Below are 142,963 nucleotides of genomic sequence, written 5' to 3'. Positions count from 1 at the left end.
CTCAGGCTGGAGTACAGTGGTACAATCTCAGCTCACTGCAGCCTCCACCTCCTGGGTTCAATCAATTATCCTGTCTCAGTCTCCCGAGTAGCTGGGATTACAGGTGTCCGCCATCAAGCCCAGCTAATTTTTCTATTTTTAGTAGAGATGTGTTTTCACCACGTTGACCAGACTGGTCTTGAACTCCTGACCTCAGGTGATCCGCCTGCCTCAGCTTCTCAAAGTGCTGGGATTACAGGTGTGAGCCACCACGCCTGGCCTATAAATGAATAAATAAATGTATGTATCCATACAATGGAGTCTTATTGAGCAATAAAAAGTAGAGGCTGACACTTACTACAATATAGATTAACTGGAAAAACATGTTAAACAAAAAAACTGGCCGGGTGCAGTGGCTCACACCTGTAATCCTAGCACTTTGGGAGGCAGAGGCAGGCGGATTGCCTGAGCTCAAGAGTTTGAGACCAGCCTGGGCAAGAGGGTGAAACCCCATCTCTACTAAAATACAAAAAATTAGCTGGGCGTGGCAGCATGCGCCTGTAGTACCAGCTAGTTGGGAGGCTGACGCAGGAGAATTGCTTGAACCTGGGAGGCAGAGGTTGCGGTGAGCCGAGATCATGCCACTGCCCTCCAGCCTGGGTGACGGAGCGAGACTCCATCTCCATAAAACAAACAAACAAAACACAAAAAACAAATGAACAGCATAAAGGAGCATATGTTACATGATTTCATTTGTGTGAAATGTCCAGTATAGGTAAATCTGTAGAGGCAGAAAGTAGATTAGTGGTTGCCAGGGCAGGGGGGATTTGGGAGAAAATGAGGACTGACTGCTAATGGGGTTTCTTTTGGGAGTGGTGAAAATGCTCTAAAATTGATAGGGGACTTGGTTACCCAACTCCAAATGTATGAAAACCCATGGAATCATACACTTTAAACAGGTAAATTATGTGGTATCTCAGTAAAGCTGTTACAGGAAAAAGTTTTAAAAAGTGATAATAATAGGGCCGGGCGCAGTGGCTCATACCTGTAATCCCAGCACTTTTGGAGGCCAAGGCGGGCAGATCACCTGAGGTCAGGAGTTTGAGATCAGCCTGACCAACATGGCAAAACCCCATCTCTACTAAAAATGCAAAATTAGCTGGGCGTGGTGGCACACACCTGTAATCTCTGCTACTTGGGAGGCTGAGGCAGGAGAATTGCTTGAACCCAGGAGGCAGAGGTTGCAGTGAGCCAAGATTGCGCCAGTGCACTCCAGCCCGGGCAACAGGAGGAAAACTTTGTCTCAAAATAATAGTAATGATAATAGGCCCAGCACAATGGCTCATGCCTGTAATCCCAGCACTTTGGAAGGCCAAGGCAAGTGGATGACTTGAGGTCAGGAGTTTGAGACCAGCCTGGCCAGCATGGTGAAACCCAGTCTCCACTAAAAGTGCAAAAATTAGCCTGGTGTGGTGGTGCATGCCTGTAGTCCCAGCTACTTGGGAGGCTGAGGCAGAAGAATTGCTTGAACCCAGGAGGTGGAGGCCACAGTGAGCCAAGATCACACCACTGCACTCCGCCCTGGGCGACCGTGCAAGACTCCATAATAACAACAAAAATGACAATAATAATAATAATAATAATAATGGGGTAGGTGGAGATCATGACCTAAACCATGTCTGTGTTTGAACATCTGCACTTATTATGTGCTCAACTAGCCTGAGCCAAAAAGAGCAAGGAGGGGAGCAGAATATATTAGCTCATACAATTCAAAAGTCCAGGAGTATTTCAGGCATGGCTGGATCCAGGAACTTAAGTAATGTCAGTGGGACTTTGTCTTGCTCTATTTCTCCAGTTCAGATTTGCCCTGTTCTGCCTTCCTTTTCAAGTAGGTGACAAAGATGGCCTTGCAGCTCTAGACTGCTGAGCTCTTATGATCCTGAGGGAGGATCTTTTTCCTTATAGTGTTTAGTAAAGATCTGATGGAAGGTTCACATTGACCTGACTGGGGTCACCTTTGAATTAATCACCATAGCCAGAATAATTTTCTGCTCTGGTGGGCTAAGACTGGGTGACACAACCCATTCTAGAGCCAGGTTTGTGGTCAGCTTCACCCAAACCATATAGATTATAGGGGTGGGGTGGTTCCCCAAGGAAAAATTAGGATTCTGGGCAGGCTCAAGTCACAAATACCCATAGTATTCGGACACTGTGGACCCTGCTGCCCAGGTTTGACCCTTGCTTTTTCCACATGCCGGCTATGTGACCCTGGCAAAGTTCTTCTTCTTCTTTTTTTTTTTTTTTTTCCTGAGATGGAGTCTCATTCTGTCACCCAGGCTGGAGTGCAGTTGTGTGATCTTGGCTCACTGCGACGTCCGCCTCCTGGGTTCAAACGATTCTCCCACCTCAACCTCCCAAGTAGCTGGGATTACAGGTGCCTACCACCACACCTGGCTAATTTTGGTATTTTTAGTAGAGATGGGGTTTCACCATGTTGGCCAGGCTGGTCTCAAACTCCTGACCTCATATGATCTGCCTGCCTCGGCCTCCCAAAGTGCCGAGATTACAGGTGTGAGCTACAGCACCTGGCCAAAGTTCTTAACCTCGCTGTGTTTCAATGTCTTTGTCTGTAAAATGAGATAACTGTACCTCCCTTGTAGTAGGGTTGTTCTGAGGCTAAAATGAGACTCTGAGTAAAGGGCTTAGAATGATGCCTAATGCTCATTACATTGGCTGATATTATCATGCATGTACTATAGAGCCAATGTCAGCTACATCATTTTTTGGACAGCAAAGAAGCAGGTAATAAAAATATTATTTGCTGGTCAAATAGGAGTTTGAAGGCAGCTGTGAGGAAAGGGGAAAAGACAGTACTGAAACTCCCTGAATGACAAGACTGGGGCCACCAGTGTTACCTCTACTTCCCCCATCAGCCTGCACGTCACTGTGGCAATCACTCAACCCCATCAGACTTCCGGCTCATTTTTGACTCTTGGCACCTGATAGAAGGCCTGGCCCAGCTGGATTGCATCCAGGGTTATAGGTCCTGAAGTTCATGAAATTTTAGAAAAAGAATACAAAACTATAAATATGAACTAGATAAGAAAGTATTTATAGACAAAGAAAATAATCATTTACTTCAATTTATTGGACACTTGAAGAGTCAGAATCCTTTCATCTGAGATCTCTTTAGGCAATTTGCCAGAGATATAAACACAAAGGCTGACCCTCCCTCACCCAAGAACACTCTAGAACTCCCAACACCACCCAGTACTGGTAAATTACAGTAAATTTGCCTTTGGAGCCAATATAGATTCTAAATAAATGTCTGTTGGATGACTAACTAAGTCCCTAGCTACACCCTAGATTATCCTTTTTTTTTTTTTTTGAAGACAAGGTCTCACTCTGTCACCCAGGTTGGAGTGCAGCGGTATCATCTCAGCTCACTGCAACATCCGCCTCCCGGTTCAAGCAATTCGCCCACCTCAGCCTCTGGAGTAGCTGAGATTACAGGCGCGTGCCACCACACCTGGCTAATTTTTGTATTTTTTGGTAGAGACGGTGTTTCACCATGTTACCAGGCTGGTCTCAAATTCCTGACCTCAGGTAATCTGCCCGCCTCAGCCTCCCAAAGTGCTGGTACTACAGGTGTGAGCCACCGTGCCCGGCCCCCTCAGATTATTCTTTTTTTTTTTTTTTGAGACGTAATCTCACTGTGTCACCCAGGCTGGAATGCAGTGGCACAATCTCGGTTTATTACAACCTCCGCCTCCCAGGTTCAAGCAATTCTCCTGCGTCAGGCTCCTGGGTAGCTGGGATTACAGGCACACGCCACCACGCCTGGCTAATTTTTGTATTTTAGTTAAAGACGCGGTTTCACCATGTTGGCCAGGATGATCGCAATCTCCTGACCTCATGATCCACCCGCCTCGGTCTCCCAAAGTGCTGGAATTACAGGCTTGAGCCACCGCGCCTGGTCCCTCAGATTATTCTTTACAATGGACAATCCACACCCACAAAGCTAAGAGCCAGGTGCTTGCTTTTTTGATTTTTGGTTTTTTTCTTTAAACAGTGAAGAGGGTTTCAAGGAATCTCTCCTTAAAGGCAAATATCCTGCCCAACTAAGTGTTGAGGCCTTTGTAGGGGACTGACCCGGGTTAATTTCTGGCTCTGGGTTCTGCCTTGGGCAAATCAGTTTCCTTCTCTAAGCCTCAGTTTCCTCCTGCATGCAATGGGCAGAGTAGAGGGCAATAAATGAGAATCATCTCAAGTATTGACTAGCTCAGCACAGTGCCTAGCATCTGTGTCTAATACATGAACTTTTATTTTCCCTTTTTTTACTTGTTTGTTTGACTACATGAATATATTCAAAAAGTACAGAGTGAAAGTAAAGAGTGAAAAATGGGTCTCCCTTCCTCCATGTTCCTTTACCCACCCACTTCCCTTTCAGAGATACAATCAAGATTACAGGTTTCAAAACAGTTTTGAATTTATAAGACTATAACAAGAATAATTCAGAGAATTCCATACACCCTTTACCCAGAATCACCTATCTTCACTATTTTGCCATGTTTGTTTTATTATCCTTTCTTTCTTCATGTGACTATGTTTATTATTATTTTTCTGAACTATTATAGTTTTCATACATCACACTGCATTTACCTCTTAATATTTCAGTGTATGTTTACTAAGAACAGGATATTATTTGCTGTAACCACGGCACTGTTACCAAATTCAGGAAATTTACCTTGATGCCCCATTTACCTCATAATATTTCAGCATGTATTTCCTAAGAACAAGATATTATTTGCTATAGGCTGGGCACAGTGGCTCACTCCTGTAATCCCAGCACTTTGGGAGGCTGAGGTGGGTGGATCACCTGGAGGTCAGGAGTTCAAGACCAGCCTGACCAACATGGCAAAACCCGTCTCTACTAAAAATACAAAACTAGCCGGGCATGGTGGCACACGCCTGTAACCCCAGCTACTTGGGAGGTTAAGGCAGGAGAATCGCTTGAACCCAGGAGGTGGAGGTTGCAGTGAGCCGAGATTGTACCACTGCACTCCAGCCTGGGCAACAGAGTAAGACTCTGTCTCAAAAAAATAAAATAAAATAAAATAAAATAAAGATATTATTTGCTGTAATCACAGCAGTGTTACCAAAAAATTTAACTTGATTACTCTACCATCCATACTCCAATTTTGTCAGTTGTGGTTAAAAAAAAAAACATCCCTTACAGCATTTTCCTGTCTAGTGCAGGATTCAGTTCAGGACCATGTTTTGTCTTTCTTTTTTTTTTGAGATGGAGTCTTGCTCCGTCACCCATACTGGAGTGCAGTGTCACAATCTTGGCTTACTGCAACCTCCGCCTCCCGGGTTCAAGCAATTCTGTCTCAGCCTCCCAAGTAGCTAGGACTACAGGCGCCTGCCACCATGCCCGGCTAATTTTTGTATTTTTAGTAGAGACGGGATTTCACCTTGTTGATCAGGCTGGTCACAAATTCCTGACCTCAGGTGATCCGCCCACCTCGGCCTCCCAAAGTGCTGGGATTACAGGCATGAGTCACCACGCCCGGCCTAATTGTCTTTCATCTGAAATGATGCCTCTGCTTTTCTTGTCTTTTATGGCCTTGACATTTTTTGAAGAATACAGGCCAGTTATTTCATAGAATGTTCCTCATTTGGGGTTTAACAGATTACCCCAAATTCTTGTAGGATAGGAATTCAGGAAGAGCATAGTGGGGAAAAATTCTATCTGCTCTAACATATCTGAGGCCTCAGCTGGAAAACTCAAAGGCTAGAAGCTAGAGTTACCTGAAGTCTCACTCTGTCTGGCAGCTAACGCAGGCTGCTGGGTGGGGCTTAGCTGAGGCCCCACGCACAGCGTCTCTACATATCCTGAGCTCCTTTCCAACTAGGGCGGCTGGGATGGAAGGGCAAGCATCCAAGTTAGAGAGAGAATGCAGAAAGCCATATTGTCTTTTTTTTTTTTTTTTTTTTTTTTTTTGAGACGAAGCCTCGCTCTGCCGCCCAAGCTTGAGTGCAGCAGTGAGATCTCAGCTCACTGCAACCTCTGCCCGAAGGGTTCAAGTGATTCATGTGTCTCAGCCTCCCAAGTAGCTGGGATTACAGGCGCCTGTCACCATGACCAGCTGATTTTTTTTTTTTTGGAGACGGAGTTTTGTTCTTGTCTCCCAGGCTGGAGTGCAGTGGCGTCATCTCAGCTCACTGCAACCTCAGCCTTCTGGGTTAAAGTGATTCGCCTGCCTTAGCCTCCCGAGTAGCCGGGATTATAAGTATGTGCCACCACGCCCAACTAATTTTTGTATTATTAGTAGAGACAGGGTTTCACCATGTTGGTCAGGCTGGTCTCGAACTCCTGACTTCAGGTGATCCACCCGTCTCGGCCTCCCAAAGTGTTGGGATTACAGGTGTGAGCCACGGCGCCCGGCTGCTAATGTTTGTATTTTTAGTAGAGATGGGGTTTCGCCATGTTGGCCAGGCTGGTTTTGAACTCCTGGCCTCAAGTAATCTGCCCATCTTGGCCTCCAAAGTGTTGGGATTACAGGTGTGAGCCGCCGCACCCGGCCTGTTAATATTGTTTTAATGATGGTTGCTCCTTCTCAGGCTTTCCTCACATACGTATTTTTTTTTAGACAAGTTTTGGTTCTGTCACCTCAGCCTCCTGAGTGGCTGACATTACAGGTGTGTGCCACTAGGTTGGCTAATTTATTTATTGTTTTGTAGAGATGGGAGTCTCACTGTGTTGCCCAGGCTCGTTTCAAATTCCTGACCTCAAGCATTCCTTCCACCTCAGCCTCCCAAACGACTAGGATTACAGGCGTGAGCCACCGCACCCAGCCCTCCCTCGTACATTCAAATGGCCAACTCCCTTGGCTTCTTCAAGTCTTTGCTTAAACGCCACCTTCTCAGGAAGTCATTTTCTGAACACTCTATTAAAAATTGCAACCTGCCCCCAAACACGTCTTCCACTCACCATCCCTGTCTCTGCTTAAATTTTCTCCATAACACTCATACCATCTAACATACTGTGCATTTACTTGTTTATTTTTATCTTTTTGAGACAGGATCTCACTCTGTTGCCCAGGCTGAAGTGCAGTAGCGTGATCATGGTTCACTGCAACCTCTGTCTCCTGGGCTCAAGCAATCCTCCCACCTTAGCCTCCCAAGCAGCTGGTGCCACAAGTGCACATCATCACACCTGGCTAATTTTTTGTGTTTTTTGTACAGAAGGGGTTTCGCCATGTTGGCCAGGCTGGTCTCAAACTCCTGGGTTCCAGCAACTACCTGTCTCAGCCTCCCAAAGTGCTGGGATTATAAGTGAACCATCACGCTGGGCAACTTATTTATTTATTTTCTATTTCCCTCCACTAATAAATCAGCTCCAGGAGTGAATGGACCTTGTCTGTTTTCTACACAGATGCATTCCCAGCAGCTAGCACAGTGCCTAGTGGGTACATGAATGAATGAATGAATGAATGAATGAATCCATGCATGCATGAATGAAGTATCTTTGTACAAACCATGAGCCATGTACATGTTAGGTGCCTACAACTTGTCGTTTGAATTAACGAATAAAAGAACAGGCAAGGCGCAGTGGCTCATTGCTTGCAATCCCAGCACTTTGGGAGGCCGAGGAGGGTGAATCACCTGAGGCTGGGAGTTCAAGACCAGCCTGACTAACATGGAGAAACCCTGTCTCTACTAAAAATACAAAATTAGCCAGGCGTGGTGGCGCATGCCTGTAATCCCAGCTACTTGGGAAGTTGAGACAGGAGAATCGCTTGAACCCGGGAGGCAGAGGTTTCAGGGAGCCAAGATCGTGCCATTGCACTCCAGCCTGGGCAACAAGAGCAAAACTCCATCTAAAAAAGGAAGGAAGGAAGGGAGGGAGGGAGGGAGGGAGGAAGAAAAGACAGCACCAACCCTCCTTGTAAGTTCAATCTTAGGTTGATCTGAGCTGCTGTCCAAGGGTACTGATCGAAATTTCCTTCTCAACAAGTCTGTCCCACAGTTCCAGTGTCTGATAATAATGGACAGTCAAGCTGGCTGACACCAGACTGGACCCGGATGAAGGAATGGAATCAGGCCACACTACAGGGGCAAGAGGAGCCCTGTGGCCAGAGGCTCTAGGGGTCAGCAGCAAGTCACACATCTGAGGAGGAAGTTGATTGCTGTACCTCGAGCTGAAACAGAAACTGCGGTGGCTGGCAAGGAAGGGTCCCTACCTGTGCCCCTCAGCCCCTTGGCCATTGCCAGCTTCCAACAGACCACAGAGACTTTTGGGAGGGAGCTTTTTTATTGAAGTATAGCAGACATACAAAAAAGTGCACAAATAAGGAAAGTGCACAGGGGAGCAATGGCTCGATACATTTCCACAAAGGCAGCACAGCGGGGTAACCAGCCCCCAGCTCAAGGAACAGAACATTCCCCGCCCCGGAGAAGCTCCCTTCAAGTCTTTCCCATCCTCAGCGATAACCGTTATCCTGATTCCAACAGCAGTGACGATTTTTGCCGGTTTTTGAACTTGATGGAATGGCAGCACATAACACGAATTCTTTTGTGTATGACTTACTTGCTACAAACTTCATATGTTCGTAGCAACAGCCTTTTGACCCCGTCTCTTCCTCCATGCCCTCAAAGAGAAAAAGGAACCTAATAATAACACAAAATAAAGCAAAAGAATACTTGCTTGACTGGTTTAAATGTACCATCTGGCCGAGCACGGTGGCTCACGCCCGTAATCCCAACATTTTTAGAGGCCAAGGCAGGTGGATTACTTGAGGTCAGGATTTCAAGACTAGCCTGGCCATCGTGGTGAAACCCCATCTCTACTAAAAATACAAAAATTAGCCGGGCATGGTGGTGGGCACTTATAATCCCAGCTACTGGGGAGGCTGAGGCAGGAGAATCACTTGAACCTGGGAGGCGGAGGTTGCAGTGAGCAGAGATCATGCCACTGCACTCCAGCCTGGACAACAGAGGGAGACTCCATCTCAAAAAAATATAATATAATATAATATAATATAATATAATATAATATAATATAATAAATAAATGTGCTATCTATTCTTTCACGCTTCAACCACCCAGTGGGCTGGAACTGTTACTGTTTCCATTTGAAAGATGGAGAGGCTGAAGCACAGAGAGGTTAAATAATTTGCTCAGCCAGGAAGTGAAGGTCTGTATTTAAAGCCAGGTCTCTCTGATCTCCAAGCTCATGTTCTCACCCAGCATACACTCCTTATCAATAAAATAACCATGTATTGAACACCCTCTTTAGACTGAATACTATACTTCAGCTTTATGTCCATTGTCTTATTTGATTTTCCCAGCCTTGATGAGTAATATACCATTGTCCTTGCTTAGCAAATGACGAAAGCAGGGTTCAGAGAGGTTAAGGAACTTTCCCAATGTGACACAGCCCAGGAAGGCATGAAATAACAATTTAAACTCTATTTTATTGATTCCAAAGTCCAGTGCAGAACAATATCAGTACCCAGCGTATATGTGCATCTTTCAAATATACCTTCTGAGGCCCTGCATGGTGGCTCATGACTGTAATCCCAGCACTTTGGGAGGCCAAGGCAGGAGGATTTATTGAAGCCAGGCATTTGAGACCAGCCTGGGCAATATAGTGAGACCCCTATCTCTACAAAAAGTTAAAAAAAAAAATCAGCTGGGAGTGGTGGTACACGCCTGTAGTTCCAGCTTCTTCACATCACTGCACTCCAGCCTGGGCAACAGAGCATAACCCTGTCTCTCAAAAACAAAAAACAGGAAGATATGTATTAGGGTTACCTTGGGTATGGATTGGGAGAAGAAGCTAGGACAGGAAGGACACTAATGGGTTTGTGATGGGTAAACAAACTCTGTTTATTGGGAGACCACCTGCTCTAGGAGAAAAGACACCACATGAAGACAGGAAGCTGCGTGCTGCTCACTGAATGAGCTGGGACAAGGCCCTTCCCCTACCTGAGGATAGATAATAAAAAATATTTCATTGTGTGTGTGTGTGTGTGTGTATATATATATATATATATATATTTTTTTTTTTTTTTGAGGCGGAGTCTCTCTCTGTTGCCCGGGCTGGAGTTCAGTGGCATAATCTCAGCTCACTGCAAGCTCTGCCTCCTGGGTTCACGCCATTCTCCCGCCTCAGCCTCCCAAGCAGCTGGGATTACAGGCGTCCACCACCACACCCGGCTAGTTCTTTGTATTTTTAGTAGAGATAGTATTTTTAGTGTTAGGCAGGATGGTCTTGATCTCCTGACCTCATGATCCACCCACCTCGGCCTCCCAAAGTGTATTGTATATTTTTAAGGTAGTAGTTCCTTGTCTGCAGAGTGGGGATTTAGATTACATCTATCCTTTTGGTTTTGTCTACTCACTATGAATTCCCCTATCATAATAGCGCCCCAATTTCTCTGGGAGCCCCCTTCTTTACTCCCTGTCCTTGTGAAAGGCATGCAGCACTAACTTTATCCTTGGCTCCAGGAAGGCCAAATGCTCCATGCTGGCCAATCAGCACCCCTCATTTCTCTGCCCATAGGGATTGGCTCAGAAATGGGCATCTGGCGCAAGTGGACCAGTGAGTCCTTCCTCAGGTTTTTGCTGGGATTGTTTTGCTTCTGCTGTGCTAGGCCAGTGTGAAGAGGGTCTGAAGCTCAAAGGTAGCCACCATTGTGAGAGTGAGAGAAAGACTGAGCCCTGATAACTTACGAGCCCCAGCTGTACCTGAAGGCAGCCACATATTCCTGAACATGTTATTCTCCATGAGTCAATATGGTTCCTCTTTGTTTTTTTGTTTTTTGTTTTTTTTTTGAAATGGAGTCTCACTGTCACCCAGGCTAGAGTGCAGTGGCACCATCTCGCCTCACTGCAACCTCTACCTCCCAGGTTCAAGCAATTCTCCTGCTTCAGACTCCTGAGTAGCTGGGACTGCAGGCACATATCACCATGCCCAGCTAATTTTTTAAATTTTTGGTAGCAACAGGATTTTGTCATGTTGGTCAGGCTGGTCTTGAACTCCTGACCTCAAGTGATCCACCTGTCTTGGCCTCCCAAAGTGCTGGGATTACAGGCATGAGCCACCACGCCCATCCTCAATATGGTTCCTCTTTGGACTTAAGTCACTGTAGCAGATGACGTGGCTTCTGTGTCCAAATCCCCTTGGCATTCATTCTTTTGACGCACAGTGACTGGATGGCTTCCAGTTTCCACACCTATGCTTGCAGCCTGAGGACTTTGCTCTCATGCACGCTCTGCACACACAGTCTCAGAATGCTGGGTATTCCCCTCCTCTACAAGCAGCCCTTAACCAATGAGTGGCAGGGGCTGGTGGACAAATGTCCCCACTTCCTTGCCCTTCACCTGGATAATTCTGAGGTGTATTGCACTCCGTGTCCCAGAGTTCCCCAGCAGGGTTGAGCCCCAGCTGCCCAGAGTGATAACCTGTTCTGTAACTTACCTTCGATTGGCTTCTTTCCTTTCCCTGTCCTACTTCCCTCCCCCACCAGAGCTTCCTGGGATCATTTCTCAAGTAAACAATTTAATATCTGCACACAAATCCTTGTCTCAGATCTGCTTCTGCAGGAAACCAACCTAAACATTTCCTAAGATTGCTTTTCTGTCACACACAGCTAAAGCTGCTCTGGCAGACACATAGTTCAAGCATTCTTTTAAAATATTTTCCTCATAACTGTATTTTTCCAGCCTGCTTTTCAGCTCAAAGGAAGTGTGTGCGCCATGAGTTGACTTATCCGTGTGCATAGCAGAAAGAGACTCGGTGAGAGAAAGGCGCCTGAGTGACCCTGGAACAGCTGAGTGATCCACCCTGGCTGCCTCCTCTCTACCTCATTCTCACACACTAACCCTTTCCCAAGCCTCTCCATCCTGAGGCTCCTACCCAGCTCCCCCGCCCACCCTAGGAGATAACCCCAGTTCCTTCCTCAGATTCTTTCATCTGCAAGGCCTCGGTGTTCTGTCCGGCCAGTGATAAGGGTATTCAACGTCATTTTCCTGTCCCTGACCTTTGAAAGAACCCTATCCATCTAGGGCCTGTGATGTAGACTCAGACTGAGATGTTCCATCTTGGGGGTATAATCATTGGGAAAGAGAGAGATTCCTAAGAGGTCATCATTCATTCATTCATTCATTCATTCATTCATTCAACATTGTTGAATGAGTGCTTGGGCAAGGAATTATAAATTGTAGAGTCAACTAGAGCCGGCTTAAGCAGAAAGGGATTTTTTTTTTTTTTTTTTTTTGAGAGGGAGTCTTGCTCTGTCGCCCAGGCTGGGCTGCAGTGGTGCAATCTCGACTCACCGCAACCTCTGCCTCCAGGGCTCAAGTGATTCTCCTGCCTCAGCCTCCCGAATAGCTGGAATTACAGGTATGCACCACCACACCTGGCTAATTTTTTGTATTTTCAGTAGAGATGGAGTTTTACCATGCTAGCCAGCCTGGTCTTGAACTCCTAGCCTCAAGTGATCCGCCTACCTCGGCCTCCCGAAGTGCTGGAATTACAGGCATAAGCCACTGTGCTTGGCCCACAAAGGGATTTATGAAAAGTAGGAAGTACCCTAGATGTTAAATAGCCACAAACGGTGCAGCCAGGAGCATCAAAGCCAAGAGTAACACTCACCTTCACTGTTGAACTGTTCTAACCAAAATATCACTGCTGCCGCTGCCCACCCCGCCCCCCTCCAACTCAGGACCTAGGTAGCTAGAGACAGGCTGCTAGAACTGCCCCAGGCTTCCCCAGAAGGACCAGATACCTCTCCCACCGTGCTTGCCAGAAGACTCCACCACTTGGCGTCCTTCTGCTTGCTTCTGTCTCCAAGGCTTACTAGGGGAACCCAGATCACATAAGGCACTCTTGCTGCAAAGAAATCTTAGAAATGTAGTTTTTCTCTGTCTGGCCTTTACAGTGCAGGAGGTCACACTAAAGGGGACTGGGATGGGTGAGTGAGCCAATCTGTAGTGCCTGCCATAGGCTCACAACAATGATAAAGTCAGGGCTGGGCACAGTGGCTCATGCCTGTAATCTCAGCACTTTGGGAGACCAATGTGGGAGGCTCCCTTGAAGCCAGGAGTTTGAGACCAGCCTAGGTAACAGGGTGAAACCACCCCAGCTCTACCAAAAAGAAAAAAATTAAGCAGTGGTGCACGCCTGTAGTCCCAGGCTGAGGAGGGAGGATTGCTTAAGCCCAGGAGTTCGAGGTTACAGGGAGCTACGATCGCACCACTGTACTCCAGCATGAGTGACCGGGCAAGACCCTGTTCTAAAAAAGAAAAATTAAAATTAAAAAAAAATTTAATGATAAAATCAGAAGAGTCTCTTGCTTTCCAGGAGCTCACCATTGAGAGGGGAATATCAACACCAAGTAATTCTAGGAGGGAGAGCATTCCAAAAGGGAAATTACAGGCAGTTACAAACAGACCAAGAAAACTCAACCTATTCTAAGAGGACCTCCTGAAAGAGGTGCCATTGTACATGATGTGTGAAGGTGTTCAGAGGATAACCAGGCAAAAGAAGGGCAGGAGGGAACGGCATTTCAGGCAAGGGAAAAGTTCATGTGCAAAGGTCCAGTGTCAGGGAAGGTGAGGGGTGCAGGAGGAAGTGAGAGAAGGCCACTTCTCTCTGACTGGAGAACAGAGAACAAGGGGAAGAGAGGGAAGGAAGAGGGGCGGTAAGGGAATAGACCATGACCTTGTAGTCCACGGTGCGGAATTCAAACTGTCTCTTAAGGCCAGTGGTGACCACTGAAGGCTTATGACATAATAGAACTGCTAATATTTGTTTATTTATTATTAATATTAATATTATATCAGGCAGAGACATAATAGAACTGCTAATATTTGTTTATTTATTATTTAGAGACGGAGTTTCACTCTTGCTACCCAGGCTGGAGTGCAATGGTGTGATCTCGGCTCACTACAACCTCTGCCTCCCAGGTTCAAGCAATTCTCCTGCCTCAGCCTCCCGAGTAGCTGGGGTTATAGGATCCCGCCACCACGCCCAGCTAATTTTTTGTATTTTTAGTAGAGATGGGGTTTCACCACGTTGGCCAGTCTGGCCTTGAACTCCTGAACTCAGGTAATTCCCTCACCTTGGCCTCCCAAAGTGCTGGGATTACAGGCATGAGCCACCATGCCCTGCCTGCTGATATCTATTGACCACTTATTCAGGGCCAGACTTTTTTCTAAGCTGTTAACCTGTATCATTTAGTATGTATTTGCAACAACCCTGTAAGTAAGGTTCTCCAGACCATGAGCAAATTACTCAGCCATTCTGTGCCTCAGTTTCCTCATATGCACAATGGGAGTAATCATAGAACCTACCACAGAGAGTTAGTATGAGGGTTACAATGAGGGCTTGGCACATGGGAAATGTTTTGTATGTATTAGCTTTTGGTACTATTATTCCCATTTTATAGATGAAAAAGCTGAAGCCCAGAGAGACGAATCAGTTTGTCTGAGGTCACACCACTAATGCTAATAAGGCATAGAATGAACAGGACAGGTGTGGCGAAGGTGGAAGTGCTGGTGGGCATGGAGAAGCCACACCTTTATCCTAGGAGTGATGGAAGTGTGGACCACCCGTTGGGACCCACATGGCCAGCCTCTATTCTGACTGGTCAGTGCCTAGGTCATACCAGTTCTTAAGTATTTCATTATCACCCATGCTATTACTACATATATGACATTGTTTTGCAGATTTAATACTTACACAAATGGTATCATGCTAAATGCTAACTTCTGCAAGTTCCTTTTCTCGCTCAACATTATCGTATGTTTAAGATCTGTTTTGATCTAGTTCATTCATTTTATTTTATTTTTTAGAGATGGGGTCTCACTGTGTTGGCCAGTCTGGTCTTGAAATCCTGGGCTCAAGTGATCCTCCCACCTTGGCTTCCCAAGGTGTTGGGATAACAGGCGTGAGCCACCATGCCCAGCCATTCATTCTTTTTTTTTTTTTTTGAGACAGAGTCTCACTCTGTCACCCAGGCTGAAGTGCAGTGGTGTGAACTCGGCTCACTGCAACCTGTGCCTCCTGGGTTCAAGCAATTCTGCCTCAGCCTCCTGAGTAGCTGGGACTATAGGCACATGGCACCACACCTGGTAAATTTTGCATTTTTAATGGAGACAGGGTTTCGCCATGTTGGCCAGGCTAGTCTCAAACTCCTGACCTCAGGTGATCTACCTGCCTTGGCCTCCCAAAGTGTTGGGATTACAGGCGTGAGTCACGCCATTCATTGATTTTAATTGCTCACTAGTATTCCTTTACAGGAACATGTCATGGTCTCTTTGCCCACTATCCCATGGATGCCTATTTAGTCCATTGCACTTTGGGCCCATTATAGGCAAAGCTGCCACACCCAGCTTTGCATATGTTGGAGCTTCTCTAGGGTGAATACCAGGAAGTGGGATCACTGGTCTCAGGGTTCATACGTTTCAATTGCCAAGCAGCAGTGCATGAAGAGTTCTTGTTTCTGCACTTCCTTAACGATGAAAATAATACCACTACCCCACATGACACGTACTATGTGCCAGGCATCTTTCTAAACATCTAACATGAAATAACTCATTTAACCTCTCAAAGGACTTTGAGGTGGGCTACTATCATCATCCCCACTAGACAGATGGAGAATGAAGACACAGAGAGGTCAAATAACTAGCCCAACATCACTCAGCTAGGGATAGCAGAGCATGGCATGAACCCAGAGAGGCTGGTTCCAGAGCCTGGGCTGTTCATCACTCTTGTAGGTCTTGGAATTTTCTGGTTTTCAAGTTGCTGCCAGTTCATGGCTGTGAAATGTCTCTAAGTCCTTTAACTTGCATTGCCTGCTTAGAACGGGCCTTGAGGACCTTTCCATCCATTTGTGGGCCTTTCCATCCATTTGTGGGCCAATCAAGCATCCTCTTCAGAAAAATGCCTCTTTCTAGCCTTGGCTGTCCCCGAGTTTCTGATCTTCTCTGCAAGTATGCCTGCAGGCCAGGACTTGGGGCAGGGCCTGGCGCAGTGAGGGCACTTGGTAAAAATGTGCCAAACTCAACCAGGCATGGTGGCTCATGCCTATAATCCCAGCATTTTGGAAGGCCGAAGCAGGCAGACTGCTTGAGCCCAGGAGTTCAAAACCAGAATGATCAGGGTAGTGAGACCCTATCTCTACAAAACAAAAATTAAAAATTAGCTGGGTGTGGTGGTGCATGCTTGTACTCCCAGCTACTCAAGACGCTGCTGAGATAGGAGGATGGCTTGAGCCCAAGAGGTTGAGGCTGCTGTGAGCTATGATGGCACCACAGCACTCCAGCCTGAGTGACAGGGTAAGACCTTGTCTTTGAAAAAAAAAAAAAGTGCTCACTTTGGCAGCGCATATACTAAAATTGGAACAATACAGAGATTAACATGGCCCCTGTGCGAGAATGACGTATAAATTTGTGAGGTGTTCGATATACAGGAAAAAAAAAGGAAAAAAAAAGTACCAGACTCACTGGTGGTGTCTCTCATGTCTCTCAACCTCTCTTCCTCCCAGGAGGCCAATGCTGATTAAAAAAGCTTCTGCTTAAGTCACTGGCCCACATCGGTGCTGTGCTGGGCACGCACAGTGGCCCCCTTGCCTCAAGCTCATTTCCTCCTGTGTGATCTGACTCTAATCTAGTTCATGATCTGACCTCACCTCCTTCGACTCTCCTTGTTCCTTTTTTCTCATGAACCCCACTGGCCGTCCTCCTGTCCCTTCAGTAGCCAAGTTCATTTCTACCTCAGGACTTTTGCATGTGCTGTTCCCTCTGCCTGGAACACTCTTCCTGTGGTGGTTCCAACTCATCCTTCAGGCTCAACTCAAATGCCACCTCCTCAGAGAGACTTTCCTGATCACTCTGTTTAGAAGAAACAGAGGTATGAAGAGATTGAGCATAATTGTCAAAAGTTGTACAGCTGGCTTATTGGTGAGATTTTGAATTATGTTACCTTATTATGTGCTTATACTTCAAATTTTTTCTACAATGGTGATGTATTCCCTGTGTGAATTTCTTAAAACTCAAATTCAGGCTGGGCATTGAGGCTCGTGCCTGTAATCCCAGCACTTTGGGAGGCTGAGGCAATAGGATCTCTTGAGCTCAGGAGTTCAAGACCAGCCTGGGCAACATAGTGAGACTCCATCTCTACAAACAATTTTAAAATTAGCCAGGAGTGGTGGCATGCACCTATAGTACCAGCTACTCAGGAGGCAGAGGTGAGAGGATGTCTTGAGGCTAAGAGTTGGAGGCTGGAGTGAGCTATGATCACACCACTGCACTCCAGCCAGGACAACAGAGCAAGACTGGACTCTTAAAAAAAAACAAAAAACAGACTGGGTGCGGTGGCTTACGCCTGTAATTCCAGCACTTTGGGAGGCCAAGGTGGGTGGATCACGAGGTCAGGAGATCGAGACCATCCTGGCTAACACAATGAAACCCTGTCTCTACTAAAAATATTTTAAAATTAGCTAGGCTTGGTGGTGAGTGCCTGTAGTCCCAGCTACTTGGGAAGCGGAGTTTGCAGTGAGCCGAGATTGCGCCACTGCACTCCAGCCTGGGTGACAGAGCGAGACTCCGTCTCAAAACAAAAACAAAACAAAACAAACAAAAAAATCAAAAAAGAAAGACCTCAATTTTTGTTGTCATTGTTGTTGTTTTGAGATGGAGTCTCACTCTGTTGCCCAGGCTGGAGTGCAATGGCACAATCTCAGCTTACTGCAACCACCGCCTCCCAGGTTCAAGCGATTCTTCTGCCTCAGCCTCCTGAGTAGCTGAGATTACAGGTGCCCACCACCACGCCTGGCTAATTTTTGTGTTTTTAGTAGAAACAAGGTTTCTCCCTGTTGGCCAGGCTGGTCTCAAACTCCTGACCTCAGGTGATCCGCCCACCTTGGCCTCGAAAAGTTCTGGGATTACAGGTGTGAGCCACCACACCCAGCCAAGACCTCAAATTTAAAATGAATTAAGAGCTAATTCTGAGAGAACATGAATGAGTGTCTGGGCTCTGTTTCTCAAGCCTCCTGGGTCAGGATAAGATCCTAGCATTCTGTATCCTCCGGGATTTCCTTACTGCCCACTTTCTCACACCTTTCCATTTGACGATCGTCCCTCTTGGCTCTGAATCAGAAGCCTGAAAACAAAGCATAGGTCCACAATCCACTCTGATAATCAGCCTCCCCTTCCCTACAGATGTTTCTCATCTGCAAAATGGGAATAATACCGGGTGCGGTGTCTCATGCCTGTCATCCCAGCACTTTGGGAGGCCGAGGAGGGAGGATCACTTGAGGTTGGGACTTTGAGACCAGCCTGGCCAACATGGTGGAGACCCATCTCTACTAAAAATACAAAAATTGGTTTGGTGTGGTGGCGTGCACCTGTAATCCCAGCTACTTGGAAGGCTGAGGCAGGAGAATCACTTGAACCTGGGAGGCGGAGGGTGCAGTGAGCCAGGATTGTGCCACTGCACTCCAGCCTGGGTGACAAAATGAGACTCCGTCCCAGAAACAAAAGGGATAATAAAAGACCTACTTCACGGGGATTCAGCATGATGGGACTGAAAAACATTTGGCCAAAGGAAGACTATTGCTGTGTGAGAACCGTACTGCATGGTGGATTTGGAGTCGGATAAACTCTGGATCAAAGGCCAGCTCACTGTGTGATCTCAGGCAACTCAATCTCTGAGCCTCACTCTCCCTGTAAAATAAAGATAATAAAAATACCTACTGAGCTCTTTAGAATGCCCTTCGCTAGAAAGAAGCGGATAATAAAACTCCAGCGTGCTTTACTGGAACAGGCTCCGTTGGCTCCCCACATAGGACATTTCTAGGACTGGGTAGCAGGAGATCCAGCAGCCTAGTGATCTCATCCTGGAGTCAGGCTTTTTCCATGTCTCCGTCCACAGTATTGGTTTAATCCTCAGGCTGGTCCTCCTCGTGACCACAGGATGACTGCCAGGAGCTGTCAGGGCCACGGGCATCCTCTTTCATGTGCAGCAGGAAAATGCATTCACTTCCAGGCCATCTTCCTGGAAGAGTGAGGAAGAACTTTCCCAGAAGTGTCTGGCAAACTTCTCTCCACTTCTCATTAGCCCGGGGTAGCTCAGAGGCCCATTCCGGAACCAAACTCTGGCAAAAAGATGCAAGTCTCATGATTAGCTTAGACTCATTGGTTCCAGTGCCTGTGGCTGGGCTGGGATCATTGTCAAGGAGTCAGTCAACAACATTGTCCTCTCTATCTGCCTCGAATGGTTACTGGGAGAAGAAAATGAGATCATGCTTGCAGAGTTTAGCACACAGTAGGCGCTCAACAAATGGTAGCTTTTATTACTATTACAGGCTGAGTATCCCTCATCCGAAATGCTTGGGACAAGAAATGTGTCAGAATTCAGATTGTTTTGGATTTTGGAATATTTACATTATATTTACCAGTTGAGCATTCCTAATCTGAAAATCTGAAATCCAAAATGCTCCAGTGAGCATTTCTGTTGAGCATCACGTCAGTGCTCAAAAAGTTTGGGATTTTGGCACATTTCAGATTTCAGATTTTCAGATTAGGGATACCCAACCGTATTATTATTATTTTCTTTTTTGAGGCAGAGTCTTGCTCTGTCTCCCAGGCTGAGTACAGCAGTGTGATCTTGGCTCACTGCAGCCTCTATTTCCCAGGCTGAAGTGATCCTCCTGCCTCAGCCTCCCTAGTAGCTAGCTGGGACCACAGGCGCCACCACACTGGGCTAATTTTGTTTAGTTTTTGTAGAGGGGAAGTCTCACTATGTTTTGTAGAGAGGAAGTCTCACTGTCCTGGACTGAAGCGATCCTCCTGCCTGGGCCTCCCAAAGTGCTGGGATTACAGACATGAGCCACCACACCCAGCCTTCAACAGTATTCTGGTTATTATCAACATCACCATCATCCTTTGGGGGCTTTGACCTCAGGCAGCCTCTGATTAAATTCCAGTTTCTCCACTTCTTAGCTGTGCGGCCTTATGCAAGTTGCTGAGCTTCAGTTCCACCCTGTAAAATGGGAATGATAAGTGCTCCTATCTCTTGTCATTACTGTGTGGCAATAGTTAATGCTCCGTATGTGCTAATAATGCATTCTTTGGCCTTCCCATTGGGAATTTGGGTGGCCTTTTCCCACCCTCAGTAGATGTGGTTCAGGTGAGGGAGACTCTCCATTCTGTTCCAGAAGTGGGCACATTCTCCTCACTTGAATTCTTGAATCCCTCAGGTCAATATGACTGGCTCAGGGAGCCAGGGAAAGAGAGCCTCTCTATCCTCTAGAATTGCTGGCTGGAACAGCGGAAGCTAGGAGCTGCTGGAAACCATCTTGGGGAGAGCTGGCTTGAAGTGGAGCCAACAAGAGGGGAAGCAGAGATGAGAGATGGAGAAGCAGAGGGCTGTTGACTCTGTTGAGCTCCTGGATCCAGCCATGCCTGAATCAGATTTACCACTGGACTTTTCATTATGTGAGCCAATATGTTCCTTTTTTTTTTTTTTTTTTTTTGGAATAAGCCAGTTTGAGGCAGGGGTTCTGTCACTTGCAGTGATGTGTGTGGAGTCTAGTCCAGACCAGCCAGGATGGGGAATTAGAAAAGGAGATAGCCCTCTGAGGGCAGAATGATGCCCACCTAAATCAGCTTGGTATTCCAAGAGCTTTGCCCAGGCCAATGCATAGAATGGAACTCTAGATGCATCAGGAGTTAAAAAGCATAAGTAGGCTGGGCCTATTTGTGCCCTATAATCCCAGCACTTTGGGAGGCCTAGGTGGGAGGTTTGCTTGAGCCCAGGAGTTCAAGAGCAACGACAACAGCCTGAACAACATAATGAGACCCCCATCTCTGCAAAAGCAAAAATAAAAAATTAGCTGCGCGTGGTGGTGTGCACCTGTGGTCTCAGCTACTGGGGAGGCTGAGGTAGGAGGATCGCTTGAGCCCAGGAGTTTCACACTGCAGTGAGCCACTGCACTCTAGCCTGGGTGACTGGGCAAAACCTCATCTCTAAAAGTAAAAGAAAATAAAAATAAGAACACCAACAGAGTCTAGTGAGTAGCCCTCCAGACTTCTTCTCTGTGCTTATAATAGTCATATACAGACACAGAATAATATTTTTACAAAAATGGAAGCACACTCTACATTTTCAGTTCAAACGCTACCTCTCCATCTGAAGTGGCTCCACCTCCATCATGCTTTCTTGCATGCTGGCATGTTTCACTCCCTAAATTAACTTATTCAGAGCAGACATTTTTCTCTGTTTGCCATTGCTGTGTCGCCAGTGCCTTTCACAGACTGGCCAAGTATCCAATACACGTTTGTTGAGTAAGTATCACTCTGTAGTTTGTGTGTTTGTTTTAACTTGTAGGGAAGTAGACACGAATCTGTTTTGACCTTTCAGACAAACGCATGGAGATCTATTGATTGGATGGGCCACGCTTGTTTCTCACACTTCGTTGAAAAATTGGGGGTGAAAAAAGCTGGAAGTGAAAAAATGGCCAAACAAACCAAAAGAAGGGTGAGTCATTCCTTCCTCCCCCAAAACACAGAGGAGGGGAGGAAGAAGGAGGACCGCCCCTTCCCGCCCCAATAAAGCCTTTAACAGGCCCATCCTGATTCACAGGGAGTGGACTTGGTTTCTTGTTCAAGAATTTCCAAGGCAAAAACAGCCCTCAAACACATAAAGATGAGGTTGGGCAAATAATTCATTGATGGTCTCAACTCTGGAGGGCAAAGTTGTTTATTAAGCTCCCGACCCTCAAAGGGAATGAACTTAAATTTTTGTCTTGATTATAAAAGTAGTATTCCAGCCTGGGCAACAAGAGCGAGACTCCGTCTCAAAAAAATAATAATAATATTGGCTCATCACTATGAAAAAGTATTTTAAGAGAATACAGAAAAGTGTGAGGAATAGAATAAAAAACAGTAATAATTTTGGAGCATTTTGTAAATTAGCCCATAGATTTTTTTTAATGCATACACGTGCACTTAATTCTAAAGTGAATCTGTGCTATCTTTTTATTTAACAGTAACCGTAAGATTTATTGAGTATGTACAATGCATATGCTAGTTGCTCTCTGTGTATTAATCCATTTTATATTTACAGTAGTCCTGTGTGATAAGCACTATTATCAAATCCATTTTATAGATGGGGAAACCGAGGCACAGAGCGTTTAAGTGATTTACCCAAGATCACACAGCTGTAGGTGGCCAAGCTGGAATTCAGAAATAAGTAATCTGGCTTCAAGGCCCATGACCTTAACCACTGCACTACATTGCCAAGGCAGAGCAGAGGCCCCTCCCAAGTTAATACCCATAGATAGGAGTCATCCTTTTTAGTGCCTGCACTTATTCTTCTACTACTAGATAATTGTTTTTTTTCTAGTTTCCCCCTACTAGGAAATAGAGAGAAACTTCCCTTTTGGGCTTTAAATTAGACAAGAAAACATGTGGTTAGATGTCACCACAACTTGTACTTTTTTTTTTTTTTTTGAGAAGGGGTTTCGCTCTGTGACCCAGGCTGGAGTGCAGTGGTGCGATCACAGCTCACTGCAGCTTTGCCCTCCCAGACTCAATCTATTCTCCCACCTCAATCTGTTCCCCTACTTCAGCCTTCTGAGTAGTTGGAACTACAAGCGCACACCACTGTGCCTGGCGATTTTTCTTTTCTGTAGACACGGGGTCTCACTGTGTTGCCCAGGCTGACAACTGGTATTTCTAACCCAGGAGAAGCAATGAAGGGCTCAGCCCTACTTTGAAACGATCACCGCATTATGCACATATATATTGACTGGGGGAGGTTATTTTACTTAAGAAACATCCATGAAGTACTTATGTACCAGACATGGCTTCAAGAATTTCTGAATAGGCCAGGCACAGTGGCTCACACCTGTAATCCCAACACTTTGGGAGGCCAAGGCGGGCGGATCATGAGGTCAGGAATTTGAGACCAGCCTGGCCAACATGGTGAAACCCCATCTCTACTGAAAATACAAAAAATTAGCTGGATGTGGTGGCGGGCTCCTGTAATTCCAGCTACTTGGGAGGCTGAGGCAGGAGAATTGCTTGAACCCAGGAGGCAGAGGTTGCAGTGCAGTGAACTGAGATCACGCCACTGCACTCCAGACTGGGCAACAAGAGTGAAACACCGTCTCAAAAAAAAAAAAAAAAAAAAGAACTTCTGAATATTAGCTCACTTCACCCAAAAATAATACTCTGAAATACATACCAGGGAAACTGAGGTACAAGGAGGTTAACTTGCCCAACATGACAGAGGCGGTAAGTGGCAGTGCTGAGATCTGAACGCCGGAAACTTGGCTCCAGTGTCTGGATTCTTAACTCCTAATCAACCTCTCTGTCTACCCCTTGGCCCAAGACAGCTGGCCAGCCCTGGGGTACTCAAAGCAAATCCACTTTCAGCTGAGGACTGAAGGCAGCAAAGTGAATGTATCTATTTTTCCTTTTAAGTGAGACTCATATATTAGCTCCCAGTTCTGTAGGTTCTAAGCTCATGCAGGCTCTGCTGTGCTCCATGTTCAGGGCATAACATGGCTGAAGCAGCGATGTCAGCTCACTGGAGTCCTCATCTGGAGGCTCTGGGAGGAACTGGCTTTTCAGATTGTTGACAGAATTCAGTTCCTTGCAGTTGTAGAACTGAAGCCCCCATTTCCTTACTTGCGGAATATTCCCTCTGCAATTAGAAGCTTCCCGCATTCCTTGTCCTGTGGACCCTTCTACATTTTTATTTATGGCAGATATTTTAACTGTCCCACAGATTTGTCTTGAATAAGAAGCAAAGAGATGGGAAAACCCCTTAGCAACAGGTGCGTAATGGGACTTTTCTTTTGTTTCCGTTTTGGTTGAGGGCTCCCTTCTGGGGTACTTGGCTCTCTCTAGGGACAGCTGAACCATCTGCTGAGTTAGAAAAGCGGAGACTTCCCCAAACCAGCCTATGAACCCTTAGCTCATCAACTGTCTTGAGGGTGTACCAGGAAGACTTGAGGATTACTGAGGGGAAAATAGAGGTTATGGAGAAAGTTTCCCCTTCATTGAAAATGCCTGGGCCGGGTGTGGTGGCTCACACCTGTAAACTCAGAACTTTGGGAGGCTGAGGTGGGTGGATCACCTGAGATTAGGATTTTATGACCAGCCTGGCCAACATGGTGAAACCCCATCTCTACTAAAAATACAAAAAATTAGCTGGGCATGGTGGCAGGTGCCTGTAATCCCAGCTACTTGGGAGGCTGAGGCAAGGAGAATCGCTTGAACCCAGGAGGCAGAGATTGCAGTGAGCTGAGATCATGCCATTGCACTCTAGCTTGGGCAACAAGAGCGAAACTCCGTCTCAAAAAAAAAAAAGTCTGCAAAAATAAAAAAATGAAAAATAAATAAAGGGCCAGGGACAGTGGCTCACTCCTGTAATCCCAGCACTTTGGGAGGCTGAGGCTGGCAGATCCCTTGAGCCAAAGAGTTCAAGACCAGCCTGAACAACATGGAGAAACCCCGTCTCTACAAAAAAAAAATTACAAAAATTAGCCAGGCACAGTGGTGTGCGCCTATAGTCCCAGCTACTCAGGAGGTTGGGGTGGAAGGATCACCTGAGCCTGGGAGGTTGAGGCCAAAGTGAGCAGTGACTGCACCACTGTACTCCAGCCTGGATGACAGTGTGAGGCCCTGTCTCAAAAATTAAATTAAATTAAAAATTAGAATAAGAAATAATTTAAAATTCTGAAAAACATAAAATAAAAAAGATAGTTTCCTTGGGGTTTTCTGTGCTACTGCAGACATAGCACATGGTAGGTGCTTAATCCATACTTAATGATTTATGTCAGGTGCTAGTCTAGGTACTAGACCCCCAGTGAGCCTAATGGGGATGACAGGTCACAAGGAGGTAAATTTGAAAAAGAAACAACATTGTGCTAAGTGAAAGAAGCCAGTCATAAAATGCCACATATTTTATTCCACTTACATGAAATGTTCAGAATTGGTAAATCCATAGAGACAGAAAATAAAGCAGTGATTGTCAAAGGATGGGGCAGCGGGGAACGACTGCTGATGGGTGCAGAGGCTTTTGTTGGGGTGCCGGAAATGTTTGGGAATCAGATAGTTGTGATGGTTGCATAACACAGTGAATACACTAAAGCCACTGAATTGCACGTGTTAAAATGAAGTTTTTGTTATATGAATTATATTTCAATATTAATTTAATTAAATTAATTAATTAATTTTTTGAGACAGAGTCTTGCTCTGTCACCCAGACTGGAATGTGGTGGTATGACCTTGGCTCACTGCAATCTCCACCTCCCGAGTTCAAGTGATTCTTGTGCCTTAGACTCCCAAGCAGCTGGGATTATAGGTGTGCACCAATACACCTGGCTAATTTTTGTATTTCTAGCAGAGACGGGGTTTCGCCATGTTGGCCAGGTTGGTCTCGAACTCCCTACCTCAAGTGATCCACTTGCTTTGGCCTCCCAAAGTGTTGGGATCACAGGCATGAGCCACCATTCCCGGGCCATATTTCAATAATAATTTCAAATATGTTTTTTTTAAAAAAGGACAAAACAGGGTAACTTCACATAATAGGTACCATGAGGACAAGGGAGTGAAATGCTGGAAGACGCAGTGGCTGGCTGGGGCAGGTGGGAGACTGGCTGGCTGGGGCAGGCGGGAGACTGCCTCAGTCAGAGTGCTTCCATTGTATGGGATCTGAATTATGACTAGGAGGCAGCTCTATGTATATCTAGAAGGTGATAGACAAAGGAACAGCAAGTGCAAAGTTCCTGAGGTGGGGACTCAGGAACTCATCCAAGCATGGCATGTTCAAGGAGTAGATAAGTGAGTTGGGACGCAGAGGAAAAGGGACAAGAGACCCCTGCAGGGAAAAGGAGCTGACCAAACAGGGCCTTGCAGACTGCCAAGAGGAGTTTGGGTTTTGTCTGCAGTAAAATGGGGAGCCATGGGATGATTTTGAGCAGAAGAGTAACATGATCTGAAACATACTTCAAAAAGACTGCTTGGGCCAAGCACTGTGGCTCATATCTATAATCCCCGCTCTTTAGGAGGCTGAGGCAGGAGGATCACTTGAGACCAGGAGTTCAAGATCAGCCTAGGCAACATAGCAAAAATAAAATAAAACAAAAAGTTATTTTATTTTTCTACAAAAAATAAAATAAAAAATTACCCAGGAATGGTGGCATGCGCCTATAATCCCAGTTACTCAGGAGGCTGAGGTAGGAGGATGGCTTGAGCCTGAGAGGTTGAGGCTGCAGCGAGCTATGATCCCACAACTGCACTGTAGCCTGGGCAACAGAATGAGACCCTGTCTCTCAAAAAAAAAAAAAGACTGAAAAAAGAAAGAAGGAAAGACTGCTTGCACTGTCATTGTAAGGTAAATACAGCTACAGACATACATTTTGGTCAAAGATAGACCACAAATACAATGCTGGTCCCATGAGGTTATAATATGGTATTTTTACTGTGCCTTTTTTGTGTTTAGGTATGTTTAGACACACAAAACTTGTCATCGTGTTACCATTGCCTGCAGTACCCAATACAGTAACATGCCATATGGGTGTGTAGCCTACAAGCAATAGGCCATACCATAAAAGCCTGGGTGTGTCATAGGCGACACCATCTGGGTTTGAAGAAGTCTGCTCTAGGATGTTCAAGTCGAGATCACCTAATGACATATTTCTCACAACGGATTCCTGTCGTTAGGCGATGCGTGACTGTGGCAGGCAGGTAGGAGTAGAAGCAGAAAATGTAAGTAAATCCCTTTGACACTGTGCTTGTGACCTGCAACACTCAGTAATTGCCAGTCATCTTTCATAAGCTAGAAACAGGCCAGCTTGTCATATTTATTTAAACACAGAAAGTCAAGGCCCTGGGTATTTTGATCTTTCTGTCTTGATGCTGCCTCACCTCCCTGTTCTGAGTCACCAGCCCTGTGGATTCTTCCTCTTCCACCCTCACCCCTTTGTGTCCTCCACACTGTCCCCACCCTAAGACCTGATGACCGATAGAAACACTTGCTTCCTTGGCTTACCTTTTATCTTTCCCCCTTTAAAAAATATCATAGTTTTGGCCGGGTGCAGTGGCTCATGCCTGTCATTCCAGCACTTTGGGAGGCCGAGGCAGGAGGATCACTTGCACTCAGGAGTCTGAGGCCAGCCTGGGCAACATAGTGAGACCCTGTCTCTATTTTTAATTTTTATGTATTTACTTATTTTTGAGACGGAGTCTTGCTCTATTGCCAGGCTGGAGTGCAGTGGTGCAATCTTGGCTCACTGCAACCTCCGCCTCCCGGATTCGAGCAATTCTCCTTCCTCAGCCTCCCGAGTAGCTGGGACTACAGGTGCGCACCACCATGCCCAGCTAATTTTTGTATTTTTAGTAGAGATGGGGTTTCGCCATATTGGCCAGGATGGTCTCAATCTCTTGACCTCATGATACACCTGCTTCAGCCTCCCAAAGTACTGGGATTACAGGCGTGAGCCACTACACCTGGCCTATTTTTATGTTTTTTTAATCATATGTTTGCTTATTTCAAATAATATGTCATTTGCAGAAAAAAAATATAAGCAAAAGGAAAAACAATACCCATGACCCACAATTGAGAAATAACCATTATCAAAACAACATTTCAATATGTTATTCCTGTCCTTTTTTATTTTTTGGTTTAAATTTTATTTGTATTGAGGTCACACATGCACATAAGTTGAAGAGTCAAATTTTCTAAAAATAGGAATCCCCACTTCACTCTCTCCTCTCATTTCTGCCTCCCCAGAGACAACCACTTTGAGCTGATTTTTTGGGTATTTAACTCCATGTCTTGGAATAACATGCTTCTATTGCCACTTCTTAATTTTTCTGTTTTCAGTAAAATCTGCTTTCCCACTCTGGGCAATAAGGGTTCTGCCCTCTTTCCCTCCCCTCACCTGCCCAGCACATGCAGAGACCCTTGCCATCCTTTATTCTCTCAATATACTTACATGGTTATTCTTGTGAGATTGATATTTACTGTCTACAATTATTGTGACTATGTAAATGCCATTCACAGCTGAGCTCTATGGTAAACTATGATGACCTTTACTTTTCTCCTTTTCTGCAACTTTTCATTTTTCTTTTCTTCTTCTTCTTCTTTTTTTTTTTTTTTTTTTTTTTTTTTTGAGACGGAGTCTCCCTCTGTCGTCCAGGCTGGAGTGCAGTTGTGTGATCTAGGCTTAATGCAACCTCCACCTCCCAGGTTCAAGTGATTCTTCTGCCTCAGCCTCCCAAGTGGTTGAGATTACAGGTGTATGCCACCACGTCCAGTCAAAACTATGATTTTTTTTTTTTTAAAGGGAGAAAGAAAAAAAGTAAGCCAAGGAAGCAAGTGTTTCTATCACTCACCAGGTCTTAGGGTGGGGACAGTGGGGAGGACACAAAGCAGGTGAGGGTGAAGGAGGTTTTGAACTCCTGACCTCAGGTGATCCACCCACCTTGGCCTCCCAAAGTGCTGGGTTTACAGCTGTGAGTCACTATGCACGACCTGGAATCTGCATTTTTTCACAAACTTTCTCAGAGAATTACACCTGACTCCACTGAATTCTACAAGCCCAGATTTTCTATTTTTGCTTAGTAATTCTAGTGCCTGTTATATGCTAAGTGGTCAGGGCCAGATTAAAATGTTAACATCCAAAAGTATTAAAGAAATTATGCCCCACTCTTTCCCATATATAAATCAACATGAAATGATAATAGATAACAAAAATACATGAAGAGGGCTGGGCGTGGTGGCTCACGCCTGTAGTCCCAGCACTATGGGAGGCCAAGGCGAGCAGATCACCTGAGGTCGGGAGTTCGAGACCAGCCTGACCAACACAGAGAAACTCCATCTCTACTAAAAATACAAAATTAGCCGGATGTGGTGGCACATGCCTGTAATCTCAGCTACTCGGGAGGCTGAGGCAGGAGAATCTCTTGAACCCAGGAGGTGGAGGTTGCAGTGAGCCGAGATTGTGCCATTGCACTCCAGCCTGGGCAACAAGAGTGAAACTCTGTCTCAAAAAAAAAAAAAAAAAAAAAAAAACCAAAACCTGAAGAGAGGTCCAACAGATCTTATTTTTCCTATGGTGTGGTGGGTAGGATAATGGCCCTCCAAAGATGGCCATGTGCTAATTGCTGGCCCCTGTGAATATGTTACAGGGCAAGGACGAATTAAGGTTGCAGATGGAATTAGGGTACTAATCAGCTGACTTTGAGATGGGAAGATTATTCTGATTATGTAGGTGGGTCCAATGTAGTCAGAAGGGTCCTAATAAGGGAAAGAGGGCCTGGGCACAGTGGCTCATGCCTGTCATCCAAGCACTTTGGGAGGCCAAGGTAGGTGGATCACCTGAGATCAGGAGTTCAAGACCAGCCTGGCCAACATGGTGAAATCCCATCTCTACTAAAACTACAAAAATTAGCTGGTGTGGTGGCGGGCACCTGTAACCCCAGCTACTTGGGAGGCTGAGGCAGGAATCGCTTGAATCCCAGAGGCGGAGGTTGTAGTGAGCCAAGATCATGCCACTGCACTCCAGCCTGGGCGACAGAGCGAGACTCAGTCTCAAAAAAAAAAAAAAAAAAAAAAGGCCGGGGGGCCGTGGCGGGGAAGAGGAAGAGGAAGACAAGACAGTCAGAATCAGAAGTAGAGCATGGGGTGATGCAGTCCTTGGCTTTAAAGATAGGGAGTGGGCTATAAGCCATGGGATGCAAGCAGCCTCTAGGAGCTAGAAAAGGCAAGAAAGTTTATTCTCCCCTAGGGCCTCCAGAATGAATGTGACCCTGCCAACACCTTGATTTTAGGTCAGTGAAAATCTTTATCTTCTAACTTACAGAACTATAAGATAATACATTTGTGTTGTCTTAAGCCAATTCTTTGCCATAAAGCTCTTAAAATATATCCCCTTTTGGTTCTGCTTCTCTGATTGAACCCTGACTGATATACCTGGTAACCAATTTGATTCCCTGTTTAATAAAAGCATTAAGGATCAAATTATTGTCCAGTCGCAGTGGCTTATGCCTGTTATCCCAGCACTTTGGGAGGCTGAGGCAGGTGAATCACTTGAGGTCAGGAGTTTGAGACCAGCCTGGCCAATGTGGCAAAACCCTGTCTCTACTAAAAATACAAAAATTAGCTGGGCATGGTGGCACATGCCTGTAATTCCAGCTACTTGGGAGGCTGAGGCAGGAATGTAATTCCAGCTACCAGGAGGCAGAGGTTGCAGAGAGCAGAGATTGTGCCACTGCACTCCAGCCTTAGTGAAAGAGTGAGACTCCATCTCAAAAAACAACAACAGACTGGGCCTGGTGGCTCATGCCTGTAATCCCAGCACTTTGGGAGGCTGAGGCAGGAGGATCACGAGGTCAAGAGATCAAGACCATCTTGGCCAACATAGTGAAACCCTGTCTCCACTAAAAATACAAAAATTAGCTGGGCATGGTGGCACATGCCTGTAGTCTCAGCTACTTGGGAGGCTGAGGCAGGAGAATTGCTTGAACTGGGAGGTGGAGGTTGTAATGAGCTGAGATCGCGCCATTGCACTCCAGCCTGGGCAACAGAGACTCTGTCTCAAAAAAAAAAAAAAAAAAAAAAAAAAAAACAAAGAAGAACGGTATTTCATGGCGTGTGAAAGTAATGCAAAATTCAAATTTCAGTATCCATAAAGTTTTGTTGGAACACAGCTACGCCTATTTATATTTGTATTATTTATGCTGCATGCAAACTACAGAGTTGATTTGTTGCTACAGCGATTGTAAGGCCCACAAAGCCTTCAATATTTACTGTCCAACTCTTTACAGAAACGGATCAGGGAGGGATTCCCTGAGGAGGGGGACATTTAAGCTGAGACCTGAATGACAAGAAGACTGGAGGTAGCGGGCAGAGCTGTCTAGGCAGAGAGAACAGACAGCAAAGGCAGTTTTCTCTCTAATCTTGTAACAGCCTTCTAAAGAAAAGTGTTATTAAGGAAAAAAAAAAGAGGGGGCCCTGAGGCTCTGAGGGTGCTGTAGTCTCTCAGGGTCACGGAGACTGTAGGTCCTGAGGAGGGGTCGGGAACTAGCTCTGTCTGGCACCAGAATTTGTGGTGCCATATGCTGGCCCCTTCTTGGCCTGACATAGCATAGGAGCCCAGAAACTGCACGTTGAATGGCTTTATTTATCTTCCTCGGGGAAGGACCAGGGATTTTAGATTCATTCTCAGGAATAGGTGAGAAGAGCCAAGGACTCACCCATGGGCATGAAAGCATGTTCTCTGCAGCCTCATGGTTAGTGGTAGGCCCAGAAGAGGCCAAGGTCAGGAACTCCATGACCATCACAAAGCCCTCATCTGGCCTTGACAGCAGAATCAAGGCAAGGGCAGTAGGCGAGACATAGGCTAGAGAAGAGTAGTGAATTCCAGCTATGTGGGGTTTCCAACTTGGTGAATTCCAGTCATGTGGGGTTTATTGGTGCTGGTAGAAAACAGTAGCCTCAAGCCCTCAGTTGACAAGTGTGGCCAGAGAGAACCCCACTCTCAATCCTTTGTAGACCAGGTCATTCCTGCCAGGCTCTGTGCTAACAGAGGAGAGTAGGTTATTAGCCCCATTTAAGAGCCAGAGAAAATAAGGCAGTGGAGAGCAGCAGGGCTACTGGTTAAAAACACAGGCTCTGTGCCTGAATCCTAGCCTTGTCATTTGCTAGCTGTGGGAATGCAGGCAAGGGCCTTGATTTCTCTGTGTCTGTGGATAATGATGGTATCTACCTCAAAGCTATGTAAAGAATTAAGGAAACAATAGCCCACCACCACACCCACAGGAAGGAAGCAAGTTTATTATTACTCAAACATTGGTGGATCCTGATGACATTCTCTCAGTTAGCTTTAGCAATCTCAAGAGACCTCAGAGGATGGAGAACTCAAGGTTAGAGCCAGATTTCTTCTCTACCCAGTTCCTCGGGGCCAAAACCCTTACACCATGCTTAAATCCTCTTTCAGACGCCATAGTCCATCAGCAAACCCTATCTTCAGTATGCATCCAGGAGTCTAACCATTCCTGCCACCTCCTTGGTATTACTTTCATCCAAACTGCCATCAGCTGTCACCTAGATTATTGCAAAAGCCTCCTCACTGGCTTTGGGGCTTCCATCCTCTCTCTCTCGCCAACACCCAGTCAGCTCCCAGGCAGTAAAGCTCATGTTACTTCTCAGTTCAAAACCCTTCTGTGACTTCCTAACACACCTAGAATTAACTGATTTATTTACTCAATGATTATTTATTATTGAGTGTCTATTATGTGCCAGATACTGTTAAGGCATTAAAGATAAAATGGAGAACAAAATAGACAAAAATTTCTGCATTAATGAAGCTTCCGTTCTCATGGAGGGAGATGGTTAATAAACAAGTGTATAAGTAAAACATACGGTGGGTTAGGTGTCATGTGGAAAAACAGTTTAGGGAAGGCGGGGGGCCTTGGATTTTAAGTAGGGTGGTCAAGGAGGTCTAACACACAAGATAAGGGTTAAATAAAAGGCCAAACGTAGGAGAGGTGGGAGCCAAAGAGCCACCCAGAAGAAGAGCATTCTAGATAAAGGCTCGGCAAGTGCAAGGATGGAAGTATTCCTGGTGAATCTGTGACAATAGTGGAAAGTGAAAGTGTGTGGGAGGGGAGATATAGAGCCCCATGTCCCCCTCCCACACACTTCAGAAGGGAAAAGGGGGCAGGGTTGAGTCCTGTACATTCCCCAAGGTTTTTTTCTCTGATGGAGATTGGAAGCCATTGGAGGGTTTAAGCAGAGGAGTGATGAATTAAGGGATCACTCCAGCTGCTGTGTGGAAATCCATAAGGAACAGGGGTGAGTCAGAGACCCTGAATGGAGCCTTGCAATTATCCAGATGAGATAGAGTGGCTTGGATCAGGAAGGGAGGTAGCAACAGAATCGGTCAATAAAGTCCAAAGTCCTTACGATAGGGTTCCAGTCCTCCCGATAGGGGTCTCACCTACCCCTCCCACCTCACCTTGTTCCCTCCCCGCATCCCCACCCTACCGGCCACTGCTAGGTACATAGAAGGCATCTACTAAGCATGTGTTGAATCAATGAACTGCTTAATGAATGGTCCACCCCTAGATCATCAGCATCCATTTTAACGCTAGGCGTATAGTCTGAATTCAATCCATGTTTACAGATGGAATGTTGCACTGTCCTGTCAAGTCCAGGCGGTTATTTCTTTCCACAGCCGAAGGAAACTGAGGCTCGGGTTGGGGAAGTGTCCCCCTGGGGTCTCTCAGCTTAGGCTACAGGCTGGGCATCCCTTTTCAAACTCTTTTAGCACAGCGAAGTCGAGAGCACTGGGCGGAGGGTGCTTGCTTGCCCTCAGGGTGAGTCACAGTGACCTCACAGGAGTTTCCTCAAAACGTCCCCGGCCTGTGATGGGGAAAATCCGGAATCTCTCGGGCCCAGGTTGTCATGTTGCCCAGGCCGGACTAGCTTCCCGAAAGCCCGGGGAGGGACTAAGAAACAATCCTCCCATGCGCTTTCCTCCCACCCTCGGGCCACTGAGACGGAGGCACAGAGAGCCGCCCCCGCGCGGCCGAGGCCCCGCCTCCCGCTCGCCGCCCGCGCCTCCAGCGGAAGCCGGAAGCAAAAGCGGGTCCTGCTAGCCCCGCAGCTCCGAACTCGGTGGCCCTGGAAGCTCCGCTGGATGGGGGAGAAGATGGCGGAAGAGGAGTGAGTGGGCTTTTTCCCGGGCGGCAGAGGCGGCGGGGCTGGGCCCCGGCGGGTGACAGCGAGCGCCTCAGTCCGCCCTCAGGCTCCGGAAGGCGGAGCTTCTTTTGCTGGTTGGCCAGGACTGACCAAGCTGGTGCCTACGAGGGGGGTGGCATGGGCGGGCCTGGGCCCAGGTGGGCCTTGCGTTCTCTTGGAGGTCGGTCCCTCGAGCTGGGAATCCGCCGCCCAGCGCAGGCCCCGAGAGCGGCCTTGCGGAAAATGCAAACCCATATTTACTTTCCCAGTTTTCGGTTATCTCATGGTTACTGAGCCCTCTTCCGCCTCCTCCAGGAAGTCGTCCGGGTTCTCCACACCCACGTCCTACGTAGCCAGTCGTCTCCTCCTCTGTAACGATCAGTTTTCATGTCTTTCTCCTTCACTAAGTTTTGTTCAGTCATTAACTGTTAGCCATCTACTCAATTTCAGGCCCTGGGCACATGGTAGGAAAGGAGGCCGACCAGGAGCCGCTCTCTGGGAGCTTCCATTCTAGTGGGAAAAGAAGACCATAATTAGTCAAGATGGTTTCAGATCGTGATTAATTAACCCTATTTATGCCTAGTGTTCTGTTATTGGAACGCTAAGCATGTGGGAGTTATTTATATCCTACTGCTCAAGGTCATCGCCAAGGTCTGATTTTTCTCACATGTCTGCAATTCTAAAAATTGCAGTCTCTGCCATGAATGGGTTAAGTGTTCCTAAGGAAGCAGAATAGAGTTAGGGTTGGGGAGTCCACTCAGGAAAAAGTGACATTCAGCACAAACTTGAATGACCAGAAGGAGGGGTAGGAGAAGTAACATTAGGTTCAGAAGGCCTGGTTGAAGAAAGGGTTTAGTGCTTTTGAGTGACAGGCAGCATAGCTGGTGTGTAGAGAGGAGGGGGGGTTAGCTGAACAAGGGGAGATAGGGAAGGACTATCTGTGTCCTCCAGGTACTTTTGGGCAAGTCCAAAAGTCATCTCCATACCTACAGGGCAGAGTCTGTTGCAGATTGTAGATGCCCTATCACTGTTTGTGGAATAAGTGAAGATGAATAAGGAACCCCTTCGTTGATACTGGACTCCTTCACCTGATAACTTTTCAAATATATTTCTTGGCCATATGGGGGTCATTTAATGTAATCAGATACTTACTGAGCAACTGCTCCATCCCAGACACTAAACAGGGCCTCAGCAGCACAAAATGAAAGAGGCAATATAGCCCAGTGATTTCAAGTTTGGGTTTTCAGTTTGATTCTGCCACTAACTGAGATGTTGGTGAAGCTTTGCAACCTCCCTGAGCTTTAGTTATGCATGGGTGAAAAAGGGAAAGTAATCATACCCAATCAGACATGTTATATCTATTAAATGAGAGGTAGTGTGTTACCTAGTTCCTGAAATGAAGCAGTGCTCAGAATATTAACTTTTATAGTCACAATTACAGTTATTATAACAGTATTGCACTAGTTCACAATCCCAGCACGGTGTGAAAGAGCTGTGGGAACATAAGCAGTGGAGTGGGTAAATTTGGGTGAGGTAAGATAGGGTGATAGGAGGTGACATTTGAGCCTTTTGAAATCTGAGAAAGATTTTGTAAAGTAGGGTAGGGCATGCCCAGATCAACCACTGGGCAAATTCAGGTGGCTTCTTCAACTTGCAGAAATAATGCAAGGAAAAGAATGTAAATTGGAGAAGCAAAGGTGCTAAGTAAACAATGTTGGACCTTGGAAAGTGATGAGACTCCAGTTCGCCTCCCTTTTAATCCCCCAGTATTTGCCACAGAGCAGGCAGCATTTCATGTCTCTACTAGCTGTAATTCCCTACCATTCTGTCGTCTGTGGCTGCATTCAGAAGCACCAGAGGCCACTAGTAGTGCTGTGCAGCCACGGATTTTCTTAATAAGTTTCTCTCCAAGACCTGCCTGTTAGTTACAAGACTTGTGAATCCCGTAAAATTCTTGGACAGCTGCTCTTTCTGGTGTGAGGTGTGTGAATTGATGTTCTGGGACCCTTTTCCATTATGTAATTATGCTTTTTATGTCCTCCAGGAGGTTCCCCAATACAACTCATGAGGGTTTCAATGTCACCCTCCACACCACCCTGGTTGTCACGACGAAGCTGGTGCTCCCGACCCCTGGCAAGCCCATCCTCCCCGTGCAGACAGGGGAGCAGGCCCAGCAAGAGGAACAGTCCAGCGGGATGACCATTTTCTTCAGTCTCCTTGTCCTAGGTGAATATGGACACTGTCATCCCCATCATCTGCCATCCCCAGTGTCTGTCTGCTTGGTCTGTGTGTTTAACCCTGTCACTCCTCTTGACTGTGTCAAGTCTTCCTCCCATTTGGTTTTCATATCAAACACTGAGGGAACATGTTCAGTTTATAACATCGTAACAGGGAACTCTCTTCTTTATAAAATCATGGCGCTTAGCAAGTTCCGAAGAGCTCTTTTTTTTTTTTTTTTTGAGACGGAGTCTCGCTCTATCACCCAGGCTGGAGTGCAGTGGCCGGATCTCAGCTCACTACAAGCTCCGCCTCCCGGGTTTACGCCATTCTCCTGGCTCAGCCTCCCGAGTAGCTGGGACTACAGGCGCCCGCCACCTCGCCCGGCTAGTTTTTTGTATTTTTTTTAGTAGAGACAGGGTTTCACCGTGTTTGCCAGGATGGTCTCGATCTCCTGACCTTGTGATCTGCCCGTCTCAGCCTCCCAAAGTGCTGGGATTACAGGCTTGAGCCACCACGCCCGGCCTCCCGAAGAGCTCTTAATGTAGTATCTTAGCCTTTGAAAGAAGGATTTAAAAAATTTTGGCCTAGAAAGAATCTTGAGGCCCGGCAAGGTGGCTCACACCTGACATCTCAGCACTTTGGGAGACTCAGGTGGATCACTTGAGGTTAGGAAATCAAGACCAGCCTGGCCAATGTGGTGAAACCCTGTATCTACTAAAAATGCAAAATTAGTTGGGCGTAGTGGCACATGCATGTAATCGCAGCTACTCAGGGGGCTGAGGCACAAGAATCACTTGAACCTGGGAGGCAGAGGTTGCAGTTAGCCGAGATCACGCCACTGCACTCCAGCCTGAATGACAGAGCGAGACTCTGTCTCAAAAAAAATAAAAAGAATCTTGAACATCTAGTTTAATGAATTTCAGGTTCTGCTCAAAGGAGTATGCGCGTGTGCAGGGGAGGAAGGAGCAGGGGGTAGGGTGGCAGAAAGTGGGAGGAGTCAGATGGGAGAATATCTGACCCTCTGCTCCTAGCTTCAATCAGAGCAGTATTTTGTGTTCATATTTATTAGACTTCCATGTGAATTTTATTTAACGGTTTTGCTGCTGATTGAAAGAGCAGAAATCCTTGCCCTAGCACCCTGTTTTCCTTAGCCTCTGTCATTCTCATTAACCATGGTCATGACTTTTGCGGTATCTGTGCACCGCCTGTATTGTTAATTTAGTTATGTGCTATTTTTGTTTAAATGCATTCACTCTCTGAAAACCTCATTTTGGGCCTGGTGCGGTGTATCATGGTGGTAATACCAACACTTTGGGAGGCCGAGGCAGATGGATCACTTGAGGTCAGGAGTTCGAGACCAGCCTGGCCAACATGGTGAAACTCTGTCTCTACTGAAATTACAAAAATTAGCCGAGCATGGTGGTATGTGCCTGTAATCCCAGCTACTCAGGAGGCTGAGGCAGGAGAATTGCTTGAACCTGGGAGGCAGAGGCTGCAGTGAGCCAAGATTGTGCCACTATACTCCAGCCTGGGAGACAGAGTAAGGCACTGTCTTAAAACAGAAAAAAAAAACAAAAACTAATTTTGTTCAACTTTCTCTTTTAGTGTGTGAGGAAATTTCAGCATGGAGAAGTCAAGTGATTGTCATACTGGGCTAGTGTAAGACTAGAGACTGATAACCAGGTTACCAGATAGCTGTCGAGAGGTTTCGATAAAAGACAAAAACTTAAATGCCTCCCAGAGTGCCTATAACTCCATCTCAAAAAACAAACAAAAAAGAAATCCAGTTGAAACTATACAACCACTCTTGATTAGCTAAGGAATAAACAGTTTTGAGTTTGACCCAAGTTCAAATTGTTTTTTTTGTTTTTTTTTTGAGATGGAGTCTTGCTGTTGCCCAGGCTGGAGTGCCATGGCGCGATCTCGGCTCACTGCAAGCTCTGCCTCCCAGATTCATGCCATTCTCCTGCCTCAGCCTCCCAAGTAGCTGGGACTACAGGTGCCCACCACCATGCCCAGCTAATTTTTTGTATTTTTAGTAGAGATGGGGTTTCACAGTGTTGGCCAGGATGGTCTTGATCTGCTGACCTCATGATCTGCCTGCCTCAGCCTCCCAAAGTGCTGGGATTACAGGCGTGAGCCACCGCACCTGGCCTGTAATCCCAGCACTTTGGGAGGCCGAGGCACGTGGATCATCTAAGATCAGGAGTTCGAGACCAGCCTGGCCAACATGGTGAAACCCCATCTCTACTAAAAATACAAAAAATTTTAGCAGGACATGGTGGTGTGCCCCTGTAATCTCACCTTCTTGGGAGGCTGAGGCAGGAGAATCACTTGAACCCCGGGAGGCGGAGGTTGCGGTGAGCCGAGATTGCACCACTGCACTCCAGCCTGAGTGACAAGGGGGAAACCATCCCCCACCCCCAAAAAAACAAAAACAAATTCTTGTTTGAAAGTGAAACAAACATTTCATTTGCTGCTTTTCTTTAATGATACCAAAGTCATATTCCTAATGAGATTAGATCTTTTCAGAAAGTTGAAAGGTGGAACTGTGTTTTTTTTTTTATTTCTCTGATGTGTATTAGGACTGTTTTTGAAGGAAAAGTATAACTTCTCTTACATTTATCTCTGGTAAGTGGTCAAAAATTTTAATAATACACTTGAGGCCAGCAGTTTGAGACCAGCCTGGGCAACGTAGTGAGACTCTGTCTCTATAAAAAATAAAAGATTTTAGTAATATAGTCTTTTTATTTGAAATCCTAGGACTCATCCTTGTCTGTCATAGTTTCAGAAACTTTTAAACCCATACTGAAAAAGTACACAGACCAGAAGTATACAATGTCTCATATAGATTTAATACACCCTGGTAATTTTTTACCCTGTAAATGTAGTTGAATTCTATTTCTAGGGGATTACTTCAACAATGAAGGACTCTTTTTTGTTTTCTTTTTTCTTTTGCGATAGTAGTCGAAGACAAAGAATAAAAGCATTTCTTTTCTTGATTAAGAAATCTTTAGTAGCTGAAGTCTTCCTTCAAGATTGAGGAGTATTATTAGTCTATTTACATTGCTGTCAATTTGATATGTTAGACAATATAAAAGGCGGGCCTGGAAAAAAAAAAACAACTTTTGCAGTCACTTTTTTTTTAAGGGAAATTGAAAAGTATAATAGGACTTTTAAGTAACTTCCAGGGTGTGGAGCATTTAAGATTAGCTGTACAAAAGACCGCAAAACAGGTTTCTATAATGTACCTTTTATACCAGGCAAAATCCTGCCCAGTGTTAATAGTATTATCTTTGGGGCCAGAAAGGCTGAACTGTATTTAATAGTCCTGTATATTTCTCTTGGATTGTCCTCTCCAAACCTAGACTCTAGAGTCACACCAATGTTAGGTGGGTTTCATTTTCACCTAATCAGATACTTGATAGTTTATGAGTTACTGTCTCTGCTTATGTGGAGGTCAGCATGTATTAGCAGAATAGAATGATGCTTTCTTTTTAAGTAAATTCGAAGGCATTGTTTCCCTGTTGCATATTATTATTTATTTCTGGTTAGATATCCAAACACTGAAAATCTTTTTTTTTTTTTTTTTTCCGAGATGGAATCTCGTTCTATTGCCCAGGCTGGAGTACAGTGGTGAGATCTCACCTCACTGCAACTTCTGCCTCCTGGGTTCAAGTGATTTTCCTTCCTCAGGCTCCCAAGTAGCTGTGGTTACAAGTGCCCACAACCACACCCAGCTGATTTTTGTATTTTTAGTAGAGATGGTGTTTCGCCGTGTTGACCAGGCTGGTCTTGAACTCCTGACCTCAGATGGTCCACCTGCCTCAGCTTCCCAAAGTGCTAGGATTATAGGTGTGAGCCACCACACCCAGTTCAAACAATGTAAATCTGATAATGTTTTTAAAAATTACTGTTATTAGGTAACTTGCTAATTCATGAATAAATGAACTCAAATTAATTAAGGTAAATTAGCCTATAGTTTATTCTAGACCTCAGAACTCCTGACCTGGAATTTATTTGCCACATTTGGTTACTCTTTTAGTTAATTCAAATGAAATGGTAACTTTTGTGTCCTCTAAGCACATCACAGGATTACAGTGTGTTCTTCTTTGTTGAGAAGGGATGACAAAACTCTGTAGTTACTTTTGACTTTTAGAAGCTTGAAATCAGTCGACTTGCATTTAACTCTTGTTGTTCTTTGACTCCACAAGAAAAAATGGGGAATCATTGTTATTTACTTACACTAGATTAATAATTAACATTATTTGACACATACATTTTATGGGCCTCGAAACTTAATGGAGTTATTACAATTGATATGTGTTTTATGTATTTTCCATAGTCATTACTCCAGGCATGAAAAATTGGAAGCACACCCTCCATACCACACAGTTTTTGCCCTTTCTTGCTCGGTTTTTTTCCAAGTGTACTTGAAAACATGTGCTTGTTTTTGTGTATACAGATGTATGTTCATAAGCACATACACAAACACAAATAATACATGTTTGGAGTTGCGAATTTGTTTCGACATGAATGCGGTCCTATAACTTGCCTTTTCATCTCACAGAATGTCTTGGAGATCGTTGTGTTGGTGTTTTTTCTGTCTACCTCATTCTTTTTTTTTTTTTTTTTGTAGTAAAATGCACATAACATACATTTACAATTTTGAACACTTTAAAATGTACAGTTCAGCAGCATCTAGTACATTCACAATGTTGTGCAGCCATCACTACTATCTACTTTCAGAACATTTTCTTCACCCCAAAAGAAAACCATTAAAAGCAGTCGTTTCCCATCCCTCCCTCTTCTAGTCCTTGGCAACCACTATTCTGCTTTCTGTCTCTAGGAATTTGCCTATTTAGAATACTTCGTATAAATGAAACCATATAATATGTGGTCTTTTGTGTCTGGTTTCTGTTACTTAGCATAATGTTCTCAAGATTCATGTTATAGCGTATGTTAGAATTGCATTCTTTTTTATGGCTGAGTAATATTCCACTGTATGGATATACCACATGATATTTGTTCATTCATCAGTGAACATTTGGATTGTTTCTACCTTTGGGCTATTGTGAATACTTCTGCAGTGAACATTTCTGTACAGGCTTTTGTGTGGATAAATGTTTTTGTTTATTTTGGATATATACCTACAAGTGGAATTGCAGAGTCAAATGGTTACTCTGTGTTTAACTTTCTCAGAAACTAGCAAATGTTTTCCACAGGGGCTGCACCATTTTACAAGGGTTCCAATTTCTCCATGTTCTTGCCAACACTTATTTTCTGGTTTTTAAAAAAATGATAGACTGGGTGTGGTGGCTCATACCTGCAATCTCAGCACTTTGGGAGGCTGAGGTGGACAGATCACTTGAGGCCAGGAGTTCGAGACCAGCCTGGCAATATGGCGAAACCCTGTCTCTACTAAAAATACAAAAAAATTAGGTGGGCGTGTACGTGGTGGCATACACCTGTAATCCTAGCTATTTGGGAGGCTGAGGCACTAGAATCATTTGAATCTGGGAGGTGGAGGTTGCAGTGAGCTGAGATCGCACCACTGCACTCCAGCCTGGGTGACAGAGCGAGACTGTCTCAGGGGAAGAAAAAACGTATAGCTATCCTAGTGGATATGAAATTTTTTTTGTTTTGTTTTGTTTTGGTTTTTTTTTGAGATGAAGTCTTGCTCTGTCTCCAGGCTATAGTGCAGTGGCATGATCTTGGCTCCCTGCAGCCTCTGTCTCCTGGGTTCAAGTGATTCTATCTCAGCCTCCCATGTAGCTGGGATTATAGGTGTGCACTACCACACCCTGCTAATTTTTGTGTTTTTAGTAGAGGTGGTATTTCACCATGTTGGCCAGGCTGGTCTTGAACTCCTGACCTCAGGTGATCTGCTTGCCTCGGCCTCCCAAAGTGCTGGGATTGCAGGTGTGAGCCACTGCGCTCACTGTATTTTTTAAAAAAATCTTACATGTCCTTCCAGTGAATCATTGTATTTTGATTTTAGTTTCCCTAGTGACTATTGATGTTGAGCATCTTTTGTCTATTCATGTCCTATGCCCATTTAAAAGCTGTGGCGTTTGGCTGGGCGTGGTGGCTCACACTTGTAATCCCAGCACTTTGGGAGGCTGAGGTGGGCGGATCACGAGGTCAGAAGATTGAGACCATCCTGGCTAATATGGTGAAACCCCATCTCTACTAAAAAATACAAAAAATTAACCAGGCATGGTGGCAGGTGCCTGTAGTCCCAGCTACTCTGGAGGCTGAGGCGGGAGAATGGCGTGTACCCGGGAGCCAGAACTTGCAGTGAGCCGAGATTGTGCCGCTGCACTCAAGCCTGGGCGACAGAGCAAGACTCCGTCTCAAAAAAAAAAAAAAAAAAAAGGCTGTGGTGTTTGTCTCTTGGCTGTTGAGTTTAAGAGTTCTTTATATATTGTGGATACTACACCCTTATCAGATATATGATTTGCAAATATTTTCTCCCCTTCTATGGATTGTCTTTTCTGACTTTATTCTTTTTAATGGCTGAAAGCTATTACTTGGCATTGATGAACCTTTTATTTACCTCTTTCTGTAGTAGACAGTTTCTCCCTTTGCTCTTAAAGCTGCAGAGTTGTTTGATCTGTGTATGAGAATAACTTACATTTTAAAAAATCTAGCTTGGTACAAAGGAAGAGCAGAAACTGGCTCAACTCTCTTGGTCTATTTTCTGTCCACTTATGTGCTTATTTGCCTTTTTTTGTTTTGTCTAGACATTGAGCATGTTCATTAGTCACATGTTATGTTTATGCACTGGAACTTTTTTCTTGCCCTTAGTATTTAATGTAGGATTTCTAACTAGGTTAAATATTTATATAAAAATAACACCACAGATTGACAGTTTAAAGCGCAAAATGAAAAGAGGACAAAATGTCTACATTTACAACACTCTGGCCACCTGGTGCTTTTTGGTGGGATTAAAGAAACCTCATTTGTCAATGCAGCCTCTGAGTGTGACCAGTTAACAGCCATGTGGATTGTTTAAACAGTTCCTTGAAAAAAATAACAAAATTAATTTTAGTCCTGTTAATAAATACTGGGGTTGATGAGCTGGTATACTATCTAGGTGCCCAATAAAAGAAAGAGACATGCATACTAACATTTGGATTAGGAAATTACATTCAGGAATAATTTTTGTGAAATACCTTATTTTTTTGGGTGGGGGGGCAGAAATATCCCTTTCAAATCATTTTATTTTACATCTTCTTCTTTTCTTTCATGACAACACCTCTGTGAAGAAAGTTAGACATTATTGTATTTTGGAGGTTGAGGAGTGAAGGCATCCAGCCAGGAGGGAGGTGGTGGGATACACTGTGGTTAAGAGCACAGATTTGGAATCTGACTCAATACTGCAGCACCTACCAGTGGTGTGACAGGTACTGTGATGTCTTGAAGCCTCAGCTTTCTGATCTGTAATCAGAGAAGATAGTGGTAATGACAGCTAGTTCAGAGGGGAGTTGGAGGATTAAATGAGAGAGTAGTTGGGGTGTTCAGCCTAGTTCATGGCTCATGGGAAGCCCTCAGCCAATGAGAATGGCAGGACACAGCTGTACCCAGCTGCGGAGCAGGAGTGTTCCATATTCAGATCTCTGATGCTCTTGTCACCAAACCAAAGTGTTTACTTTTTCCTGTTTGTAAAACCCTCACTTCCCTCCATGTTAAGAGCCAGTCACATGGTGGCAAAATAATTTGTGTCAATGCAATCTGTTGTAGTTACATTTATGTAAAAGTGATTGATTTCATTGACTTCCTCTTCACCAAATAGAGTGTTCTAGTTGATAATCACTTCCAAAAAGTTGAAGACCATTTCTCAGAATCAGAAAAATTTGAATAATTTTAAATGATTATATAAGGTTTAATAGCTTATGTAAAAAAATAGATTTCTGGCTGGGCACTGTGGCTCACACCTGTAATCCCAGCACTTTGGGAGGCCAAGGTGGGTGGATTGCTTGAGCCCAAGAGTTGGAGACCAGCCTGTGCAACATGGCGAAACCCCGTCTCTACTAAAAATACAAAAAAAATGAGCTGGTTGTGGTGGCATGCGCCTGTAGTCCCAGCTACTTGGAAGGCTGAGATGGGAGAATCACCTGAGCCCGGGAAGTTGAGACTGCAGTGAGCCTAGATCATACCAATACACTCCAGCTTAGGTGACACAGTGAGACTCTGTCTCAAAAAAAGTAGGTTTCTGTTCCTTTTCCAATAACTACTGGAAAACAAACTAGTTCAGGCAGACAAAGAAGTATAGAGAAAATATAATAAACATTGTAAATGTACCTCCAGTTTAAGAAATGAGACATGAAAAGCACAGCTGAAGTTCACTGTGTTATTCCACTTGTCCATTTCTGTGAGGACCCCCCAGAGATACCACTGACTGGAATTTGGTGTTTATCATTCAAAATTGGGTGTTTTTTTAAAACAATATCTTATTTTTTTTGTCTACAGCTATCTGCATCATATTGGTGCATTTACTGATCCGATACAGATTACATTTCTTGCCAGAGAGTGTTGCTGTTGTTTCTTTAGGTAAGTATGTATTGGTGATTCCATAATGAAAGCAGTAACAGTAACTACCATTTTTTGAGTGCCTCTTTAGTGCCAGGAACCACAAGAGATGCATCGCATCCCTGATCTCATTTAATCCTCGCTGCAACCTGCCCTAAGGGTGTTATGATCCCATTTTACAGATGAGGACACTGGGGTTCAAGAAGGGTAGTGACCTCCTAAAGGTCATGTAGAAGCCTAAAGGCCATACAGCTCTGTACAGCTCAAAGGCCCTTTCTTAGCCTTTTACTTCTGGTAGAACTGCCCTTGGGGAACATTGACCTCTACTGCTAGGCTGGGCTGACATCCAACTCAGTAATGACACTTAATAGAATCACTCAATTTTATAGACAGAAAGGACTCTGACTTTACGGTTTAGGAGGAACGTTCAGTGGCTCACTTAATGCCAGAGTCAGATCTAAAGTCTTCAGAGAGCATTCCACTCTATCCCACTTACATTTCTGTTTTGTTTCCTGTGCCAATTAACTGTTGAGATCTAGTTGCAGTGAATGAACCCGTGTAATAACAGGTGTGAATGCACACACAAGTTCATTGAAGTGGTTAGTGAAGGAAGAAGGCAGGGAATTTCAGTAAGTGTAAGATCAAGGCTGAAATGGGGTGGAGACATGTAAGGCACTGTAAATAAAGTCTTAGGTCAGCCAAAGCTTTTTATCAGTTTATTATATTGTAGTCACTTTTACTAGTTTCCACTTGCCTACTGATGGTATTTAATTTTTCCTGATCACTGCTGATGTTTAGAAGTTAACTTTGATTGCCTGGTAGATCTTTAGTGGAGTAGTAATTCTTTCACAGGATAGTTATTGTTAAGGTTAGCTTTGGAAATGATTGTTCAGACTCTGTTCGCTAGCCTCCCCATCCTCCCATCACCCCAGCAGTCCTACTACCCTGGTTCAGAGTCTCCTGTATTTTCGCTGGACTTCAGTACAAAGTGCCAGATCCTGGCTTGTGAGGCTTCACATTGTCATCTCATTTATGCCTTATGAGCTCCAGGTGATACCATATTTTAAGGAATGAGCACCACTGGGTAGTATTGACCTTCAGTACAGGTTTGGAAACCAGTTTTACTCAAAAAGTTCGTGTTCTCTTTTTAGCATGCTTTTTAGCAATATATCTTGGTAGATTCTAACAGCCTTAGCTAATAAGATAGTCCTAGAGCTCCAAGAATAGGAGACTTGCTCGTTAACATTCCTTTCTGGCCGGGTGCGGTGGCTCACGCCTGTGATCCCAGCACTTTGGGAGGCCGAGGCGGGCGGATCACGAGGTCAGGAGATCGAGACCACCCTGGCTAACACTGTGAAACCCCGTCTTTACTAAAAATTAAAAAAAATTAGCTGGGCGTAGTGGCGGGTGCCTGTAGTCCCAGCTACTCCGGAGGCTGAGGCAGGAGAATGGCGGGAACCCGGGAGGCGGAGCTTGCAGTGAGCCGAGATCGCACCACTGCACTCCAGCCCGGGCGGCAGAGCGAGACTCCGTCTCAAAAAAAAAAAAAAAAAAAAAAAAAAAAAAGAACATTCATTTCTGCTATTAGGCATATTGAAGAGAACCTCTGTGACTAATACCCATCATTCTGGGACATTCGGTAAAGGCTTTGAGAACTACTCCAAGGAATTTACAGTTGTGTGGTCAGTTTTACAGCTTCTTAAGGAAATTTGCTTTGAAAATTATAGTTGGTGTGTATTTAGATATTATACACATGAAAATTAAAATGATAATTCTTATAATTTGGTTTAGAATTTCAAGCTCCTCATGTTTCTTGAATGTTTGGGTAACTGCAGCTTGCTGAACACCAGTGCTTCTATTAGGACTTAGAGCAGACATTGTTGGTTGCTTACCAAAGAGTCATTTCCCCCTTCTTCCTTGAAAATAGAACCCCAATTTTGATCAGGTATCTTGCCACAGTGTGCTTGAGGAAGATGGGCCCCTCCAAGTCAGGATTGGTCTTTGCCATCATGTTAATTTCACTCCTCTTTGCCAATGATTGGTTGAGAGGGGTGGAGGTGGCAAGGCAGTGTAAAACCCATTTCTGGCAAGTGACACCAAGGTGAAGTGTGATGAGGTAGTGGGTACTGGATGGAAAATGTTTTCCTCTCCGATAGTAATGAGAAATTTCCCCTTCATTTCTTTGATGCTGCTGAATGAGGGTGTGATGCCTAGTGGACTGGTAGCCATCTTGCAACTACTGTGGCTCAAACACAAAAGCCAGAGTGCTAAGGATTGCCAAGGGGACAGATGGGAATCCCAGATTATTGATAGCATTGTTGCTTTGTTGAGTTGATAGCCCTGAAACTTCCTATCTTAGTGCTACCTTTTATATGAGATAATAAACATCTATTCGCTGTTGTTGACTTAGAATAAAAAAAAAATCAAAACCAACATCTATTGTTTAAGCCATTTTTAGTCTAAATTCTTTTACTTGCAACTAAAAGCATCTTAACTAACATAGAACTCTTTGCATTCAAGGGACAAAACCCAATTCAAAAGAAATTGGCCAGGCACAGTGGCTCACACCTATAATCCCAGCATTTTGGGAGGCCGAGGTGGACGGATCGCCTGAGGCCAGGAGTTTGAGACCAGCCTGGCCAACATGGTGAACCCCCCATCTTCACTAAAAATAGAAAAATTAGCTGGGCATGGTGGCAGGTGCTTGTAATCCCAGCTACTCTGGAGGCTGAAGCAGTAGAACCACTTGAGTCTGGGAGGTGGAAGTTGCACTGAGCCCCGGTCACGCCAGGACACTCCAGCCTGGGTGACAGAGCAAGACTCCGTCTCAAAACAAACAAACAAACAAAAAAATTGGTAAGGGTAGGGGCGCACACCTCTTGACTCAGATAACTGGCAAAACTACAGGTAGTATTAGCTTGAGACAGCTGAATCAGGTCTCCTGGACTCAGTTCTTCTCCATGCCTCAGCAGTGAATCCCTTTTCCCCGGCTTCACTGTCAGGCAGGCTCTCTCTCGCTGTGGTACTCTGATCCGCTCTCAGACAGGCTCTTGGTGTGGTAAGCCCTTAAAGCAGTAACTGCAGTGTGAGAGAGGACCTCCTCTTCTTTCTGGCACCAAAAGTTGCAGGATAAACTCTGACCACCTGGTGACCTCAGAATTGGGAGTGGGGTGGAATGGTGTTGGGAGTCAGCCAGAGCTCTCCATCTACAAGGTTCATTTCTTCACTGATGTTGCAGAAATAATTGTAGCCTGCATAACCAGGTCTTGGGAGAAGTGATGGAAGGGCAGTCTTGCCTTCAATACTTCCTTGCTAACTGAGGTCACTGGAAACCCAAGAGCACTTCCAGGGAGAGTGCTGAGGTCCAGAAAGTACTTTTAAAAAATTATATTAGAGGACATTTGGTTAGAATTTGCAAATGCTGACTTAGCTATCAAAGTAATTCTGTATTTCATAAAGCTAAAGAAATTGAAGGAAAACTTTTTTCCTCAGCTGGAGCAAAGTCTAACAAAATATTGACATATCTACCATTTCAAGAATTTCCAACTTTTGTGCCAAAAAAGGATCTAGATGAAGTTGCCAGAGAAAGTAGGGTTTTCATTCTTTGGGGGATAAATGTTCCCCTCCTGCCAGAAGTTGCTTTGTAGCTTGCAGTCATTTCGAGACATTATTGGTCTTTTACTTTATAGTTAGGTGTTCAGCGTTCCTAAGAAATTGTCAGGATAGAAAAGGACCATCTGCACTCCAAAAGCACATGTCCCCCACTTCTACTTTACTGTATTTTTAAAGGAGCGTCTGTCTGGCCACTTTTCATTCTCTATAAAAATATAGTGTCGACCTGAAGTTCTAAAGAGTTCCTTGGCCCTTGTTCAGAGCTTTCAGGATACTTTCTATACTTTATGGAATTCTGTAGTTTGGGCCTTTTAAAAACTAATTTCTTTTGCACAGTTAAACAACTACTATACATAGAAAAAAGAAAAATCCTGTTTATTGACAATTATTTTTATCTTGTTTCATTCTCTTCCAGTCCATGAGTAGACATGTCCATCTGTATTAGATGACTTTATATAGTTTAATTTGAGTTTATATCATTTTTTTGTGTTCTTCCCATGTATTAGTTGAGTTCACCTATTTATTTATTTATCTTTTTTTTCAGACAGAGTCTTGTTCTGTCACCCAGGCTGGAGTGCAATGGTGCGATCTCGGCACACTGCAATCTCCGCCCCCGGATTCAAGCGATTCTCCTGCCTCAGCCTCCCAAGTATCTGGGATTACAGGCACACGCCACCATGCGCGGCTAATTTTTGTATTTTTAGTAGAGACAGGGTTTCACCATGTTGGCCAGGCTAGTCTCGAACTCCTAACCTCAAGTGATCTGCCTGCCTCGGCTTCCCAAAGTGCCGGGATTACAGGCATGAGCCACTGTGCCCGGCCCATATTTATTTTTTTACTGGCTGTATAATGCTGATTCATGTATATATTTTAGGCTAAAATTTGTAAGGAATGAAAATGAGGCTGGGTTCAGTGGCTCACGACTGTAATCCCAGCACTTTGGGAGGCCGAGGTGGGCAGGTCACCTGAGGTCAAGAGTTCGAGAACAGCCTGGCCTACATGGCGAAACCCCGTCTCTACTAAAAATAACAAAAATTAGCCAGGCATGGTGGTGCGTGCCTGTAATCCCAGCTACTCGGGAGGCTGAGGCAGGAGAATCACTTGAACCTGGGAGGCAGAGGTTGCAGTGAGCTGAGATCATGCCATTGCACTCCAGCCTGGGCAACAAAAGTGAAACTCCGTCTCAAAAAAAAACCACAAAAAAAAAAGCAATTTTTTTTTTTGGTGGGGGTACGGGGACTTTCCAACAAAAACCGGAAAGCCTGCTAGACAAATTCTGAAAGAGCTGTAACTGGCCAAAAGTACTATCCTTAAAAAACAAAATAATTAAAATCTTTTAGTAAACAAGAAGGAATAGAATAGAATTAAATAGCACAAACATGGTTTAAAAAGTTGTGACAGAGGAGCACTTTTGTATATTCTATTTACCCAGATTCAATCAAATCTAGTTTGTAAGTTAGATCACAGTTTTTCTAATGATCAGCAGTATTAAGGCTAAACTTTGGCAACTGAAAGTCAAACTTCCAGCCCTCCACTTTTAACCCTAATCTGGCCTTTTCTCGCTCTAAAATAAAGTGAAGGCTGAGGTAGGAGAATCACTTGAATCCAGCAGACAGAGGTTGCAGTGAGCCAAGATTGTGCCATTGCACTCCAGCATGGGTGACAGGGTGAGACTGTCTGAAATAAATAATAATAATAATATATTAATGTATTAATATATTTTACACATTAGCACAGTGCGTGGCACACATTATGGACGTATGTGTGTGCACGTGTACGCATTTCTTTCTTTCTTTTTTTTTTTTTTTTTTGAGATGGAGTCTCGCTGTGTCGCCCAGGCTATAGTGCAGTAGTGGGATCTCTGCTCACTGTAAGCTCCGCCTCCTGGGTTCACGCCATTCTCCTGCCTCAGCCTCCAGAGTAGCTGGGACTACGGGCGCCCGCCATGGCGCCCAGCTAATGTTTGTATTTTTAGGAGAGACGGGGTTTCACTGTGGTCTCAAATCTCCTGACCTTGTGATCCACCTGCCTTGGCCTCGCAAAGTGCTGGGATTACAGGCGTGAGCCACCACAACCGGCCGCATTTATTTCTTTTTAACACAGTGCAAATACATAGGTGTGTATGCGTATATATATATATATTTTTTTTTTTTTTTTGAGAGAGAGAGAACTTGTGTTGGGATTCTACGTTTTGTAACCTATTAATACATTTGAGGATGTTTTTGGTGGCCCATGCGTCGGGGATGGTTGGGTAGTAAGATGGGGGCTGTGAGTTCGCTATTCAGCAACTTGATATGGGGGAAACCCAGCTGGTATCCTCCTTCACCAGGAAAGATCGTTAATTCGCCGATGGACTTGAAGAAACCTCATGGGACCAGGTGCGGTGGCTCACGCCTGTAATCCCAGCACTTTGGGAGGCTGAGGTCTGCGGATCATGAGATCAGTAAATTGAGACCATCCTGGCTAACATGGTGAAACCCCATCTCTACTAAAAATACAAAAAATGAGCCGGGTGTGGTGGCGGGCACCTGTAGTCCCAGCTACTCGGGAGGCTGAGGCAGGAGAATGGCATGAACCCAGAAGGTGGAGCTTGCAGTGAGCCAAGATCGTGCCACTGCACTCCAGCCTGGGAGACAGAGTGAGACTCCATCTCAAAAAAAAAAAAAAAAAAAAGGGAACCTCATGGAAAGAAATGCTTCTTTGTGAAATTTTTTTGGAACATAAGATCATGCCTGGATTAAAGTGAAACAGCTGAAGCCATATCATGCTCATAAAGAGGAAATGATAAAGATTAACAAGGGTAAACGATTCCAGCAAGCGGTGGATGCCGCCAAAGAGTTTCTCAGGAGAGCCCAAAGGGAAAGATCAGACGTCATCCCACAGTTCTGCTGATGACAAGAATCGGCTTAATTCCAGTGAGGAGAGAAGTAGGCCCAACTCAGGTGATAAGAAGTGCAAACTTAACCTGTCTGAAGGGAAAGTGAAAAAGATCATGGGAGAAGGGAAAAAGAGGGTGTCTTCGGGCTCTTCAGAGAGAGGCTCCAAATCCCCTCTGAAAAGAACCCAAGAGCAAAGTACCCAGAAGTGGGGTTAGCCCCCAAAGGATTAGAAGAATGTCACCATCCCGAAGTCCAGTACCTTGAGGTGGATGATGGCCAGACCAATGGCCGCATTTAAATGGAGCCGACCAGAAGTGAGCCTGTTAAAGATACAGATCCTCATTTCCATCATTTCCTGCTAAGCCAAACAAAAGCCATCTCTGTCTGTTACCAGGCAATCACAAAGAAGTTGAAAATATGTAAAGAGGAAACTGGTTCCACCTCCATCCGGGCAGCTGACAGCAGGGCTGTCAATGGCAGCATCACAACAAAAAGATAGGATTTGGGGGCCTTGGTATCATGGGAAGTGGCATCGTCTCTAGCTTGCTAAAAATGGGTCACACGGTGACTGTCTGGAACTGCACTGCCAAGAAACGTGATTTGTTCATCTAGGAGGGGGCCTACTTGGCAAGAACCCCTGCTGAAGTCCTCTCAACCTGTGACACCACTTTCGCCCATGTGTTGGATCCCAAGGCAGCCAAGGACCTGGTGCTGGGCCCCAGTGGTATGCTGCAAGGGATCCACCCTGGAAAGTGCTACGTGGACATGTCAACAGTGGACGCTGACATAGTCACTGAGCTGGCCCAGGTGATTGTGTCCAGGTCAGGGAGCGGGGGCACTTTCCAGAAGCCTCATCTCAGGGAATCAGCAGCTTTCTAACCAGGGGATGTTGGTGATCTTAGCACCTGGAGACAGGGGCCTATATGAGGACTGCAGCAGCTGCATCCAGACAATGGGGAAGACCTCCCTTTTCCTAGGCGAAGTTGGCAACGCAGCCAAGATGATGCTGATCATGAACATGGTCCAAGGGAGCTTCATGGCCATGATCACTGAGGTGCTGACCCTGGCCCAGGTGACAGATCAGTCCCAGCAGACACTCTTGGACATCCTCAATCAGGGACAGTTGGCCAGCATCTTGCTAGACCAGAAGTGCCAAAATATCCTGCAAGGAAACTTTAAGCCTGATTTCTACCTGAAATACATGCAGAAGGATCTCTGCTTAGCCATTGTACTGGGCAACACGGTCAACCATCCGACTCCCATGGCAGCTGCAGCCAACAAGGTGTACAAAAGAGCCAAGGCACTGAACCAGTCCGACAATATGTCCGCCGTGTCCCAAGCCTACATACACTAAACCGTCGGACCCCCCGCCCCAGCCCTCTAGTCTCTTTCTGTCTGTCTGTCCCTTCTTTGGCTCAGACCCAGCCTGACCAACAACACGCATTTCTTAGGCTCAGCTCTTGATACGGAAATGAGTGTCTTCACTCCGGCAGCATCATGGTCTTCGGTGCTTTCTGGACCCAGGGTATGTGTATAATATCTGGTGATGAGTTGTGTGATATACATTCATTTTCACTGTTGAGTAGATTGATTTGACCTAACTTTGAACCTCAATCTTAAGAGGTAAAGTAGTAGTTTGCCAATTTAATGCTGCACAAAGGATTATTTAAGTAATAGCAACAATAATAATATCACATCATATTTGACAAAACTTCCTAGCACATCATAAATAATAATAAGACACAGGCTTGGGCAATAGAATAATTACTGATTTTCAAATGTAACTGCTTCATGTGTGGTTATAAACGAGGTAATCATGGCATTAAGGTTTGGTATACGTTTAGAAGGGAAAAAGAAAGCTGAGGTTTTAGTAAAGCAGAAAAACACTAAGCTTTAAAAATGAAGCCTGAAACCATGGAAAGAGGTTTAACTTCCCTAGTAATCAGGATAATTGCTGAATGCAAATTGAATGCAAATACAAATTGAAACATTAAAGTACAATGTATTGCCCACCATGTTGGCAGAAATGTTAACATCTGATGATTATCCAGCGCGACTGGAGATGTGGGACGCTTTCTTGTGAAAGTGTAAGTCAGTACAACTACTTTGGAGGATAATTTGGCAACATTTTCAGAGTTAAAAATGCTCATGCTTTGTAAACCTACCATTTGTAATCTCTGGATCTGCCCTAGGGAGATAGTCTTGGTTTTTTTTTGTGTGTGTGAATGTCTTCCACAGGGAGATACTCTTAACACAAAGTGGTATGTACAAGCATGTTCAATGCAGCACCCCTATTAATAGCAAACAGTTGGAGGCACCCATCAGTGGGGGAATGGTTAAAAAGGTTATTTTTTTTTTAAGTGCAATGTAATTAACATATGATAAATTTCACCATCTTAAAGTGCACAATTCAGAGTTTTTTAGTATATTCACAGAGTTGTACTACTGTCACCTCTAAATAATTCCAGAACATTTTCATTACCCCAAAAAGAAACTCATACCCGTTAGCAGTCACTCCCCATTTCTCCCTTCTCCCTTCTCCTCCCTTCTCCCATCCCCTGGAAACCACCAATCTACTTTCTGTCTCTGAATTTGCCTGTCCTGGACATTTCATATAAAGAAATGGAATCATACAATCTGTGGTACTTTTTATTTGTCAACAGCTTTATTGAGATGTGCTTCACATACCGCACAATTCACCTTTTTTTTTTTTTTTTTTTTTTTTGAGATGGAGTCTTGCACTGTGGCCCAGGCTGGAGTGCAGTGCTACAATCTCAGCTCACTGCAACCTCCGCCTCCTGGGTTCAAGCAATTCTCCTGCCTCAGCCTCCTGAGTAGCTAGGATTACAGGTACCTGCCACCACGCCCGGCATGTATCATGGGTGGGCATCCTTCACGTTGGCAAAATAAACTTCCAAACTTGACTGCGACTTGTCTCAGATACTCTGGTTTACATAACCATCCTAGTGGGTATGGAGTGGTATCTCATTGTAGTTTTTATTTGCATTTCCCTAATGATTTATGATGTTCAACATCTTTTCATGTGTTTCTCAGCCATTTGTACATTTTCTTTTCCAAAATATCTATTCAATTTATTTATGTGTATTTTTATTTTTATTTTATTTTGTTTGATATTTTGAGATGGAGTCTCACTCTGTCCACCAGGCTGGAGTGCAGTGGCATGATCCCAGCTCACTGCAACCTCTGCCTGTCGGGTTCAAGCGATTCTCCTGCCTCAGCCTCCTGAGTAGCTGGGATTAGAGGTGCCCGCCACCATGCCCAGCTAATTTTTGTATTTTTTTAGTAAAGATGGTGTTTCACCGTGTTGGCCAGGCTGGTCTTGAACTCCTGAACTCAGGTGATCCGCCCGCCTCGGTCTCCCAAAGTGTTGGGATTACAGGCGTGAGCCACCGCATGTGGCCTCAATTTATTTATTTATTTATTTATTTTTATTTTTATTTTTTTTTTGAGACGGAGTCTCGCTCTGTCGCCCAGGCTGGAGTGCAGTGGCCGGATCTCAGCTCACTGCAAGCTCCGCCTCCCGGGTTTACGCCATTCTCCTGCCTCAGCCTCCCAAGTAGCTGGGACTACAGGCGCTCGCCACCTCACCCAGCTAGTTTTTTGTATTTTTTAGTAGAGACGGGGTTTCACCGTGTTTGCCAGGATGGTCTTGATCTCCTGACCTCCTGATCCGCCCGTCTCGGCCTCCCAAAGTGCTGGGATTACAGGCCTCAATTTATTTTTAATTAAAATTTTTTTTAAAAAAAATTTTTAGAGCCAGAATCTTGCTCTGTCACCCAGGCTGGAGTACGTTGCATTATAGCTCACTGCAGCCTCCACCCCCTGGGCTTAAGCAGTCTTCCTGTCTCAGCTACCTGAGTAGGACTACAGTTGCCTACCACCACATCTGGCTGTTTTTTCTTTTTTCTTTTTTCTTTTTTTAAGGCGAGGTCTCACTCTGTTACCCAGGCTGGAATGTAGTGGCACAATCACGGCTCACTGTAGGTTCCATCTCCGAGGCTTAAGCAGTGCACCCACTTCAGCCTCCCACGTAGCTGGGACTAACAAGCATGAACAACCATACCTAGCTAATTTTTAATTTTTTAATTTTTTAATTTTTTTTCCTTTTTAAGACGGAGTCTCACTCTGTCGCCCAGGCTGGAATGCAACGGTGCAATCTCAGCTCACTGCAACCTCTGCCTCCCAGGTCAAGCAACTCTCCTGCCTCAGCCTTCAGAGTAGCTGGGATTACAGGCACTTGCCACCACGCCCAGCTAATTTTTGTATTTTTAGTAGAGACCAGGTTGATGCCTTTACATCTGAGTTTTTGCAAAAGTAGAGACCAGTGTTTCACCACGTTGGCTGAGCTGGTCTTGAACTCCTGACCTCAGGTAATCCACCTGTCTTGGCCTCCTAAAGTGCTGGGATTACACGTGTGAGCCACCACACCTGGCTCCTAGCTAATTTTTAAATTTTTTTGTAGAGGCAGGGTTTTCCTGTGATGCTTAGGCTGGTCTCGAACTCCTGGGTCCAAGTAATCCTCTCTCCTCAGCCTCCCAAAGTGCTGGAATTACACGTGTGAGCTACTGTGCCTGGTCAGAAATACCTATTCAATTTGTGGCTTCTTTTCTTTCCTCCTCCTCCTCCTTCTTTTTTTTTTTTTTTTTAACAGGGATGGGGTCTTGCATAGCCTGGAGTGCAGTGGCTGTTTACAGGTGCAACCATGGTGCACTACAATCTTGAACTCCTAGGCTCAAGCAATCCCCCTGCCTCAGCCTCCTGAGTAGCTAAGACATAAGCAGGTGCCACTGCGCTTGGTTCTGTGGCATTTTTTTGTTGTTTTTGTTTGTTTGTTTGAGATGGAGTTTCGCTCTTGTTGCCCAGGCTGGGGTGCAGTGGCACCATCTCAGCTCACTGCAACCTCCACCTCCCGGGTTCAAACGATTCTCCTGCCTCAGCCTCTTTAGTAGCTGGGATTACAGGTGCCCACCAACACACCCAGCTAATTTTTTGTATTTTTAGTAGAGATGGGGATTTCACTATGTTGACCAGGCTGCTCTCGAACTCCTAACCTCAGGCGATCCACCCGCTTCGGCCTCCTGTGCTGGGATTACAGGGGTGAGCCACCGCACCTGGTTGGTGCTGTGACATTTTTATACTATGCTGCCCAACTGTTAAAAGGAATGAAGCAAATCTGTACATAATAATCCCTGACTAGATCTCTAAGACTTAATGCTAAGCAAAATAGCAAGTAGTAGGATGATATATTATACTACCATAAATTTTATATAAATAAACACACTCAGGTGTGCCATGCATACACTTACACACACACACACACACACACACACTCTCACACCCTGTTACTGTTCAGTTAAATATATATATATGTAAGAGGATAGAGAAGGGCCTGATATAATATTTCCCAACCTTTCCAAGATAGTTTGTTACCTTAGGCCAGGAAGAGAGAGAACGAAGATGGGGGTGGAAGTGGGGTATGATCTAAAGGGGCTTTTGTCTTATTTATGACATTTTACATAGTATCCATGTACTGTTTGGCTAACAAAAGTGTAAAAGCTCCTTAAAATGTAATTACAACCTGAAAAAATAAGAACATGGGAGCTCTTGGGGAACCGTAGCAGGAGATGGGTTAGAATCCATGCTCCATGCGCCCTGGCAAAGGAATGTGTATTCATTGACTCCTTTTATAGCTCAGCTTTATTTTGTCTGGGGTCCTTCCTCTTTTTCAAAATAATTTTATTATTTTTTAATACTTTGTATCAATTCAAATAGCATGGAGGTTTATAAAGTGAAAATGAACTTACCTCCCCTCTTCACCTGAAACTACCTACCCTAAGGTAGTGTTAGTGCACATCATTTTCCTGCTGAAATTCTGTGTTTGGGTATTATCTCCCACCCACCCAGTAAGCTGTGCTTCCATCTTCTTGTGGTGAAAGCTCCTTCCTTTCTGGGAGAGGGAAGTCTTCATTTTGAAGCATCCGTGGAATGGTCTGCAGGATTACTTTGTGTCACCTCCTACCCAAGATTGTGATGTAGTAGGTCTGAAGTTCTACTTGGGCGTCTTCATTTTATAAAAAGTTCCCGTGGTGATTCTGGTGAACCAACAGAGGATTAAGAGTCATTTATCTAGGGAGTAGCAGGGCAATCATAAATTGTGCCCATGCTGCTGCTTTGGGAATTATTTTTGGTAGCTGCTTTATGAGAATGATGAGCCTGTCAGCTTTATGGAAACATGCCTGAACTTAGATGGTCTGTTTTCTTCCAGGAATTTCACAGGACTTTTACTTTAGGTTATTTTCAGCATTGTGTTTTTGTAACTAAATATTCAACATGGAACTGCTATTTGAGTCTGAGAAAGTGATCATGGATTCTTTTTTGAAAATGATGGAAATAAACGGTACATGGCAAACTTAGCTTGTAAACTCTGCCATTCACATTGAAAATGGGTGGCTATAGTAAAAATGACAGGTGATAAATCTTCACCAGTCAGAGTATCCTTGGGTCTTGATTTAAAATGCTTTTCCTCCCCCACAGCCTGATTTTTGTGCTTCATTTTAGTGTGTTTGCCTGAGATGTGAGCGAGAAATTCATGTGATAGATGTCTCACATCTCCCTAAAATGTGTAAAACGAAGCTGTGCCCCGACCACCTAGGGCACATGTCGTCAGGACCTCCTGAGGCTGTGTCATATCTTAAATTTGAGTAATCTTTCTCATATCTTAAATTTATGTTAAATTTTCTCTTGTAGGTATTCTCATGGGAGCAGTTATAAAAATTATAGAGTTTAAAAAACTGGCGAATTGGAAGGTAGGTTTGCCCTTTGGTTCTTAATTTTAGTAACATTGGTGGTTATGCTGGCTTTTTTTTGATAATTACTTGGCTATCAGTGGAGTTATTTATATTATTATATTATATACCCCATTAATTTTAAATTTTTTAAAATTAGATACAGGTTGATGCCTTTACATCCGAGTTTTTGCAAAAGCATAAGTCTCATACTGTTTCAAGTGCACGTGGGAGCACCAATGTCATTTTTTTGTTGTTATTATACTTGCATTTTTGTAATCCTAGGCTAACCTTATTAGGCAGGAAAATTCTCTAATTAGCATTAAACATTAAATACTGTTTATTGCTCCCAATTCCATCCTGACAACTGAGGATAATAAAACATACTTGTCTGGTACTGTGAGACACAGTACTTCATATATTGTGGCTCATATTATCCTCATGACGGTCATGTGAGGTGGATTGTCTGGGTATTGTAATATCATCACCCCATTTTTACACATGAAAAAGGTGACACTCAGGGAGATTGGGATGTATTCAGTGTCACAGAGCTAGAAAGAAAGTGGCTGAGTGGAGTCTTGTGTCCAAATCCTCTGGCCTGAATATGCAGTGTTTTCTCCACCATACCACCCCGTCCTCAGTTTGCTAATATACATACCCTTGTGTTAAAGAGGTTATTAGAGTATGAACATCATCCTGGGATGCAAGTACTCATTGAAACTGGAATTTCAATATCAACTTGAACATCCATGTTGAGTAGGGTGAGATTAACAAGTATGCTACAAAATTGATTTTGTGGAGGGAAATAAGATTCATTTCAAAATAGTAAAGAATTATGTGGCTAAAATTGATCACATTTGAGCCCTTCCTACTTTGATGAAGCTCCTAGGTCCTAGGATGATTTGACCTGTGAAACTGTAGAGTATAAAATTAGCAAGACAAACCTTATAGCCTAACATAAAACACAATTTGAAGCTGTTATAAATAGTAGTAATGAAATATTTTATATATTAAATAAATTTTCAAAATGTGTATTGCACTTTGAAGAGTGATAGGACACACCTCTGCTGGGGAGGCCCCAATGGAGCACATTACATGTGGGATCTCTGCCTTCCTGCGACTTGGTTACATTTAACCACTCTAAGAGTGGGTCATGACTGAAGAGCCTTTTTCTACTCCTAGGCTGGATATAGCCTGATGTGTAGATTTTGCCCACTAACCCATTTTGTTTGATCTGATTTAAAAATCATTTGATCAAGGCTGGGCATGGTCGCTCATGCCTATAATCCCAGCACTTTGGGAGGCCAAGGTGGGTGGATCGCCTGAGCCCAGGAGCTTGAGGCCAGCCTGGGCAACATGGTGAAACTGTGTCTCTACAAAAATACAAAAAAAATAAAAAATAAAAAATAAATGATCAAAATTTGAATTGACTGTAAAACAATTAAAAATTGTTAGATTTTGGCCAGGTGTGGTGGCTCATGCCTGTAATCCCAGAACTTTGAGAGGCCAAATCGTGTGGATCATCTGAGGTCAGGAGTTTGAGACCAGCCTGGCCAACACGGTGAAACCTTGTCTCTACTAAAAATACAAAAAATTAGCTGGTTGTGGTGGCACATACCTGTAGTCCCAGCTACTTGGGAGGCTGAGGCACAAGAATCACTTGAACCCGGGAGGTGGAGGTTGCAGTGAGCCAAGATTGAGCCACCGCACTCCAGCCTGGGTGACAGAGTGAGGCTCCATCTCAAAAAAAAAAAAAAAAAAAAAGTTAGATTTTAAAATATTACCAGTCTATATAAAATTCTGGAAATTTTACATAAAATTCAGAACTTCTAGCTTCTCTTGGAAAAGCAGAAGCTCTCTTAACACTAGGTCCAGCAGTGTTCAGAGACACTGAGCAGAGGGGCTTATCTTCCAGGTCATGAAATGTGGCCCCAAGAAACCTTTGCTTGTGACCCCTGCTGTAAGCAGTGGGAGTAGGGGAATGGGAGGTGATCTTTCACTTCTAGTTTTATATGCATCGTTGTTACTGAATTTTTGTTTTCCAACAGATGTTACTTTTCAAGATAAAATAATAGAATGTATTTAACAGTACAGACCATGAAACAAGTTAGGTGATGGATGTGATAAAGTGCCTGAAGTGTCATCCAGATAACCAGTGCTTGACCTCAGAAAAGAAGGCTAGATTGGGGATGCCAGCATGTACCAGTGGTCCCACCTACTTGGGAGGCTGAGGCAGGAGGATCGCTTGAGCCCAGAAGTTTGAGGCTGCAGTGAGTTATAATTGCACCACTGCAGTCCAGCCTGGGTAACAGAGCAAGACCCTGTCTCTAAAAAAAAAAAATTGAGGCAGGCTTCCTGGAGGAGCCTGCATTTGTGGAGAGTCAGAGTGAGAAGCAGGATATCTGCCTGGAAACCAGATGTGCAGGGAGCAGTCGGAAGTCAGAAAAACAAGAGGAGCTGGTAGTTTCTTTCCCTGAAGTTCTGATTCAAAACTGACCTGCTGGGTCTGCATTCTACCTGTATTATCATGTGCTTAATATTTTTCTATTAACTTGCTTTTTAAATATATATATATATATTATTTATTTATTTATTACTTTCTTTTTTTGACACAGAGTCTCGCTCAATTGTCCAGGCTAGAGTGCAGTGGTGCAATCTCGGCTCACGGCAACCTCTGCCTCCCGGGTTCAAATGATTCTTCTGTCTCAGCCTTCTGAGTAGCTAGGCAGGAGAACGGGCATGTGCCACCGTGCCCGGCTAATTTTTGTAGTTTTAGTAGAGACAGGGTCTCACCTTGTTAGCCAGGCTGGTCTCAAACTCCTGACCTTAAGTGATCTACCCACCTTTTCCTCCCAAAGTGCTGGGATTACAGGTGTGAGCCACTGTGCCTGGGTGTGGCTAATTTTTTTAAAAAAATTTTGTAGAGACACGATGTCACTATGCTGCTCAGACTGATCTCGAACTCCTGAGCTCATGTGATCCTCCCACCTTGGCTTCCCAAAGTTTTAGGATTACAGGATTGAGCCACCATGCCTGGCCTATATATTTATTTTCTTATTTTGTTTTCTTTTTTTTTTTTTTTGCGGGGGCTTGGCGGGGAGTGGACAGAGTCTCACTGTGTTACCCAGGCTGGAGTGCAATGGTGTGGTCTCAGCTCACTGCAACCTCCGCCTCCCAGGTTCAAGCAGTTCTCCTGCCTCAGCTTCCTGAGAGGCTAGGATTACAGGTACCTGTCACCACGCCCAGCTAATTTTTGTATTTTTAGTAGAGACAAGGTTTCACCAAGTTGGCCAGGCTGGTCTCGAACTCCTGACCTCGTGATCCATCCACCTTGGCCTCCCAAAGTGCTGGGATTACAGGCATGGGCCCCCACGCCTGGCCATGTTTATTTTCAAGGCAATGTTACAGTACTATTTCCATTCAGAAACTAATATTGTTTTGTAAACATGATAAAAATGAAGTAGTACAGATGCCTGCTGACATCAGAGGTCAAGTCTGCTCTCTGTGGAGGGAGATCAGCACGTTAGAGCCCTTAGAGGCGGTATTGCCATCCGAAGGTGTCTTGGATTTATTTGGACCTGAAGAAATAATCAAGAGGGCTGTCTCAATCCGTGAGGTCAGTGGTATTTGACACACACTGCTCAAGTGCCACCTAAAATCACCTCAGACCATTTTGCGGGAGCCATTGCCAAAAGGAACTATAACACTATTTCCCTGAAAGGCGGTGTGTTCATAAGGGCTGCAGTAACAAATTACCACAAACTAAGTGGCTTAAAATAACAGAGATTCATTGTCTCACAGTTCTGGAGGCCAGAAGTGAGAAGTCAAGGTATCAGCAGGACCGGGTTCCCTCCCAAAGACTCTAGAAAATAATTTTTCATTGCATCTCCCAGCTTCTGGTGGCCCAGGTTTTCCTTGGCTTGTGGCCGCATCACTACTGTCTTTGTCTCTGTGCTCACATGGGCTTCTTCTACATGTCTCTGTGTGCCTCGTTCTGTCTCTTACAAGTTGATGTTTGCTGCCTTTGGCCTTCCTTTATCCAGCGTAAGGTCATCTAGATCCTTACCTTCATTAGATCTGCAGAGACCCTATTTCCAAGTAAGGTCACATTCTGAGAGTCCTAGTGGACAGGAATTGGGGTTGGGGTTGGGGGATACTATGTAACCCCACTATAGGTAGATTCTCCTTTTTCCCAGGGTGGGAGGGGTAGTTTTTGTACCTCCAAAAGGCTGTATATAGTGGTCCTGCTGCACAGATCCTGAGAATAGGTTGCCCCACAAAACACAGAGCTCGGCTCATTTCTTTTCACATAGTCCTAGTCTGAATCATGAGCTTCTTGTACATGCTGCTATTTTAAGACTTAATAAGGCATTTCAGAAGTCATCATTTGCTTCTATTTTGAGCCTTTTTTGAATTTTTTTTAGTCTTTATGGTAACAGCTGTACATTTGTAAGAATACATTTAGGCATTCTTTGGAATAGGGATTTTGACAAGAAATCAGACTGTCAAAATTGTGACATGGGAAAATATTCATATGAAAAAGGGCCTGATTTTGCATTTTAAAAAGACTATGTATTACACATAACCATTTTGGGCTTGAGGACCAATATATATTTCCCCCAAATTCTGCCAACAAAACTAGAGAGATATTCTAATAATATAGAAAGTGAAATTGTTATTGTTTCATCCCTCCAAAGTTGGCTGTATTCTGGAAACACCATTCATAATGGCACTTAATAATCAAATCTGGAAGCAAGGTGCAATGGTTTGGGCGTTTGTCTCCCTAAACCTCATGTTGAAATTTGATTCCAGTGTTGGAAGTGTTTGGGTCATGGGGGTGGACCCTCATGGATAGACTGATGCCCTTGCTGGGGGAGGGAGGTGCATGAGTTCTTGCTCTGTTCGTTCCCTATACAGCTGATTGTTAAAAAGAGCCTGGTCCCACCCCTCGCCCCCCCTTTCTTCCTCTCTCGCCATGAATCTCTGCACACTCTGGCTCCCCTTCTCTTCCCCCATGAGTGGAAGCAGCCTAAGGTTCTTATCAGATACCCAGTCTTGAACTTTTCCAGACGGCAGAATCATGAGCCAAATAAATGTTTTTCCTTTGTAAATTACCCAGCCTCAGGTGTTCTTTTATAGCAAGACATATGGTAAGGGGCTGTCTTTGTAGCCAAGTCTCAAGTCGAAAGAGCATCCAGTGGGGACTGTTTCATCACATCAGACTTTGGAAAACAGCAGAGTTGTCTGTGATAAGCAGAAAGAAGGCAGAGCTATTTTAACCATGTGTAGGGTTTCCTGTTCCTCTGAGTGGATTGTTTTAGGATTTGCCATTACCTTTTTCCCGGAGGAATTCCAGTTTGTAGACTTGTTTTTGAAAGTATGCAACCAGAATTGAAATTTTCTAGATTCAGATGAATTTTCTTTCTGTACTAAGGAATAAAAAACATACTACTCTGTGTTTGGAAGCAGTTTGTTGTGCTATTTCTTTTCGCCGATTACCTTTAAAATCCTTGTCTTGACCAGGTGTGGTGGCTCATGCCTGTAATCCCAGCATTTTGGGAAGCTGAGGTGGGAGGATTGCTTGAGGTTAGGACTTTGAGACCAGCCTGGGCAACACAGCGGACCCTGTATCTAAAAAAAAGAAAAAAAAAATAGCCTGGCATGGTAGCATGTACATGTAGTCCCAGCTACTCAGGAGGCTGAAGTGAGAGGATCACTTGAGTCCATGAGGTTGAGGCTGCAGGGAGCTGTGATTGCACCACTGCACTTCAGCCTGGGCAACAGAGCAAGACTCTGTCTCAAAATAATAATAATAATGATGAAAATAATAAAATACAGTTTCATTTTTTTTTTTTTTTTTTGGTGGGGGAATCTCTCATTCTGCTTGATTTTATTATCAGGTAGTTATTTAAACATTATACGTTTCCATTAGACCAGGCCCTGAAAGAAGAATTATTTTGGCTCTTTATTGATGAATTTATTTCTTAATTACACAAATTCCATGCCTCTTAAGATTCCCATTTTCTATTTACAGGAAGAAGAAATGTTTCGTCCAAACATGTTTTTCCTCCTCCTGCTTCCCCCTATTATCTTTGAGTCTGGATATTCATTACACAAGGTGAGACTCAGGCCCACATTGGTGCTTTGGTCTGGACAGTTTCTCATGTTTGTAAAGCAAGTTCCTTAAAAGCTTGGGTGTTAGCTCTGCTTCTTCCTGGTTGTGCTCAGTGGAAGCTGGACTGCAGTGCCTGAATTCTGGAGAGGAGCAGACATGATCAATTGGCTGCTTTATTGGTTTCAGGCAGTGTGGCTCACTGAGCCAGTGTTTGCCATAAATGGGTGCTTTGCCTAGAAAGATGGCTGAAGTGATGTTAAGTGGCTCACAGATGATGCATTGACTCGTCTTCCTGGACACAGACTGATAGATGTAAAGAGAGTAGACTGTGTCCTGGGATGACAGGGACATGTGCCCCAGGGCTTTTGTTTCTTTCAGCTCCCCCACTGGGGCCTTTCTTACCTCCTCAGGCCCATCCGTCCTTTCTTGTCTCCTTCTCAGTGTCCTCCCCTGGCCTCAGACCCCAGCTTGATATTCTCCTTCATCCCTCAACCTCTATCTCTTCTCGCCCACTCCCTGGTCCAGCCTTCCTAGTCCCACAGTTGCCTGCCCATCCTTGCCTCCCTGCCTTGGTGAGCAGTGGCACTGGCCCCTACCCACTTCTCTGCTTTGGCTTGGCCTTGATGGCCATTGCCTTGCAACTCCCAGTGTGAGGTGCTGTTTTTGTTTTTGTTTTTGTTTTTTGAGATGGAGTCTCGCTCTGTCACCCAGGCTGGAGTGCAGTGGCATGCTCTCGGCTCACTGCAACCTCCGCCTTGCGGGTTCAATCAATTCTTCTGCCTCAGACTCCTGAGTAGCTGGGATTACAGGCACACGCCACCATGTCCAGCTAATTTTTGTGTTTTTAGTAGACACGAGGTTTTACCATGTTGGCCAGGCTGGTCTCAAAACTCCTGTCCTCAAGTGATCTGCCCACCTCAGCCTCCCAAAGTGCTGGGATTACAGGCGTGAGCCACCACGCCCGGCCCCTAGTGTGAGTCTTTCTGCCTGGGCAGGAGCTTCTCACTTTTAAGCCTGTTTGTGTCTGTGCGTGGTATTTTCCTTGTCTGTGAGTTTTCTTTAAACATAAATGTATTTAAGTTTTAAAATAAAGTGATTCAACTTAAAATACTAGTATTAATAATACAACAGCTATTTTGTGAATGTGATTTTTAAAAAACCTGAAGATTGGAAAGTTTACGCCAGCCCTTGGAGAGAGGAAAGCCAGAGACACAATACAGGTCTAATCATGCGCTGCCCCCTACAGGTTTCTTTTTGGTAAAGTAAAAACCAAAAACCCCAAAACCCTACCTCCCGGGGTGCTTTGAGATTCACACTAGATGAAAGAATGTAGGCAAAGCACCACCCACCACACTAAATAAATGGAGTGCTGCTTCTTGTTATTAATGATAAAAATGTTATCTATTATTAATAACAATACCACCTCCAGTAGTAGTAATAATAATTTATTAAACTTAATAGGTCAGGCCCAGTGGCTCATGCCTGTAATCCCAGCAATTTGAGAGGCCGAGGTGGGTGGATCACTTGAGGCCAGGAATTCAAGACCAGTCTGGCCAACATGGCGAAACCCCATCTCTACTAAAAATACAAAAACTAGTTGGTCGTGGTGGTGCATGCCTGTAATCCCAGCTACTCCGGAGGCTGAAGCATGAGAATCATGAGAATCATTTGAACTCAGGAGGTGGAGCTTGCAGTGAGCTGAGATCACGCCACTGCACTCCAGCCTGGGTGATAGAGGGAGACTTTGTCTCAAAAATAAGTAAATAAAAATAAACTTAATTTGTTGTTGACATGGTATAAAATAAATAAATAATCAATTTTTAAAAAACAGGTTAGATTTGTCTAGAAATTTTTGGTAAAAACATAGAAATTAGTCTTTAATTTTCCTGTATTGAAACAAAAATATATTTAGATGTTCAGCCCAGATTTTTTTAAAGTTATTATTTTATTGTACATCTATGCAAAGAAAAAATGAAAAGAAAGTTTAATGTAAAAAATATTCCCAAGTTTTAGAAACTGTTACTGACATCAGATAATTTTTAACAAGGAAACATAAGTTGAAGGTCACCATGTCTTTCTGTCTGTCACTTTGTAAACAAATCTTAACTGTAAGCAGATTATGAAAATATTTCAAAACGTGCTGAGGAAATTGACTTGATTTTGACTTAAAAACATGACATTTTGAATATTAGAGAATGTAAAGTTTTTATTTTCTATTTTTTTTTTTAGAGGGAAGGGAGAGAAACTTGTTCAAAATTTGAGGAAAGTAATAGTTTTTTAGAAAAACATTTTGTTGAAGATGACTTTCCAGCAGATAATGTGACAATTTATATGAAAGGGACTTATAGGATTATGAAATGCTAATTCTGAAACTTCTGTCTACTTTCTACCCTGCCCCAAAGATGACAGGAAGTAAAGTTGGAATATTTTATTTTAATATTGTGATATTTGCTAATGTAAATTTGGACTTAGAATACAGATTTCAGTAAGGTTATGATCAGTTGATATGCATTAGCTAGGCAGCAACTGGTTCTTTGAATTGTAAATATTACACAAATCATAGGATGTTAATTATGTCAAAGAGAAACAGTAAATTTGCTTTATCTAGCAGAGGGAAGTTCTTGTAGTGTGGTAACTTTAATTTGGGTAAATTTCAAGATCCAGATTAATATTAACCAAGTATATAAATTATATCAACATTAGATCTCTGCAAACAGGTCAAAACTGGTTAATCTTTTTGTTTGTTTGTTTGAGATGGAGTTTTGCTCGTTAGCCAGGCTGGAGTGCAATGGCATGATCTCGGCTCACTGCAACCTTGCCCTCTCGGGTTCAAGCGATTCTCCTGCCTCAGCCTCCTGAGTAGCTGGGATTACAGGTGCCCACCAGCACACCGGCTAATTTTGTATTTTTAGTAGAAATGGGGTTTCTCCATGTTGGTCAGGTTGGTCTCGAACTCCTGACCTTAGGTGATCCACCCGCCTTGGCCTCTCAAAGTGCTGGGATTACAGGCTTGGCCACTGAGCCCAGCCTAATCTGTTTTTAAATAACAAAAGAAAACAGCGATTTGCAAAGAGAAACTCATAGATTGAAAGCCCTTTGTTTTGAAAAACCAAATCATTGTGCTTGCCTTGAGTTATTTTAAATTCTTTGTGCAGTAAAGATTGATATGCCAAATAAAGGAATTGAATGTCAAATTATAGGCAGCCAAGTCAAAATTGCAGCTTCTAGGAGGTAGGCTTAGTGGGGCAGTCAGTGTTCAGCTGAGGACACTCTTTCACGAGTGGGCTTTAAAATAGCAGGTCCTAATATCCCTGGTTTGGCGATTTCTGAGCTGAAAACAAGAATCTTGTTCACACCCACAATCGGGAGTGATTAAAGCCTCTTGGTAACTCCTAAGTGGAGTCCACAGGGTTATGATAACTAGCTTAATTTTCTTAATTTTATGGAAATTTGAAAGATGTTACCATGCTGCTTGGACTTGAATATTTTCTCTTAAATGGTGTGAAATATAGATAGAAACATTTTATCTGTCATAGTTAATGATGATACTAACAGAGTGAAGTAAAATTGTTTAAAAGACCTGGCCAGGAAAAAGGAATATCTGATAGTGTATCTTGGTATCCTAATTGTGTGGACTTTGGACATGAAACACAGTTAATTCCATCAGTGCCTGTCTGTTGGGCATCCTCCATCTGAGGGACATTATGTCAGGGACTGTGTTGTGCGAAAGCAGATGTGGTCATTGCCCAGAATGAGCCTGCAGCCTCATGGGAAAATCAGACATCAGTTACATAAATAAGTGCAAAATTGCAGTGTTGTCAACCGCTACAAGGGAGGGTGACTGTGCACTGAGAGCATAGACTAGGATCTGAGCTGGGAGCTGGCTGAGGGATCAGCAAGAGTTGAAATGTCCCGAGATCTTGGGATGATGAAAGCTTAACAAGCAAAGAGGGAGCACAACCCGCTCGAAGCCACCAGTGGGACTGGAACCCAGAGAACAAAGGCGAGCATGGTGCCAGATGAGCCCAGAGGCCTCCCCAGGGGTCGAGTCATCCAGGGTGGGGGCTAGCTGCATTTTAAGTGGAAGTAGGGGTCCAGATGAAAGCAGCACAATCAGATGTGTCTTTTGGGAAGACCATTCTGGAAGGACTGGAGAGTGGAGGGAAAGGGCCTGGAGGGGTTGAGGAGACTTGTGTGAAGCTCTGCAGTGTTCCAGATGAAAGATGATGTGAGTGACGGGACACTGCAGTAGGTGCAGGGGTGCAGGAAGACTCCCAGGCTCCCAGCTTGCCACACAGGATGGGCAGTGGTGCCTTTCACAGAGAATCAAGTCAGCCGAGAGGGCCAGGTGTGCGGGCCATGACTTCACTGACAGGAATGGCTTTTCTAATCGTTTCCCTGATTTCTGCTCTTTCAAACAGGGTAACTTCTTTCAAAATATTGGTTCCATCACCCTGTTTGCTGTTTTCGGGACGGCAATATCTGCTTTTGTAGTAGGTGGAGGAATTTATTTTCTGGGTCAGGTAAGAAAATCATCTTTGAAACACTTTGAAAGTCTTATATTCTTAGAGCTAGTGCAGGGAGGTGAGAAGGTGAAATGGGGCCACTTGGTGGGGCCTGGGTTTCACCCTTAGGGTAAATTCCTTCTGGAAGGAAATCCTAGTTTCATATGAGGCACAGTAGAGGCATGCTAAATTGTTTCAGAGTGTCCTGCAAGACCTTTGGTATCTGGAATTGAGTAAATCTTTTCCATAATCCCCCCCCAAAGTATTTTATTTTATTTGCAAACCAATACTGTCTTAAATTAGAATATCTAAAAATAAAGCCAAATATATGCCATCAAGAACTTCGAACAGTTGTCAGGTAGACTGAATTGGGATTGAATGCTGTTTTTTGATAAAAATTTGCATTTTAAAAATCAGAGATGTGCTTTTCTGCTGGCATTGGAGAAATAATAAAATCAAAGGTGATTCTGAATCTGTTCACTCAATTCTAAGCTGTCTACCTGTAGAATTATATACTCTGGATTTTCCACAATTGCTAAACCACTTCCCAGTGACATCAGTTGGATGGTCTCTACTTTAGACTTCAAATTAATTCAAATTAATTTAGACCAAACATCCCTAGGAAGGTAGTATCTGTAGTTTTGTACTATGCATGTCCATGCATGTCACGTTCTTTTCCTTTATTGTCAGTTGCAGAAAGTTTGCCTGTCCCAGTTCTGAAAATTAAGTTGAGGGTCAGGTGTCTGGGTGACAGGCAGATTTCTTTAACACATGTCAGCTGCTTTCTTCTCTCGATAGCCAAAGCCCATTCCATCGAATTTTCACCTATATTGCAGCTTTGATGGCACCAGAGTAAATCTGTCTGTCATGCAGCTTTCTTCATTGCTCAGTTTCTAGTATTAAATAAGAATAAACTTAAGGAAACTACAGTTAATTGGACTTGAAGAATGTAGCATTCTTTTCCATACTTTCATTGCATGCTGATGGAATGCATGTTTCAACTAAAGCTTAGGAGCCTTCTTTATTTTTCAAGTGGTTTGGGAACTGAAGATTAATGTCTTTATTAGTTTTAACAAAGCACTAATGGACATTTAAATCTTCTTGGCTGTTCTCCAGGGGTTTTTTTTGTGTCTGTGTGTTTGTGTGTTTTATTTTACAGGCTGATGTAATCTCTAAACTCAACATGACAGACAGGTAAATCCTTCATACTGTAACACCCATGCGACTGCTTTTCAGACAGGGGAAATTTTTCTCCACATTGCTTCCTGGGTGTGGTACTGTTCTATTCTCTCTCTGTATATTTATTTTTGGAAAGGATTTCTGCCATAGAATCTTACTCTGAGTTGATTTGTATCTCTGAAATGAATCAAAACTATACTAAAGACTTTTGAAGTCGGGCATTGCTGATTGGAATGATATAGTTTAAGCTTGGGAGGGAGTAACTCTGCTCAGCTAACTGCCCTGCCCATGTGCACACATACACTGTACCTTTGTCTTCTTATTATTTCCAAGACTTCAGTCGCCATAACAAAAAGTTGTCTTCTTGATAGTTTAGAGATGGAGCAGGGAGTGACGGAGAAACTTTCCTCTAGGATTCCCACCAAACCTGCGGTGGGGGAAGCAGGGCCAAGACCTCTGTTGTGGATATTGTGGAAAGCCCTTCCATCTGAAGCCACTCCCGTGAGCACGTCCCATGAGCCCTGTCCAGAAATTCCCAGAATTGCATAGTGAGAAGCAGCCTCACTAGGTTGAGGCAGGTGTCTCTCAGAAGGTACCAGATCTAGTGCTGAAAAAGCACCCATGCAGAGCATCGTCTGGGTTCCCCCTTCTGAGAGTAGACAGCCTTGCTCAGTGTGTCTGCAGCATGGCTGAGGAGCTGGGCACCAGGGCCACATGTTCGTCCCCAGATCCTTGCCATCTAGCCAGTCAGAGCTTTCAGGATTTAGCAGCAGTTTAGCAACTTAGGACTAGAATCTGGGAACCCTTTTCGTGGAAACTGTGTCTCTGATAACAAGTCCAATCCTATTTCCACCTCCACTCACCACCCACCCCAGCCCAGGACAACAATTTTGGAGCTTTTGTTGTAAGACAGTTTTGATACATAAACAAGTAGTCCTATTCCATGGGAGCTGGAAATAAAACAGAACTGATGTCCTGTGTTTGGTAGGTGCTTTGCAAATAAAAAGAAATGCCCAGTAAAGGAAGGTATCACAGTATTCAAATCTTGTACAAGTGAACAAAACAAGTATTCACTTGTTTTGGGGACAGCTGGTTAGAGATACAGACAATGCTGGATAACTTCCTGTGAAGTTGAATTGAATCAGTGGTTGGAATGTTCAGGTGAAGGACAGGAAAATAATTGCCCTGTAGACACACTGACTTAGAGCCAGGTAGTGTTTTCCTCTCCATGTGCAGAAGCTTCCTTTGCTGTTAGAAAGTGACAGTCCCATGGATGGGGACTGCTCTGGGGTCGCAAACCCACATAGCTGCAGGGCCTGGCAGAGCACTTAAGAGAGGGAAGCCGGCCAGCTGTGAGTCTAGCGGTGGGGCAGCAGCCAGTGGGGGAACACACCCTGTATGAAGGGACAGCCACTTCTCAGTGCCAACTCATGATTACCATGTGGAAATCTGGGCCCAGAATTGGTGGCTATTTTAAATAATTTTTCTCTCAAAACCAGGCTAGGTTTCTAGATTTTTGTAGGGAATTTTCCAGTTTTCAAATATTGACAACTTGCTCAGTTTTTCACAAACACCATGCAGATCAAACATGAGAGCCACAGACTATCTTTTGCAACCTCTGCACTGTAGAAAACACAAAAGTAACTTTGTTGCACATGTTTCGTTTTGTTCTGGTGATATCTTGCTGGAGAGAGATTTCACTCTTAGAGATCCTGAATTATTTCACTGCCTTTGTCCATTTCTTTTTCATTTTGTTGATATTGCTATCTTTTGGGGTTATGGAATAAAGAAAGTACATTTTTAAGTTGAACTTCTGGCATTTAAAAGGTGAGGTCCTAAAGAAGTGAAGTGGAACAGCTGACAGCCAGGTGAAGTGACCCTCTTTCCATACAGACCTCTCAATGATTCAACAGTTTGTATTTCAGACTTTTCATCTTCACTGTCAGAAATACTCTGCCTCAATTTAGATTCCCAAGCAAACTAAATGTGTAATGTGATTTATACAAAGCATTTCCCCCAACCTTTTGTTTGTTTTGTTTTTTCAGTTAATTTAGAAAGTTTATTTTGCCAAGGTTGAGGACACGCACCCGTGACACAGCCTCAGGAGGTTCTGATGACATGTACCCAAGATGGTCAGAGCAGTTTGGTTTTATACATTTTAGGGACACATGAGACATCATTCGACTTATGTAAGATGAACGTTGCCCCAACCTTTCACTATGAAACATTTTAAACATACAGAAAAGGTGAAGCATTGTACAATGAATACCCATAAACAAATTTAAAAAAAAATAAAATAAAAAGTATATCCTGCAGGGGTAGGAGAGTCATAGGACAGGGAACCTGGGAGCCTGGGCTGGGCCTGCACGTCACTGAGGCTGGAGTATAGTGGCATGATCACAGCTCGCTGTAGTCTCAAACTCCTGAGCTCAAGCTATCCTCCTGCCTCAGCCTCCCGAGTAGCTCGGACTACAGGTGTGTGGTACCACTTCCAGCTAATTTGTGTGTGTGGAGGTGGGGTTCTCTCTATATTGCTCAGGCTGGTCCTGAACTCCTGAGCTCAAGCCATCCTCCCACCTCAGCCTCCCAAAGTGTTGGGATTACAGATGTGAGCCACTGTGCCCGGCCCAGGATATACTTTTTAGACATTGTCCTCCTTCCTTCACGGCCTCTGGTGATGTGGCTGTGGTTGATGAGAGTGGGAATAAAAGAGCAACCAGAAGCTCTGTCTGGGTTGTGGTGCACGGGCCTGGGGACCAGCTACCAACAAAATAGGATCTCCCAGATGGGCAGTTGTTTAGTGGAGTTACCTTCCCTTTCCTGCTTCCCTTCCTTCTTCCCGCCTGCCTGCCTGCTTGCATTCTGCAAGTGTCTCTGGGCCATGCCCAGTACAGACCCTGGGAATTCACCCATGATGAAAACCCAGCGTCCACTTCCTTGGAGCTCATAGGCCTGTGATGACCTCTGTGAGGACAGGCAAAGTCTGGGAACTGAATCCTCAGCCTGGGATCCGGAGGCACTCTGGTTTAATGCACATGAATCACATTCACAGGCAGCTACCATGGAAACCAGAAGCCAAATGATTGACTTCTGAAGAGACCTATACCTGGCAAGGCAGCCAGGCATTTCCTCAGTCAGCTCTCCTCTCCCTGACCCTGCAGCCAAAAAATCACCCATCGAAGGCTGCTCAGGCCGAGCATCCTCTTCCCCCTAGACCCAGGCTTGGTGAGGGTGGGTCATCTCTGGCTAACGACTGACACAGGCTGGGAACCTGGGAGCCTGGGCTGGGCCTGCACTTCACTGAGGCTGGAGTATAGTGCTCAGGCAGTCGTCTCTGGCTAATGACTGACACAGACTGGCCCTTGGGGGCTCCATGTTTTGGCTGGTGTTGTGGAAGGGGGCAGACCCACCATTCTGCTGCCCTGGAAAGAAAGTTGCACCAGGCATGGCACAGAGGCTTGTGGGAAAATCACCAAAGGGCAGGGAGAGTGAATTGTCCAGGCTCATGTGGCCCATGAGGCCCCTTGAGGGAGCTGGTCCTGCCTCCCTTGCCAGCTTCCTATGGCTCCTGCCACTCGCCCCACCCCCGCCACCACATGCACCTTCCTTCTGTTCCTCAGGCAGCAGGCTTTCTCTCACCTCAGGAGTCGCTTGCTGTCACCTCTGCCTGCAGCTCTTAGCCTGGCCAACTGCTGCTTAACATGTAGGTTCTTGCTTACATGTATCATCCTTTCAGAGAGGCCTCTCCAGAACCCCCCCATCTAAGTGGCTCCCACACGCACACCCACACCCACACCCACACCCCACCTTCTCACGTCACCTCAATTGATTTCTCGGGTCACACTTGCTGTTGTCTGAATTTGCCTTCATCTCTGGGTATTGCTGTATCTACTGTTGGGGGGAGGAGTACCAACTCTGGGCAGATAGCCTGGCTCTGCCACTTGTTAGCTGAGTGACCTTGAACAAGTTACTTCATCATCCTGTTGTCCCTCGTTTTTCTCCTCTGTCATCGGGGCAGTAGTAGCAGTCTCTCATACAGTCACTGACTGGATTGTTGAGTCACCGTATGTGACGTGCTTAGAACGGTGCCGGCTGTGGTAGCCTCCATGCCTGAAACATGTTAGACAATCAGCACATACCTGCTGGGGGTGATAAGCTCTTCACGGGGACTGTCAGTGAGGTCACTGGCCCAGTTAGGAGATGGCCTCAGTGTTTCTATCGGCTGTCCACGCCACTCACCCCCAAAGCACACTGGGGTTGCTCCTGGTTTTTGACACTTTCTTAGATGTTGCAAATCTGAGTGCAGGCTGGGATTGGTCACAGACAGCACTCCAAGGGGCTGGTGGCAAGGGGCAGAGCAGAGGTCAGATGCAGGAGTTCATGGGCCATTTGACTCCAGCTGCTCTGACCTGTGGAACTGGGCGGTATATAATAAATATATCTAAGCAAAAGTCTCTCTTCCGTCATTGGTCAAAGTCAAGTCTCTGTGTTGACAGTAGAAAACCAGGCCATTCCTAACAACTCAACTTAGAGTGGGCCTTTCACACTCCACCCACAATGTCAACAGCAGATAAGTGGGAAAAAATATGCTACCTTCTATAGTTATTTCAGCTCTAGTGTGTAGTTTTGCTTTCTGTTAAATATGGCCTTTGACTTTAATGCTTTAATATATAGACCAGGTGACACACATTACAGAATCTCCCCTTCCCTCTGTCTCTTACAGTTTTGCGTTTGGCTCCCTAATATCTGCTGTTGATCCAGTGGCCACTATTGCTATTTTCAATGCACTTCATGTGGACCCCGTGCTCAACATGCTGGTCTTTGGAGAAAGTATCCTCAACGATGCAGTCTCCATTGTTCTGACCAAGTAAGTATGGGGCAGAGAACAGACTTTGTTCATGTGACAGAACTAAAGATCCTTGTAATGAAGGGACAGATATTTCCACGCAGCATGTGTACAGTTGCTTGTCCTCTGGGTGATCAGTTCACCCACTATCTTTCTCCATCTTTCTGTCCTGACAAGCCTTGATGTGCTGCAAGAATATGGTCAGGTTCCAGGGGTGGTTAAAAGAGCAGAGTCCCCCTTTTTTTTTGAGACAGAGTCTCACTCTGTCACCCAAGCTGGAGTGCAGTGGCTTCATCACAGCTCACCGCAGCCTCAACCTCCTGGGTTCAAGTGATCCTCCCACCTCAGCTTCCCGAGTAGCTGGGACTTACAGGCACCTGCCACCATGCCCAGCTAATTTTTAAAAAAGTTTTTGTAGAGACAGGGTTTCACCATGTTGCCCAGGCTGGTCTTGAACCCCTGGGCTCAAGCAGTTTGCCCACCTCAGCCTCCCAAGGTGCTGGGATTATAGGTGTGAACCATTGCTTCTGGCTGTGCCCACCTTTTTTGGCCTACCTTTTAGTAGCAGTTTCTGAGCCCAGCTTCTCAACATCACTGAGGGTGCTTATTAAGTGTAACATTCCTCGGCCCCACCCTCAGAGCCTTCTGATTCATTTGGTCTGGGGTGAGTCCCAAGACCATGGGTTTTTAATAAGTTCCCCAGATATGATGAAGTGGCCTGTTGAGGGGTCAATGTTCAGGCAACATCATTGGAGACAAAAGCAGTAGACAGAGGCCCCACTAGCTGTTGCATGTCACCTTCGTTTTCACAACTTTAAAATAAGGTAGGAATGCTGATAGGTGCCCTGCCTTAAGATGCTATTGTGTAAACCCTGCTTTGGAAACTGCAATTTGTTTTCAAATAGTTGTTGGTATTACTGCCCTAATTGATGGGATCTGAGAAGTTAATGATGAATAATAAAATGTCAAGAAGTCATTGGGGGCCAGGCGCAGTGGCTCAGTCCTGTAATCCCAGCACTTTGGAAGGCCGAGGCGGGTGGATCCTCTGAGGTCAGGAGTTCAAGACCAGCCTGGCCAACACGGTGAAACCCTGTTTCTACTAAAAATACAAAAATTAGCTGGGCATGGTGGCAGGTGCCTGTAATCGCAGCTACTCCAGAGGCTGAGGCAGGAGAATCACTTGAAACTGGGAGGCGGAGGTTGCAGTGAGCTGAGATCACACCACTGGATTCCAGCCTGGTGACAGAGCGAGACTCCGTCTCAAAAAAAAAGAAAAAAAAATTTTAGCTGGGTGTCATATCACGTGCCTGAGCTATGATGGAGCCATTGCAGTCCAACCTGGGCAACAGAGTGAGACCCTGTCTTAAAAACAAAACAAAACAAAATCACTGGGAAAAGGAAATGCATTTAAGATAATCTCAAATATATTTTTCTGATGCAGGGATATTTCCTTGAACTCTGCATTTTTTGGTGGTTGTTAACATGCAGTCAAGAAACCCAAAGAATTTTGCCAAAACACAGAAAAGGCACAGACAAAGCAGTTGAAGGAAGCCAGGCATGGTGGCTCATGCCTGTAATTCCAGCTACTCCGAAGGCTGAGGTTAGAGGATCATTTGAACCCAGATGTTTGAGCTCAGTCTGGACAACATAGCAAGACTCCATTCTCCCACCTCCCTGCAAAAAACCCCAAAGCAAGTGGAGAAAAGAGCCCTGGATAGTGTATCAAAAATGAGCTAAAAGAACGTTAGAGGCCAGTCTGTGTTCTGTTAGGCAATAGAATTTCCATTTAGCTGAATACTGACTTACTGCCTTTGCTAAAGCGTAACCACTCTGTGTAGTTGGCATTTTCTTAAAAGTTTTTTTATAGACTATATTCAGAATTTTTATGTTGGAATAAAATGCCTCAGCCTAGGACTAAAATTGAGGACTGAATAGTTAAATAAGATATTACAGGGCCGGGCACAGTGGCTCACGCCTGTAATCCCATCACTTTGGGAAGCTGAGGCAGATAGATCACTTGAGGCCAAGAGTTCAAGACCAGCCTGGCCAACATGGTGAAACCCCATATCTACTAAAAATACAAAAATTAGCCAGGCGTGGTGGCGCACGCCTGTAATCCCAGCTACTCGAGAGGCTGAGGCAGGAGAATCGCTTGAACCTGGGAGGCAGAGGTTGAAGTGAGCCAAACTCACGCCACTGCACTCCAGCCTGGGCGTCAAAGTGAGACTCTGTGTCAAAAAAAAAAAACAAAAGAAAAGATACTACGAGAAAATCATCCAGCATCAGGTAATGTGACATCTTTTCCTTTTCTTTCCCTGCCCCAGTTATTGTTTTCACCATGTTTGCTCAGTTTTTGCCCTATTTTTGCCCTTCCCTTGCAGGAGGAGCTTACCAGATACTGTCTGATGGCAAGAGATGCTCAACAGTCCTTAAAAAAAAACCAAACTTAGAAGTATTTTTGTTATTCTAAGCGTAGTACATATATTCTTATAAAATTTAGGAAATACACAAGCAAAAAAGGGAGAAATATCACACACATTGCTACTACCTAGAGATATAGTTAACAATTTGGTGTAAATATATATACATTTTATTTAAATAGGCTTATACCCCAAATACTGTATTCTATTTTCCATTGAACACAGTTGATAAAACAGTCTTCTGGAACATCATTTTACTGGTTACGGAGTATTCCTTTTTCTGGGTTTACTGTGATCTACTTAGCCAATTTCCTACTATTGGCTTTTTCATGTTTCTCTTGGCAGAAATTTCTATAGCTTTATTAGGATATTATCAAACAGCATGCTGCAAGACCTTTAAAAAATCCGATGGTAATATTTTTTCTTAAGATCTACTCTGAAAGCTGCTTAGCGTTCTGGTTTTTACTTTTATCTCGTATCCTGGCTACACGTATTGAACATTTTTGACAAGGAATTTTGTCCAACTTGTAGGTGACATCATGAGTTATTTTTATGCATTGGGAGCTAAACTCAATTGCTTTGTCTCTGATTTTTTTAAAGAAAAATAATTTTTCAGAGGTAGGATCTTTTCTTAGCTTTTCCAGTTCTGTTATAAAAGCCAAAGATTAGGAGACTTTTTCTATTTAAGATGGGAAATGATGGAGTCATTGTCGGTAGCCAGAGGTTCTTCCTGGAAAAGTGCTTTGGAAACCCAAGATTGGTCTGGGCACAGTGGCTCATGCCTGTAATCCCAGCACTTTGGAAGGCCAAGGCCCGTGGATCACCTGAGGTCAGGGGTTTGAGACCAGCCTGGCCAACATGGTGAAACCCTGTCTCTACTAATAATATAAAAATTAGCTGGGCGTGGTGGTGGGTCCCTGTAATCTCGTCTACTTGGGAGGCTGAGGCAGGAGAATCTCTTGAACCTGGGAGGTGGAGGTTGCAGTGAGCCGAGATCACACCACTGCACTCCAGCCAGAGCAACAGAGCGAGACTCCATCTCAAAAAAAAAAAAAAAAAAAAAAGAATCCCAAGATCGCCTATGATAACAGTTCCCACGGTTGGATCTGTGGAGCATGCATGTATAGTTTCCGGCCTCCTCCTCCACCAGCAGCACTGCCACTGCTGAGACCCAAGCTGACTGGAGAATCAGCCTCATGACCTCTCCAGCCACAGCTGGTCATCTGCCATCAGCATTTGGTGAGGGACCTTTATGTGCCAGACACTGCTAAGAGCCAGGTGGATTTGATGAACTCGGTCCATGATGGGCAAAAGGTGCCCATAGAGAAGTGAACATGGTGCCTTAAGCCAGAGGGGCTCAATGACCAGACCATTAAGGATATAAGGAAGGCTTCTCAGAAGGAATGTCTTGTGAGCCAGACCTGGGAGGCTCATTTTCAGACAGAAGAGAGAGAAAAGGGGCATGTCAGACTTCCCCTGCCCTTTTTTTTTTTTTTTTTTTTTTTTAGTTCAAAAGAAAAATATGCTCCTGGGAGCTGTTGTCATTTTTCCTTGGTTATCAGCTAGAATCACATCTGGTTTTGAAGAGGTATACTTCATAAACGATCATCTCTAAAGTGAGCTGACACATTTATCTTTGCAACTGAATATGTGAATGAATTACTCCCTTTTTAATGTTGTTACCTTCATGAGTGCCGGAAAGCAAATGTCTTCTGTTTCTTCAGTAACTTGAATTCATTTTCAACTTTGATTCGTTGCTATGATAGTGTGTTCTTAAAGTCACTGCTGTAGAGGAAACCTTTTGTTTTCTCCCGCTACAGTTTAAGCTCATGCAATGGACCCTGAAGCAATACTCCCTTTTATTCTTTAAGGTATGAGAAACATGACCTTAAGAAACAAAACATAGAAAATTACTAGGCCAGAAAGAGTCCAAATTCTACTTTCATTACCTGGAGTTCAGAAACCATTGCCCCAGTCCTGGATCTGCTGTTAACCCTTTGTGTGACCCTACCCCGTGACTCACTCTCTTTGGGCCTCAGGCTACTCTGTATAAAAAGAAAGCAGTGAAACCAGCCTGGGTGCCTGCCAGGGTAGAGACGTGGGCTGAGGCCGGGCACTGTATGTGTGTGGCCTGCAGATCCATTTTTGGGAACTGCGGGTGATCATGGCCTTCAAAAGCACTTTTCCAGTATGAGCCCTTGTTGGCTGTCACATTCTTCAAGGTGGGATGTTAACCTGTGATCTGCTAGAAAGAAGGGGGATTGGGAAGATTGTGTGTTCAGATGAGTCTGCAAAGCTTTCACATGAAGAAAGTTAGATTTCTTTTTTGCAAGACGTCTCAGACCTTAATTATGTTATTTTGTGCTGTAAATTTCCTCGAAAGGCTTTCTGAGGTTATTTGACCAAGCTACCTTTTCACCTTACTCTGCTTTAAAATGATACCAATCCTGGGGCCTGGCACGGTGGCTCATGTCTGTAATCCCAGCATTTTGGGAGGCCAAGGCAGGTGGGTCACTTGAGGTTAGGAGCTCCACACCAGCCTGGCCAATATGGTGAAACCCTATCTCTACTAAAAATACAAAAAAAAAAAAAAAAAAGTCGTTGGGTGTGGTGGTGCGCATCTGTAATCCCAGCTACTTGAGAGGCTGATGCAGGAGAATCGCTTGAACCTGGAGGCAGAGGTTGCAGTGAGCCGAGATCGCACCACTGCACTCCAGCCTGAGCAACAGAGCAAGACTCCATCTCAATAATAATAATAATAATAATAATAATAATAATAATAAAACAATACCAATTCATGACATGGTGATTGATGAAGCTGAATATTACTGTTGAGTGTTCTTTGTTTCATTTGCTGGGTCAATAAAAAGGTATTGACTCTCTTTTGTGTGCGAGGCTCTGCTTTAAGCCCCGGACATAAGGCAGCAAACAAGATGGACACAGGCTTCATCCTCATGGAATGAGGCACTACAGTTTCCCATGCTGTGAAGGAGAAGTCAGGCATCATGACAAACTTTACATGGGCAGGCCTGCGTGAAGGGATCAGGGCAGGTGTCCCTGAGGGAGTGGCACTGATCCTGGGTTCTGAGGGATGAATAGGGAGTTAGCTGGGGCAGGGAAAGGTGAATGGTGACCACCTGGGAGGTGCTAGTGATAGTGTGGCCCAGATGTTTAGATTTGGGGAGGAGGAGGTAAGGTCAGAGAGGTATGGCAGGTGGGAGCCAGGTAAAACTAAGACTGGGCTTCCTGGTGATGTCAGGAAACTCTGAGTTCTTAACAGGCTGATAACCCGATCAGGTGTGCCTTTGAAAAGGATCAGTTAGGCCCTGTATTTCTAGCACTTTGGGATGTTGAGGCAAGTGAATTGCTTGAGCCCAGTTCAAGACCAGCCTGGGCAACATGGTGAAATCGCATCTTTACAGAAAATACAAAAACTAGCCGAGTGTGGTGATGTGTACCTGTGGTCTCAGCTACTCTGGAGCTGACGTGGGAGGATCACTTGAGCCTCAGGAAGCAGAGGATGCAGTGAGCTGAGGTCACGCCACTGCACTTTGCCTAGGTGACAGAGTGAGACCCTGTCTCAAAAACAAAAAGAGGGGGATCATTTAGGCCACTGAGTGGAGAACAGGGTTGGTCTGTAGGAAGATAAGGATGTTGAGAGAGAGCTCAGTGAGACTTATCCGTGGGAGTAAAGGGCAGTAGGGGAGGGAGAAAAGGGGATGGATTTAAGAGACAGGAGGAGGATATTTAATGAGAATAACTCCATGTTAATGATGTAATGCTTTTACCTTTGAGAACAAAACCAACAATTAAATTTAATAACATCCGACATTTTACTTTGTTCTGTTACAGTAAAAGGAAAGTTCTTTGATTTCTTCCTCCTTAATGTCTCCTATATCTTCCCTCTCAGCCTGAAACCTTGGGCATTTTTTCTTTGGGTAGCTCCATTCTAATCTGACTTCTTGCCGTAGCCTCAATTTCAGGTTTTATCACAAGATTTCTGTACTGAAATCCTTCCCATTGACTTCCGAGGCCTTCAAGCTGAAATACCAGTGCCTTTCCCGGGCTGTTCCCTGTTCCTCACCTTGCCTCCTGCCACTGTCCCACCCCCACCTCCCCCGCCCCACCACTCCCCCTGCCACGTTTTAGCTTCATTAATCTCGGTACTTGAAAGTTCCTACAATGGGCTGCATTTGCATGGGCTCCCTTCCTTTGCAGATGCTGTTCCCTCACTGGGTGCCTTCCCCCATTTCTTCACCTGGGCAAGTCGTTTTTATCCCAAATCTAAACCCACCCCTCCCCCCGCCTTTTTTATTTTTTATTTTTTTGAGACAGAGTCTTGCTCTGTTGCCCACGCTGGAGTGCCGTGGTGCAATCTTGGCTCACTGCAACCTCTGCCTCCTGGGTTCAAGCAATTCTCCTGCCTCAGCCTCCTGAGTAGCCGGGATTACAGGCATGTGCCACCACACCCGGATACTTTTTGTATTTTTAGTAGAGTTAGGGTTTCACCATGTTGGCCAGGCTGGTCTGAACTCCTGCCCTCAAGTGATCCGCTCACCTCCCAAAGTGCTGGGATTACAGGTGTGAGCCACCACGCCGGGCATCAGCCCACATTTTCTCAAGCACCTTCCTTGAGCCCAGCCAGTCTGAGTTAGTTACCCACCCATCCTGTGTTCCTACAGCCCTCTACCCTTCCTGCAGATTGTCTTTAGTGTTCATCTTGTTTTCTCCCTCGTTAGCCTGAAGGGAGAAGCTCCTTAAGGGCAGCAACTTTGCTCTCATCTCTGAACCCCAGAAAGTAACAGGACCTGGGACAAAGTTGGTGAACAATAGACGTTTGGCTGACTGAATGAATGATGGTATGAATGAATGAATGAATGAGGGAATAAGCAAGAGATAAGTTTTAAGTTAATTTCTAAGACCTTTGTATATATAACATTTTAACTTCTGTTTTCTTTCATTTCCTAGCACAGCTGAAGGTTTAACAAGAAAAAATATGTCAGATGTCAGTGGGTGGCAAACATTTTTACAAGCCCTTGACTACTTCCTCAAAATGTTCTTTGGCTCTGCAGCGCTCGGCACTCTCACTGGCTTAATTTCTGCATTAATATCCTTTTAATGTGATGAGCATACAGGGTTGAGATTATTCCTGATGGCTTCTGTCTCTAGCCAGTTTCTCCTGTTTTTTAAGGGGGCCAATTTTAGATGAAGGTTTTGCTTAAAGGAGGATTTTTTGCTTAGTTTTTGTTTGAGAAACACTCTAACTCAAGGATTTTTAAATTTAACATGTGAAATTTAGAATGTCACTTTTCAAAGTTTAAAAAACATGTACACTGTTGGATATCAGATATGATTTTGGGGACCTCTCAGTTCCCAGAGTATGATAACCACACTCAGATGATTTTCATTTTCTGCCATCTTACTTTTCACATTTGGAAAATTAGAAATTAATTTTCTTTGAAAATGTCAAATAGACCAGGTGCAGTGGCTCACACCTGTAATCTCAGCACTTTGAGAGGCTAAGGCTGGAGAATTGCTTTCGCCCAGGAGCTGAGCAATGGAATATAGTGAGACCTCGTCTCTAAAAAATACATAAATAAAAATAAAATGTTAAACAGAGAAAATTTTTATCCCACTGAAAGTGTTTATCCAGAAGGATTGAAAAAGGGGCTTTCAAAATGTGTTCCATTGAGTTATTTGCACTGATTTTGTTATTTAACAACCAATAAGCTTTTCTAGCTGGAGATGGAAAGAGTCTTGTTAAGGCCAATGACACCTTTATTGCTGTAGAAATTTCATTGTGTTTAAAATAGTAACAGGCAGTAGACCACTTTGGTGCGCGCCTAAGCCTCTGTCTCAGGGAGATGGCCACCTGGCCCGCCTCCATGAGCAGTTTGTTTCACAGATGGCCGGAAGAGACTCTTTTGCCTGGTTACAGGCATATTTTTCTGCCATCCTGTTGAATTTTCCCATCAACTCCTTTATCCAGAAGTCTAAAGGCTCTATTGAGTTGGCTGACAGCTTCTTATATTGTACCAATAAACAGAATGGAAAAGAAAATTTTTTCCAGTTCAATATTTTCCTCTATATCTTTTTCTTTAAAAAAAAAAAAAAAAGTATCTATCAAAATGAAGTGGAGCAAATGGGTACTGCGAGCTCCAGTAGAGGCATTGTGAATGATATTTCAATATATACAAGGCTCTCTCCTTTTACAGGGGCGTGAGTTTGGAAATCTCCAGGAATAGGAAAGACTGCGCTTCAACAGGGCCTGGAACCCCAGTTAGAACAGCAATTCACACTAGTTGTCTTTGACTCAAAACTGATGGGGAAAGCAAGATGGGTAGCATTAGTGATCTCATCTGATGTTGTTGGAGGAGTCAGGGTGATATGGCCCTGGGAGGAACCGGGCAGAGTGAACTGACCTTGGTGTGTCTGCAGCTCCAGCTTCGTGCCATGGCCCAGCACATCCCCAGCCCTCTAAGTCAGCATTTTTAAATGAGTTGACTTAGGTTGATTTTCATCTTCCACCACCGTTTATCTCCGGAATTTACATTTCTTAGTGTTTTGTTTCTTATAGCAACAGTCTCCCTACAAAGGGGAAAAATCCATAATGACAAATTTTCATTTGTGACCTTGGGACGTTCCAAAATCTTCTGTACCTGTTTACTTCATATATTTGGAAAGCAGCAGTTTTGTGACTTCTCCACCTCTCCCATCAACGCTCCCTCGATTCTCCGTCCTTGACAGTTGTCATTTACGTGCTGAAGCATATTGACTTGAGGAAAACACCTTCCTTGGAGTTTGGCATGATGATCATTTTTGCTTATCTGCCTTATGGGCTTGCAGAAGGAATCTCACTCTCAGGTAAGTGACAGAGAGCCTGAAAGTGCTGTGGTGATGGCATTTTGTCCTGCCTGGTGAAAGAGGCTTTGTCAGTTGGGTCACCTTTAGTCACAAGAGACAGTCACAACTCAGAAGAGCTTAAGTAATAAAGGGAATCTATTGGCTCCCTAGAAACACATCTGGATTTAGGTCTGCCTGGATCCAGTAGCTCAAACAGTCACATTGGTGTCACGGTCACATTTTCTCTTAACCTGCCCTCTCTTATTTAGCCCATCAGTCCTATGAGGCTCCCTCAGAGGAGGGTAGCCTGTGGGAGGGAGGTACTGTGAAGGTCCCTATTTTACTGATGAGCAAACTTGAGGTTGAGTGAAATTAAGTAAATTACTCAAGGTCACAGCTGGGATTGGTGGAACAACGATTCAAACTAGTTGTCTTTGAGTCAAGAACCAGTGCTTAGAACCCTCCTCTAATACAACTCCCTCCAAAACAGATCATCATGAAACCGTGTACTCAGTGCTACATAGAGGGACAAGCAAAGTGTGGCGGTGACATAATGTTGGGCGTTTTGGGACACAGTTTACCAGTATTCAGTTTTTTTATGCTGCTACCACCCATGTGGCATAGGTACTAAGGTTGTCATTAGCCCAGAGCTGCACTGCACAGGCAGTGGTGGTAGTGAGATTGACAGCAGAGGCCCAGAGCCTTTTCCCTGCACCCCATTGGAGGAGGGCACACAGCTCCCAGCAGCAGGGACGACTCTGATGTGGCCCTAGAAGATGATACTCACCAGCTGGAGGAGGGGTGGCCACTTACAGAGTGATGGTCTTGGTAATGGTCACCTGGTAATCAGTCAGCAGCCCCTGTTGGCAAAGCTTGGCTTAGTTGGGCTTTCTGCCTACAAGTGGCAGTCAAGTTTGTGTCCCCAGCTTGTTACATTGTAAGGGTGTTGACCTGAAAATGGAACATGACTCACTCCTGTTCCTGTGTGAGGGGGCAGCCAGGTGGGAAGGACTCTGCCCTGGAAGTCTGATCCCATCCTTTAAGTGAAGTCCCTTCAGAGGCCTTGTTCTGGAAATGAGGCACTATTGCAGGAATGTTTTGATCTGTGCCACAGGATGGCAGAGATTTTCTTTTTTATTAACTTTGTTGAGGTATAATTTACACACAATACATGGACCCGTTCTAAGTATATAATTCCATGAATTTTGGCAAATGTGGACAGTCATAACTACCCCTACAGTCAAGGTGTGGCATATTCTTATCGCCCAACGTGGCTCCCCTGTGCCCTTCTGCAGTCAGTCCCCCTGCCTGTCCTGAGCCCCGGTCTGATCTGCACTGTCATTGTAGTTTTGCCTTTTCCTGAATGTCATTTAAATGAAATCATGGGGTACATAGTCTTTTGTGTCTCCTCTCTTTCAGTTGTCATGTTTTTGAGAGACATCCATGTTTTTGCATGTGGCAGTAGTTTATCATTCTTATTGCACCACGGTTTATTTGTCTGTTCACCATTTGAAGGACATTTGGGGTTTTCCAGATTTGGGCTAAGAACAGTTTGCATGTGTTTTCATTTTTCTTGGGTAAATACCTAGGATTAAGGCTGCTAGGTCATATGGTAAGTACATTTTTACTTTTTTAGAAACTGCCCAGTGTTTTTCGAAGTGACTGTATCATTTTACATTCCCATCAGAATGTATGAGAGAGTGCCAGTTGCTTCATATTGCCACCACACTTATTTTAATTTCAAAAAGTTTAGCTGTCCTGATAGGTGTGTAGCAACTGGATTTAGATGTGCCTTGGTGTGGTTCTTTTTATATTCACCTTTGGTTCATTGAGCTTCTTGGGTTTATAGTTTATATGAGTTTATAGCTTTCATCAAATTTGGTAAACTTTTGCCTATTTCTTTATAAACATTTTTTTGTTCCTCCTTCCTCTTCCCCTTGAGACTTCAATTTACGTGTTATGAGAGGTAGCATGCTATTGGCCCACAATATGCTTTGCCTTTTTTTTTTCTGTCTTTTTTTCCCTATGTGCTTTATTTTGGTTATTTCCTTTTGCCGTGTCTTCAAAGTCACTGATCTTTTCTTCTGCCATGTGGAATCTCCTGCTAATCCTACCCAGTGTATTTCTCATTTACATATTCTATAATTCATCTACAGAAGATCCCTTTGGGTTGTTTTCATTTCTTGCATTTCTCTCTTCATATTCATGTTTTCTTCTATGTTCTGGAGCATATGAAACATTTCTAATTGCTGTTTTAATGTCCTTGTTTGCTGATTGCATCGTCTCTGTCAACTCTAGGTCTGTTTTGTTGTTGATTTTTCTCGTGCTTATAGGTCACATCTTCTTGCTCTTTGCTTTTACTAGTAAGCTTTGATTGGATGTCAGTCATTGTGAACTTTATGTTGTTGAGTACAAGATTTTATTGCATTCCTTTATGGAGTTCTGGACTTTTAAATATATATATATATTTTTTGTTTTTTGTGTGTTATTTCTGGACTTTTCTTCTGGCATGTATCTAAGTCTCTTGGCATCAGTTTAATCCCTTTTGAGGCTTACATTTAAACTTTGTTAGGACTGGTGCACAGTAGCAGGGCCCTAACTAAGGTGTCTCAGGTATTGTGAGCTCACTCCACTCTGGCTGGTGGGAATACAAATCCCAGCCCCATGTCAGCTTCTGGAATTGTTCAGTCTACTTCTTTTTAATGATTCTTTCCCCAGCCTCTTGTTTCATCCCACATATATACTGATCAGTATCAGTCAAAGACTCAAGGGGACTTTACAGTAGATGTCCAAGAGCTCTCTTTCTGTGCAGCTTCCCCGACTCAACAGGACAGCCCTCTAAAGCCAAAGCCTCAGCCTCAGACCGTCAGCTCAGCAGGGGGCCTGGGGAAAGAGTGGCCACCTTGTTTGTTTCCCTTCTGGCAGGAATCACAGTCCTACCCTATCTTTTGTCCCATGTCAGAAAATAGTTTTGTTTCATATCTTGTATCAGGTTTTGTAGTTATGTAGAGCAGGACAGTGTTCTGTGTAGCAGTAATTTCTTCAGACACAAAGCGGAAGTCCCAGTGGTCTTTAGTGACTCAGTTGACAGAATTTTTCTACCCAGTCGCTATCTGGAGTTGCACATGGGTGCTGCGTGAGCAGCACAAGGAGGAAGCAGAGTGGACTCGCCATTTTCAGGGTTTTGTTTTTCATCGCAAACCAGTTCACCAGGGTAATTCCATCCTGGTGTCTGCCATGAGGTTCCCTTTCTTTACTGAATGTTGGCACTTACAAAAAGGTTACCTGTGAGTCATTTGGCTCTAGCCTAGCTATTTTTACATCTATTTTTTAAAATTGTTCCTCTACCCCCTTGAGATGATCACTAAGTACCTGTTGGCAAAGATGTGTTTCATGCATCTGTTTGGAATCTGTGATTAAAATCAGGGAGTGTTTTTCTTACCTTCTTTTCAGAGTGGCAGTGTTTCCTGTTGAGAGGGGTTTCATTTCCTTAGGGACCTTGCTCCACACACAGCAGTGCCAGCCAGGAACACCAGATCTGCCTCTGGGTGAGGGAACCTGCCCTGTCCGTGCTTTGCCTTTTGGGTATTTGTCCCACAGGGTTTTCAGAGAGGGGCAGGATGGCCCTGTGTGGTGTGTGGGTACTCTGCGCTGCACTGTGAAAGCACAGATGGAAAGCGTGGTGTTTCTGCTGTCTTCACCTTCCTTTGTGTGCTCCCCTTTTCCTGACTATCACAAAGGACTGATCTCAAGTGGTTCCCAAGACTGTGGAGCAGGACATTCTCTTCCTAGGAAGTGGGAATTATTTATGTAAATCCACATGTAGGGAACACGGTTGTTAAGAACTGGAGCTGGATAACAGACAGACTTGGATTTGAATCCCAGCTCCACCTTTCATTGGCTGTGTAACCTCAGATTATAGACTTAATCACCCCATGCTCTACTTCCTCATCATAAAATAGACAAGTAAAAGGGCCAGCCTGACGCCTTTGCTGAGGACGAAGGGAGCAATGCAAGTGAGAGTCCTGATGGGGCATCTGTGCCACTACTGGGGTGGCCAGAAGTCCTGGTTTGCCCTCTGTCTCAACATGATGAATTAATAATATCCCCTTTTATTCTAAAAAATTCCTGGTATCCACAGCAAATCAAATAGTCTCCCTATTACTCAGCAAACGTTAGCTATTCTCAGAATATTCATTCTAATTGTATCCATGTTAACTATTTTTGTTGTTCAGTCAAGCCAGTTTTGAGGGCCACTTTGGCCTCTGACACTAAAGATTCAAAGATGAATAGACCCTGCTTAGGCAGAGTGGTTAGCAAACACTGGGCTTGGAGGGGATGGGACAGAGTGACATTGTCAGGGTGAGTCACAGAGGAGGGGACTTAGGGCTCGAAGGATGAGTTTGCAGGATTAATTATGACATAACTCTTTCTTTCTTTCTTTTTTTGAGATGGAGTTTTGCTCTGTAGCCCAGGCTGGAGTACAGTGGCGCCATCTCGGCTCACTGCAACCTCTGCCTCCGGGTTCAGGCAGCTCTCTGCCTCAGCATCCCGAGTAGCTGGGATTACAGGCGCCCACCGCCACGCCTGGCTAATTTTTTTTTTTTTTCTGTATTTTTAGTAGAGATGGGGTTTCACCATTTTGGCCAGGCTGATCTTGAAATCCTGACCTTGTGATCTACCCGCCTTGGCCTCCCAAAGTGCTGGGATTACAGGCATGAGCCACCACGCCCAGCCGACATAATGCTTTAAGATGTTGGCATGGGCCAGGCACGGTGGCTTACACCTATAATCCCAGCACTTTGGGAGACCAAGGCAGGCGGATCACGTGGTCAAGAGATGGAGATCATCCTGGCTAACATGGTGAAACCCCGTCTCTACTAAAAATACAAAAATTAACTGGGCATGGTGGCACGTGCTGGTAGTCCCAGCTACTTGGGAGGCTGACACAGGAGAATCGCTTGAACCCAGCAAGCAGAGGTTGCAGTGAGCCGAGATCCCGCCACTGTACTCCAGCCTGGATGACAGAGTGAGACTCCATCTCAAAAAAAAAGATACTGGCATGAAGTTGGCCAAAGATAGAATGTATGGTGCAGTGCTCTTATGCACAGATATCTAAGGAATTCCACTGCAGCATTGTTTGGGAGAGAAAAATTGGAAGGAACTATATGTTCATCAGTAATGGAAAAGATCAAATTCCAGTCCATGTGCACTATGGAATCCTGTGCAGCCTCTTAAAAAATGAACTTGACCTGTCTGTACTGCCATGGGAAGAATTTGACATATTGTTAAATTCTTTAAGTTGAAAAATTAATCTCTCACCCATTCAAGAAATATTTATTAAATGTCCACCCTATGCTGAGAACTATCCTTGCTCTTGGGGCTACATTTATAAACAACTCAAGATCAGTTTCCTTTTCCTGCAGAAGAAAGCCAGAATTTAAGCAAACCCATACGACAATTCCAGGTGGCAAGAAATTACAAGAAGAGAAATTAAAGACAGAGAGTGGCGTGCGGTAGAGAATGGATTGGGAGCTCAGGCAATCAGGGAAGTGTCTCCTGGAGGTGGCACTGGAGCTCAGACCTGTGTGGTGAGAGGAACCAGCCCAGGGACGCTCTAGGGAAGGAGGGTTTTGGCAGCAGAAACTGCAGGAGCCACGGGTCTGAAGATAGATGTGCGGGAGTGTGGCAGGCTCCAGGAAGAGAAGGAAGACCGGTGTGGCCAGGACACTGCCTCACAGGTTCTGTAGGCCTGAAAAGGAGCTGGGGTTCTAGTATGTGCACCAAGACAAGAGAGTTGGAAGCCCTTGAAAAGAAATCGCTCTGCTGGTATAGGCACTATATATGTGATAGGATCCTGTTTATTACTTTATTTTTATTTTATTTTAATGTTATTTTTTGAGACAGGATCATGCTCTGTTGCCCAGGCTGGAGTGCAGTGGCACAATCACGGCTCACTGCAGCCTTGACCTCCCCAGGTTCAGGTGATCCTTCCACCTCAGCCTCCTGAGTAGCTGGGACCACAGGCACATGCCACCACACCCGACTAGTTTTGTAATTTTTGTAGAGACAGAGCCTCACTCTGTTGCTCAAGCTGGTCTCAAACTCCTGGGCTCAAGCAGTCCACCCACCTTGGCCTCCCAAAGTCCTGAGATTACAAGTATGAGTCACCGTGCCCAGCCTGTTACTTTAAAGATAAACTTTATAATCACATGGTAAAAGAACTGGCAGTCTGCGTGTTGAAGTGTTAATAGTAGTTAAGAGTAGTTACCTCTGAGCGGGCAGTGTGAATAGAGATTCTCTTTTACTCTATACCTCAGTGAGTCTGAATGTTTTATGGCAAAATATGTTTATTATTGAGTAATTAACATAGCATACTCATTATGGTTTCACTCAGCCCTCAAGAAGTATGTCATATTTTACACACAGTAAGGCACAGTACAGTGGAAATTGTACCATGATACCTTTTCACTGCCTTTTGGATTTGAATCCCATACTGTCTTCCTTTATTACATCTGAAACAGTGGATGTAACCATAAACAGAAGTGGATTTCCTCTCGCCCTTTCTTCTTTTCTGCCATTCTTCCTTCAGGAGGCTGAATGCTTTTGCTGCATTATCTGCTTGCTTAAATGATTTTGCCTTCTTAAAGGACATTCTTCCATAAGTGTATTTTTAAAAATAAACCATGCGTTTTACCTCACTTAAAAATGTTAGCCTGGTTTGCACCAACCTCCCTTTTGTGTTTCTATAGTCTGCTCCAGTGGCTGCAGACGAGGGCGGTGTGGGTGGTGGAGAGTCTCCTTAGCTTCTGGAGGGCATATGAAGCAGATACTTGAGCCATCCCTCTGGCTTTTGTGCCTGCTGCTGACCCTCTTTCCTTTCACCTAGAACTCAAGGTGCCCTGACCCCACACTAGCCCAGGGTAAAGCCCTCTGGGATTGTCCAGATGGCCCCATGCCAACAGTGGGTCAAGTGCATAGGTGGCCCCAGACAGGGCTTACTTATCCATCAGAAAAACCCAAAATGTTTGAATTTGGTGACGTCCTTAAAGATGGAGATTTCCTGTAGGGAAAACCAGAGGGAAGACTGGTCCATGTTAGATCCTCAATCCCACAGGGCTACCATCGGCCTTTGTAGCCAGGCTGAGCCAAGACTGTGCCTATAATCCCAGCTACTTGGGAGGTTGAGACAGGAGAATTGCTTGAACCTGGGAGGCGGAAGTTGCAGTGAGCTGAGATTGTGCCACTGCACTCCAGCCTGGGCAACAAGAGTGAAACTCCATCTCAAAGAAAAACAACAGCAGCAAAAACAATCTTGAACTCCAAAGAGCCCTAAAGGAGCAGGTAAAAAAGTCTCCTACCCTCTCATTTTCCTTTGCCCACCATGTCGGGTGTGTCTTACAGGAAGCATGGCTGGAATCTCACTGTAGGGGAAAATGAAGAGCAAAGGCACTTGCTGTTTCCTAAAGGGGTTAGGAGATCAAATGTCCAGCTCCTGCTGTCACTCAGCCAGCCCACACCTGCTGGGAAATACAAAAAAGTAGATTTCCTATATTTTGTGGGATATTGTGTTACAGTAAGCTTGGCAGTTGACATGTCTGTAATACAGTGGTCTGTATTTTTTTTTTTTTTTTTTGAGACAGAGTCTCACTCTGTCACCCAGGCTGGAGTGCAGTGGCACGATCTCGGCTCATGCAACCTCCGCCCCTCCAAGTTTAAGCAGTTCTCTGCCTCAGCCACTGGAGTAGCTGGGATTACAGGCGTGTGCCACCATGCCCAGTTAATTTTTGTATTTTTAGTAGAGACGGGGTTTCACCATCTTGGCCAGGCTGGTCTTGAACTCCTGACCTCATGATCCACCTGCCTCGGCCTCCCAAAGTGCTGGGATTATAGGCATCAGCCACCACGCCTGGCCAATTTTCACCCTTTTATACATGGAAAGTTTGCCAGATAAGCCCTATTTCCACAAAATGGCAGAAGTGAATTAAAACTTTGCTTATGAAGTTTGACTTGCAATTAGTATATCTTGGCAGCTTATTTGATGACTTTTTAAGACAATCTCAGCTTCCTTACATGAAATACAGACCCCTTTCCTGCTGCCTACACAGGGAGATGCTGAGAAGAGAACTGTGAGTGCCACAGGAGTGACTGAGGGCAGCGGACAAATGTCGAGGCTCAAATCCTGCATAAGCACAGAAGGTTGTAGACACCCTGGTGCTGGGCTCTGAAGAAAAGATGCATTACCTTTTTAAATGACAGTCGTTCAGGATTATGGGAAAATTCAAAGTTAAGGAAAAGTATTTTAAAAGTCCATCAAAATCCACATTTGGCCAGGTGAGGTGGCTCACACTTATAATCCCAGCACTTTGGGAGGCCGATGCAGGTTGGATTGCTTGAGCTCAGGAGTTTGAGACCAGCCTGGACAACATAGTGAAACCCATCTCTACAAAAACACAAAAAATTAGCCGGGCGTGGTGGTATGTGCCTGTGATCCCAGCTACTTAAGAGGCTGAGGTGGGAGGATTGCTTGAGCCCAGAAGCCGGAGGTTGCAGTGAGCTGATATCACGCCATTGCACTCCAGCCTGGGCGACAAAGCGAAACCCTGTCTCAAAAAAAAAAAAAAAAAAAAAAAAAAGAGGCCGGGTGCGGTGGCTCATGCCTGTAATCCCAGCATGTTGGGAGGCTAAGGCAGGTAGATCACCTGAAGTCAGGAGTTCGAGACCAGCCTGACCAACATGGAGAAACCTCATCTCTACTAAAAATACAAAAATAAGCTGGGCCTGGTGGTGGATGCCTGTTATCCCAGCTACTTGGGAGGCTGAAGCAGGAGAATCGCCTGAACCCAGGAGGCAGAGGTTGCAGTGAGTCGAGTTCACGCCACTGCACTCCAGCCTGGGCAGCAAAAGTGAGACTCCGTCTCAAAAAAAAAAAAAAAAAAAAGAATCCACACATTATCCTTACGCAGATTCTTAGGCTCCTTTCTGCCCCCCAGAGTGATTTGCTTGCTTGCACTCCTTATATAGTCATCCGTCAGCATCTGTGGAGGATCAGCTCTAGGACTCCCCACATATAGAAAATTCATAGGTGCTCAAGCTCCTTATGCAAAATGATGCAGTTGGCCAGGCACGGTGGGCTCACACCTGTAATCCCAGCACTTCGGGAGGCCAAGGCGGGCAGCTCACCTGAGGTCAGGAGTTCAAGACCAGCCTGGCCAACATGGTGAAACTTTATTTCTACTAAAAATATAAAAAATTAGCCAGGCGTGTTGGTGCGTGCCTGTGGTAGTCCCAGCTACTCAGGAGGCTGAGACAGGAGGATCACATAAACCTGGGAGGCAGAGGTTGCAGTGAGCCAAGATCGCACTATTGCCCTCCAGCCTGGGTGACAAGAGCAAAACTCTGTCTCAAAAAAAAGAAAAAAAAAAAAAAGGTTGGGGGCAGTGCAGTGGGCCCTCGATAGCCACAGGTTCCACATCTGCCAGCGCTATCCCTGGATGTCAGTGATAGTCCATACCTTTTTAGCTCTGGTACTGTGAAGGGGACTTCATGTGGCTTATTTTCACTCACCCTCCTAACAGTTCTGTGAGTGGCTACTATTAGTCCCACTGTACAGAAGTGAAAACTGAGGCTCTGAGTAATGTGGCTCAAGGTCACCCAGCTAGTAATGAGGCTGCCAGAGTGAAGGGACCCATGGTATTTTTTCTGAAGCCTCTGGGAGGCTTCAGGTATTAGTTTATTTTCCTTTTTCTTAAATCCTCTAATGCTTTAGGCCCCAGGGCCTTGCAGGCATTGTGAGATCTGAGTTGGGGATCACACGGCAGTGCTTTCTGTTCTGTTCTTTCCCTGTCTAGGCATCATGGCCATCCTGTTCTCAGGCATCGTGATGTCCCACTACACGCACCATAACCTCTCCCCAGTCACCCAGATCCTCATGCAGCAGACCCTCCGCACCGTGGCCTTCTTGTGTGGTGAGTTCTGCGTCTGTGTGGCCATGCGCAGGCCCACCCAGAACTGATCTTTCTTCCTTACCCTGTTTTAGAGTCAGTTGAGACTTTCCTTGGCAGCAGGGCAGCAGCTTCTCAGAGCCAGATCCCGTACTCGCTTATCTTTTGTTTGTTCCTCTGGCTTTGAAATTTCATAAAGTAAACCAAACACCTAATAAATGAACATCTGGTGCCTACGATTTAAAGACCAAAAATAGTGAGAACCAATTATGAACATTTGAGACATGAATTTTTAATGTATTAATGTGACATTTCCAAAAATGTAGTCCTTGGAAATAGTATTAATGATGGTTAGATGAAAATGGCTCCATAGTCAAGCAAGGCATGGGGCTCACGCCTGTAATCCCAACTGTTTGGGAGGCTGAAAGGATCACTTGAGCCCAGCAGTTCGAGGCTGCAGTGGGCTATGATCTTAAAAAAAAAAAGAAAGAAAAAGATAAATTTTGTAGTCAAACAAGAGTTTAGGAAATCCTGGTTAAATAAAATTTAACATTTATGAATTGCCAGACTTTTCAGCAAATGTGCATTGTAAAATCCTTAACGGGGGATATAGTTACAGAATTTTCCAAACTTGTCCACAGAATCTTTTATTCACAAGAGCAGCCTGAGGGACATCACTCGAGGACAGTTTGCAGTAGAGGTGTCATTTGTTGGGCTGGGATAAACCATGATGGCTTTGTCTTTAAGCAGTTTGTTCGAGCTTATTCTCCCCACGCTCAGACATACCCATGTATCTCCGCACCAACTTTATACTTGGAAGTGGTTGGAGTCGGGGAGCAACTCTCACCATGTCTCTCTAAGCTGGCCCCCCAGTGGCTCCTGCCCTAGTTGTCATCATCAAAGTCACTCCTGGCATTTTGGGGGATTTGTCTCTCTCTTTTTTTTTTTTTTTGAGACGGAGTCTCGCTCTGTCGCCCGGGCTGGAGTGCAGTGGCGCGATCTTGGCTCACTGCAAGCTCCGCCTCCCGGTTTCACACCATTCTCTCACCTCAGCCTCCCCAGTAGCTAGGACTACAGGTGCCCGTCACCACACCCGGCTAATTTTGTTTTTTGTATTTTTAGTATAGACGGGGTTTCACCGTGTTAGCCAGGATGGTCTTGATCTCCTGACCTTGTGATCCACCTGCCTCGGCCTCCCAAAGTGCTGGGATTACAGGCAAGAGCCACCATGCCCAGTCATTTGTCTCATTTTTAATTGCTACTTCCACACTGTTAGCATGCCAGAAGGCAGGGGCAGGCCAGGCAGAAACTTCAGCAGATAAGGAGGCTCAGGTGAGGAGTAGTCACATGACTTGCCCATGGTCTCACGGCCAAGAAGTGGGTATGCAGGCCAGGTCTCTTTATTCCTGGGCCAGGTCTCTCTATTCCTGGGCCAGAGGGTATTATTTGTACAGCACCTCTCTCAGAAAGTGAGACTACAGATTCTGACTCTGACCCTCCCAGTTAAAGACACATAAAGCAAATCATCCATCCAAAAAGATTCTGTTTTTTACCCAGCAGACTGGCAAATGTTAAGCTTGATAATACCCACTTCTGGCCTTGGTGTGTGGAAAACAGGCCTACTGGAATCTTTTCTGGAGAGTCATTTGCCACGTCTGTCTGAATTTAACAGGCGCGTACTCTTTGGCCCAACAGTTCAACCGTGTGGAATCTAGCCTGTACTGGGGTGTTTGCTGAACCTCTCAGAAATAGAAACAATCTACATATCTATCCATAGAGGATTGGTCATTAGAAAAATTGTCAAATTTTGACAGTTTGTCAAGTGTGACTGAAAGACCGTCAAATACTCTGCAGATAAACATGATCCCACCCAGGGAAGAGGATAAATACGATTCTGCCTGCTGGCTGAACACTGTCACTAGCAAGGGTCCCAACTATGGCAAAGTGGCAAAAATTCAGAGCAAATGACTGCGATGCCACATGACAAATGTGAAGGGGCTTTGGTTAACCATGATATATCCAGACCCTGGAGTTGATACTGCCAGGGAAAAGCATCCACTAGATCTGAATGTCTTCTAAATGTGCTCATTTGGAAAGATCACACAAATATTAGATAAGAAAAAATTTCAAAGAGAGGAGGGGGTGTAAACTCTCCGGCTTGTGGACTTGTTTTAAACTTGGGTACCATTCAAAGGAAAAACATTGTTAGAATGTAAAACAGCCTTGCTCTTTATGATCAGCTATTTTAAAATACAATTTTAGGCCAGGCGCAGTGGCTCACGCTTGTAATCCCAGCACTTTGGGAGGCCACGGTGTGCGGATCACAAGGTCAGGAGTTCGAGACCAGCCTGGCCAACACAGTGAAACCCTGTCTCTACTTAAAAAAAAAAAAAAAAAAAATTATCTGGGCGTGGTGGCGGGCACCTACAGTCCCAGCTACTCGGGAGGCTGAGGCAGGAGAATCACTTGAACCCGGGAGGTGGAGGTTGTAGTGAGCCGAGATCATGCCACTACACTCCAGCCTGGGAGAGAAAGTGAGACTCTGTCTCTAAAAAATACATATATACAGTTTTAATCTCTTTAGTCATTATGCTATTCTGAGGGACATCACAGTTTAAGCAGAGAGCCTAGTGTTAGAAATTTATAAGGTGCTTTTTCTTAAAATATACAAGTTTGTGTGACAGAGAGTAAATATTGGGCTCTTTTTGGCTTGCAGAGTGGAGCCAGGAGTTAGCAATGAGTCTCACTCTGCAAATACTGCTGGGTGTGAGCTGTGTTCTAAACCGTGTGGCAATGTTAAATATGTTAAGCTAATCATGTGGAAGTTAACCAAAGACCCCTTCACGTTTGTCATGTGGCGTCGCAGTCATTTGCTCTGAATTTTGGCCACGTTGCCACAATTGGGACCCTAGCTAGTGATAGTGTTCAGCAGATCGGCAGATTCATGTGTTTCCATCTTCCCTGGGCGGGATTGCGTTTATTTGCAGAAGTATTTGACAGTTGACTCATTACATTAAGAGATTTCTGAATACCAGGGACATATTGCTTATGTAGTAGAAAAGAATAAGAGAATTTAAACACAAGTTTGGCCAAGATATTGGCTGCAGGGTTTTCAAGAAAATAAGGAAAATGTTGTATTGGATTCTGCCTGTGAATGTTTGCTTGCTTAACAGTTTAGTACCATATTGGAATGAAATCATTGAGGGTGAATAATCCATTCTTTGGTTTGTTTCAGAAACGTGTGTGTTTGCATTTCTTGGCCTGTCCATTTTTAGTTTTCCTCACAAGTTTGAAATTTCCTTTGTCATCTGGTGCATAGTAAGTATTTTCCTTGTTTTTTTATTTAATTACTTATTTGTAGATCAATAAACACATGTTCCGGATTCGTTTATGTAACTGTTAACTGTTCAAAGTCAACAGCTACATAGACAGTCTTTTGTTTAAAGTTTCTTTTGTTAAAAAAAAAAAATCACAAACATACACTAAGGGGGCAGGGGTAGAATTAAGTGAATAAATATCCCCAGCAAGGACTTTTTTAAGGTTTTTTGGGGTTTTTTTTGTTTTTTTTTTTGTTTTCTGAGATGGAGTCTTGCTCTGTCGCCCACACCGGAGTGCAGTAGTGTGATCTCAGCTCACTGCAACCTCCACCTCCCAGGTTCAAGTAATTCTCCTGCCTCAGCCTCCCAACTAGCTGGGATTACAGGCACACATCACCATGCCCGGCTAATTTTTGTATTTTTAGTAGACCTGCTGTTTCATCATACTGGTCAGACTGGTCTTGAACTCCTGACCTCGTGATCCACCTGCCTCAGCCTCCCAAAGTGCTGGGATTACAGGCTTGAGCCACCGCGCCCAGTCTTGTTTTGTAAGATTTTTAATGGCCTTGAATATTATGGTCTTTAAATAAAAGTACAGGTTTGTAGGTTTTTGTGTGAGGAGGTAAAAGCAGATTTCAAAATTGAATATGTAATTGATCATAACCATGTAAAACTATTATGCACAGAAAAAAAGAAAGTATGTAAAGAAAATATAGCCACATGTTCACAGTGGTTATAGAGCTGGGATTTCTTTCTCTTTCCTAATTTTTCTGGATAGTTTATTATGTACTTCTTACTGCAGTTTTCTTCAAATTTGTCTATTTATATTTGTCTGTTTATAAGATAGTCTTCCTGCAACCTGGGTACTTCCACCTGTCACTCAACAAGAGCTCATTGCTCTTGGTCACTGTTATTCGTCCTCCAAACTCAGGTTTCAGGGCAAAAAAAAAGCAGCAAAAGTAGCAAAAGTCCTTTACAGAAAGTATAATAGCCTAGGCTGGACGCAGTGGCTCACACCTGTAATCTCAGCACTTTGGGAGGCCGAGGCTGGTGGATCATGAGGTCAGGAGTTCGAGACCAGCCTGGCCAACATGGTGAAACCCTGTCTCTACTAAAAATGCAAAATTAGCTGGGCGTGGTGGTCTGCGCCTGTAATTCCACCTACTCGGGGGCCTGAGGCAGGAGAACTGCTTGAACACGGGAGGTGGAGGTTGCAGTGCAGTGAGCCGAGATCTCGCCATTTGCACCCCAGCCTGGGCAAAAAGAGCGAAACTCCGTCTCAAAAAAAAGTGTAATAGCCTTTAGTGTGGCCACTGGATAAAAGGGGACACATTTAATCAAACCTGAAACACCAGTGTAGGCATGGAAGATTGGATTTCAGTGGGTGAAACAGGGAGGTGACTATTTCAGCCACAGGTTGGGAGGAAAATGAGAGGATGCCCTGGGGTGACAACTCAGTTTTCTCTAAGCAGTTAGGCCCAGGCTGGCCCTGCAGCTAGTGGAGATGGCCTGTGCTGTTCAGATGGGTTACAGTTCCTACCCTGTAAGCTCCGCTTAGTGGTCAAGAGCATGGGCTTTGGGGTCTGAACCAGATTTGAGGCTTGAATCCATTACTTCCTGCCTTGTCAACTTGGACCAATTACTTCATCTTTCTATACCTCAGTTCCCTTGCCTATAAACTGGAGATAATAATACCTACCTTATAAGACCTTTGCAGGGATTTAAATTTAGCAGGATAATGCACGTAAAATGATCAGCATGTTGTCTGGCATAGAAATGTTTGATGATTGGAAACATTTACTCTTGACCAGGCATGGTGGCTCACGCCTATTATCCCAGCACTTTGGGAGGCTGAGGCGGGCAGATCACTTGAGGTCAGGAGTTTGAGACCAGCCTGGCCAACTTGGCGAAACCCAGTCTCTACTAAAAATACAAAAATCAGCTGGGCATGGTAGCACACGCCTGTAATCCCAGCTACTAGGGAGACTGAGGCAGGACAATTGCTTGAACCTGGGGGCCAGATGTTGCAGTGAGCCAAGATCGCACCACAGCACTCCTTCTCAAAAAAAAAAAAAAAAAAATACTGTAAAATTCATGCTTGTTAAAGGAATAAACTGAAAGCCTAAAGAATGTGCTTTGTTAAAGGAATAAAATGAAAGCCTAATGAATATGTCTGTGTCATCCTTTTCAAGTAGTTATGGTAAGAACCAAGATGAAGAAAATGAAAGTAAAGTAATAAATGTCCTAAGAATCCACTTGGATAAGATTTAAACTTTAGGCTGGGTGCGGTGACTCACACCTGTAATCCTAGCACTTTGGGAGGCAAAGGCAGGAGGATTGCTTGAGACCAGGAGTTTGAGACCAGCCTGGGCAACATAGCAAGACCTCATCTTTAACTAAAAAGTTTAAAAAATTAGCCAGGCATGGTGGTGCATGCCTGTAGTTCTAGCTACTTGGGAGGTTAAGGTAGGAGGATCACTTGAGCCCAGGAGGTTGAGGTTGCATTGAGCCACAATCGCGCCACTGTACTCCAGCATGGGAGACAGAGCGAGACCTTGTCTCAAAAAAAAAAAAAAACAAACAACAAAAGATGTGAACTTTACATAAAGCTGTACTTTGCCAAGACTAACATGCCTTTGGAGTTGGAGAGGAACCAAAAGCCACAGTAAGAAGCTGGCCGGCTAAGCCAGGGCATATGGCCTCCCTGTAGACCCTACCTCTGCGTTCCTCTTGCTCAGACAGCAGTGTTTCCACGCATGGGTAGGTCCTTCACAGCTGCCCTCCTTTCCCTGAGGGAGAGGCAGAAACACCTTGTCTGTCCCCTTAGGGCTGGAATGATCAATGCAGGCCTGTCCCAAGGAGGAGTGCCTTTGGAGTCAGGTTTTCCTTAAACTAATCTGTGAATACTTCTGTACAGCCTCTTGGCATTCAGTTTTGTTCTGCTGTCATTACTAATGCCCTTCCTGGTACCTCGTCAGTTCTCTTTTCTGGCTACTGAGAAAGCTAACGTAGAAACCTTTATCCTTTCCTCAATGCATAGAATCCCGCAGCTCCGGCAGCACGCCCATGCTGGGTCTCTCGCGAGCGTGGTGTTGCTCGTGTCTTTTGTGGCTGAGGGGAATGAGGGGAATGCTGCATTTGTACTGGATGTGTTACACAGTCTGCAACAGCTTCAAGAAGCTTCAGTGTGAAGAGCCAGATGTTTTCACCTAAGACTTAGTTTGTTGCTATCAACAGGTGCTTGTACTATTTGGCAGAGCGGTAAACATTTTCCCTCTTTCCTACCTCCTGAATTTCTTCCGGGATCATAAAATCACACCGAAGATGATGTTCATCATGTGGTTTAGTGGTAAGTCAAATCTTGAATAAATGGAGTGGGGAAATACCTGTTAAAAGCACGCCCCACACAGAGAGAGCCATGGTTCTCTGCTAGCGCCCTTGGCAAAGCCACAAGTAATCAATACTCCCGTCTAATGGCACCTACTGCAGCCAAGATGGTGCCCCTCACCATGGTGCTATGAAGTGGGCGAGGCTAGGTTGGAAGAGGGCAAAGGACATGCCCAGGGTCATGTGACCACTGGAGGCAGAGCCAGGATTTCTGCCACTCTCCCCTGGATAGGACAGTGCAGTCCAGGACGCAGCTGGGCGTGGCTCAGTGCCTCCCTGTGGGTTTTCTAGACTGAAGTAATAATGGACTCAAGGTAGAAAAGGTGAAAGTTGAAACTGTTTCATACCTTATGTTAGTTTTGGATATTTTTCCTTTAAGTCACAAAGTTCTGGTAGTTTAATTTGAATGTTTCAGTTGCTATTTAATTGCTTTTTAAAGGATGGAAATGATTTCATAAATCTTTGCTTCTAAAGAACTGGATCCATAGGCATCCTTAAATTTATTTTTTGAACAATACATACTGTTCTTTATGCTTTCTTGCTTAAATATTGTAATTAAAGTATTTTCCGTGTGGGTTGAGTTATAGCAACATACTTTATAATGTTCTTTATCCAAAGGCATATCTGCAAGTTTGTCTCAGATTTCTCTTCTTTCTAAAGGCCATGTTTAAAACTGTATATGTTTCATATATATGTACGTATATGTCTATGTATGTATACATATATATATGGTGAGAAAAACTCATTTTTTTCCTAATCTCTTTTTCTAGTGAGGCAAACTACTTTGTAAAGTGGTTGCAGAAGTGTGTCAGAGGTTTTTGAAGTGATGTGAGCTATTTGGGAAGGGGGCATGAGGATAAGAGAGCGTTACAGGGAAGGTTGGAGTGTATTTGAAATGGCGGGGGCTGTCAGCTCCTGTTCTCTCCCAGGCTCCCCAGGCTCTTGCTCCGTGGGTTTCCATCCAGGCTTTCCTGGATCTTCAACGAGGGGCACCGAACAAGCGTCTGCTTCCGGCCCCTCCTATCATCATTTAAGCAATCAGAGCTTCTCCTCCTTCCTACAAAACACCAGGAACTTCAGCCAGAGTTCCTCCTCACGTCCCCCGCTGCTGCATCCACGCCTCTTTCGCCATGGCCAGACCCCTACGAGTGAGCCATGCTCGCTCATTTTCCCCACTTCTTCACCGTCTGTCCACGGGGCAGGAATTGGCCTTGGCAGGTCACCAGTGACCTCCTGCAGCCAGACGTGGAGGGGAGGGATCCACCCCCATCCTAGTCCACCTCCTTCCTACCGCCCCTGTCTCTGACGAGGACCGTTTCACCCTCTTCCCCGGCCTCTGGGGCAAGCTCCTCCTTTCTCCTCTTTGGTGTCTCCTTGTGCTCGTCCCCCTTCACTAACCCCTCAAATAGCGGCTTCTTCAGGAGTTGGCCCCAGCCCCGCTTCTGTTTGTGTGTTCTGCACTTCACTGAGTGTGCTCACCCATCCACTGGCCTTCTTTTCCACCTAGTCCAAAGCTGTTCCCGCAAACCCAGACCTCTCTCTGGGATCCGTACTCCTGTTTCCAGCTGCCTGTTTGGATGCCATGGAGATGCCGCCATCCCTATGCCTTTGCATCTCCCTTGCCCAAGAAATCTTACTTTGAATTGCCCCATGGCCTGGCTAGCTGGTACTAAGCACTTGCTGGGTACATACCCTGTTAAAGCACATGACATGTGCCATGCCACTGAACCCTCTGGCCTGTGACAGGTTTAGAGAGGCTGAGAGTCCTTCGTCCTTGCCATGTCTCTGTATTATGTGCCCTTTGCTCTTGCCCTGCCATCTCCCCATCTGGGTCTGGCCTGCAGCAGTCTGGCTGTCCTACCCCATGGTGATGTGAGCCTCCCTGCCTTCCTGTCTGGGGCAGGTCCTGGTGCTGTCTACACCCCACCCTCCCACCTTCTCTTCCAGGTACCATTTCACAACCCTCATTTGCTGTGTCTCCTCCCAGCTGCTCTAGGAGCTCCCCAAGGGTGGGGCTAGGACTGCCTGTCCCCTCAGTACGGCGCCAAGGAAGCCAGGAAGCTTCTAAGAGAGGAAAGTGCTGTTTCCCAGCTCAGTCCATGCCCCTCAGTTGTTTCCTAGTAGCCTCACAGGGGACCAGCCAGCCTCTCATTACCACCTAAGCAGCCCACAGCCCCATCAGTGCCACCAGGGGCCTCCACAGGGGCAGCGTCTCAAGATAGGAGGGGTACTGGACACACTACATCCTGTGCTGTTGTGGGTATTAGATGAGTGGCCCTGGGTGGGCCATGCTGCTCTTGGCCTCCTTCCCTCATCTGTGTGTTGTGGACAAGAGTATCGCTGCTCGGTAAGGATTCCTGTGAAGATCCAGTGATGCTCTACACGCTGAACACCTGCCCGGGCCTGGCGCACACACAGGAAGGGCTCAGCCCACAGCGGCTGTCCTGCAGTTTCCAGGACACGAGTGTCAGGCTTGATAAGTTCTCCTGCACCCACACCTGGGGCTCTGTAGCTGGGGCAGGCCACCTCATTTGATCTGCCCAAGTGGGCATGGAGGTGAGTCTGTGGTCCCCACATCTCTGCCACCTGCTCTTTACACCCCAAAGCCTCACAGGGCGAGCACACGCCCTTTAGCAGGGCCATTAGAATAATCGGCTGGTCGCAGTGTTGGGCTGGTGGATTTCCAGGGAAGCCAGCCCATGAAGCTGCTGCCTCCTCACTGTGTCCTCTCATGCTGTTTGCTGTCCTTCAGGCCTGCGGGGGGCCATCCCCTACGCCCTGAGCCTGCACCTGGACCTGGAGCCCATGGAGAAGCGACAGCTCATCGGCACCACCACCATTGTCATTGTGCTCTTCACCATCCTGCTGCTGGGTGGCAGCACCATGCCCCTCATTCGCCTCATGGACATCGAGGATGCCAAGGCACGCCGCAGGAACAAGAAGGACGTCAACCTCAGCAAGACAGAGAAGATGGTCAGTATCATGCACCTGCGGGGTGGGGCAGGGGGCTGGCCTGCTGCACAGCTGATGGTCCCCACTGTCAGGAAATGGGGAGATGAGCCTTGCTTTGAGGACGCCCAGCACCTCCACACACACGTCACACACGCACACACACCAGTCCCCCACTGAGAAGGAAGTGACAGAACTTGAGTTCTGAAGCATGGCTCTTGTGCGGGGGTGTCTGGCAACTTTGTGACCTGCCGCAGCCAGGAAGGCTGTGGGCGACCCCATCTGCTCCCTCTCTGAAGCTCCATAGGGCACCACAGGAGTCTGGGCCTATGCCACTCTCCCAGCAGTGCCTCTGCCCTGCCAGCAGCCGAGACACCTGTCAGAGCCCAGGTTTGAGGGTTTCAAAATCCCATCATTCCCCAGTATGGTTTTACTAAAAACCACCTGTTAGGGGCCTGAGGAGGGGAGGACGGCTTGCGGTGGCTGTGAGGGCCGTGAGGGGTACTCCCCCAAGGACAGACATGGTGTGGGGTTGGAGGTACCCAGGCCCCAGCTGTAGGGAGAGCTGAGGCTCTGCAGCCTGCCCACCTCTTCTTCCTACAAGCCGCTGCCCCTGCCACCAAGCTGCCTTCCTGCCCCGTCTTCACCCTCAGGACCTCTATGCAAAGCTAGCCCCTCTGACCAAAGCAGAGGCTGCTGTAGGCTCCAGCCCAGAGCATCCCCTGCCAATCTTGCATTTCTGGACATGCATCTCTTTCTAGTTTCCATATGCTAGGCCTCAGTAACTTTAATCAGTCATCAGAGGCCCAGGAGTCCTCACGTAGCCATCCACGGCTAACATTGGAGTCAGGGCTGGCAAGACCATGGCCTCCAGTCTCCAAACTGGGCCCCTCAGCCAGTGCAGTGCTGCTGGGAGGAAAGTTCCAGATGGCTGTGAGGCCTGGTTCTACAGAACTTCCATCACACTAAGAGGCCCTTTGCCCCCAACCCCTATCTACCAACTTTTTTGGTTTTCACAAAAGCTCTAGCTGAGGTCTTTCTGGGTATCAGAATTGGTGGGGGGTTGCTACACACAGGCTGCTGGGTCTGTCACCAGCATCTCATAGGTCTGGCATGGGGTCCGAAAGAATTTGTGTTTCTTCTTTATTTCCGAGACAGGGTCTCACTCTGTTGCACAGGCTGAAGTGCAGTGGCGCGATCGTGGCCGCCCACTGCAGCCCGGACCTCTTGGACTCAAATGATCCTCTCACCTCAGCCTCTGGAGTAGCTGGGACTCCAGACAGGCGTGACCCCACCCAGCTAACTTTTTTCTTATTTTTAGTAGAGACAGGGTCTCACCGTGTGACCCAGGCTAAGAATTTGTGTTTCTAACAAGTTGCCAGGTAGTACTGCTGCAGCCAATCCTGTGAACACGCTTGGCGAAGCACAGCACTAGCAGAAACAGGACAGCTCCTCTGAGGATGAACCGCTGAGTTTCTGGAATGTTTTCTGTGGCAGTTAATGTGCTTGCATTTTCCTTGGACCATCTCAGATTGTCCCAATAGCCTGCCTGGAAACTGGTGCTTTCATTATACCCATTTTGCAGATGAGAATGCTGAGGCACCAAGAGAATCAGATCAGACAGCTGCGGGCAGACTCCCAAGCCTGCGTTCTTCACCACCACACTGATCAGCAGTCCTCAAAATGGGGTCCCCAGACTAGCAGCATCACTGGAAACCTGTTAGGTCTGCAGATTCCCAAGCCCACTCAGATCTACTGAATTAGCACCTCTGCAGGTGGCTCCGGTGGGCTCCGTATTTTGTGGTTTCACAAGCCCCCCAGGTAGATTCTAATACAGACCAGTGTTTGACAACCACTGCTTCACAGCATCTAAATGCCCTCCCCTCCCCTGCCCTCATCTCCCCTCCCTGCTCCTGCCCCGCACCCATCTCCCCCCCCACCCCCGCCACCACCTGCACCTGTGGCCCCACCAAGGCTCCTGCAGCAGAACGGGCACTGCACTCAGAGCCTGTCTGCTTTGCTCCTACCTCTTCACCTCTGGCCCTCCCCTCCACACGGGGCCCTTTTCTCATCCCTCTCCAATTCCCACAGGATGTGTCCCTCTCCCCTGTCCTCTCCTGACTTGATTGGCAAAAGCCTGTCCATGGTGGAGTCCTAGCTAATAGAGCCACAGGCAAAGAGACAAAAAGCCTCCCTGTGCAATTTGCTGCTAATGAAAAGCCCAGAACAGCAGTTCCGGTCCTGGTTGCATGATAGAATCATCCAAAAAGCTTGAAAAGCTTAAAAACCAAGCCCCAGCCCAGCCCAGTCCTTCTGTTTTAGCTGTCCTAGGTGGGGTCCTGGGCATCCATTGTGCCCTGAGGGACCTTCCTGCCTCCCTGCGGGCTCCCAGGAGGCCGTCTGCTGCCCATCGTCACCCTGCACTGATGGTCAAGTGGAGTTAGGATTGGGGACACTGGCGGCCTGGGTGGTGTGGGGGCTTCCAGAGGTGCCCCCGATGGTGCCCGCTGATGGCCGTCGGGCCGCCTTTCTTCCCTGCTCAGGGCAACACTGTGGAGTCGGAGCACCTGTCGGAGCTCACAGAGGAGGAGTACGAGGCCCACTACATCAGGCGGCAGGACCTCAAAGGCTTCATGTGGCTGGACGCCAAGTACCTAAACCCCTTCTTCACTCGGAGGCTGACGCAGGAGGTGGGATACCGGCCAGGCCACACTTTCTGGGGGTCCCTTGCCTGCCTCCTTCAGGACCTGCGGTGGCCCAGGGTGGGGTGGAGGAAGAGTGGGGAGGCAGAAAGTCTCACGTGGGCCCGCCAGGCTGCCGCCTCCTGATCTGCAGGCTGGACATGCTTGTGGAAGTCGGCATCTGCTGTTTTTCCTTCGCTGCCACGTTTAGTGCGAGGTTAGTAATAGATTTGTTAACACAGTTTGGTTTTCCTGGATGACAGACACGGGGTATCGATCAGCTACTGAATCAGAGCTGAGGAATTTCAGACATACCAGGACCTCAGGCTGTGGCCCAAGGCTGCCCCCAGCTCAGGCCTCTGGTTCTGTCCCTCGGGGCACTGCTGGCCTCTCTTTAGTTGGAGGCCTTGCGTAGGGGTGGGGCTTTTCCTGCGGCTGCCTGCTTTGTTTCTATGCAGGCCCATTTTCCATTCTCGGGCAGGCCTGATAGCTGCCGGTGTGTGCGCTCTTCCAGGAGCCAGGCAGCTCCAGTGACTGTGACCACAACTGCTTCCTTCTCCAGCATCCTGTGCAATGGATGCAGCTGTCTCCCTGACAGCTGAGGAGATGGAGGCCCAAGGGGGTGCAGTAACCCCGCGAGATCACAGCCAATACGGGCATAATTGGGAGCAGAGCTAAGTGTGTCTGACTCCAGAGACCACATTTTCAACCTCACGCCATGCTACCTCCTTCTTTCTGAATGACACCTCCCATGATCTCCACCCCCACAAAGAACAATCCCAGCTCAGTTTGTTCAATTGAAACTGAAGTTGCCTGTGGCCATCACCCTACCTCCTACCTCCTCCCCAGACACCCCACCCAAGGCACCCAGCAGCCTCCCCTCCCTTCCTTGGCCCTGCCCCTGACGGCTTGGTTGTGTCTCTCGACCCAGGACCTGCACCATGGACGCATCCAGATGAAAACTCTCACCAACAAGTGGTACGAGGAGGTACGCCAGGGCCCCTCCGGCTCCGAGGACGACGAGCAGGAGCTGCTCTGACGCCAGGTGCCAAGGCTTCAGGCAGGCAGGCCCAGGATGGGCATTTGCTGCCCACAGACACTCAGCAGGGGCCTCGCAGAGGTGCGTGCATCCAGCAGCCCCTTCAGGACTCCAGACATAGAGGGCGGGGCGAGGTACTGGCTGCAGAGTCACCTTAGTCCAGAACTTGCCAGACCTCTGGAGCCAGGTGACTTCTTGGGAAACTGTCATCTCCCCAGTCCTCCCTGAGCCAGCCTCTGCTCAGTGTGGCTCGTCGGCCCACAGAGGGGAGGGAGCACGGGGCCAGGTGCCAGTCGTCTGTGAAGCTGGGGCACCTACCCCGCCACCTGGAGGACCCCTGTGGCCCCCTGCCTAGAGCACCATCTACAGGTGTGCCATTCCCCAGCCACTGCCTTCATCCTGCCCCCGCCGGACTGACAGAGCCAGGGGTCAGCCACCTGCCTTTGAGTCATCAAGATGCCTCTGCAGCCACAATTCTGACCTAAGTGGCAGGGCCCAGAAATCTTGAAAACCTCCCGCTGCCCTTTGTGGTACTTCCTGTGCTCCCTCAGAGAGAGGGAGAGAAACGGAGTGACCTTTTTTCCTTTGCTTGATTGGCACTTCTCAGCCTGTCTCCCTGGACAGCAGGCGGCTGCTGCCCTTCTCTGGGCATCTTCTGAATGTTTACACTGGTACCTTCTGGTATCTTCTTTAGAGCCCCCTGCAAGCTGCAACCCAAGGCTTTTATCTTGCAGGGTCAGAGCGCCCTCTAGAGGGAAAAGCTAGAGGCACAGGGTTTCTGCTGGCCCGCAACTGCTGTCTTAATTAGGTTTAAATTCATGCATTTTACAGCAAAGTGCTGAGAGCCTCGTAGTTACCTCCTGCCATCTGATCTCCCTCCCCACCATTCCCATACTCAGTTGTTCTTTTGTCTAACCGGAGGCCACTGTGCCGAGGCCCTGCAGTGTCTGCTCACTGCTGCCATCTTCGCTGCTAATCAGGGTTCCATCCTCTTTCCCCTCTCCCAGTTCCCCACCACGTTGGATCCCATTTGTCACCCATGCTAGGGTCCCCAAAGCACTGGGGCAGGGGCCAGAGCAGCAGCACCCAGTGCTCCCCTCTCCCACCCCGACCTGGAGTCAGAAGCAGATGCTCCACGCACACACACCCCAGCCCTGTCCCAGGGGCCCGGCCTCCTCAGCCATCTCAGGGTGAGGAGCTGTCAGTCATGTCCAGATGGAATGGAGTCGCTGACTCGCATCCTTTCCTCACCTCCCCTTTGACAAGCCTCAAACTGCTCAGTTCATCGAAGGGCCATTGCCAACTTCCGTATGTGGTTCTGGGTCCCAGGGAGCCTTGGAACCTGGCCCCCTGGGGTGGTTTAATTCACCATGTGCATTCCTGCTTCTCTGGGGACACGGTGGGCCAGCATGGTCCCTGGGCTGGAGCAAACGCGTCTCCATCTCTTCCACCTCAGACGGTGTGGCTCCGGATATCAGGAGGGACTGACCTCAGGACCTGTGCCAGGAACAAGAGGCCAGGCCCGATGCTGCCACCGCGCCTTGCCCCTGAAGTGAGAGCAGGCCAGCCGGGCAGGAAGCACGCTGTTTACTTTTTGCATGAAAAGTAAATTTGTACTTGATAGAGCTAAAATATGATCTTTTTAAATTTCTCGACCCCATAATTTGAGCCATTGCCTTGCTTAATTTTGGTCTCCACCATTTCCTTCTAGTGGAGAAGAGAGGAAGTCAGAGGGTGGGGACCTTTGCCTGCCCCTGGGCGAGTGGGGGCAGGGATCTGAGACCAGATTGTTCTTGCACCCCTGCCAGAACTCACTCTCGCCTGAAGTTTAGGGTCCCATCTCCCAGATGTAAGTTGCTTTGCAATCAGTTGTTTGCCAGGATTTCTTTCTTTCCTAATCTTAAATTCACAGATAAAGCAATGAAAAGAGTCAGATCCCATTTCCGTCTGCCCCCTCGCCGCCAGGTCTGATAGCCCCAGCCACGCCACACCTGGCCTCATGCTTTCAGCTGAGACCTGAAAAGGATACTGTGGCGGAAGAGCATGTGGGGCTTGGTGGGGGGGCCCTAGGGTTTGTGGGTGGCAGAGGGGGTGGTGGGACCTTTCCCAGGAGGTACCAGCACCTGCCTCGATCTCCTGTGAGCCTCGTCTGCCCCCAGGCGGCCAGGTGAGGTCAGCAGCCTGGGAGAGTGCCCCCAAGAGATGAGGGCACCCCGTGTTCCTTGGCAGTCTTGACTCGCCTTGGTAACAAAAGGCCATAGAAGTCTGTTTTTCTGGGTCAGTTTTTTTCAAATGTCTTTGCCTGAGAATAACAAATTGCTGCTGTCTACCTTTAGCACACCCGATAATTCTATTTGGGGCAGTGAATGTGCAGAAGATATAAAAATATGCAGCTTAACTATATCTTCCTGCATGTGTATTTATTTTCTTCTGGGTCTAGGCCGTGGGACAGGAGAACTGTGGCGTGTAGGAGGAATACTTCAGGGTGAGTGAAGGCTGGAGCCAGGGAGCGCTGGGGAAACCAGCCTTTAGCCAGCAGTCCCTCCACCACAGGCGCTGCCGTGGTGGAGCTACTCAAGAACCAGTTCTTGGAGTAAATCCCATGCTTTCTGCAGCCTGTAGTTGTTCTGACCCCTTGGAACAACCACCCCGTGACTTGTGTGTGGTCTCGCAGGGAAAGGGGCTGGCTTCTAGGTTCCCGAGATAAGTTTGCAGGGGGCTGGGCCAGGGCCAGGCTAAGGGTGGCTCAGTTCCATCATCTAGAGCTCAGACACTCTGCCCAGAGGCAGAACTGAAGCCCTCTCAGCCCCTACCCTAAGCCAGCCACCCCTCTTCACAGTGGGTGGACTGGGCTGGGCCAGCCGGGCTGACTGGCATGAGGCCAAGGGGCAGGCCTGAGCGCCAGAGTCACCCAGGTTAGCCCACAGGATTCCTTTGTGTGCCATGGAATGCCGAAAGATGGGTGACTGGGGACCCTTCTTAAAACCCTTGGCAAGGGTGCCATCGGCACAGCTTGGCCCCATGAAGTCTCGGGTCCATGTTCCCACGGGGCGCACATGCTTACAGAGTCCTCAGCAGGGTGGCCGAGGCCAGGCCTCTTCTGCTGAGGAGGGTGCAGGCTGGGGTGTGGGTGTGGCCGGGGGTGGCTCAGGGCTGGAACTGCTGCCTGATTCAGTGGCCGTTGGCTGCCACTGACAAGGATTTCACATGCAGAAGAGAAAAGGTCCCCCTCTGCCCCCCAGATTCCCTGCCGAGTGAGTGCCAGTGTGTGCTGCCCTTGCTGGGGACAGGTAGGAAACCCTGAGCTTCCTGATGCAGTCATGAAGCAGTGTCCTTGGGAAGGCGTCTCCAGAGCTCCGGGCCCTCCGCCTAACGCCCTCCGTCTCAGTCAGATAAAGGCTTCAAGAGAATAAAGAGCCAGCCCCCTTCCATTTAGGCTCCTGCCATTTCCCAAACAGTTCTCCAACAGTTAGACATTGAGGGGCTTCACTGTTAGCAGGCATGTAACAGAAGGAAGACTAATACACACCCCTGCCCTGTCCCATCCCCCTCCCCCGAGCCAGTTTCTTGCTGTGCTCTCTGGTGCCCTTGAGTTGGTCTCCCTGGCTGCTCTGCGGGGGCTTCACTGGCTTTGGGGTGAATGCGAAGTGCTGGTGAGCAGTGGGCCTGTGACTGGATAGGAAGATATGCATCCGTGGTCAAAAGTCACCTGCCAGCCCTGCGGAGACAGAGCCTCAGGCCGGGATGGGGAGGCCCCCCTACTCCCATCTGGATGGTGGGCACGGCCTGGCTTATACCAAAGGCATTGACGGTTTCTCCAAGTAGGGATCTGCAAAGCTTGAATTGTCAAGATGGATGTGAATCTTACATTCCTTTTCATCATTTCCTATGTAAAAATGAAGAGTGCTAGGTTTTTGTTTTAAGAAGCATTATGAAGGCCAGACGTACTCATTTTTATCCTGCAAGTGAGCTGGGAGAGGCCCCTGTTAGGCCCGTTTCCTGAGCAGTGCTGTGCTGCTCTTCTTGATGGGGCTTCGGGCTGGGGGGGGGAAAGCGGGTCAGAGGTGGGGGGGCCTGTGGCTGCCATGCGGGAGCCCCTGCACCGTCTTGGGCTCTTTAAGGGAGTCAGGAATAGATGTGTGAACAGTTGTGTCACTGGATGCCTATTTAGAAATAAAGTGTATGCTGCTGAATCGGAGCCAGTGTCTGTTCATGTTCAGGTGGCTTTGCAGATGCACAGGTCACACCTAGACTGGGCTCTGTGGCACACAGCTACCCAGCCCCTGGGCCGGTGGCAGCCATGTCACCAGGAAGTGCAGTGTTTAGGAGCAGGGCTGGGTCAGGGCAGCCTGTGTCTGGTTCCCACCTTTGGCCCTCAGTGAGGAGCATGTGAGGCTCAGCCCCCAGCCAGGCTCAGCTTCTCCTCACAATGCTGGGAGCCCTTCCTCCCTGGGTTCGCTGGCTGTCCGCCCAGGCTGCAGGGCCGCCTGGCCTCCTGCTCGGGGCTTGTAGATCAGTGCCCCATAGGCCTTTGCCTGATGGTGAAATGGGGAACTTCTGTCACTGAACCTGCCCTCCCGCAGGAGTGGGGGCGTCCATAGCCTCTGATCGGAGGTGGTGGCGAGTGGGGGAAGAAGGGTCACGAGTTCATCTATACCCCCACGTACTTCCAAAGGCATCCAAGCTGCTGATGGTAACAGGCATGAACCAAAAATGCATGTGATATAAAATGAAACCAGTCAGGAGAAGCTGTCCTGGCCCCGGCCACGGGGCAAGAGCCGAGTTTCCTGGTTCCTTCCCACCCTATGCTTCAGCCCACCCTAGGGGAGACTCCCAAGGCCACAGTGGGCTCGCCTTGGTCTGCTTTTGGTGGAAACCCAGATTCAGAGAAATACTTCTCCACCATAATAAAAACTGCAAGTGTGATGACAAGTGGTAGCTGACACTTGGCCTCAGTGTCAGGGAGGCACCACGAGAATGATGAGGACTCTGGCTGACAGCAGAATTTTCCAGGCCAGGCCTGCCTGTGAGGGTGGCTGGGAAGTGGGGCTGTGCCGTGCCGAGCCGTGTCAGCTGGGACAGAACACAGTGCTGGCAGCAAAGGTAGGCGGCGGTCCTGAGTGGGCACCTCGCTCCCATGAAGGGAACAGGGCATGTCTCATTTGTATTTCAACCTTCTCAACTCCTAGAAAAAGCTCTTAGGGTAGAGGGGAGCAATCGAGGCAAGAAATATTTTCCTTAGAGGCTAGAAAGCTGGCGGGGGGCTGGAGGGTCACGCACAAACTTGAGGGCCCTGTAACCCCCGCTTATTATTCCACAGGGCACTAGGGGAATTAAGCTGGCCTGAAGGGGGACCCCACTGCCTCTTGGAGGCAACCCCCCACCCCAGGCAAGGGACAACACAGCCCTGTGGCTCTAGCCAGAGCAGATGGGAGACATGAAGGGCAGTGGGGGTCAGGGGCCAGTACAGTCATCTCAAGGCCCTGAGTGACAGGAAGTGCCCCATAAATGGGGGTCCTCTTTGTGAGTATCTGTGGACCTGCAGGAGAGCAGGCAGGCGTCAGCCACACTCCCCCTGCCTGGGGAGACCGCCTGGCAGACCTGGGGGTCTTAGCATCAGTTGGGACCAGTCCAGTGCTGGGGACAGAAGGAACTTCTGCGCATACAGGCAGCTGCCAGCTGATAGCCTGATGTAAATGAGGAAGAAAATAAGTCTTTGCTTAGAAAAAAAAAGGCCACAAAAAAGTAGTTGGTTCATTTTGTAGCGAAGATGAGCCATATACTCCTATCTGCTGGTGGGAGGGCAGCTAGCTCACACTCTCCAGAGGACACTGTGGTGACAGCTCTCCAAAGCCTGAAAACGGCCCAGCAGTTCCACTCATGGGGCAAAAGGAAAGTGCATGAAAATTGCACTCCAAGAATGGCCATCCTGGCAATATCTGAATGAGGAAAAATGGAAAACCACTTCTTTGTCCATGAATGGGGGATTGGTGAGATAAATAACGATAGAATGTTTACCAACAATTCAAGATTCTAAGGATGTGGAAAAACGTTTAGAATGTTATCAGGCCAGCATTTTACCACCTTTAGAGAGAGAGAAGCATTTCACCCTCTCCTTAAATGCTGTTCAAGATTTCAAAATGACTAAAAATGAAAGTAGAAATTTTAGTACATCCTTTTATAAAAATACACATACTGGTACTCCAGCACACACCCATTCATCCCTAATATGGAAGACCTGGTGGTTGGGCCCTGTTGTCTTTGCTAAGAGAACCCATGTGGTTCGTGTAATGAGTGACTGTATGCTTCAAGGGGAAACAGAGCCGGTTCTCAGTTCAGGCTATTCCCGGTCCTTCCCTCTGCTTGTCTGAGATTGGCTGAGGTATGGGTCTATGACCTTATTTGGCAGGAGAATAAAGCGATTAAACACACACACACACACACACACACACACACAAAACGGAGTCTCGCTCTGTCGCCCAGGCTGGAGTGCAGTGGCACGATCTCAGCTCATGGCCACTGCAATCTTTGCCTCGTGGGTTCAAGCGATTCTCCTGTCTCAGCCTTCCGAGTAGCTGGGACTATAGGCCCCCGCCACCACGCCCGGCTAATTTTGTATTTTTAGTAGAGATGGGGTTTCACCATGTTGGCCAGGCTGGTCTTGAACTCCTGACCTCAAGGGATCCACCTACCTCAGCCTCCCAAAGTGCTGGGATTATAGACTTGAGCTACCGCATCCGGCCGATTATAGGTAACTTTTAAAATCTTGCTGTTTGCATATATTTTCTATTTCTCTCATAAAGAATATTAATTCAACAATAAGGAACACACATGTTCTTTGACCAGAACTAGAGGAGCAGCGCATTGGATGGAGTGACGTGAAGGCCCCTAGGGAAACAGGTGAGGGTCCAAACTGATGCAGTCACCACGGGGAGGGTGGCGGCCCTTCCACCCACGATTCCTCTCCTAGCCCTGGGGCAAAGATTGGCAAATTACTGCCTGTGGCCCAAATCCAGCCTGCCTCCTGTGTCTGTACTACCTAAGAGCGAAAAATGGTGTTAACATTTTTTAAAGGTTGGGGGAAAAAACAGAAGAATAAGGCCAGGTGTGGTGGCTCACACCTGTAATCCCAACACTTTGGGACGCCAAGGCGGGAAGACTGCTTGAGCAGGAGTTTGAGACCAGCCTGGGCAACATAGGGAGACCCTGTCTCTATATGCAATTGAAAAAAACTAGCCGGCATGTTGGTGTACACCTGTGGTCCCAATTACTCAGAAGGCTGAGGCAGGAGGACCACCTGAACCCAGGAGGTCAAGGCTAAAGTGAACTATGATCGTGCTACTGCACTGTAGCCTGGGTGATAGAATGAGACTGTGTCTCAAGGGAAAAAAAAAAATCATAGATTCACAAGAAGTTGCAAAAAAAAAGTACAGAAAGGTCCCATGTACCCTTCACCCCATTACCCCCAGTGGTAACATCTTGCACAACTACAGAATAGTTTCACAACTAAGAAACTGGCATTGCCACAGTCCACAGATCTTGTTCTTCAAAGATCTTCAAAAAAAAAAAACTGTAAAACTTCACTAGTTTTACAGGCACTCACATGTGTATATTTAGTTCTATGTGATTTTATATTGTGTAGATTCGCATAACCACCATCACAGGGAAGCTTCTTTTTATAGAAGTATTCCAGCTGCCAAAGACGAAATCATTGAATTGGAATATCTCTATTTTGTAACTTCCAGTGAAATAATGGATCTAAGTGGGAAGTAACAGCCTTAATAGCTAATTCCCCAAAGGGAGAGAACTCGACATCATATGCCTCCGGATGAGAGAATATGCATCAAGTATTCTTACCACAGAGATCAAACCCAAATCCAAGCAAACCCCAAGAGCCAACTACCATGCAATGCATGCACACATTCAACACCCTTTCGTCATAAAAACACTCAACAAGCTAGGAATAGAGGGAAACTACCTCAACATAATACAGGCCATCTAGGATAACAGCTGACATCATACTCAATGGTGAATGACTGGAAGCTTATCCTCTAAGATCAGGAGCAAGGCAAGGATGCCTGCATTCACCACTTCAATTCGATGTAGTACTGGAAGTTCTAGCCAGAGCAATTAAGCAAGAAAAAGAAATAAAATATACCCCAGTTGGTAAGGAAGAAGTTAAATTTATCTCACAGATGACATGATCTTATATGTAGACAACCCTAAAGATTCCACAAGAAAAAAAACTGTTCAAACTAATAAATTCAGCAAAGTTGCAGGATACAAAGTCAACACACAAAAGTCAGCTGCATTTCTATAAACAATGAACAATCAGAAAAGGAAATTAAGAAAAAAATCCCATTTATAATAGCATCAAAAAGAATTAAATAGGAATAAATTTAACCAAGCAGCAAGAAAGACTTGTACACTGAACACTATAAAACATTGCTGAAAGAAATTTTAAAAGATACAAATAGGCCAGGCATGGTGTCTCATGCCTGTAATCCCAGCACTTTGGGAGGTCAACACAGCGGGATCACTTGAGGCCAGGAATTCAAGACCAGCCTGGGCAACACAGTGAAACCCTGTTTCTACCAAAAAAAAATTAAGAATTAGCCATGTATGGCACATGCCTGTGGTGCCAGTTACTTGGGAGGTTGAGGTGGGAGGATCTCTTGAGCCGAGAGTTCAAGGCTGCAATGAGCCATGATTGCACCACTGCACTCCAGCCTGGGTGATAGAGCAAGACCCTGTCTCAAAAAAAAAAAAAAAAAAAAAAAAAAATCTATACTGCTGAAAGTGGATCTACAGATTCAATGCAATCCCTATAAATGGCATTTTTTACAGAAATAGAAAAATAAAACCATCCTAAAACTCATATGGGATCTCAAGGGACCCTGAATAGCCAAAACAATCTTAAAAAAGAACAAAGTTGGAAGCCTTACACTTCATGATTTCAAAACATATTACAGAGCTACAGTAATCAAACTAGTGTGGTACTGGCATGAAAACAGGTATACACTCATAAACCAATGGAATGGAATAGACAGCCCAAAAATAAACCCTCACATATATGGTCAAATGATGTTCTACAAAAGTACTAAAACCACTCAGTGGGGAAAAGACGGTCTCTTCACCAGATAGTGCTGGGAAAACTGGACATTCATAAGGAAAGAATGAAGTTAGACCCCTACCCTATTCTGTATACAAAAATTACCTCAAAATAGATTAAAGACCTAAATGTATGACCCAAAACTATAAAGACAACTAAGGGGAAACTTCATGACATTGGATTTGGCAATTATATCTTAGATATTATACCAAAAGCATAGGCAGTAAAAGCAAAAATAGACAAATGGGATTACATCAAACTTTTTTTTTTTTTTTTTTTTTGAGACAGTCTCGCTCTGTTATCCAGGTTAGAGTGCAGTGGCGCAATCTTGGCTCACTGCAGTCTCTGCCTTCTGGGTTCAAGTGATTCCTCTGCCTCAGCCTCCTGAGTAGCTGGGATTACAGGGGTTTCACCATGCTGGCCAGGCTAGCCTCAAACTCCTGACCTCAGGTGATCTGCCAGCCTCAGCCTCCCAAACTGCTAAGATTACAGGTGTGAGTCAGCCGACTACATCAAACTTTTAAACTTTTGCACATCAAAAGAAACAACAGAATGAAAAAGATAACCTATGGAATGGGAGGAAATATTTGTAAATCATGTATCTGATAAGGGATCAATATCCAGACTATATAAAGAACTGTAAATAAAAAACAAAAAATTTACCCTAAAGTGGGCAAAGGGCTGGGCACAGTGGCTCATGCCTGTAGTCCCAGCACTTTAGGAGGCCGAGATAGGAGGATAATTTGAGCCCAGGAGTTTGAGACAAGCCTGGGCAACATAGAGAGATCCCGTCTCTATTTTTAAAATAACAAAAATTAAAAGTGAGCAAAGGACTTGAATAGACATTTCTCGAAAGAAGATATATAAATGGTCAAAAGGCATATGAAAAGATGCTCAACATCACTAATCATTAGAGAAATATGAATCAAAACAATAAGATACCATCTCACCCCATTAGGAAGGCTGCTATAAAAACAAACCCCAGAAAATAACAAGTGTTAGCAAAGATGTGGAGAAATGGGGACTCTTGTACTGTGGGTGGGAATATAAAATGGTACCGCTGACCCGGGCGTGGTGGCTCAAGCCTGTAATCCCAGCACTTTGGGGGGCTGAGGCAGGTGGATCACTTGAGTCCAGGAGTTTGAGACCAGCCTGTGTGTATATGATGAAACCCCTCTCTACTAAAAATACAAAAACATTAGCCAGGCACGGTCGCGTGCCTCTGTCATCCCAGCTACTGGGGAGACTGAGGTGGGAGGATCACCTGAGCCTGGGAGGCCGAGGCCGCAGTGAGCCAAGATCATGCCAACTGTATTTTAGCCTGAGTAATCGGAGTCAGACTCTCTCTCAAAAAAATAAAAAATATTAAGTTCAGGGGTACAATAAGAAAATTAATAAAAATAAAAATGATAAAATGGGTACAGCTGCTATGGAAACAGTATGGAGACTCCTCAAAACATTAAAAATAGAACGCCCTATAGTCCTGCAGTTCCACTTGAACCGCCGCCGCCTCCTCACACAGGACCTGAAATGTGTTGCCAGCGGAGATTCGCATGTCTGAAAACCTGGACCTGCTCGCATCCCTTAAGCTCACCGCTGCCTTAGTTCAGTGGTTTCCTCTTATCCCTCGTTTATGAAGCTGCAGCCTGGAATCATACCCAGAAGAAGTGTTTATTTTTCTGCTTTTGCACAGTATGTGCAAATAAACAGTAGGAAATTGGGGGTAAACAGAGAGAATAACTACCCCCAGTGCTAAAACAACGAGCAGGCTGAAATAAACATTTAGGCTCTGGCAAACTCTAAAGGACAAACAATCCAGTTTCCTCAACAAACACGTCACAAGAAAAAAGTCAGATGTGATGGTAATACTGTCTCAGCCTGTTCAGGCTTCAAAATACCATCGACTAGGTAGCTTTTATACAACAAAAATGTATTTCTCTTAGTTCTGAAGGCTGAGAAGTCCAAGATGAAGGCACTGGCAGATTCAGTGTCTGGCAAGGGCCCAATTCCTGGTTCACAGAGGGTCATCTTGCCGGGTCTTTTTGTGCTGGGAGAACTCCATTCTCTTCAGCCCTTGTAAGGGCACCCATCCCATTCATGAAGGCCCCATCCACATGACCTCATCACCTCCCAAAGTACCCTCCTAATACCAGCACACTAGGGGGATTAGGTTTCAATATTTTTTTTGGTGGGGGGGAGGGGGGACATATGCAGTCCGTAGCAGGTATCAGGTTTTAAAAACCCTTGTCTTTTAGATAAACACTGAAAAATTCACAAATGAGATAGATGTCTAGAATTTGCTTCAGAGGAGTTCAGGAGCAGGGAAGTGGATGGCCAGGGTAGAGACAAAACCAGATTGGCCTCAAGTTGGTAACTAACTGTTCAATTGCTGAAGCTTGGATTCATTATACTAGTTTCACTTTTTTGCTTTTGTTTTTCTCATTGTTGTTGTTGTTGTTGTTGTTGTTTGAGACAGGGTCTCACTCTGCTGCCCAGGCTGGAATGCAGTGCCACCATCACATCTCAGTGAAGCCTGGAACTTCTGGACTCAAGTGATCCTCCCACCTCAGCCTCCCAAGTAGCTGGGGACCAAAGGCATGTGCCACCATGCCCATCTAATTTTTTTTTAATGGGGTCTCACTATGTTGCCCAGATTAGGCTTCACGTCTTTTGTAAACAAAAAGGTTTTAAAAATAGACAAACTGGGGGGAAAGTGACTTAAGTGACATAACAGTTTATTTTTCATATAACAGACCTAGAGGCAGGCAGCATGGGCAGGCCCTGGGGGCAGCCTCCAGAGCATCAGGGCCAGCTGCTGTACCTGCTGCCCACCCTTTCCTCAATCGGCCCCCTCAGCTTCACAGAGCAGCTCCATCTCCAGCCATCACAGCCATTCCAGCCAGGAAGAGGGGCGGGGTGGGAAGGGCAAGCTCCCTTCCTTGAAGGCCATGCCCAGACACCACACAAACACCTCTCCATCCAGGGACCAGACAGTCATCCGACCACATGTGGCTGTAGGAAGGCTTTATTATAGCTGGCCACAGATTTGAAAACCAGGGCTTCTACTACCAAGGGGGAAGGGATGGAGACTGGGGTACAGTTTGGTGTCTGCCACAGCTCTCATCCCTGAGATTGGTAATCTGGCATCCCAGGTGCCACAGATTGGTCAGCAGAGCTAATACTGTCCAGCTGGTGGGCCCAATGAGGTTTAAATATGCTTGTCATTTACATGTGCAAATGAAGCAATCTGCTCTGAAGTCACTGCTCCCTTTGGATGCGGAGCGAGCGCCTGGCTTCCTTAGCGCTCCCAAGGTAGGTGTGCATCTCCAGGAAACTGCTAACCCCAACAGCGAGGGTGGCAATGCCGTTTCCTATGCTATAGCTCAAAGCAATCCAGCACCTGAGCCTGGTTTTGGCCCAAGGCCTGGGTATTTGTTCAGCCAGCGAATGAAATGGAGAAACCTGTTCAGTGTCTGCCCTGACAGCTGAGCTGCCTGGTGGGAGCCCACACAGCAGCATGGTCAGTGGGTGGCCACAGGCCTGCTGCTGCTGCCTTCACATTTCTGCCATGTATTTGGTTTTAAGTCAACCCTCACTTAAGAAAAAAACACTTTGATTTTTTTTTTTTCCGAGACGGAGTTTCACTCTTGTCACCGAGGCCGGAGTGCAATGGCACGATCTTGGCTCGTTGTAACCTCCGTCTCTCGGGTTCAGGCGATTCTCCTGCGTCAGCCTCCCGAGTAGCTGGGATTACAGGCACCCGCCACCACGCCCAGCTAATTTTTGTATTTTTAGTAGAGACGGGGTTTCATCATGTTGGCCAGGCAGGTCAACCTCCTGACCTCAGGTGATCCTCCCGCCTCAGCCTCTCAAAGTGCTGGGATTACAGGCGTGAGCCACTGCGCTCAGCCCTTAAATTTATTCTTAAAGCAAACCTATCACTGTTATAATGGAAAAGTAGTATGGCCTGCCCTAGACAGAAAGTAACAAAACCTGGCTAAGAGCCTGCTACAGGCTGTGTCTGATGCCAGGTTTCTCTGTTAAAGACAAGGAAGCATCAAACTGACTCCCTCTCGAGAGTTAAATGGATGGAAAAAAATTTAAATGGAATTAACTTTTAAAAAACATTTTTCAGGCCGGGCGCAGTGGCTCACGCCTGTAATCCCAGCACTCTGAGAGGCCAAGGCGGGTGGATCACGAGGTCAGGAGTTTGAGACCAGCCTGATCAACATGGTGAAACCCCGTCTACTAAAAATACAAAAATTAGCTGGGCGTGGTGGCACATGCCTGTAATCCCAGCTACTTAGGAGGCTGAGGCAGGAGAAGTGCTTGAACCCAGGAGGCAGAGATTGCAGCGAGCCAAGATTGCGCCATAGCACTCCAGCCTGGGCAACAGAGCGAGACTCTGTCTCAAAATAAATAAATAAATAAATAAATAGATCTTCCAATGTTATTAATGCTTCTTTGTCTCTACTAACAAGCATTTCTCCTGGATGATGCAGTCCCCGCCTTGGAAAACATCTGAACTCTGTACCGCCATTTCCCCATATGCAAGATGGAGATCATAACAGTGCCTATTTAACAGGATGACTGAAACTAGTAAACAAGATCATGCACAGTCTCAGGATACAGATGCCTGGTGGAAGGATCACTTGAGCCTAGGAGATTGAGACCAGCCTGGGCAAGATAGTGAGACCCCACCTCTACAAAAAATTAAAATTAGCCAGACGTAGTGGTGCGCACCTGTAGCTGCTTGAGAGGCTGAGGTGGGAGGATCACTCAAGTCCAAGAGGTCCAGGCTACAGCTAGCCATGATCACACAACTGTACTCCAGACTGGGAAGTAACAGAGCAAGACCCCGTCTTAAATTAAAAAAAAAAAAAAAAAAAAAAAAGGGCCAGGCGCAGTGGATCACACCTGTAATCCCAGCACTTTAGGAGGCAGAGGTGGGCAGATCACGAGGTCAGGAGATGGAGACCATCCTGGCTAACATGGTGAAACCCCGTCCGTCTCTACTAAAAATAACAAAAAATTAGTCGGGCGTGGTGGCAGGTGCCTGTAGTCCCAGCTACTCGGGAGGCTGAGGCAGGAGAATGGCGTGAACCCAAGAGGCGGAGCTTGCAGTGAGCCGACATTGCGCCACTGTGCTCTAGCCTGGGTGACAGAGCGAGATTCTGTCTCAAAAAAAAAAAAGAAAAAAAAAAATCAAAACATTTTTTACAAAAAATTTAAAAAATAAAAAGTGCCAGGCTCACAGTATAGCACTCAAATGCTATTTGTCAGTTTCATGGAAGAGAAAATGTAAGTCTTGTCATTAAAAAACTAAATACCACTTGAGGAAAAATAAACTCCCAAGTAACCAAACTTCACAGAAGCGGGGACGGAGGACATAAGACCCCAAACACTTCATGTAACAACGGAAGACACTTTATTCTTTTTAATCATCTCTCAACATTTCAACTCTTGGTAGAAATCAAATGCAAAACACCTGCATTTTTAAATTAGCATGTATTTAACTACCTCAGTCACGGCAACCTCATCCAGTAAGATGCACACCAGGGAGCAGGGCTGTAGTATCTCCTATTCCAGTCTGTGACCACAGTGCGTCCGTGATGACAGGTACACTGGACTTTCCCTCCTACGATGTGTTAGTCACTCTTGCTTTCGTCCACTGGGTAAGTTACGTGGCATCACGGTTGGTTAAAAAGAGTTAGTTACTGTAATGCTGACGCAATCTGGAAATGGAAAACTAGAAAACTAGGGCTCTCAGGAGCGGGCCAGCCAGTGCCGATTCTGAAAGGTGAAAAGGAAGAACATCAAAGATGAATACCCCGCTAGGCTGGTCTTAGTAATAAAGTTGGTTGAAATTCAGCTTAACATACACACTGTACATCTACATGTGATCTACCAGAGAGATATATATATATACATGTATATATTAAAAAAAAGAGCCATAGAAGATTTGGAAAACCTTAAAATCACTCAACTGAGTTGGAAGAACATCAGCAAATTCACAGTGGCCTCAGGATTCAGCCAGACTTAAACTTGCTCAAAAGCTGAATAACTTTCTCCCAGAAAAACCCACTGCATATAAATCCCTTAACATTGTGTACATCACAAACAGTTATGGCTAAAATATGTTAGTTCACAAGGAAGGGGCTTTATTTTCAATCTCTTGCCCCACTCCTGCTCTTGTACCCCCATGAGGAAACTCCGGGGGCTGGTAATTCACATGAGGAGCTGAAGGGGCCTTCAGGCTTGGAAGCGCTTAGGCTTAGCTGAGCATCTGAGGAGCCGTCTGTCTGATGGGCACATGCCGACTCCTGCCCACTTTTAGTGCAAAAAGATCGCAAATGTTGCAGATGAGTCCTGGAAACTGGTGAAGAGAAGAGGACTGAGATGGAGGGGCAGTAGGAATCCCAAATGAATCCTTCTGAAACGAGACTCAAGAAGTGTGAAGTGCAAGGTTCCTGCTCAGCAAGCTACAGGTCCGACAGGTGAGGTCCCTGAATTGTCACTAGGTTAGCAGTCTGCGGGCACACAGACCTCGACACCCGCACTCACCCCCTAAGTGCACACTGGAGGTAGGTGTATAGCTAGTTACTGCAGGGAAGACAGTGACTCTCCACCAGCTCAAGAGAAGGAGGCTTCGTGTTTGTTCCTCCCTGCCTCAAACTCTTCTCTCCCCTTGGGCCGTAGTGAGTGGAGGATACAATATGAATGGGCGCGAGGCCCTCCCTTGGAAGACTAAAGAACCCAGGGCATTTAATAAATAGCTACATAATTCATTTTTTTAACCACGTTGAAACACACAGCAAGTTGAATATTTATTTAAAAATAAATCTCAAAAATATCTATTGATAGTACAGTAAGGGGGCATGTGCAAACAACAGAAAGGGGGAAAGTCAGTCCTGCTGTGGGAAGCCCCCACATCAATGTTTGAGCAAAGTTCACGAAGGCCATGGGCTGACTGAGCTGTGGTGTACAAAATGACATTCAGCTAATACTGGACTTGGTTCACCTTTGACACCCGGAGAGGTGGGAAAGCCAGGGGTGGGAAGTCCAGCTGGGGATCCTTGCGTTTGGGAAGGGGGCGGCCAAGGGATGAGCCTTTGGGAGAGGCCCCGTGTGGCAGGAGGGCTCATTTCACAAGCCAACAGGCCTCTAGCTCGCCGCTCCAGGTGGATGTCTGGTGGCCTGAAGGGCCCTTCCCAGTCCAAGTCGGCTTTGTAGTGGGAGGGGTAGGTGCGGTGAGGGTCCCAGAGATAGAAATCCTCTTTAAAGGAAACACAAAACAACAAAACCAAACCAAACCCAAAAAAAAGAACCAACTGAACAGGGAGTGGAGAGATCAGCAAAATGAATCTGAACGGAAGTGCCACCTTCTCCCTTGTCAGACAACAAAGCAGCCATTGGTTGAAACATCTGAGTCGCTAAGTGAACTCCCACGTGGACACAGTCAGCCCACGATCTCTGCCACCTACATGGTCAAGTGCAGGCCTCCGCCTCTGAGATCAATGCATTAGTACTTCTTCACCGTGAAACCCGAAAAGTTGGTGATGTAGCCCTTGGAGCTGGAAGGGGCGAGGCCGGTCTATCTGTACACGAGATGGGAGAGCTGGGTGGACTTGTAGTTCAGCTGGTTGTTGGGCATGAACTTGTGCAGCTCACTCTTTTTGTAGCAGGGGTCGTAATGGTAAGCGCTGAGGCAGGCGTCACATGAGACTTTTGAACACTGGGTGCAGGTGTTGGTGGCACCTGGGCGGTTGCAGAAGCCACAGCGGGAAGTGGGCGTGGAGGAGGGCTTCGATTTGGAGTGAAGGTGCGGGAGGCGGTCGAGGCCCTGAGTCTGGCCTGGGTACTTCTCCCGCAGAGATGCCCCGTGGGCCAGGCTGTCATGAGTGGAGGCCTTGCTGGGGAAGACGCTGGGCTTGGAAGCTGGAGGACAGGTGAGCAGGCTGTCACAGCGCTGGCAGAGGGAGGAGCTGCAGGACAGCCCACAGCTTTGGCACTTGGAGAGGGCGGACTCTTTGGCAGGGGGCGAGCGCTTGTGGTAGAGGGGGTGGGCGTCGTTTCTGACCAGCCACACATCCGGCCGCAGAGCATCCTGCCGACGGTAGGTGGCCCTGGGTTCGGAGTCTGTGTACAGATCCACGTCATCCTGAGTGGAGAAGTAGGTACCGCGCAGCAGGCCCGGGCCGTTGCTGGGGGAGGCAGGTGGAAGGGCATCCGGGCTGCCGTGGGGAGAGCTGGCCATGGTCAGCAGCGAAGGGGACGGGCGGATGATCTCGTCCTTGAGGTCATCCCCCACATCCGCTGCCACAGGCTCCTTCCGAAGACTCAATGAGGCCTTCAGTGGTGGCTTCCGGCTCTCCCAGTAGCTGTCATAGGCATCCACCGACCTCGAGGGCTTGGTCACGCGGGGCTTGTAGTAGTCCTTGGCCGCCCGCTCGCTGGCTGACTTCTGGAGTGCCACTCGTGACATGGAGGCCGTCAGGTGCTCCCGGCCCTCTGCCCGCCGCCGCAGGGCGTCTGAGCAGCCGCGCACGTCCTCCGCACTGCTCTTGCGCTCGCTCACGATGTCCAGCTCGGAGTAGCCCTTGTCCTTCACTTGTGAGTGGATTTCCAGCATCTGCTCACACTCGACTTTGGCCAGAAAGAGCTCGAAGGAGACCATCTTCACCTGGAGGGTCTCCACGAGCTCTCTGAGCTTGTATGCGGTGCCCAGCTCAGGTGCGTAGCCCATGCAGCTCAGGATGGCTCGGATGTCCTCTTCCAGTAATGTCGACTTGACATAATAAACAAAAGGGCCCGTGTAGGTCTAGAAGGAAGGGAGTAGAAAAGAGAGGTGGGGTTTTCTCTCAGAGACACAAGACAGACTATGTCAAAGCAAAGGATATCCAGCTCTGAAGCGGGGCGGCGGGGAAAGGGCAGGGCAGGGAAGGATCCTGACAGCCTTACCCTGCGGGAGGCAGAGGAGGCAGGGCTGGGACTTACTAAGCACTCAGGAGTTGTGCAAGGAAATGACCCAGCAGCTCCTTTTTTTTTTTTTTTTTTTTTGAGACGGAGTCTCACTCTGTCGCCCAGGCGGGAGTGCAGTGGCTCGATCTCGGCTCACTGCAAGCTCCACCTCCCGGCTTCAAGCAATTCTCCTGCCTCAGCCTCCTGAGTAGCTGGGATTACAGGTACCTGCCACCACACCCAGCTAATTTTTGTATTTTTTGTAGAGATGGGGTTTCACCATGTTGGTCACGCTGGTCTCCAACTCCTGACCTCATGATTCACCCGCCTTGGCCTCTCAAAGTGCTGCGATTACAGGCGTGAGCCACCAGCAGCAGCTCCTTTCTTAAACACAGGGAGCAAAACCTCTCGCTTCCTAGTGGGGCGCAAAGACTCGGCTCCATATGAAGAGGGAGCCTGGGTGAAGAAAGGGGCCGGATTATAGGCAGAATGCGGTGACAATCAGAACCTTCCTCTCTGGCATTTCCATGATGGGCTGAGTAACACGGCAGACTGAAGGGGCTGGCTAGGTGACAGCTCTCTGTGCCATCCCCTCTCTCGATTACTGCTCCTCCCATGGCAGAATGAAGAAGCCTGGCTAGGTGACAGCTCTCCTGTGCGTGGTCTGATTCAGGATCCCTCTCTCAATTCCCCCTCCTCCCCTACTATTACCACTTAGTCCAGAACACCCCTCAGCTTGCTGGGACCGCTGAGAAGCTTCCTAACTGCTCTCCCCACCCCTCTACAGCCTACTTCCCATACCACAGCCAGAATGACCCTCTTCAGATGCAAGCCAGATACCACACTGCCTCCTTCCCGCCTACTCTGAACAAATCCAAGCCTTGCCCTGAGCTACAAGACCCTGTATAACCTGGCTGCCCCTGCCTTCCCAGTCTCTCTGCTTAAGGTGTGGCAGCCAGGCCAGAAACAGTTCAGAGGTGATGCTGGAGAGATGGGGAAGGTGTGGAGCCCAGAAGGATCTGAGAGCAGAGGACGGATGGACTCAGACTGGCATAGCCTCTCAGGACGGACTGCCAGGGGCAGGAAGAGAGGAGGAGGGCCTGTATGGAGGCTGCTCCAGGACCTCACCTTGATGCTCCTGAATTCCTTCTTCCACGGGTAGAGGAAGAGGTTGATGCCCACTGTCTCCAGCATGCTGAAGGCACCGTGCAGAGCCCGCAGGCTGGAGGAGCTGAGCGAGCGCAGGGAGCTCTCCACCACCTCGTAGAACTGGATCAGCCGGAATCGATAAAAGGGATCCACCTTGTGCAGGCTGAGCAGGGTCGATGCTGCCACCCGCAGACACTCATCGCCGCCAGGCCGCTGCCTGCTGGTGGTGGTATCCACTTTGCCCTCATGGAACTGCACATACTTCCGAAATAAGTCATCCTTGAATTTTGTATCCATTGAACTGGGCTTCCCCATCCAATCGAGGGGGGCTACCTTATCTCCTCCATGGCTTCTGGATTAGAGGCAGGGACATCGCTAAAAGCAGGGACATGTTGCCGCCTGGACCAGCGGAGTGCTCTGGAAGGAGGGGAACAAGAAGCATGTCATTCCTCGAAACGGTCCGCGCTTCGGCTTCAGGCCGCTGAGGCAAAATGAACAGCAGAACTGGCCTAGGCTACCCCGGGCCCCAGCAGCACGTTACAGAGCAGGTACTACAAGCAGGGTTACCACAGAGGCCAGAGAGAGACGGACCTTGACTTTGCTGTGCTCGCAAATGAAAAATACGATTAATATTCCTGAAAGAGAAGTGTGGGTGAGTACAGAAAGGGCTCCTGTCCTGGTTTCACTAGGGAAGGGGGAGTTTAGGAAAGCTCTCTTGAGACAGCAACAGACCTGAAGGATGAGGAGTTTGCCAGGTCAAGAGGTCAGGGAAGGAGTTGCAGCAGAGGAAGGCCCTGAGCTAACACTACCAGAGGCTCCAGACACGTGACGAGCTTCACACACACTAACTCGCCTTTTTTTTTTTTTTTTTTTTGAGATGGAGTCTTGCTGTGTTGCCCAGGCTGGAGTGCAGTGGCGTGATCTCGACTCACCGCAACCTCCGCCTCCCAGGTTCAAGCGATTCTCCTGCCTCAGCCCCACAAGTGGCTGGGATTACAGGCACCTGCCAACACGCCTGGCTAAGTTTTGTATTTTTGTCAAGACGGGTTCACCATGTTGGTCAGGCTGGTCTCAAACTCCTGACCTCAAGTGATCCACTGGCCTCAGCCTCCCAAAGTGCCAGGATTACAGGCGTGAGCCCTCACACCTAGCCTCACTTTATCTTCTTAAACAATCCTAGGAGAGAGGCGCTACAGTTAGCCCCAGTGGACCCATGTGCAAACTGAGACACAGACATTAGAAACTGCTCAAGGTAGGCCAGGCACGGCGGCTCACACCTGTAATTCCTGAACTTTGGGAGGCTGAGAGGGGAGGATGGCTTGAGTCCAGGAGCTCGAGACCAGCCTGGGAAACATGGTAAAACCATATCACTACAAAAATACAAAAAAATTTTTAAGAAAAAGAAACTGCCCAAGGTTACAGAACTCTTAAGAGGCAGAGGAGCTGAGCTCAGAACCCAGGCAATCTGGCTCTAAAGTCCATGCCCTTACCCACCACACCCTGCTTTCCTGAGGCAGGAAGCCTGGCACAGGAACAGAACTGCAGCCAGTGAGGCCGAGGCCACGAGGGCAGGGGCGTGAGGAGAGGCAGCTGCCAGCATCAGCAGGACCCTCAGCCCCAAGACTGCAAGAGCACATTCAGAATTTGGTATTTTATACAAAGAGCCACGTGAAGCCACTGAAGAGTTTATAGCAAGGGGAGAGGGATATGGTCTTCTTTACAATTTTCAAAAGAGGCCACAGTGGCTGCCAGTCCCTGGAGTGCTGTTACCAGCCTTTGACAGCCTGCATCCCCTTTATCACAAGAGCACTTTGCAGCCCCCTGTTGGGAGAGGATAGAATGTTCTGAGCTGGGACACAGGCTTTATACAATCTTGTCATCTGCTTAGCCACTTGTTAGTAGAACAGGCACAGATCCAGCAATATTCTTGTCACCACAATGCTGGGAGCGAATCCAGATTAATGGAGGGACACTGCCAGGGCCAAGGAGACAACACGCGCAGGGTCATGGACATGGGGTCCAAGGCCAGGTACCTGCGAGCGAGGCCAGGGCTGCTTCTCCAGGTTACTTGGGCAAATTGCTCCACCTCCCTGGGTGGCGGTTTTCTCATCTGAAACAAGGGGTTAATAATAGCGCCTCTATCCAGAGCTGGCAAGAGGATTAAGCATGATGGGATACGAAGCTGCTCAGAGAGCCGGCTCCGGGAAGTCCTCGATGGCCGCTGCTGTTGTCTGAAGGTGCTGTAGCCCTAAGCGGCCAGGTCTTCTCTGAGTGGGGCAGATACCACTGACTGGGTGGTAGATGTGCATTTTCACATGCTCTGGTCCTGCTGCCCCTGCCCAGAAGCTCTGTGGGTACAGGACTGTGACCATCTTGCTCAGTAAGGTGAGCTGTGTGCTTCATAAATGTCTGCTGAGTGTGGGAGATGGCAAGGGACTGAGAGAAGTTGCAGCAGGACTGGGCCTGGCATGTGGGGGGCTCCTTTAGCAGACCTGTGTTCAGCCAGGAAGGTCCTACGAGCCTGGCAACTATCATGAGGTCAACAAAATCATCCTCATCTCCATGAGCCACTAGTCTGGCTCCTCCATGGTTTTTGTACCCAGGAGGAGACTCCTGGGGGTATTAATGGTGGGGTGAGAGGTAGGATGTGTAGCAAAACTAGGGACACAGAGAGGCCACTGTCTCCAACACACTGCACTGCTGAGGGAGCCCAGTGCTACAGCGACAAACAAGGCTGAGGAGCACAGGAGGCAAATACATCCACTTGGGGCCAGGCGCGGGGGCTCACGCCTGTAATCCCTGAACTTTGGAAGGCCAATGCAGGAGGATTGCTCGAGGCCAGGAGTTTGAGACCAGCCTGGGCAACATAGCAATACCCTGTCTTTACAAAAGAAAACAAAATGCACTTAGGATAAAATTATGCCTCATGAAGATTCTCATCATTCAGGCCTCAGTTCAAACATCAGCCCCTAGAGGTACCACCCTATTTCACCTTCCCAGTTCCGTATTGTCACACTCTCCTACGATAACCACAATCTGAAACTATCAACTTTATTCATTTACTAGCTTCCTCTCTTTGTCCACCCCCCACCCTCCCTGGTAAGCTGGCAAGCTGGTAAGCTCCTGGTAAGCTCCATAAAGGCAAAGACCATGTCTGTGTTGTTCACCACGATGCCTAACACAGAGCCTGCCTGTGCCTGATAAAGTAGGTGAAATGGATGCTGCAGCCGGGCATGGTGGCTCATGCCTGTAATCTCAGCACTTTGGGAGGCTGAGGCAGGTGGATTGCGAGACCAGCCTGGGCAACATGGTGAAACTCCGTCTCTACTAAAATTTTTTACAAAAATTAGCCAGGTGTGGCAGCATGCACCTGTAATCACAGCTACTCGGGAGGCTGAGGCAGGAGAATTGCTAGAACCCAGGAGGCAGAGGTTGCAGTGAGCCAAGATTGCCCCACTGCACTCCAGCCAGCCTGGGTAACAGAGCGAGACTCCATCTCTAAAAAAAAAAAAAAAAAAAAAAAAGAGAGAGAGAAAGAAAAAAAGAGAAATAGATGCATGGATGCTGTAAAGGATGTCTGCATTCATGATGCCACCACTTTAGTTTCTCATTGGTACCTCCCAAGAATCCTGGGAGAGCAAAGAAACAGGCTCAGAAAGACGGCATGAGGTACAACAAGTAGCTCAAGGTTAGCAGCAGATGGACCCAATTATCCAAGCCTGGCATTCTGACTTGGAACCTGTATTCCTCTCACCACCCCACGATTCCCATGTCCAACAAGCATTTCTGGAGCCCCCACCTTCTGCCTGAGCTGGACCCAGTGGGGGAATGGGGATGGGTGAGGAAGGTAGAGGACAGCAATGAAGGAGACACATCCTGCCTGCAAATCTAGCTGGAAGAGCATACCACCTAGTATCAAAGTATGTATGTGCTCTATGTTCATACGGTTCTGTCCATACAAAAATAAACAATTTAAAATGTATACTCCCTTAAAAAATAAAAATGTAGGCCAGGTGCAGTGGCTCATGCCTGTAATCCTAGCACTCTGGGAGGCCAAGATGGGTGGATCGCCTGAAGTCGGGATTTTGAGACCAGCCTAGGCAACATAGCAAAACCCCGTCTCTACTAAAAATACAAAAATTAGCTGGGCGTGGTGGCGAACGTCTGTAATCCCAGCTACTGAGGAAGCTGAGGCAGAATAATGGCATGAACCCGGGGGGGAGAAGCTGCAGTGACCTGAGATCGTGCCATTGCACTCCAGCCTGGACAACAGAGCAAAAACTCCATCTCTACATAAAGAAATGTATTTTGCAACACTGGAGAGGATAGTCACACATGCATTTACCATTCTTGACTTAGAGAAGCTGCAATCATGCCTCTGGCCCCAGGGTTTGTTTTCTGGTAGTCTGAGAACCATTCAAACACAGAGACATTAAGTTTCCGAATACTGCTGTAATTTTTTTCCAAGGAAGTCAGCCTTGAACTCAAAGAGACTGATTTTTTACAAAGTCAGCCAGTCTCAAGCTCGGCTCGGCGTATGCTGCTCTATAATCGCACCACAGTCCACACCCTTGTTTGTTGCTGAAAAACAATAAATAAAGCAAAGGGATCCAAACAGCCCAGCTGATGTTCAAAATCTGAACAACAAGGACAGGAAGTCCAAAATATCTAAAACAAATCTCAAAACAACCTGGGTAGGTGAGGGAAAAGGCGGAAGAAAGTAAAAGCTAAAAGATAATTAAGGGCAAGACATGCCTGGACAACATAGTTAGACTTCATCTCTACAAAAATAATAATAATAATAATAATTAGGTGGGTGTGGTGACATGCACCTATAGTCTTAGCTACTTGGGAGTCTGAGGTGGGGGGATCCACTGAGCCCAGGAGTTTGAGGCTGCAGTGAGCTATGATGGCACCACTGCACTCCAGCCTGGGTGACAGAGCAAGATTCTGTCTCAGTCAGTCAGTAAGGAAAGGAAAGAAAGAGACTAACAATTACTGAGGTCCTACTATGTGCTAAGTATTGGCCTTCCCACTTTACCTACATCATCCCATTTAATCCTCACAACTCTATAAGGAAAACAGGCTCTCCCATTAAAACAACCTGTCCAACAGAGTTTGAAAGGATCAGAGCTGGAATCTGAACTCTTGTTGGCAGGCCCTGATGCCTGGGCTTTCTCCAATTTATCTCACTCATTTATTGTTACATCAGTACCATTTACCAAGGGATTACTGTGTGGCAGCTATCTGCTAACTGCTCTATGAAAAACAATGAAATCCATAGGATAGATCCAAGGTTAAAGAGGAAACTGAGGCTCGGAGAGGCCGACTCACTTACCCTAAGTCATAAGGCTAGGAAGAAGTGGCTCTGAGCTCTGAACCTAGGTCTAACGCCAAAACTCCGACTCTTGCAAAGGCATCCTGCTGCATCTGCTGGACAGCTCTACTCCAAAGTGTTTGGCTAAGTTAGAATGCCTTATGGTGGCGCGAGCAGAGTTGAGTTACAAAAATTCCTGTAGTAGCAAAATTCCCATCTTCCCACACCGAATGGGGCTAGGAGAGCTAATCTCTATATGATGTAAGCTCAAGGGCCGAGGAAAGAGGCTGGCCAGAGACATCGGCCAGTGATGAAGCAGCTGACATCATCCCTGCTGAAAACATTTTCTGAGAATACAAGATGCCTTGTAGCTGGTCATAGCTGGTGTTTTTTCTGAGCACAGAGCCAGCAATTCATTCCCAGCACTCTGCAAGAACAACAAAATACGCTCTCTGCAAAAACATCGTGGTTACAGGAGACCGAGACAGCCCAACGACAGAAGCTGTTAATTTCTCCAAGCAACCCAAGGATTGGAACGCCAAGCCATGCCAGTCTGGTGGGAGAAAAAAAAAAAAAAAAAAACCCAAAAGACAAAAAAACAGCACTGTGAATATCCTAAACATAGAGACAGGCAGGTGCCCAGAGTCAACAGCTCCAGTCAGCACCTCCTGAACCCACAATCTAGGCACCCTCTTGAAAAGCAAGTCAATGGAAAGAGAGATACTGCAGTCAGGGAGGCAGTGGCTTCTTTAGTTATTTTCTAAACATCTAAGAGGAAAGCTGTATCTGTTTAGACTCCCACTGCATGGAAGTGAAGTGATTCCGAGTAGCAAAGCATTCGCTTGGCTTTACCTCAGCTGGCCCATTCAAGCAGAAATGTTCCCCAAGCAGTATTTGAAGGCGCCCCCTCTCTGCACAGGCAGAGCTATTTTGGTCTGTGCACTGCCCCTGTCCACAGGTTTACACATCTCTGGTCTAGCTCCATCAGCCTCCGAACAGCAGACAAGGAAGTCAGTTCAACCCCCTCCACCTCCCCACCCACACCAATGCACTCGTTCCAAGCAAGAGGCTCCGAGACACATCCAAGGCACCTTCCACGGGCTGTGAAACACCAGAAGGTCCCCACACTCCTACTAGATTCCAAAGAAATTCACACAGAGTCCTTCCAAACCTCTGAAAATAACCTCAGCGGTGCTGAAAGAAGCTTCCCTAGTGGCAGCTGCCTCTGAAGGAAGCTGTTTCCCTCCCTGCAGGGGACAGAAGCTGGCGGCTGCTAAGTCCCAGCTCGGTCATTCCTACAGCCTCGGGGGGCCACGTCAGTTGTGAAAAACAGCCCAGTCTCAAATTCTGGCCCTCCCCACGGGTTCGTGAATTGAATGAAGTAACAGGAACTATCACTTACTGGACGCCTGCTGTATGCCAGGGGCCCTGCATGATCTCTTTCCATCTCTACTCCAGCCCTAGCAACCAGGTTCAATCACACTTAAACAGGCAACTGAGGCTCTTAAGATGAAGTGACTTATCCAAGGTCACACAGTGAGTACAAACCCAGGTGTGCCGTCAGAGTCTGAACTAGGAAGCCCTGCGCAGTAACTGCCTTGTGGCGAAATCGGGGTGTCCTTCTGTTTGGCCAGTCGCCGAAGAGAGGGTGTTCCTCTTGAGCGGCCCTGAGCCACCCTCGGCGGGTTCCAGGAGCTTACAAGGCAGCTCCCAGGAGAATGGGGATCCTGAGAATAGACTGGGGGTCCCGGGAGCGCCGAAACAACGGGCCCACCTGTAGTCCTGCCTGCCGTGAGGGGACCCCGCTCACGGGCCAACCGAGCCCTGCCGGGGTCTGGCGCCCCCTCCACCTGGGGAAGCCCCGGAGACAGTTTCCGCTCGCGGCCGCCCGTCACTCACCCTGACACTGCCGCCGAGGGCTGCCCAACCGAGGGAAGCAAGCGGGAGGCGCGGCTGCCGCCGGAGCCGGGCCCCGCTGGGCTCTAGCCGCTCCGGCCGGCTGCAGGGGTACTGAGACCAGTACCCGCGGGCCAGCAGCGACCCGGAAACACTCGGCCCGGAAGTGAAGTCGCCAGGAGGCGGGTCCGAAGAGACGGTGGACGACGGCTGCGCGCTCGCTCCGGGAAGCGGTCGATGCCCGCGGCCGACGGAGACTACAAGCCAGAGGCCGAGAACAAAGCGGAAGGCCGAAGAACGAGGACGAAAGCGGCGGAACGGCAGTTTGGAGCCTAACGAGCCATCGTCGCGTCTGGGGCTGGGACCCGGAAGTAAACAGGCCGGACGTGACGGAAGCCACTCGGTTTAGGGATGGTGGCTGGCCGGGTTGTCATGGAAACCGCTCCGGAGCCGGGAGCTGCATTCATGACTCCACACAAGCAAGCAGGGGCTAACGGTCGGATCCCTCGCCCCCATTGTACGAACAGAAATACTGAGGCTCAAAGAGAGCCAGTGAGATGCTGAAATCACGCGTGATTGGAATCCAGCCTTGCTAGGGCTGTCGGTGTTACGGGCTGTGGGCGACGGTTAAGAGCGTGGGTCCCATTTTTAGCTTTGCCACTTACTAGCTGTGTCACCTTGGACAAGTTACCTAACCTCTCTGAATCTCAGCTTTATAACCTGTAAAATTAATAAAGCCAGGCGTGGTGGCACGCGACTGTACTCCCAGCTACTCGTGAGGCTGAGGCGGGAGGATCGCTTGATCCAAGGTGTTCGAGACCAACCTGGGCAACATAGCAAGGCCATGTATCTTAAAAAGAAAAAAAAAAAAAAAAAAGCCGGGCACGGCGGCTCACGCCTGTAATCCCAGCACTTTCAGATAAATTATATATATATATATAAAATCTGACATCCCCACCAGACCCTGAGCTTCTTATTCATCTATTTCCCCACAAGCTCTGCACATGTCTGATGAGGAGGCACACAATAGATGTTCATTGATTGTAGGATTCTCACTCTGAGTCTCGGTGACCCCAGCCAAAACCGGTGGGCCTTGTGTGATGAATCAGTGACTTAATACTGGGAAACATTTGGAGAACCAGCAATCTGCTGTCCAAACAGTAGCATTACTGTGTTTACCTGTCATTGCCTGAGCACCGCTCAAGGTCCCTGTGTTCTTTATCAGCTCATGTTTAAGCTCCTCTCTTCATTATCTGCAACGTGATGATGTTCACAGGAATTCCATCTGAGACAAACTGTTCCACCTTAAGTCTGCCTTTACAACAACTCAACACTCTGGTTTGGTAGCTCTTACAATATTGCATTTTCACGTGGGACTGCTAAAAAAAAAAAGTCCCCTCCAGCTCTGTGGGTCTGTGACAGCCAAAAGAGAAACAAAGATTTTGAAGAAGGGCTGTACCAGTAGGAAACCCTGGTCATCGAAACTTGGTGACATCTACTATCAGAAAAGACCCAAAGTCTCCAAAGAAAGTCACATTTCTCATCTTTTTTTTTTTTTTTTTTTTTTTTTTTTTTTTTTTTTTTAAGACGGAGTCTCGTTCTGTCACCCAGGCTGGAGTGCAATGGCACGATCCCAGCTCACTGCAAGCTCCAAGCTCCGCCTCTCGGGTTCACACTATTCTCCTGCCTCAGCCTCCGGAGTAGCTGGGACTACAGGGGCTCGCCGCAAGGCCTGGCTGATTTTTTGTATTTTCAGTAGAGACGGGGTTTCACCGTGTTACCCAGGATCGTCTGGATCTCCTGAACTCGTGATCCACCCGCCTTGGCCTCCCAAAGTGCTGGGATTACAGTTGTGAGCCATCGCGCCCAGCCTTTTTTTTTTTTTTTTTTTTTTTTTTTGAGACAGAGTCTTGCTCTGTAGCCACACTGGAGTGCAGTGGTGCAATCTTGGCTCACTGCAACCTCTACCTCCTGGGTTCAAGTGATTCTTCTGCCTCAGCCTCCCAAGTAGCTGGGATTACTGACAAGCACCACCACGCCCAGCTAATTTTTGTATTTTCAGTAGAGACGGGGTTTCACCATAGTGGCCAGGATGGTCTCAATCTCTTGACCCCATTATCCGCCCACCTTGGCCTCCCAAAGTGCTGGGATTACAGGCGTGAGCCACTGTGCTCGGCCATGTTTCTCATCTTTTATTTTTATTTATTTTTTTTTTGAGACGGAGTCTCGCTCTGTCGCCCAGGCTGGAGTGCAGTGGCCGGATCTCAGCTCACTGCAAGCTCCGCCTCCCGGGTTCACGCCATTCTCCTGCCTCAGCCTCCAGAGTAGCTGGGACTACAGGCGCCCGCCACCTCGCCCGGCTAGTTTTTTTGTAGTTTTAGTAGAGACGGGGTTTCACCGTGTTAGCCAGGATGGTCTCGATCTTCTGACCTCGTGATCCGCCCGTCTCGGCCTCCCAAAGTGCTGGGATTACAGGCTTGAGCCACCGCGCCCGGCCTTCTCATCTTTTAAACACAGTTGAAGGCTTGTGACTTCTCTACTTGGTGATGTAGAAATGACAGGAGCATCCTTTCCCAACTTTATTATATAATAATTAGCAGATTATATAAGGGTCACATGACAGTGATTAGGCACTTCTACTTCCGAAGAGCCAACAACACGAACAATCTACCTACCTCTTTCTATTTTTTAGTTTTTTTTTCCCATCACCAAAGTAATACATGATTCCAACAATACAGAGAAGTATAGAACAAAAAGCGAAAGAGAAAAGCTACCCCATGACCCAGCAACTGGATTTCTCAAAATCTACTAGAGAAACATACACATGTGCACAAAGAGACCTTTTGCATCATTGTTTCTAATGCAAAAGCAATAATGGGAAATACTTAAATCTCCATCACTGAGGTAATGGTATATCCATACTAACAAATACTGTGGATCGCTTAAAAAGGGTGATGCATGGCCAGGCAGTGGCTCACGCCTGTAATCCCAGCACTTTGGGAGGCCGAGGTGGGCGGAACACTAGGTCAGGAGATCGAGACGATCCTGGCTAACACGGTGAAACCCCCGTGTCTACTAAAAATGCAAAAAATTAGCCAGGTGTTGTGGTGCCTGTAGTCCCAGGCTGAGGCAGGAGAATGACATGAACCCCGGAGGCGGAGTTTGCAGTGAGCCGAGATTGTGCCACTGTACTCCAGCCTGGGCGAAAGAGCGAGACTCCGTCTCAAAAATAATAATAATAATAAAATAAAATAAATAATAAAAAAAAGGGTGATGCAAACCTACATAACTCTGCAGGACACACCGTGGAATAAAAACAGAGAGACATACTGTGAAATGGAAAACAAAACATCACCCAATACTTTATATTTTCTTTTTTTTTTTTTTTTTGAGACGGAGTCTCGCTCTGTCGCCCAGGTTGGAGTGCAGTAGCGCTATCTCTGTTGACTGTAAGCTCCGCCTCCCAGGTTCATGCCATTCTCCTGCCTCAGCCTCCCAAGTAACTGGTACTACAGATGCCTGCCACCATGCCCAGCTAATTTTTTGTATTTTTAGTAGAGATGGGGTTCACTGTGTTAGCCGGGATGGTCTTGATCTCCTGACCTCGTGAACCGCCTGCCTCGGCCTCCCAAAGTGCTGGGATTACAGGCATGAGCCACCGCACCTAGCCAATACTTTATATTTTCTAAGGGTATATATATAGTCAACTAGGGGCCAGGGCGATGACTCACACCTGTAATCCCAGCACTTTGGGAGGTTGTGGCAGGCGAATCACCTGAGGTCAGGAGTTCAAGACCAGCCTGGCCAACATGATGAAATCCTGTCTCTACTAAAAAAAAAAAAAAAAAAAAAAAAAAAAAAAAAAAAAATTAGCTGGGTCTGGTGGCAGGCGCCTGTAGTCCCAGGAAGTCCCAGCTTCCTGGAAGGTGGAGGTTGCAGTGAGCCGAGATGGCGCCACTGCACTCCAGCCTGGGCTACAGGGTGAGACTCCGTCTCAAAAAAACAAAACAAAAAAAGTCAACTAGGGACAGGAACACAGAAACAGATATCTGTCTTTCATTCCACAAACACACATTTATGTGATCTGTATTAACATCTTTCTTCCCCAGAAGTCAGTGAACTCCACGAGGACAAAACTGTGTCTATTTTGTTCATAATTATATCGCTACTACCTGGCATATATGCACTACCTAGCACACAATAGGGTGTTCAACATAATTTGTTTCTGACCAGAATTTTCACTGAATACCTACCATGTGCCAGGTTTGATGTCAGATTTTTTTTTTTTTTAAATTGAGACAGGGTCTCACTCTGTCACCCTGTCTGGAGTGTAGTGGCATGATCATAGCTGACTGCAGCCTCAACCTTCTAGGCTCAAGCGATCCTCCCACCTTAGCCTCCTGAGTGGTGGGGACCACAGTTGCACACCACCACATCTGGCTAATTTTGTGAACTATTTTGTAGAGAGGGTCTCGCAATTTTGCCAAGGCTGCTCTCGAACGCCTGGGCTCAAGTGATCCTCCCACCTTGGCTTCCCAAGGTGCTGGGATTACAGGCATGAGTCACCACGCCCGGCCTGATGTTAGGTTTAAAGGGCATAACTGTGAGTGAGACAGACACAGTTCCTGCCCTCACAGAGCATCCAGTCTCCTTATCAGAAAGAGAATATTCATACCATAGGAGTAGGATGAATAAAACCCTAGAATTCAGGATAGAAGATGATGAATGATATGAGAGGGGTATAGAGCTTAGAGCATGGATAAGTGACCTCTGAAAGGGTACATTAAGGATAGCCTCCAGTAGGAGGTAGAATTTGAGCTGGGCTTTGAGTGACTTGGACATGAGAGGATGTCCAGCTTTCCTTCCAGCTGGAGTAAAGGGAGCAATCAAAGGCAAGGACCTGAGATCAAAAACTCGGCTACCTGTGACTGGGCTCAGCGGCACACGCCTGTAATCCCAGCATTTCGGAAGGCTGAGTCAGGCAGATCTCTTGAGGTCCAGAGTTCAAGACCAGCCTGACCAATATGGTGAAACCCCATCTCTACTAAAACCACAAAAATTAGCCGGCCTATAGTAGCACATGCCTGTGGTCCCAGCTACTTAGGAGGCTGAGGCTAGAGAATCGCTTGAATCTGGGAGGCGGAGGTGGCAGTGAGCCAAGATCACGCTACTACACGGTAGCCTGGGACACAGAGGGAGACCCTGTCTCAAAAAAACAAAAACAAAAACACAATTCAGCTACCTGCAGGCACATAATGTGGACAAATACGAGGTACTAGAGTACTATAGCCTCGCACTGCGTAGGACCGGAAATTAGTAATGTAATCTAACATAGTACCTGGCTCACAGCAGGCATCCAATAAGTACTTCTGTGAGAAAACAAATATTGTTGAATCCCTTCCATCTTCAGCTGACTTGTGGCCAAGCTTCCCGCTCACCAGGCGTGACCAGATACTCTGATTTTTGGAGACAAGTTAGAGATCCAGATTGTTTATTTATTTATTTACTTACTTATTTAGAGATAAGGTCTTGATCTGTCATCCAGACTGGAGTACAGTGGCACGATCATGGCTCACTGCAACCTCAAACTCCTGGGCTCAAGGGATACTCCCACCCCAGCCTCCCACATAGCTGGGACTACAGGCTCATGCCATCATGCCCAGTTAATTATTTTGTGAAGACATGGGATCTCGCTATGTTGCCCAGGGTGGTCTCAAACTCCTAGCCTCACGTGATCCTCCCACTTCAGCCACCAAAGTGCTGGGATTACAGGCACCACCACTGCGTCCAGCCTAGAATCCAGATTTTTAAATAAAATTTCTTAATTGTAAACACCATTTGTAAGTATACCTCCTGTTTCTATCTGTTGACAGGGCCTAGAAGAAATGGCACCCCTGTAGCAACAAGCGCCTAGACTCAGACTAACCAGAGCTTAGTCCGTGGAACCAGGGCTTCCTGGAGAAATGGCTGATTCCCAGGGATGGGTCAGGGAAACTACAACATAAGGTTGGAACATATTATTCAGCCAGAAAGTAGGAAGTGCCCAAAGAATGATGGGACGTGTTAAAAGCACACAAAAGCCAGGATGGAGAGTCCCTATTGGCCAGATCTGGGGCAATGTGAGTATCAAAATAAATAATAATAGCAGATTATAATAACTTAATTGTGGGGAGAGAAGTTATGAGCCCATACTAATGCTAAACATAAAATATCATGATTCAGCCAGTAATCTCAGCACTTTGGGAGGCCGAGGCAGGTGGATCACCTGAGGTCAGGAGCCTGGCCAACATGGTGAAACCCCATCTCTACAAAAATACAAAACAAAATTAGCCGGTAATGATGGCGGGTGCCTGTAATCCCAGCTACTTTGGAGGCTGAGGAGGGAGAATTACTTGAACCCAGAAGGTGGAGGTTGCAGGGAGCTGAGATCACACCACTGCACTCCAGCCTGGGTGACAGAGCGAGACTCTGTCTCAAAACAACAACCACCACAACCATGTTTTATTTATTTATTTATTTTTAAGCTAGTCAAGTGAAGCAATGGGAATGGAGAAGAAACAAATCTATAACTGGTTTTGATGAATTAGTTGTAAGCACCACTGCCATTGGACCAGCTAATACCATGGTTATCACAGGAGCGTGTCTGAGGCTGTGTTTGGCCCTGAGTGCCAGGTCTGCACCCTGCACTAAGGATGAGTGAGGAACAACAGGCAGTCGAGCTGGTTGGTGCTACAAGTAACAATAGTACCTACCAAAATACAAGTTAAATGAGATAGTCCTTGTGATACGATAACATGTTAATTACTCAATTAGCATTAGCTATCATGAATCAACCCTTTTATATGTTTTAAAGATTAGAGAAGCACTTTATCCATAGTGGCTGCTTATTACATTTATTACATTTCTCTTGATTGAATGAAATGATACGGTTTTGCTAACTACTAGCTCTTATTTCCCATACTGTTTTCTTTTCAGGATCCTCACTCTAGTCTAAGAGCATGATTTAATTGTGTTGTCAGACAGCTTATCTTCAGGGTTATGACATGGAGTCATACTGCCTGGGACATCATCTTTATTTATTTAGTTTTTTGAGACAGGGTCTCTCTCTGTCACCCAGGCTAGAGTGCAGTGGTGCCATCTCGGCTCACTGCAACCTCCACCTCCCAGGCTCAAGCGATCCTCCTACCTCAGCCTCCCAAGTAGCTGAGACTACAGGCGTGCACCACCATGCCCTTGTATTTTTTGTAGAGACAGGCTTTGGTCATGTTGCCCAGGCTGGTCTCAAACTCCTGAGTTCAAGCAATCCACCCGCCTTGGCTTCCCAAAGTGCTGGGATTACAGGCATAAGCCACTGCGCCCAGCCTCACCATCTTTCTAAGCCTCAGTTTCCCCACCTGTAAAATGGAGCCGATCATAGTATCTTCTTCATAAGGTTATTTGCATTTTGAATGGGATAACATGTGCAAAGAAGTTCCCCCGGTGCCTGGAAGGGAGTGATCCTGCATCAAATGTTATCCACGATTAGGATTCTTGTTGTCCCACATGAATTTGCTGGGTGCTACAGATTCCGTCTGGCTCCCAAAGCTCAGAATTCATTCTGGCCTCCCACGGGTGGAGGCAGGGTTTGGGGGAGGTTTGTAATTCTAAAGATGGCACGTCTTGAACTGAAAGCTGGCGCTGTCAAGCTTCTTCACAATCAGTAAGAACGGCTTTCTTCCCCCTTTTCCCTAAATATAAACCCAACTGCCAATCGCTTTAAAGTCTTCATGTCTGCAGCAGAAGCAATCCATGAGTCCAAAAGTGAGGCAGCTGGCAGAGGGCTGTTGTTAGTGGGATCCACCCAGCCCGGCCCAGCTCCAGGGAGACACACTTCACGGGATTGGATGTGGGCAACTCAGCATTTCTTCCTTATGATTCTTAATTGCACCTGAAAACAGTAACCCCGAGGTTACGAGCCCCGGGTGTGTACTACAACAGTCTCTTAAAGTACTGGGTTTCAGGGCCAGGCACAGTGGCTCACTCGTGTAATCCCAGCACTTTGGGAGGCCAAGGTGGGCGGATCACTTGAGGACAGGAGTTCAATACCAGCCTGGCCAATAGAGTGAAACACCATCTCTAGTAAAAATACTAAAATTAGCCAGGCATGGTGGCGCATGCCTGTAATCCCAGTTACTTGGGAGGCTGAGGCAGGAGAATTGCTTGAACTGGGAGGCGGAGGTTGCAGTGAGCCGAGATTACACCACTGCACTCCAGCCTGGGCAACAGAGCAAGACTCCGTTGCAAAAAAAAAAAAAAAAAAGGTATTGGGTTTTAGAAGACTGCTTGCTGGAAGCAAACATCTTTGTCCTTGCCTCTCCCTTGAAGCAAGCAAAGAAAAGCCACACACAGGTTGTCCTTACTACATAGCAACATTATCCCTAGGCTAGAAGTCACAGTAGGCTCTGGAGCTGAAAGGCTTGAGTTCAGATTCCAGCCCTGCCGCTTTCCATCTGTGTGACCTTGGACAAGCTATCTAACCTTTCTGGGACTGCCTCTATTTCTTATCAGTAAAATGGGATTAATAGTAACCCTGAGGATTACTGAGAGATTAAATGAGCTAGTAACATACGATGCCAACTGCAGAGTGAGCATTCAATGCAAGCCAGGTATGACTGACTCGGTCACAGAGCTTGCCAGGCTCGGGTGTAGAGTCAGCCTCAGACCAATGGGGAACATAATGGGACTTATGCCATTATTGTCAGGCCTTGACACCTTGCATTTATGCTGCTCAAAAGAGTAGGATTTTGGCCAGGGGCCATGGCTCACCATGTAATCCCAATGCTTTGAGAGGGCAAGGCTGGAGATTGCTTGAGGCCAGGAGTTGGAGACCAGTCTAGGCTACATAGTAAAGCCCCATCTCTCCAAAAAATTTTTAAAATTAGGTAGACACGTGGCATGAGCCCATAGTCCTAGCTACTGGGGAGTCTGAGGTGGGACAATCTCTTGAGCCCAAGAATTTGAGGTTACAGCAAACTATGATGGCACCACTGCACTCCAGCCTCAGCAACAACAGAGTGAGACCCTGTCTCTAAAAAAAGTAAGTTAAAAAAAGAGTAGAATTTTATAACATCAAGAATATATGAAGAATTTCTGTCACTCAATAACAAATAGACAATCCAATTTAAAAATGGGCAAAGGTGGTTGGGCATGGTAGCTCACACCTATAATCCCAGCGCTTTCAGAGGCCAAGGGGGGCGGATCATTTGAGCTCAAGAGTTCAAGATCAGCCTGGTCAACATGGCAAAATCCCATCTCTACTAAAAATGCAAAAATTGGCCGGGTGTGGTGGCTCATGCCTGTAATCCCAGCACTTTGGGAAGCCAAGGTGCGTGGATCACCTGAGGTTGGGAGTTTGAGACCAGTCTGGCCAACATAGTGAAACCCCGTCTCTACTAAAAATACAAAAATTAGCCAGGCATGGTGGCATGTGCCTGTAATCCCAGCTACACAGGAGG

At 46.3% G+C, this 142,963-nt stretch overlaps 2 protein-coding genes, 2 non-coding genes and 1 pseudogene across 7 annotated transcripts; 3 read left to right on the top strand and 2 right to left on the bottom strand.

The window, feature by feature from the left end:
* Positions 1-16,362: 16,362 nt before the first annotated feature.
* Positions 16,363-16,466, top strand: LOC119618643 (U6 spliceosomal RNA). The gene has a single exon (XR_005235019.1). It is a non-coding gene; the product is annotated as a U6 spliceosomal RNA (small nuclear RNA).
* Positions 16,467-33,515: 17,049 nt separating this feature from the next.
* On the top strand, positions 33,516-111,232 carry SLC9A8 (solute carrier family 9 member A8). Of its 3 annotated transcripts, XR_005234912.2 has the most exons (17): positions 33,530-33,742; positions 35,802-35,983; positions 44,453-44,533; positions 57,772-57,830; positions 63,844-63,927; positions 68,346-68,447; positions 69,589-69,623; positions 74,332-74,475; positions 81,843-81,981; positions 83,633-83,738; positions 93,569-93,685; positions 96,897-96,979; positions 100,216-100,327; positions 103,118-103,338; positions 105,858-106,004; positions 106,927-107,115; positions 108,491-111,232. XR_005234912.2 is itself a non-coding variant. In XM_008014431.3 (16 exons), exons 1-16 carry the CDS (start codon positions 33,717-33,719, stop codon positions 107,032-107,034), a joined length of 1,746 nt encoding a protein of 581 aa, XP_008012622.1. In that variant the 5' UTR covers positions 33,529-33,716; the 3' UTR covers positions 107,035-111,232. The 3 variants fall into 3 exon arrangements, 2 of the variants coding, with proteins under 2 accessions (XP_008012612.1, XP_008012622.1); XM_008014431.3 differs by having other exon boundaries at positions 33,529-33,742; positions 106,927-111,232; XM_008014421.3 differs by lacking the exon at positions 93,569-93,685 and having other exon boundaries at positions 33,516-33,742; positions 106,927-111,232.
* On the bottom strand, positions 49,359-49,420 carry LOC119618669 (U7 small nuclear RNA). Its single transcript, XR_005235039.1, has one exon. It is a non-coding gene; the product is annotated as a U7 small nuclear RNA (small nuclear RNA).
* Positions 50,547-54,157, top strand: LOC103244528 (cytokine-like nuclear factor N-PAC; annotated as a pseudogene).
* Positions 111,233-121,557: 10,325 nt separating the features above from the next.
* On the bottom strand, positions 121,558-133,802 carry SPATA2 (spermatogenesis associated 2). 2 transcript variants are annotated; one of them, XM_008014374.3, is made up of 3 exons: positions 133,473-133,802; positions 126,236-126,673; positions 121,558-124,967 (listed from the first exon to the last, which is right to left on the bottom strand). In XM_008014374.3, the coding sequence occupies exons 2-3, from the start codon at positions 126,569-126,571 to the stop codon at positions 123,741-123,743; spliced, it is 1,563 nt and encodes a 520-aa protein (XP_008012565.1). In that variant the 5' UTR covers positions 126,572-126,673; positions 133,473-133,802; the 3' UTR covers positions 121,558-123,740. The 2 variants fall into 2 exon arrangements, with proteins under 2 accessions (XP_008012565.1, XP_037838575.1); XM_037982647.2 differs by lacking the exon at positions 133,473-133,802 and adding an exon at positions 131,595-131,970.
* Positions 133,803-142,963: the final 9,161 nt, after the last annotated feature.

This window comes from Chlorocebus sabaeus, chromosome 2 (genome assembly GCF_047675955.1).
Source record: "Chlorocebus sabaeus isolate Y175 chromosome 2, mChlSab1.0.hap1, whole genome shotgun sequence".
Lineage (NCBI taxonomy): Eukaryota > Metazoa > Chordata > Mammalia > Primates > Cercopithecidae > Chlorocebus > Chlorocebus sabaeus.
The sequence above is the reverse complement of the archived record's forward strand: the minus strand, read 5'-3'. Positions and strand labels throughout refer to the sequence as shown.

Bases quoted from the DNA above. Each gene is read 5' to 3' on its own strand.
- SLC9A8 (XM_008014431.3), top strand. From the start codon at position 33,717: ATGGGGGAGAAGATGGCGGAAGAGGA. The intron at 57,831-63,843 runs GTAGGTTTGCCC...TTCTATTTACAG, and splicing joins AAAAACTGGCGAATTGGAAG to GAAGAAGAAATGTTTCGTCC. The intron at 69,624-74,331 runs GTAAATCCTTCA...TGTCTCTTACAG, and splicing joins AAACTCAACATGACAGACAG to TTTTGCGTTTGGCTCCCTAA.
- SPATA2 (XM_008014374.3), bottom strand. From the start codon at position 126,571: ATGGGGAAGCCCAGTTCAATGGATACAAAATTCAAGGATGACTTATTT. The intron at 124,968-126,235 runs GTGAGGTCCTGG...CCTTCCTTCTAG, and splicing joins AGGAATTCAGGAGCATCAAG to ACCTACACGGGCCCTTTTGT.